Genomic DNA, 144,179 nt, shown 5'->3' on the forward strand with positions numbered 1-144,179 from the left:
GTGCTAAAAATTATTGAGTAGATACTGCTGACAGATATGACTTTTGACAGCCAGAAATATTAATGCACAATTAGGGAGGACACCCCAAAAACACTGAGGAGTGCTAAAAATTATTGAGTAGATACTGCTGACAGATATGACTTTTGACAGCCAGAAATATTAATGCACAATTAGGGAGGACACCCCAAAAACACTGAGGAGTGCTAAAAATTATTGAGTAGATACTGCTGACAGATATGACTTTTGACAGCCAGAAATATTAATGCACAATTAGGGAGGACACCCCAAAAACACTGAGGAGTGCTAAAAATTATTGAGTAGATACTGCTGACAGATATGACTTTTGACAGCCAGAAATATTAATGCACAATTAGGGAGGACACCCCAAAAACACTGAGGAGTGCTAAAAATTATTGAGTAGATACTGCTGACAGATATGACTTTTGACAGCCAGAAATATTAATGCACAATTAGGGAGGACACCCCAAAAACACTGAGGAGTGCTAAAAATTATTGAGTAGATACTGCTGACAGATATGACTTTTGACAGCCAGAAATATTAATGCACAATTAGGGAGGACACCCCAAAAACACTGAGGAGTGCTAAAAATTATTGAGTAGATACTGCTGACAGATATGACTTTTGACAGCCAGAAATATTAATGCACAATTAGGGAGGACACCCCAAAAACACTGAGGAGTGCTAAAAATTATTGAGTAGATACTGCTGACAGATATGACTTTTGACAGCCAGAAATATTAATGCACAATTAGGGAGGACACCCCAAAAACACTGAGGAGTGCTAAAAATTATTGAGTAGATACTGCTGACAGATATGACTTTTGACAGCCAGAAATATTAATGCACAATTAGGGAGGACACCCCAAAAACACTGAGGAGTGCTAAAAATTATTGAGTAGATACTGCTGACAGATATGACTTTTGACAGCCAGAAATATTAATGCACAATTAGGGAGGACACCCCAAAGACACTGAGGAGTGCTAAAAATTATTGAGTAGATACTGCTGACAGATATGACTTTTGACAGCCAGAAATATTAATGCACAATTAGGGAGGACACCCCAAAAACACTGAGGAGTGCTAAAAATTATTGAGTAGATACTGCTGACAGATATGACTTTTGACAGCCAGAAATATTAATGCACAATTAGGGAGGACACCCCAAAAACACTGAGGAGTGCTAAAAATTATTGAGTAGATACTGCTGACAGATATGACTTTTGACAGCCAGAAATATTAATGCACAATTAGGGAGGACACCCCAAAAACACTGAGGAGTGCTAAAAATTATTGAGTAGATACTGCTGACAGATATGACTTTTGACAGCCAGAAATATTAATGCACAATTAGGGAGGACACCCCAAAAACACTGAGGAGTGCTAAAAATTATTGAGTAGATACTGCTGACAGATATGACTTTTGACAGCCAGAAATATTAATGCACAATTAGGGAGGACACCCCAAAAACACTGAGGAGTGCTAAAAATTATTAAGTAGATACTGCTGACAGATATGACTTTTGACAGCCAGAAATATTAATGCACAATTAGGGAGGACACCCCAAAAACACTGAGGAGTGCTAAAAATTATTGAGTAGATACTGCTGACAGATATGACTTTTGACAGCCAGAAATATTAATGCACAATTAGGGAGGACACCCCAAAAACACTGAGGAGTGCTAAAAATTATTGAGTAGATACTGCTGACAGATATGACTTTTGACAGCCAGAAATATTAATGCACAATTATGGGGGACACCCCAAAAACACTGAGGTGTGCTACAAATTATTGAGTAGATACTGCTGACAGATATGACTTTTGACAGCCAGAAATATTAATGCACAATTATGGGGGACACCCCAAAAGCGCTGGGGAGTGCCAAATATGAAGAAAAAATAATAAACCTCTATCCTCCTCTCTGCACTAGCGATTTTGGTTAGAGCAATTGCAAGAACAATATGGTATTCTCTGTCCCTGCTCTAATTAGCCTATGACTACACCCTGCTCTCTCCCTCTGTCAAATGGCGATGGATTGCTGTGGAGGCGTGTATTTATAAAGTTGAAGTATCGCGAGAACCGAGTCCCGAGATCCGACGACGTCACAATGACGTTCGGCCTCGATTTGGATTCGGAATGGGCGGGAGAGTACCGAGCTGCTCAGCTCGGTACTCGGATACCCAAAGTTCGGGTGGGTTCGGTTCTCGGAGAACCGGACCCGCCCATCTCTAGTTCTAACGTGTGTAAGAAATAACCTGTATACTGAAGTGATAGGGCACTTTCTGTATACTAAGGTGTATAGGACACAGCTTGTGTTCTAATCTGAGTAGGGAACAACCTGTATACTGAAGTGATAGGGCACTTTCTGTATACTAAGGTGTATAGGACACAGCTTGTGTTCTAATCTGAGTAGGGAACAGCCTGTATACTGAAGTGATAGGGCACTTTCTCTATACTAAGGTGTATAGGACACAGCTTGTGTTCTAACGTGAGTAGGGAACAGCCTGTATACTGAAGCAATAGGACACTGTCTGTATACTAAGGGCCTGATTCATTACAGAAAGTAAGGGAAAAAAATAGTAAGTTTTCTCCTGGACAAAACCATCAAGGCAAGGGGTGGATTTATTATTTTGTACATAAGTTAAACACCGCCTGTTTCTTTCATGTAGCACACAAATACTTGACAGCTTTATTTTTACACTGAAATGTAAAGTTGATTTAGGACATGCCTTATAAATCGATCCCCACATTTTAAATTTAGCTCCCCCAATGCAACATCATTTTGCTAAGGTGTAGTTATTCATTTTTTTGCGTTCCTTTTCTTAATGAATCAGGCCCTAAAGGTGAATAGGACACAGCTTGTGTTCTAAAATGAACAGGGAACAGCCCGTAAACTGAAGTGATAGGGCGCTGTCTGTATATTAAAGTGAATAGGACACAGCTTTTGTTCTAATGTAAGAAACAGCCTGTTTAATGAAGTGATAGGACACTGTCTGTATACTGAGTTGAATAGGGCAATGCTTGTATTCTAACGTGAGTAGGGACAGGAGAAGGCTGGCAAATCTTAGTCCAGGGGCCAAGACCCGTCTCAACTCCTATTGAGAACATTTTAAATGACTCAGCCCAAGGTAGCCCACTATGGGACTGGCCTGGGGGGCAGATGCCGCCCTGCCCCCCAGCCCAGCCTGCCCCTGAGCAGGGAATAACCTATATACTGAAGTGAATAGGAAAAAGGCTGTATAATTAAGTGAGTGCCTGTGTACTGAAGCAAACTGGCGTTAAGTATTGATTAACTTGGTTAAATGAGTAAAACAGCCCAACATGAACTTTCAGAAGCTGAACAATTTAATTTCAGGAGCTTGGTAAATACAATGGTGCTGAAATAAAAATAGTGGTGTCAAGATGCAGTGTATGATATTTTATACAGGACTGCCAGCTGTCAGCATGTCTGAGACCTTGTGTCCTATAGTCGTCATTCTTGTGCCTTTTCTTGTCATATTGATAAATTGAATTGGTGCAAATACATTTAAAGGTAAATTAATCTTAATAATGCTGTTGTCGTTATTTTACTGACATATAGACATCAACACTTTTAAATACCTATTGATTCTTATAGAATTTTGCACTATAGTTTAGAATTAGAACATCATGTAATCCTTGTTTCTTAAGTATCAATAGTGGCCACCGCGTTCCTATAATTATTTACAGCACTAATCACAGGACAGGGATGCCTTGATTGTATATGATCCCTTTTCTTGTATATATTGGTATATGTTAATTGTGTGTTAACCTTATAACATTTCCAGTGTCAGCATATCCTGTAGAAAAACAGCTAGTGCTCATTAGTGGAAGAAACTCTAAACACATTAGATGGGTGTCACAAACTTGGTGTCAGCATATGTTAACATTGATTTTCACTTAATAACAGGAGAGTTTGTCTGTACTTGGAAGTGGTATTAGAGACTTGTTTCATGGTCGGTATGATTGAATTTGTATCAAACCCCAGTTGGCAGCTGGGACTGGAAGGAGGTTCATGGCTTTTTCAAAGGTATTTTTAAAAACTTCAGTTTAAAAAAAGCCAGTAAAATCAGTAAAATAATGAAAGCAGGTATTGAATGTATTTCCAGGCTTTTGGTCGCTTTGGCAGGTATAAATGGGCAAGATGCAAGAAAGGCTTCTGTACCTTGTGTTCCAATCTGCTTTGATCTTCTTTTTGATAAATATAGTGTCTGATTAACGATTTGGAGCACTAAATATAGGTGTATTAACTGCATGATTCATGTACATACATTCTAATATGACAATTGGCTAATTATTTGTACAAAATAAACTGTGTATATAGCATCAATGAGCAATATGCCAAAATGTACTAATATGAAAGATGGATAATAAAGCTGCATTGCCACCTAATATATAAATGGCGCTGACCTCCTCCTTCTCTACCTGGAGCCCCTGGGGTTGCTCCATGCAGCTGTTTTCCTCAAGCCTCTGTGGTTCATCGCACAGCCCTAGTCCAAAACCGGGGCCGTGTGAAGCTGCAAAGGGGAAATGTGAGCGGAATACCAAATCAGAAGCCTCAGTCAAGGAGATAGCGACTTTTCATTGGTCCTCCTGCTTCCAGACCCTCTCCACAGCTAATTTAAATTGACAAAATTAAATGTTTGGAAAGGTTAATATTATAGGAGGAGCAACACGAAGAATGGCAGCATAAAGCAATTGTAACACCCGGGAGGAATGGAGTGACTACAATCCAAGGACTTACTTCTTTTTCTTCTATGCTGTTCTTCTTCCTTCCTCACAGTTTAGATTCGGTTGGTATGAGAATGAATATGGGTGACAGAGGGGCAATGGTACTGGTACTCGCTCCCAACTCAATAACCGACAGCAAGAATCGTTAACCTTTTATTTCTGGATCGAAGAGGTGAAGGTGGAAAAAGCCACTTAGAAATAATACATTTGATATACATGGAATAGACAATGCATTCAGCATAAACACTTAATAATAGGTAAACAATTAGTACAATAAACAGATAACCTAGCAATCAAACCAAATAAAAATAAGGTTTTCCACAATATCTCAGTCTTTTACTTGAAATTGAGGTGAAGTAAAATAGTCTTTAATTCCATTAACAAATGGATGAAATGAAGCAGTTTCTATAAATAACTGATTGCTCCTTTAAAAGCACAATAGTTGTAAAGATTAATACTCTTTATCTGCCAGCCATAGTATTGTAACATAATAGTCTGGTGATAGGACAGATAACATTCCGGGGCTGGCTGGGATCTGTAGTTCCACAGAACTGAACTGCATCCAATGGTCACAAGGTTTCCATAACAAAGTTACTGTTTTTGTGTTTAAATGGTACTCCAATGCAGGCCGAGTTTCGTAATCCTGCTAATCCAAATAAAGTTCTGACAGATAATTCAGTGTCTGTACCAAACAAAATGTTTGATCCTTGATGCTGCATTCACCTTTAACTGGTGGGCAGACTTAATTACAGTTCTGGAACAAGGATTTCTTACCGCTAGAGAGGGGTAGATTCCCTTGTGATGTAATGCAAACACTTTAATTACTGGGTGCTTTTATATCCTGAAGCTGGCTGTGACTTGTAGTGCCACGCTGTTACACAGATTCTATCAGTTTGTGACTTTCTCTCTGAGTACCTCTGATTAATAATACAAGTGTTCCACATACATTCTGAGGATTTATACTTAGAGCTGTACTCTTGTTTCTCGCTACTGTTATTCCTCAAACAGTACAAAGTCCCAATCTTATAGGGTATAGTTTATAGACTCACCCCAGCATACTGGGCTGCTGATATCTCTGCTACTGCATTCACTGTCAGGAAAACTTGCCAGTATAGTTGCTGTTACACTCCAACCAGCCTTTTGCTGTCTGTTTCAGTTTACTTTACATAACACCTCTCATCACACTTCTTCTTTTCTCTCCACAGAAGTTCCTTGCAAGAAGACACACCCCAAATCTAGCAGGATTTTTGCTGTAATCTCACTCTCAGTCTGTCCCTCCTTGACTGACAGCTGTGTGAACCAATGAGCAGCAGGAACAAGGAAACTCCTGCTTCCTGAGCTTGCACAGATCTTTTTAAAGGGACCATACACACATATATAATACTCTGGGGCACTACACAATCACCAGAAAGAAGCAACTCCCAGAGGAAGAAGCAACATTTAATGATTACAGCCTACATATAAACAAATATCTAATTTACTCTGTGTCATAAGAGTATAATGTTCTCTAAATTCACCACATTTTTACATCTGTTTTAGATTACTCATCTTCTCTGCGGCTATCTACTAATTATGTGTATTAATGTGAGTGTAAACATTGCATATTGTACTGGCTGGAACATGCTCACTGTGTTCCTGAGAAACTTTATGTGAAATTCTAAAACTTTCATAATTGCTCTTTTCAAGACAGGCTCCTCATTGGCTTTGATTCGCTACATGAACTCACAAGGTTAGTGCAATTGTTGTCAAAGTCTGGGGTGGGACATCCAAGGGGGACACTGACCGGTACGAAGTTGGGGGTGCATAGACCAGTTGCAATCTCATGCACTGAAAGAATCAGAGTAAAGCAGATGCCTACCTTACCTGGGAGGTTGTCCCTTAATAGATAGAAAATACCTGTGTCACTATCCTGCACCCTGTGCATTCATTAGATTAGATGAAATAACCACTTGGAAGAAAAAGTGTATAAAACAGTCACCTGCTTATTTACAAGCAATACTGGTTGATGCAGACACCTCTTTGTTGAGGAGTAATGCAGAGAAAGAAGTGACTGATTCACAGTTTTGCTCCTTAATCTACTGGTGTTTGCTTCACCAGATGGCCCATCAATCTTCTCCAAGGCACTGCTGCTTAGAGTGCAAGACGGAACATTGGGAGAAAGAGAGGAACAAGAACTGAGGGAGAATGAGAAGAACAAGGGACTGAGGGAGAAGGGAGGAGCTGCAGGACAGGTAGAGGGAAGTTTAAAGATTTATGGGAGGCTTAGAGGGGAAGGTGAAAAAGAGAGAATAAGGGACTGGGTTAAAAAAAAAAAGTTTTGGGGAGATGGAGAAATTTTGGAGCATTGGGGAAAAGAGACAGATAGAAAAGGCTAGGAGTAGGAAACCAGACAAACGTGGGGAGAAACAGAGTGGCACAAGCAGAGTGAAGTAAACAGGGTAAAGAGAGGAGAGCAAAAGGAAGAGAAAGAGAGAGACACAGCAAAGGAATGGCAGAGAAGAGCAGATGAAAGAGGTGGACAGGAGAAGAATGTACCATCTATCCATCCTCACAATGCTGGGACTGGCAGCCTCATACTTTATCTGAAGGCATTTCCAATTGGCTGGTGACTAAGCCTCAGCCATTAGTTCCATTGATCACATGGATTAAAGATCTAAAACTGCTGGATACTAGATTCATTTGACAGAGAGAACCAATGTCTGAGGCTTACACATCAGCCAAGAAGAGCTAGAGTACGGGCCCCCTTGACTTACAGGGCCCAGAACAGAAGTCCCAATTAGCTAACACCACCCCATAGACTAGGCTGCTAAACATATGATTTGTTTTAAAATCTGTGGGCTAGTGTCACTGGACAAGACACATGAACAGCTAACTAAAATAATGGCCAATGCATTTTAGCAGGGAGTACAAGACAGAGAGGGGCACAGCTATATAGCTTCATTTATCAAGAATGGAATGTGTGTTACTAACTGTACATAGCAATTAGACCTTTATTTAGGTTGTTCTATTGATGTTAGATTTTTGCAAATCTTCATGACAAGCACACAGTATATAGGTCAGGACGATTTAAATGTAAATCTAGAAACAATGTAGATACAGGTTTAGAAATCTAGAAAATTGGGTTGGATGTAAAAATGTAATATATGTATTTGGTAACAAATTGTGGTCATACATATGCCTCAGATATGTGAGCAGAATGCAAAGTTAATATTGAGAACGCCCTTGTGTTGCACTTTCTCACTTGCCTTCTTAAAGGGGTGTTCACTTTAAGATAACCATAGTATCAAATAGAACCACCTAAGCTTGGATGCCAAATCAAGATGCTTGTACAGCAATTGAGCCCTGAAACTCTATACGAGTTCTTCCCAACTTATTGATTACCAGGTAAGGTTTATATCTTTATTAGATTTTGCACCCAAAAAAAAGTGGAGATGTTGCCTATAGCAACCAATCGGATTCTAGTTATCATTTATTTAGTACATTCTGCAAGATGACAGCTAGAATCTGATTGGCTGCTATAGGCAACATCTCCACTTTTTTAAACCCGCAGTTTAGTATATATACTCCTTAATGTACTGTGAACATTTCAGATCACAATGGTCTCTCAGTATTGTGTCTAAAAATACCAGAGCGATCACTCATTATGAGAATAATTAGGATAATACAAGGAGAAGGGGAAAATTCCTGAGGTTGGGGCCCTAACAGTCTGCTGCACTGGGGCCCACATTATTCAACCACAGTTTATATATTTTTACATTCAATAACTGAAATAAATCCGGGAGATATGATATTCCTTATATACAAGAGTAAACATACATACATTATAAAATAGCAAATAAAATGAGATTCTGTTTACTTAATAACAACCACAATATGTGGATGTCTCATACTGTGACATTGTTACTACCTCACAGGTACTCAATGACAAAAACCATGGTTTGTTCCAGCTGTCATTGTTATGCTTTATGAATGACGTGTTCTGCCTAACAACAGCCTACGATTGGTTGAGGGAAGAGGACTTCAGGGAGAGACTGTAGGAAGGGACCAGGAGATATGCAAAAGTAAGTGCAGAGCATAACATTGCTCAATTCTTTCCTTTCTTCCAGCTGTTTTCCTCTACAGTGTCATAATTATAGATACGCAGACCTTACATGTATGTTTTGCTCCAGTTCCATATAAAAGCATTATTTCATATCTAGCAGACTGGCTGTCTGAACTAATATCTCACACAGCTTTTCTATGAAAAGAGAAAAATGCACTTGTACTGATTTCTCTATTACAGATGCATTTATTTTTCATCGTGAACATATGATTTTCTGGCATTATGATATTATATTAGGACATGAATATTAACCAGCATCTACTTGCATGACTGCACACTCTAATTTGCTTAATATTGTAAGATGTATTTAAAGATGCAGTAAGGGCAAACAGGAGAGGCCGGCACGTAGCAGATAGAGGGGTTCCCTGGGGTTCCTTTCCCTGCAACTCCTTTCCAGTACCTGAAATCAGGAGCGGGCTGTGTATTGCAAGATTGCTGCAGCAGTTTATAGTGCGTGAGGGACAGTCTGTCCAGGGCTATATTTTAGAGCTGAGTAGATTAAATTAAGGTCATTGGGCCTGATTCATTAAGGTACTTAAATTAAGAATTTCTTATTTCAGTCTCCTGGACAAAACCATGTTACAATGCAAGGGGTGCAAATTAGTTTTCTGTTCTGCACATAAGTTAAATACTGACTGTTTTTCATGTAGCACACAAATATCATCTTTAAATTTCAATGTAAAAATATGCTATCAAGTATTTGTGTGCTACATGAAAAAACAGACAGTATTTAACTTATGTACAAAACAGAAAACTAGTTTGCACCCCTTGCATTGTAACATGGTTTTGTCCAGGAGACTGAAATAAGAAGTTTCTGAATTTAAGATCCTTAATGAATCAGGCCCATTATTATTATTGTTTACATTCTTTAAGAACTTTCTAGGTACATTTCAACTAATTTCCCTGTTTTCTTTCTTTTTTTTGTTTTAAATATGACCCTTAAAAACCTGGGACCATCTAGTTCTAAGAATCCTTAATTGGAATAGGAAAATCTGCTCTTCCAATCAAGTTGTCTCGTTTCTTCTTACGATACCAGGATGAGACAAAGGCTCTTTTAGAGCCTGTATCTGGCTCCATTCAGAGGACATCTAGTGATAGAGCCGCTCTCCTGATGGGCTTTGGCAAGTGTCCCTTTGGCCCATTTAATAAAATGTCAATTTCCAAATATATCTAATTAAGTTAGAATTTAAATGTCATGTACTTCCCAGATTTTCAAAATTAACTTATCCCCCATATAAGGCCTGGCTGTTCTAACCTCATGATAGTTGTATGAGGCAACATTTTACACCTCAGTGGATTGAGGCTCCTTTATACTGCATGCTGGCTGTTTCCATGCCTGGGATGAGAAATGGGCCTTTATCATGGGATTTATGTATAAAAGTAGTTCATAGAGTGCAAATTAGAGAATGCTGTAATGACAGCACAAGCAAAGTATGAGGAATTCCAGCAAGTGTGGAGAGTTCATCTGGCAGGATGTTCGGCAAGAGATACAATGCTGAATATAACTGTAACATATTTATATAAAAATAACAAAAAGATAGAAAAGAGTATTACTGCATTGGGCCTAATATAGAATTACAATTGCGTAAAATTGCTACATTGCATAGACCGAAAAATGCATTCATACACTTACAGTTCTGCGTCTGTTATTTGAACTGCAAATATCTTAACTTATCTACAAATTTAAATCTAGCAAATACATCCTGCGGAGAAATGTGGCCACCATCAACTTGGAATCTTGCACCAGACCTAAGGGATGCGCAAAAATACACCTCCTAAAAGCTGTATCCTAAAGATACGTGTAAGTTTATATCAGATGCATCGTTAAGTGTGCGGTTGACTTGCGTCTACAAGCCCCGACTTTAGTAGACTTGCTCGTGAAGGCCCCTGATCCCTCCTCCAAGCACAAGTAAGCGCAAGCATAAGATACGCTCAACCTAAAATACGGGTGGAAGTTGTGCGCATGCACGTTTTTGCATTTTTACGTGGAATTTTCTCAAACTTTAAACTAAGTCTCTTGTGTGTAGGTGAACAACAGCTCTCAGTACAAAAACCAGACCTATCCCATTTCAGAAACAGGTGTAAAAAAATAACAAGAACTCCCCTGCGACTTGTAATATACTTATTATATTACATATGTAGGTTTTTTAACACAACTAATATTAAAGGGGATTTCCACCTTTAGATCACTTTAATTAATTGCCCTGTACATGATGCTGCAACATTTACAAAACACACTTTTGTTTTTCAGCCAAGTCTTCATAGCATCATACATATATTTCCATTGTCTTGGGATTTCCACACAAAGCTGCTTTCTGGTTACCATTGGTTTCATTGTGGAAAGCCCAGCAGAACTATGTCGTACACAAGGACAACAAAAATAAACTGCTTTGCTTGATGATACAAATACATAACTTAAAAGCACAGAAGAAAGCCAGAAGATAATCTATTTAGTAAATGTTGCAATAAGACTTTTACAGACCAATAAATGAATCACTTTAAATGTACAGCATCTCTAAGGATGGGCTTGTGTTTGTCAGGGAAAAACACTAACTTAAAAAAACAACAAGTTAGTACATAAGGGGTGTAAGCTTGAACCACACATCCCCAATTTAGCTGTGCTGCAGCCTGCAGATCTTACTCTGATAATGCACTAATGCAGTGTTGGCTAACCTGTGACACTCCAGGTGTTTGTGAAACTACAAGTCCCAGCATACCCTTCCAGCAATAAGCTGCTAAATATTGGCAAAGCATGCTGGGACTTGTAGTTTCACAACACCTGGAGTGTCACAAGTTAGCCAACACTACCCTAGTGCAACATTATCCAAAGAAGCCTGGATAATCTTAGATTGTCTAGATAGTGTTAAGATTATGCACATTATTAGAGTGATAGAAAATAATATCATAATACAGATTAAAAGAAGGCTGTATTCATTAGGTTGAGGCACCCAAACTTCAGTGTTTTGCACCTTTAAAACTTTCAGACTGGCTGCAAAATCATTAAGCTGTTGATGGAACCTTATCCTTTCCTAGTTGCTTTCCAAGTGGCTGCATTTACTAGGCATGCTCAGCAGTAGCTTCATGCAGTGCTGGATTACAATTCTGTAGCTGCTGCACACCAAGTAGACGGATGCAAGCATGGGGGACTCACAAGGTAAGTCCTCGTCTTTCCTCACTATCTCATAATGCAAAGCAAAGCATTTGCTTCATAGATGCGTTAGGGGAAACCATTTCATTCCTCAAACTAATTAGAAGCCTGTGAAATGAAGAACAGCAGAACCCACAGCAGCAGCAGCAAAAAAAAAAAGCCAGTCAGCAGCTGCCTGTGATGAACTGAATCTAAGTTTCTCTCTGGATTTTAGGCATGTTTCCTATATCGCTGCAAGATTTGTGACATGTTTGGTATGAAATCCCTGTCACAGGCTGAGGCACCCAAAGCTGTCCTTCACATTATGCACAAGGCTTGTTATTATATTCATTTTCTGCGTGTACATCTGTGTCTCAGGAGATAACCTTCAGTTCTACAGAAACAAGTGACTGTTTGGGTTATTGAGATTATGCCTGGTTACACCGACTATGAATTCCACACGGAGATCAATACAAAATTATTATTATTTTTTTTTTTAATACTCATCTTTGGTAGATATTTATGTGATTATAATGGTGGTTGTACCATGGGTACTTGTTTGCAGTATTTTGTGCAGAGTCTTTGCTGGGGGCACAGAGGTGGGGTTCTATCACAGACATTTCTGTGGCAAAATACTGTCCAGCCAAGACATATACAGACGAATTGCTGCTCCAGCTAATGTCACTGCTGTGGTACAACTGCCCTTGATTTCCAGGAGCATGGCACTCCCATGGCACAACTCTTTTTGATTCCTAGGAGCATGGCACTCCTATGGCACAACTCCTCTTGATTCCTAGGAGCATGGCACTCCTATGGAACAACTCCTTGATTTTAAGGAGCATGGCACTGCTATGGCATTATTGTCCTTGATATCCAGGAGCATGGCACTGCTATGGCACAACTGCTTTTGATTTCAGGAACATGGCACTCCTATTGCAAAACTCCCCTTGATTTCCAGGAGCATGCCACTCCTATTACACAACTCTTGATTGCCAGGAGCATGGCACTGCTATGGCACCACTGCCCTTGATTTCCAGGAGCATGGCACTGCTATGGCACCACTGCCCTTGATTTCCAGGAGCATGGCACTGCTATGGCACCACTGCCCTTGATTTCCAGGAGCATGGCACTGCTATGGCACCACTGCCCTTGATTTCCAGGAGCATGGCACTGCTATGGCACCACTGCCCTTGATTTCCAGGAGCATGGCACTGCTATGGCTCCACTGCCCTTGATTTCCAGGAGCAGCCCTATATATTTAGTTATGTCTTGACATTTTTGTCCTTATTCATGCTCTTTATTTTTAATATAACTGTCCATAGTTGTGCCCCTGATTTTAGTTGCTATGTGTTTTGTAGTTTGCTCTGTTTCTGTTCAGTATAATATAAAAAATTTAGTATAAGTTCATATTTATTAAAGATGAGCGTTTAACATGTCCTTATATTGTGTTATGATTCTGTCCTATGGTCAGGTCATGTTGGGTAACTGTAGTGGTCGACAGTCTGCATACAGTGTTATGCATCCTGTGGGTCCCAATAGCTAAATGTACCTGGAAAATGTCTTCGGATGTTTGAAAGTATGTGATCCTCAAACTAATGCACAGCAGGGTATAATGGGTCCTACTGATGGTAATTAGGGATATTTTCATTTCTGTACTGGTACTACTGCTTCCAATCTGTATTTAGAAAGCATCAGACTAACAATTTTTCACCACAAAATCAAATCTCTGTTGTCTCCGCTTGCACTATTACACAGTATACGTTTATGCTACAGTATATTTTTTGCTGGGCTACAGCGATTTCAGCATGTTTGATTTTATAGTGATTTAGCTGCATAGTGCTGCTAACTGCAGACTATCCCTCTGAGGGCACAGAGAGTTGCTGGTCAAGTGGTTTAAAGGAATCTAAAATCTGTTACTGGGAAACCCAATGAGCACATATGGATGTATCTGTGCTAGCATTTGTTGACATAATCCAGGGGTTCTCCTCCTACAGATTTTTTCCACATCCATTTTTTTTTTAAGTCATACCCTGAAAAGCTTTTCTTTTCAGTGTGTAATATATAGGTACATGATCTCAGGGACTTTGCAAAAATAAAAGAAATGCATTTACTTTTGGACCCCCCCTCCCTGAACAATTATAAGAAGATATCTGCAGGTTTTTTTATGCAGACAGAACATAAGACAGAGATGTGCTGCTTTGGGCATTTAGTAGTATGGAAATGCCGGTTATATGAGACAAACAGAGGTTCTGACTGTCAGGCTCCTTCCCAAACATTGACATGATACTACACGGGTAAAGAGGAAAACAGTCCGTTTCATATGTGTTTGTGAATACAAAGCACAAACCCCACTATCTCTGCTAAATACGTGATCTCTGTAATTATAGCCTTGGGCTTTTAGAATGTTTGGAGATGTCACATCTGACTGTTGCAGCAAATTGCAGTAGTTTTATCTAGCTCGGATAATCTCCGAGGGACCTCTTGCCACCTAACTGCACCAATTTAACTTATTCAACAGCAGGTATTTAAGAGAGATTCCCATTAAACTGGAATTAAAGCAGCAATTGCTAATGTAGATTTCAATTGTTGTTTTCTTCCATTACAAATTTTGATTTTAATATACCTGCAGGCAAGGGCGTAACTACCATAGGACCAGGGGGGTGGGCAGCTGCTGTGAGGCCCATAGCTGAGGGGGGGACACATATATATTGTATTGTTGTATTCACATAAGCAGAGTAGATACCACAGGATACAGTTCATACTTGCCCACTTTTAAAATCTCGGAGATCCCGGACGGGAGGTCATGTGACAAGTGCAGGAGGGGGCACGGGCCCCCCTTTCCCTGCTATGAAATGCCAGAAATCATGGCATTTCATAGCGGGGAGGAGGGGGGATGCTTGATGTCGCAGGTCAAATCAATGAGCCCTTACGCCCCGTCTCCACCAAGGCCCATCCACCAGATACTGTAAAGAAAAGTTTGGTTTGTTTTAATGGAATGGATGGAATTAATGATTTTAAAGTAGTAGGATTTATGTGACGTTTACACTTTTGCACAAGTGCAGCCTTTCCTACAGACGTAGGTGTCCCAAGAGCAGAGAGTGAGAGTACAACTTGCATTGCGCTGGGAGGACCATCTGAGTGCACCAATGGGAAACCAAGAATGTTTACGGTGTGTATTGATTGCACTTGGGGAGATTCACCCACAGCAAAGTACAGGGAAAGCTGCAATAAAAATGACAAACAAACATAAACCAATGAATTGTTATAAATTGCACATCTTCAACCAATGCTGCATCACTGTCCACATGAACATTCTACATTACTAAACGTGTTTGTCACTATGCACATAAAAGCCTGAAGAGTGCAGTTCTTCAGCCCGAACAGAGGCTAGGAGGGGTCAGAAACCAGTGTTGCAGAATAATTTTGCCATGAGTTTAATTTTATTTTCAGCAAAGAAAATAGCTATAAAGATACTACATTGTCTAAAACAATTTGGAGTAATTAAATGTAGATTATGTATCATATGCAGCCATTTATAGATTTATTTATCATGTGACATTGGCACTTTCAAGATGATGCTCACAGCGTAATTCTCTTAGAACAGGCGTCCACTTTATTTGTCAGTATGGCAGACTGCTTACACTAAAGACAGACAGTGTCTCCTTGGTGATCTCTAGCACTAATCTGACATAGTTCCACTCACTATTACATTGGCCTGCTTTTCTAGTATCGATCGCCCCACCCACTGACAGCACCAGTCTATTAAACCCCTGAGCTCGTCTCCCAGCTCTAGCCTGATTGACAGGTGTCAAACACAGGTCTTAGCAGAGGTGCTCTTCTCTGCTCGGCCTGTCTGCAAGTCTTCATTACAGCCACACAGTTGAGCCTTGTAGGTGTGAGTCTCTGCTAATTACATGTGATATATATATATATATATATATATATATGTATGTCAGCTGGCAAGTGTGGGAGAGGCCCGTAGTGATGCCATTGTGTCACCATAGCCCCGCCCTGGTGACATTAAGCACCGTCTTGGCTCGGGATCTGGGAGAGTACCTGCCCGTCTGTGAAGAGGACCCTCCCATTGGGAGCCTCCTGGACATTTGGGAGAGTAGGCAAGTATGATTTATACTATACACTGAGTGCCCACTTTATTAGGTACACCTAATAGCTGCCCTATTTGAGAAGCCTAAATTAATTGGCCATGGACTTAAGGTATTGAAATTTGACACAGAGATTCTGGCCCATGTTGATTCCAATTTGTCTCATAATTTGCTGCAAATTAGCTGGCGATGAATCTCTACTCTGCTAATTCCATCTCAGCCCACAGATGTTAGATTGGATTGAAACCTAGTGACTGGAAAGGTCACTGCATTAAGCTGAATTCTGCTATGTCCCGTGAGCAATTCCAAGACTTTCCAAGTCCTGTGGCATGGGGCACTATCTTCTGTTAAACTCCATTTCAAGCCGTGAAGAGATGCACTGATCAGCAATAATGATAAGTCATGCTGTGATCACCAACCCCGCATCAATATAACAACACCTCCAACCTGCATTCATAACAAGCACACTGGTAGAATAACCAGAATATGGTGTTATGGTTCCTGAGGAATCCGGTCTGTACACTCCCTAACAAGCGGCACAGTTAAGCTTTCCAAAAACTTATAAGCAAGGAAATGATGCGGAAAAAGCCCCACATTTATAAAAACTGCAATTAGTTATTTTTATTACTATAAATATTCACTTGTATTTGCCCTAGGCGAGATCTGGCATGAAAGACAGTACCTCAAGTGCTTTAATTGTGATAATTCTTTAGTCATGGTCTTTACATTAGGTAAACTTTCTGCCATGTGGAGTGTTAATAAGCTCTGCCCCTCTTCAAACACAATCCTACTCCCTACTGCACCAGTCCACAAGACAGGACAATATGCTGGGACCCTCACAAAATTATACATTAATTCATTCTCAGTTTGGTTTTAAGGGTGTACACACTGGGCTTGATGCAGAGTTGGATGTACGCCCGTTTTTAGTATACAATCTGCAAATTTCTGTTGGGTAGGCCCAGAAAACAGCTGCCCGCAGGCGTAGTTGAGCGTATCTATACTTGAGTGTCCTTATGACTAGAGAGGTGGGATGGGGGAGGGAAGGGACAGTCTAACGTAGGCCGTGTACAGCGAGGTTTGCGGCTGATGCAGACCAGCATGAAGACTTGTATATGCTTGTCAGGAGCCACATCTTTTGTACCTGAGGAGAGCAGCTACAAATACACGCTGGTGATGAATGCTGGCACTAGCTAGCCGCTTCTGAGTGACTGACTGTGACGTCACCTCTGAAGCTGGTGCTTTCTGCATTGATCGTGCATATTTTATAGGATTTTTCGGGCGTATTTTAAAAATATTTTTTTAGCTACTTTCAATTTATACATGAGAAGACATATTGTATCTGGTGCATTATATCAAGTCAAATAGCGAACGTGTTTTTCGCTATCACATTAACTGTTGATAGACGTCTCTTGTGCTTATGACCTGGCTGTGGGTATGCCTATGTGGGTAGATTTATGTCTGATATAAACCTGGCATGTCCTACTGTCTGCAGAAAGCTATATACCCCATACATGCCAACTTTTAAGAAGTCATATGACATGGGGTAGGAGGAGGGCGTGGTGACATAGCCCAGCCCCCACCATAAAAATCTGAAATTTGCGGCATTAAATGGAGGGGCGGAGCTCTTAATGACACTGTAAAGCCCCGCCCCCTCCATTCACTACAGCGAATTTCGGCAAATGCGGGAGCTTTGCCTACTCTTCCGGGAGTCCATGATGACTTTCGGGGAGTCAGGCAAGTATGATATACCCACTAGCCAACTTTGTTCATGTTGTTACACACCTACCTCTGATAAACCAAAGAAAATATTTGATCTTTTGTTTGATTTTAATTTAGATAATACACTTTAAATATTATGGCAATTGTATATTCAATCTTTAACGTTTATTTTTCTTTTTAAAACTTTTTACAAATAATAATGTGTAAAATAATTGTGTTTGACATTGATCTTTGTGTTTATCATTGATAAAGACAATTAAAATACTCATGGTGTGCTAGTTGAAGCTGACAGAGCCACATAGTGAGCTAAATGTCAGTTTTCTGTCGCCATTTAAGAATAAGTCCACCTTTTTATTTGTTTTACACAACATGATAGCTCAAAGAGCTTACTATCTAAAAAGAAAACAAGGCTGTCAATAAAATATCACCAGCGCAGCTTGAGTATAATCAATAATATATCTTTGGGGCAGCTGAACTATAATCAATAAAATATCACCGGTGCAGTTGAACTATAACAGAGAATTTAGATCTTTGTTAAATATGTTCCCCCTGAGACCCAGCAAATCTTTTCACAGTACCCCTTTGGTGTGTAGGGCGAACCCTTAACGCTGGTATAAACACCCCCGTTTAGTCCGGCTTTTCGTTCTTTTATAAATAAGTACGGAAATTGTAATTCTTATTGTCTAAGCCTTCTGTAGGATGTCATTACCGCACAATGTCACACTGAATAAAGTTTCAAAAATCAAAAAATCAAATAATAAACAAGGGGGAACATATAAGTAAAACTAAAATTCTATGCACACATTCCAGTTGACACAAATAAGTAAATAAACACTTAAGTAGATTATTATTAAGTAGCATAGGCTTTTCACGTCATTCTTGTTTTTCCTTAAACCCCAACAAAGTTCATTAAAACTCAAAACTTGACCACATTTCATATTAATTAGCCATAAGGGATTTAGAGGCAGGGAAATCTCTGCAGGAAATAATTGATCCCTTGTTATTTTCTTTATATAAACTGTTGACCACAATAAGGACTATATCCCTAATTTCATTGGGTCTATCCACCAGCACCGATTTATTTGGATTTCCACCTCATAAGTGGAAAAGATTATCTCATTTACTGAAAATCCCATTCACCATTGTGCTTTGTTTCACGATGCCTTGAATTCGTAGAACAGCGAAGGAAGCATGTTCACTTCTTCCATCCTCATAGGAAATTACTGTATGTCTAAAGTTTGTTGTGGTAGGAAAAAAAACTCTTTAAAGTGGCAACGCCTCCAGAGATCTAAAAGCTTTATACAACATGTGCACATGGAATCAACTCCAAATAGGCAACAGGCTTTGGTATGGACTGACAGCAAATAAGCAGATTTTTCAGTTTGTAAAATGTTTCTAGACCTGCCTTCAGTAAAGTGCAGCATCCAGGAGAATTTGCTGTTGGCCAGACAGTCTATGCACATCATGGGCAAAGTTTGAAAGGAATCCCATTATATCCAGGGATCGATTTACAATGTTTTCTCCTGTTTTCTCCTATGGGTCATTATTTATGTTTCGTCCTATTATCTCCTCCTCTAAAAAGTGCCCCACGCTATCCCATATGCATAAAATAAATAATTGCCAATAATATTGCAAATTGCATTTTTATTGAAATAATAAATTCTTAATATACTAAACTAAAAAATAAAGACAATTATGTGCAAATTGATCACACTGCGCTTGGGACTATATGGCAAACGCAGTCCTCCACATACTTGACTACTTTCCAGGAATATTCGGCAGACTCACAAATTTCGGGGAACCCTCGTGTACCCTCCCATTTCCCTAGTGAACTGGGCAGGCGCCTTCACGACGCGTTTTGAAGGAAAAACAAGTGATCATGGCACACCTCTCATTGCACATTGCCATGAATTAGAGCTTTGCACAGCAGGGGGCGGGGTCATGAAGACACAAATCGTGTTGACACGTCCTCCGCACTTGCCACTCAAAAAAGCTGGCAAGTACGGGCAGCATGGTGGCTTAGTGGTTAGCACTCCTGTCTCACAGCGCTGGGGTCATGAGTTGAATTCCCGACCATGGTCTTATCTGTGTGGAGTTTGTATGTTCTCCCCGTATTTGCGTGGGATTCCTCCGGGTGCTCCAGTTTCCTCCCACACACCAAAAACATACTAGTAGGTTAATTGGCTGCTATCAAAATTGACCCTAGTCTCCCTCTCCCTCTCTCTCAGTCTGTGTGTGTATGTTAGGGAATTTAGACTGTAAGCTCCAATGGGGCAGGGATTGATGTGAATGAGTTCTCTGTAGAGTGCTGCAGAATCAGTGGCGCTATATAAATAAATGGTGATGATGATGATAATGATGAAGTATTGTCTGTACTTTTTCACAGTCCCATTAGTTGCCTAGCAAAAAAATGTTCAAATTAGCTGGCTAAAGCTGGTACTTGCCAAGAGACAAGGACACAGAGTGGGATAAGACCAGACCATTCAGCCACTTCCAGAACACACTGGGTTAATGCAAGTCAATAATGACCATATGCACAACCTTCTGTGTAACACTGTCCCCCCTCTTTCCCATTTCAGAATTAGAGAACATAGATAACCTTTACACTGTGTACATGAATAATCAATTATATATTGAGCAAGTAGATCAGATTGATAGAATATTGTATAGGTTTAGTTAACACTTCAGTTATTTCGGGTATATAATGCAGCTAAATGATTCACAAGTTTTGATATATTAATGTGGAATAATGGAATTACTTGCTACTTCATTGTAAAGTGTTATTTTTTGATGTTGTAAAATTAATGAAGCTAAAAGCCAAAGATTAGGATGTGCCACAACCTGATTTTAAATCATGCATGAGAATATATGCAGAGCACCAAATATTAAGCAATAATGTTCAATACTTTTTAAATTAGCTTAAGCCATTGTTTCGATCATTTTACTCTACCTTAACATTGTTTTTTTGTGTGGAAGATATAGGTATTTCTTTGTGTAGCATTTTGGTGAAAAAATATATTTTTAAGTTCATAGAAAAATAGGCAAAATTAGTGAATTACACTTTTCTAAAAATTGGTTTTTTTTGTAACTTGTAAGTGCATTCTTTACCTAAAAATGTTATCAACTAAATCTGCTGAGTATAACGATAACCAACATGTAATGTATATTAACTATGAAAATGTAACAGGGCTCTAAATAGAAATTATACTTTTTCATTTTTGTATTTATCTGTTATGTTTCTGTCCTCTCGCCAATAGAATTCCTACTCCCCAACAGAAGTTACCTACCTGATATTTCTATTTATTATGACAACATGGCCATAAATCCCACCCCGTAAGCTCGCTGCCTAGCTGTGATCCTTGACTCTGAACTATCCTTGGTTTCCCACATTGACTTTATATCTACATCATGTTACATACATCTAAAAAAACATTTCCAGAATATACACATATCTCACATAAGAAACTTCAAAAACTGTCATTCATGCAGTTATCATCTTCCGCATTGACTATTGCAATTCCCTCCTTACTGCTCTTCCCCAAATCAGACTCTCACCCCTACAATCTATTTTGCACTACTGAGTCGCCAGTCTCTACATTGGTTGACTGTTTTTCATCCAATCCAATATAAAAAAGTTCTACTAACATACAAGGCCATCAACAAAATTGCACTGACATACATCTCCTCACTTGTCTCAAAAAATCTCCCAACTCGACACCTCCGTTCTGCACAAGATCTGCGTCTCTCCTCCACTCTAATCACATCCTCCCATTCTCGGTTACAGGACTTTTTTTGAGCTGCACCCACTCTGTGGAATTCCCTCCGTCGCACAATAAGACTTTGCTCTGGTCTTCAAACCTTCAAGTGTTCTCTAAAAACCCCCCTCTTCAGGCAAGCTTAGAAAATTTCTCGATCACCCTCTTAACCCCCTTGTGACAGGATATGCCTACTGTGCCAACCATCATGCTTTATGGGATTTCATTGGACTGTCAAGAATAAGTCATCACTGGCTGATCCTAATGGTGCCACTTGGCCAAACCAGCCACTCACTCACTGCATCAACTACACTCCAACATGCTGTCAGTTGTTGGAGGGTATTGCTGCCCCCACCAGGCTCCTTCACTGAAACTGCTCACACTTCTGGATAGTTTGTAGCTGCTGCAGCACCTCGCTGCCGGTTGCTCTGGCTAAATCCTCCTTATTCCTTACTTTGGTTCAGGACTACTGGACAGCTCACAGAGAGCTGGGACAGGACACTAGGCAAAATTCAGGACAGCAAGGAAATGGACCAATATTCTCTTTTTATCAGTATTATTATCTTTAATTTATAAGGTGCTACAAAGGATCTGCAGCGGAGTACATGAAATATACAGAAAACAGTGACCCATGATACAGAAAGAACAAAAAACACAAAAACAGAAAACACACACAGGTAACATGGTAATGCAAATCAAATTATTTCTGTGTGAAAGTGATGCTAGAAATCAGTGAGAAGTAGGCCAAAGCTAAGAAAACAGGGCTAGGGAAGCAGGCCAAGAGGTACAGAGGGTGATGGAATAGTAGAAGGAGCACACAAGGAAAGAGAGCCCTGCTCCTGAGAGCTTACATCCTAAAGGAAAGGGGAGACACAAACAGGGTGGTACTAACTGGGGGAGAGAGCCGGGACAAGGGAGTTAAGAGGTGGACTGATAGAATTGAATAAAAAAATGAGTCTTAAGAGCACACTTGAAGCCTTTGAGAGTAGATGCTAACCTGATGGAACATTGAAGATCGTTCCACAGCAGGGGAGCAGCCCGGGCAAAGTCCTGGAGACGGGAGTGAGAAGAGGTCATCAGTGAAGTAGTGAGGCGGCGGTCACAGGCAGAGTGGAGGGGGCAGCTAGGAGTGTAGGTAGAGATGAGATTGTAGATGTAGGGAGGAGAGGATTGATTAAGAGCTTTAAAAGTGAGGGTGAGGAGTATCCCTTTCCCCTATGGCCCTAGTACCACTGAGATTGGACTGGGGGATCTTAAGATCTCCCGCTTCCAGACTGACTTTCAGGTCTTTGCCCCCACGGGACTAGCGCCATAACTTAGCCAAATGAAACCATGCGCTTTGCTTCTTGGGACTACCAGGAGGCAGTGCACTTCTGGCTGCAACAGAACTCATCTTGTACTTTTGGAAGGGCTTTTAATGCTGCTAGGCTCTGGCCCTCAACTTGGGGATTGGAGAGCAGCAGCCAAATAGCACCGTAACAAACTCACTGGACCACCAGGAGTGGTTTACATTTTATAAGTTTTTTGAATAGTGAAAATGTTTCCCTCGGTATGTGTAGAGCAGGGAGTTACGACAGGACCCAGCCACACCCCTCAAATAGCCAATATTTAGCAAAATAATGAATTAATAATCCTTTGCTTATCTCTATATATGACATGTGCATTCCATGCATTTTCTAGTCCTTATATTAACAGTGCACGTCCTCCCGCCCCCCCCCATACACACACCCTAGAAAAAATCTATACCATTTTAATCATATACCTTTTGCAGGGAGTTATTTACAATTACTCAAGATATTAAATGTTCTTTTTGGCATCAGCATGATAGTTTCTTTTAGAAAACTTTAGAATCTGGTCTGTAGAGAGAAAGAAGCTGAGAGCACTAGATGATATACACAGACACTGGTTTGTTGTGAAGTGTTAAAAGATAACAATTCTTCCTTTAATCATTCCATATAATTATGGTACTTGAAACTGTCGAGAAATGTTACAAATCCTCTCTTGTCAGTTACATTTTTTTAAGTTTTTTGCAGATACCAAACTCTTCCTTGGTCCTCTTAACTTTTCTTGGAAGTGTTAAAGCCTTTGGTATCAGGGAGGAATAACTCGCATACCTCCATGTGATATACTGCAAGAAGAAGTCAGTTTTCTATTTTGGCTCAGATAGTTTCCAGCATTGTGCAATTAAGATAAGAGAGCAGAATCTTGTTTCCAAATGTAGATCACTCCTACTCAGATCAGAACAGAAATGGGAGGAGGGGGTAAGGTATAGATTTGTTTCTTGTGTAATGTTGAAAAGTTGACTTATACACTGTTGGTCTGAAGGCCATTTACAAAGGTTTAAGTTCTGGCTTTTTAGGTTCATCTTGAGGTCATTTTGAGATCTTAGATGTTTCCAATGAGTATGTTAGTTGCATTCCAACGGAGTTACCTGAAGCAGGATACCAGTAGAGCTCTTTATTTTTCTTTTGAAAGTATTGAATAAAATAACAATACATTTGTTCCTTTGAAAATCTCATAATTGTTCTTTTGTAGGGAGCTCCCTTTTTCTTTACAATGTCCCTTGTAATAATATTGCCAGTGCTGTTTTAATAAAGGGGCATTCTTCTTGGACCCACCAGGACAAGGGGCCCACCAATAGACTTTCTAATACAGGAGTCTGAATAGGAGAGGCCCTAAAAGTGTTCAGATTTCAGCCCTCTGGATTCCTAGGTTATGTTGTTTTCAAAGAAGGAAATATCTTCCTTCTACTGAGTTGCTTGACCAAGGTTAGTCTCTAAAAATAATGGGAATTAAACAGAAAAGAATGCAAAGCCTCAACCTAAATAGACCCTATCGTACACTATTCATGTCAGTCCAAGCCATAACTCTGAATCTATGAACACATTATGCCAGGTACATGAGCAGGGCAAATGCAAGGATTCTCGGCGCTTTAGGCAAACAATCAACTCACTGACTCCCCCCTCCATTACTCACACCCTCACACACTTGACTTTTGTCAAATAAAAATAATAACTTACCTTCTACTGACTGGCAGGTAAGGCTGCAGTACAGATACGCTGATGTCTGATGCAGAAAACTGCTAGGGGCAAAGGCAGGATTTCTAGAGGGGGGGGGACTCCAAATATTAGATTTTGAAGCAAAGCAAAAAAAAACAACTTTTTACAATAAACCAGCAACAGCCACACTTTACATCAATACCACCCTCTCACCACACAATACACCAATACCACCCTCTCACCACACAATACACCAATACCACCCTCTCACCACAAAATACACCAATACCACCCTCTCACCACACAATACACCAATACCACCCTATCACCACACAATACACCAATACCACCCTCTCACCACACAATACACCAATACCGCCCTCTCACCACACAATACACCAATACCGCCCTCTCACCACACATTACACCAATACCACCCTCTCACCACATATTACACCAGTACCACCCTCTCACCACACAATACACCAATACCGCCCTATCACCACACAATACACCAATACCACCCTATCACCACACAATACACCAATACCACCCTCTCACCACACAATACACCAATACCGCCCTATCACCACACAATACACCAATACCGCCCTCTCACCACACATTACACCAATACCGCCCTCTCACCACACATTACACCAATACCGCCCTCTCACCACACATTACACCAATACCACCCTCTCACCACACAATACACCAATACCGCCCTCTCACCACACATTACACCAATACCACCCTCTCACCACACAATACACCAATACCACCCTCTCACCACACAATACACCAATACCACCCTCTCACCACACAATACACCCTCTCACCACACAATACACCAATACCACCCTCTCACCACACAATACACCAATACCGCCCTCTCACCACACATTACACCAATACCGCCCTCTCACCACACATTACACCAATACCACCCTCTCACCACACAATACACCAATACCGCCCTCTCACCACACAATACACCCCTCTCACCACACAATACACCAATACCGCCCTCTCACCACACATTACACCAATACCGCCCTCTCACCACACATTACACCAATACCACCCTCTCACCACACAATACACCAATACCGCCCTCTCACCACACAATACACCCCTCTCACCACACAATACACCAATACCGCCCTCTCACCACACAATACACCCCTCTCACCACACAATACACCAATACCGCCCTCTCACCACACAATACACCCCTCTCACCACACAATACACCAATACCGCCCTCTCACCACACATTACACCAATACCGCCCTCTCACCACACAATACACCAATACCACCCTCTCACCACACAATACACCAATACCGCCCTCTCACCACACATTACACCAATACCGCCCTCTCACCACACATTACACCAATACCACCCTCTCACTCTCACCACACAATACACCAATACTACCCTCTCACCACACAATACACCAATACCACCCTCTCACCACACAATACACCAATACCACCCTCTCACCACACAATACACCAATACCACCCTCTCACCACACAATACACCAATACCGCCCTCTCACCACACATTACACCAATATCACCCTCTCACCACACAATACACCAATACCACCCGCTCACCACATAGTACACAAATACCACCCTCTCTTCACACATTACACCAATACCACCCCACCCCTCTCCCCACACATTACCCAATGCCACCCTCTCTCAACAAATTACACTAATACTATCCCCACTCCTCTCCCCGAATATTACACCATTACCACCCCCACACCTCTCCCCACATATTACACCAATACCATCCTCTCCATACACATTATACAAATGCCACCCCCCAACTCCTCTTCCCGGCCATTGCACCAATACTACCCCCACCCCTTTCTTCCCCACATTACAACAATACCACACATCCCTCTCCCCAAACATTACACCAACACCTTTCCCATTCCTCACACATTACATTCAGGGGCCAGCTGACAAATTTTAGTCTAGGGAGAAAGCAAACAGCAACTCTCCACAGTAACTCCCAAATCCTCATTAATGACCTCTCATCATAATCCTTAACCCCCGCACAAATTAATCCTATCATTATCCTCCTCAACATGATTAAATATCTCATCATAATAATCACTTCATCAACATTAACCTCTTTATCATTAATTAACCCTCAACATTACAAATTAATACCCTTATTAGCATTGTAACCTATATAACACAGTACAGTTTGACTGCAAATTCAGAACACCAAGCCTGCCAGCCCTAGTATTTCTATTTCAGCAATGACAATTAGCAATGGAGCAATGGACCTCTCCTCTTTGTGTGTAACCTATATAACACCGTACAATTTGACTGCAAATTTAGAAGACCAAACCTGCCAGACCTATTACTTCTATTTCAGCAATGACAATTAGCAGTAGAGCAATGGAGCTCTAGTGAATGTCATTGGAGACTTTGAAGAACACTGCTACCCCTCCTTTCTTTTCTACATATGATGCTGCCCAACTGCTCTAGAGACTGCCAAGAACTGTGCTACCACTTCTGTGTCCCTCTATGAAATGGCGCTGGATCACCGTGGAGGGCGGTACTTATAGAATCCGAAACACGCGAGATCCGACAACGAACAATGACATTTTGCCTCGTTTTCAATTCTGAGGGCGCGCGAAAGTACAGAGCCGGCTCGGCTCAGTACTCGGATATGCTAAGTTGGGGTGTGTTCGGTTCTCGGAGAACTGAACCTGAGCATCTCTAATTTTTACATACCTAACTATCTTTTGGACAGTTATAAATATTTATGAGTTTTGATGTGCAAACATCTTGTGTTCTGGCAGGAACATGCTCCCTGTGGTCCTGTGCAACGCCCTGTGACATCATCAGACTGCAGGAAGTATTTCAGCTTTCAAGACAGACTCCTGATTGGCTACGAATGATCACAATGGATTCGTTTTGCGAGGTCTTTAGCTTACTAATACAGCTAATTTAAATAATGTCTGAGGCAACACAAAGTCAAAAACAAAACGTGGCACAATTACCGCACATAGCTTAAATATATCAAGAAGTCTGTGTGTTTCAGTAACTTGATATTATTTTATTTTTTTCTGAAGGCTTCAAAAATAGCTGGTGATCTCCTAAACTCAATATTACTGAAGCAGGGCCACAATGAAAAGTGTCGGGTGGAACCCAGCATGATGCCTTTAAGTCTCTTCTGCCCCCGATTTCCCCCGAGGGGCAGCTAAACAGTAAACTATAATCTTATAGAAACAATTAAAATAATAATTTAAAGGATCTTTAAACTACTCCATAGGGCAGTGGATCCCAAACTTTCTCAGTTTGAGGCTCCCTTAGGTTCCCCATAATTTTTTCAAGGCACCCCTAAATAATTACCAAGTAGTTCCCGCCTGTGAGATCACAGTGGCACCCCAGGGAGTTGCGGTGGACCGTTTGGGAACCGCTGCCCTAGAACAACATGCAAATAAGCTATTCCTATTCAAGAGAATAACCCATTGGGTTTTTAGAGAATGACATGACCTTATGCTTACACAAATTATCCAGCACCCAGCCTGTCATACTTGTTAGTACTTCTCAGAGCAGGACAGGATTTTCCGGTCAGTATGTGCGACTCTTCATAGACAACCTACCATGATGAGGACATGTATGGCAGTCTTTAATATCCTTCCTATGGACAATATGCAAATTAGACACTCCTCTTCGGGAGAATAGACTTCTGGTTAATGCATGTTCTCATAAACAGAGTTGGCATGTTCACAGTTAATAATACTAATCCTCATGCAATGCTTCCTGACAATGGGCCTGATTCATTAAGGATCTTAACTAAAGAAACTTCTTATTTCAGTCTCCTGGACAAAACCATGTTACAATGCAAGGGGTGCAAATTAATATTCTGTTTTGCACATAAGTTAAATACTGACTGTTTTTTCATGTAGCACATAAATACTTGATAGCTTATTTGTACACTGAAATTTAAAGTTGATATTTGTGTGCTACATGAAAAAACAGTCAGTATTTAACTTATGTGCAAAACAGAATACTAATTTGCACCCCTTGCATTTTAACATGGTTTTGTCCAGGAGACTGAAATAAGAAGTTTCTTAAGTTAAGATCCTTAATAAATCAGACCCAATGTGCTGTGTGGGGATCTTGGGAAGTCTTTGTTTAAGAACACTGTATTCCATTTTTTTAATGTTGAGAATGAGGCATATTCCACACCAACATGTGTGACACATATAGTCATTCTCTGCGCTTGTTTGTACATCAATAATTAAAATTGAATTCACATGTCTTTACTATACAGGGGGAATTACAAGAAGCTTCTGGGTGTTCTCATCATTGGTCCACATAACTTTTTTCCATGCCAGGATTCAGAATAAATAATGTTTAACTCCATTTTTGGCTTTGATAATCATTTATTTGTTCCAAGGATCATAACATTAAAATTGTGTTATCAGGATTTAAAGGGGAACTATTGTTTTTTTTTTAAATTATTTCTGATATTAAAAAACCCTTCTACTGATTAGAACCAGTGAGTATTATTAATTATTGTTATTAATTATTATTAGTAGTAGTAGTACTACAACTTTTATGGATTATGGGCCTGATTCATTAAGAAACGTAAATTCAGATACGTGCCGTATTTTGCGTAAAAATTTGCTCTGTCTATGCTCAGAAATGGACTATACGCCAGTGCCAAGAGCATGCAATTCATCTTAAAAAGAAAAGGACACTTCCGACAGCCTACGATTTCAAGGGCAGAACATGGGAGGATAGGCGCGTATTCAAGTATAGAATGTACAGTAAGGGTGTACCAAGATTGAGCGCACGCACATCTGTCTAATTCAAGCTCTGGGCAATGTGATTTTCAGCCATATCACTTTCACCAGTTACAGGACAGGTGTAAGTGCCAGTTAATAGTGACGGTCTCATATGCATGCTAGAACATGTGTTTGCAATTAAGTGCAACTGTAACATTGAATTTTATGTACAGTTCGCATTAATAACATGCTGATATATTTATTTCATGTAAAAAAAACAACATGTATTTTTATTAATGATTATATTATTAACAGGTGTAATTATATTTAATAATTATTTATCTGTGCGTTGCGATGGTACTTTAAATATACATATGCATTGTGCGTATCCTGTATTGTGTTTTGTCTGTCTGCATATCGGCAGAGCATACTTAGACCCATATTCTGCTAGAAAAACTGCAAATTGCTTTCGCTTGGCGTTCCTTTATTGAATCAGGCCCTATATGTGCACAATTATTTTTCAGTCACAGTCTCCCTATCCAACTAAACTTACAATTTGGTATTTGTTGCATGGTAAACAAGGAAATAATGTGTCGTCCCTACCGCCATCTGCAATTTCCAGTACCAGCATTGTATGCTAGCCAACTTGGGTGGATTACTTGTAATAATGTTAATGAAGTTGGATTCAAACGTTGACTAATTTATATTTAATTCTTAAAATAATATCACTGGTCCTGCTTTTGGAGCAAGACCAGCGTGAATTGTTTTATTACATTGCCAGTTGGTAAACCACATAAAAAGTGTGCAAAGTGTGGTGAGTGGTGATGTACAATAATGGTTTATATTGTTTACGGGCAGCATTGGTGGCTCAGTGGTTAGCACTTCTGCCTCGCAGCATGTTCTCCCCATGTTTGTGTTGGTTTCCTCCAAGTGCTCTGGTTACCTCCCACACTCCAAAACGTACTTAATTGAATGCTGACAATATTAACTCTAGTCTGTCTGTGTGTGTATGTAAGCTCCAATGGGGCAGGGACTGATGAATTACAGATATTCTCTGTACAGCACTGCAGAATTGGTGGTGCTATATAAATAGATTATGATGTTTGCTTTTCAGCAGTGTTTCTTAACTCCAGTCCTCTTGCACTCCTAACAGTTTATGTTTTGAGTATTTCGTCTGTGGAACTGGTAGGATAACTACCGACCCAACCAAGTAGACCAAGTCACCTGTGCATGCAGGGCCGTCTCTTCCATTGGGCACAATGGGCAGGTGCCCGGGGGCCCTGCGGGACGGAGGGCCCGTCCGAGGCAGCGCTGAAAAAAAAATCCTGCAAAAAAAAACAACCCAAAAAAAACACTTACCTTGCGGTCAGCTAGCGGTCTGGCTCCCTCCCTGGTCTCCTACTCCGTGCGGCGCTCGCAGTGCATGTCTGCCGTGACGTCATCACGCCCGACATTCATTGCCGAGCGCAGCATGGAGGAGTCCCCCGCGCGAAAACAACTATAATCAGCAGTGACTCGGAAGAAAAGTGAAGAGGATCGCATCGGAGAATAAGCTGATTAAAAGGTAAGTTAAGGTTTTTTTTTTTTATTATTTCAAGTGACGCTAACGGCTGACCAGTGCATAAAAAATGTGATATATGTGTGTGTGTGTGTATATATATATCTACTATATAAATGCCTAGTGGCGTGTGTGAAAAAAACCAAGCTGCAGCGCCACCTGCTGGGCAGAGTTATACACTGACCTATATATTTCTTGAAGGAGAAGTGACAGTTGGGAGTGGTTGGTGGTTGCCGGGGGTGACAGTGGGGAGTTTTTAACACCTTAAGTAGCTTGATGAAGGATGTGGCGATGAAGATGAAGGATGAAGTGATGGAGAAAAATGATGAGGTGGTGACGTGGACAAACCCACGTTAAAAAAGGGCGTTTGCGTCGGGAAGTAACGCTCTTCCCCTGAGGAGGCCTGGGCTAGGCCCAAATGCATGACAAGAACCTTTTCAACACCTTAAGTAGCTTGATTTGACTAGAATGCATGAGTATCATGCACGGGTTAACTTGTATATATATATGTATATGTATATATATATATATATATATATATATATATATATATATATATATATATACATACACATATATATATATATACAGGGGCCCCGGTGCACTGCTTTGCCCGGGGGCCCATAATGTTGTTAAGATGGCCCTGTGTGTATGATTAGTGAAATCCTGAAAATATGAGCTGTTGGGGGTGAGTGAGGACTAGAGTTAAGACCATCTGCATTATGAGTAAGAGAATACCTTACTTTCAATTGAACGAACAGCCTTCACCGATTTGTTTCATAGGGAAAATACAGGTGCCTGAAATACCCTCAAACCAAGAATTTTTTTTCAAAAGATATTTAAAAAAATAAAATAAATAACTCTCCCAGAATGTGCGGGAGACTCCAGAATTTCTAGGAATTCTCCAGACTCCGGGGAAAGCAGTGCACTCTCCCACATCTGACCCAATTCCCTAGTGAAGTGGGTGATTGCGGTGATTGATGACGTTATTCATAGTGAAACGTATCGTTCTGACTCCGCTTTGTGAAGTGGTGAATGTGCGTGGCTACATCCCCCGTACTCGATACTAGGGGTACTAAAATGTTGCCAAGTATGGTCTACACTTATCATAGTTTGTGGCTTTCTAGACCCCCCCATCATCTTCCAGAGGGCTACATAGTCATCAAGTATGGAATTAAGTAAGTGAAAATACGTTTGCAAATATTCTACTTTATTTACCCCTCAGAGGAAGTATAGGGTGACTTTTATGAGCAAACTTCAGGTCACACGTGTTTCCTAGTTTTTCTTTTCTTCATTATAAGAACTCTAGTAATGTGGAAGACTGTAGACATTGGTCAGACGTATAAATAAATAAAAACATAAGTTAAAAAAAAAAAATGTTTAAAATTCACATTACCCCCGTCTGCAGTCAAGGAAACTGGTTCCTTCTGCAGATGTTCTTTTATTCACATTTTCCAAAATATGAAATTACAATTAAGAGCCTGATAACGAGGGATTAGTAGAGGAAACTGTACATTGTTTAAAAGCGTCTATCCCTAGTTTATAGTCAATGTCGTTGGCCCTTTTAGCGTGATGTTTAATATTAATATAGACACCCTTTTGTAAATCAAAGTTACTCATTAAAAATATGATGTAGGCTACCATTATGTGATTGTGTCACAGGTTACACACGCAGCTATGAAGACAACTGATGAGTGAAACAAGCCGGGAATTATTCTCCATCACTGAGCACTTAAAAGTCTTCAACTGCTTAGGATGGATTGCTGTTTTGCTCTTCTGTTTGCATCCTAAGCTTTCAGTGGACAATACAGCAGTTACTGCATGTGAATCTTGGTGTAGACATTGCCACAAGACGCACCATGTTTATTAATCTGCGTTGATAACACAGATTTCTATCACCTGCCGTAATTTATTATTGAAATATTGTCAGAGCAGCGGAGTGATTCTGCCTGGGAATGGTGAGGCTCCACTGACCGCTTCGCCGGGCCGGCTCGCGTATGCGCAGAGATACTGGAAGCCCAGGCATATACCCCAGCCGTACAAATCTAGACTCATCGCAGCCAGAGTCCATTGTACAGAGGGGGAAGGAAAATGTCAGAAAAACACCACAGCATCAAGGAATTGGCATTAAAAAATCTACGAGCAGTATTTAAAGGCATACTGCATACAAGGGCATAGGAAAACCGATGGGAGGGGTTTCTAGTGCCTGGAAACCCCCCTCCCAGCCTGGGGTTCTGTATTCTTGAGGTGGCTGGACCCTGCCCCAGGACCAGCCACTTTGCAGCTTGTTTGCAGATCGTTTCTGTCTGCGCTGTTCACAGCCATCTCTCCCCAACAAGCAGCAAGAACAGGTAGAAGGGAGCAGGACAGTCTGTCAACTGTTCTGACACACTCAGTCAGGACTTTGTCCTGATTATAGGGACAGTTGGGAGGTAAGTCCCCGCTTCACACGGCTCTGCTCGAAAAGGGAGAGCTGTGTGCCCCTAACAGTAGTGCACACAGCATTGCCCATGAATATGATGGGGATAGGAAGAGTTGGAGAGCAGCCAAGCACTGTCTAAAATTATAGCCACGCCCTGAAGCATGCTGGCCACGCCCACTGGTGGTGTGGCATGGAAACCCCTCTCTACAAATCCTGCTTTTGCCCCTGAAGGGCATTAAAAGCCTTACACATGCTCATATTATCTCCCACCTTGACTACTGCAATTTCCTGCAATCTGGCTTTCACTTCCGATTACCTCCAGGATTCAATTCAAGCTACTCACCCTCACTTTCAAAGCCCTCACCAACTCCTCCCATTCATATGTCTCTGACCTCGTCACAAGATACACTCCCTCTCACCTACTTCAATCTTCCCCTGACCTAAGCCTCTCTGCCTCCAAGACGTCTCCTGTGCTGCTCCTCTTTTATGGAACCAAATTCTGCCCGAACTTCTATCTTTCAAGCACTCTCTAAAAATTCCACCTCGTCACTATAGCCTGTCCTAACCCCACCTGATAATACTCCTTCAGCATGTTGTGCAAGCTACAGTCCCATGTCCACTCATAGATTGTAAGCTCAGCTGTGCAGAAACACCATTACCTTCAGTTTCTTGTCATTGTATGTTATTTGTTTGTGTTATGATCCCCTCAGTGTACATCACAGCGTGCTATGTTGGCTCTTTAAAAATAATAGATAATAATAGTCCCTCTGGGTCCTATTGTCTCCGCATTGCACTGTCCCTATAGCCTGTAAACTCTCAGGAGCAGGGACTCTTTTCCCTCAGTCTATGCACCTCATTCTCCAACCTCCTATGTGCTTGTGCTGTTGTTATGTATGCAGGGCCGGTGCTAGGGTCCACGGCGCCCTAGGCATTTTTAAAAAAGCGCTCCCCCCCCGCAAAAATCGCCGCCCCCCCCCCCCGCAAAAATCGCCGCCCCCCCCTCCTTCCTCTCCTTACCTTGTCTCACCACCGCCGCCTCTCTGCTCCGTCTCCTCCCCTCCACTCACTGACACTAGTAAGTGGAGGGGAGGAGACGGAGCAGAGAGGCGGCGGTGGTGACAAAATAGCCTCTTCCTCCCCTCCCCGTCCATCTGAATGCTGTGCGGCGGCCGTGACAGGTATGGTCAGCGGTCGCCGCACAGTTTTAAAGTATTTCAGAATTCTGTGGCGCCCTCCAGAGCCCGGCGCCCTAGGCAAGTGCCTAACCTTGCCTAATGGGAGAGCCGGGCCTGTATGTATAATATGTAATTTGTATGACTTGTAACTCTTACTCTCCGGTGGTGCAGAGTTTTGTGGCTCCTTACGAATAAACAATGATGATGATAACTGAACCCAAAGCTAAAACAGTTTTTGATACTATTCAAATGTTTAAAGTTAAAGTTAGAGTTCATGTTAAAACCAAATTCCTACTAACCTGCAGAAGGGCCATTCACCGGTCTCTGATGCCTGTAATGGTCCTGTGGTACCTTCCTCAGTCCTCCTAGCACCAAAGCCTATTTTTTACAAATGAGACACTCACAGGGGAGGGGCATTGACACCCATTGGACAGGCCAAGTGCTAAGGAGAGAGAAGAGAGCATTAGACAGTTACAGCCACAAGGGGCTCCAGTCGCTGAAGTGGTTGACACATCTAAGATAAGCAAGGCTTCATTTTTTCAACTATTTTTGGAACTCCACTCATAATTTTATTTTTAAACTGAAATTGATCTTTGTATTTGCACAACAGGTTCCTTATTAAACTATTATACTTGGTACTGGGTAATAAATTCAAGTGCATAGGAAATGGATCCTCTGTGGTTCTCTCCATAGCTAACCTTTTTCAGTGGTCCTTTAGGGGATTAACACATTTGAAAATGACTAAATAGAGGGCTGTGCGATAAGGGGATTATGTAACAAAAGAAACATGACACTGCTATATTAGGTACAGTTATTTAATAAGCCTAGTATTATACAGCCACCTCTCAGTGTTTCCTTTTTACTGATATGAAGGAATTTTTTTAAAAAATATAGCATTATAGTGCTTTAATATTACCAGATGAGTTCTGCTGAATCCTTTAAAAAAAACTTTAAAGAAGTCATGGTCAGGTTTAGTGAGGGCATATACGGTAAAGAAACAATAGGTTATTTAAATATTAACCGCTTTCTATGGAACATGTGAAAGGCAGGAGAGCTATAATCATTAATGCCCATGTCCAGCCCATCTGCTGTATAAGCTTACAACAAGTATAACGCATATCAATCATTACGTATTTAAATGCTTCAAATTTTTTTTCTAGCGTATTTCACAATGAACATGCTATTCATTTCCTGGTCTTGTTAAAAAAATATTTTGAGACTCATTAGCATTCTATAACAAAATAAAATAAAAAATAACATTACTTATAGCTGCCTGCCAAGTTCTGTTGTAGCAAAGAGGGAAAGGAGGACATATCAGATTCCTGATTACTATCCCTGACTCCCATGTTTTAAAATTCACTGGATACATGTTTGTTGAACTTTCCATAGAGATTTAGAAAGATACGAACAGTTTAAAGCTGTAATCCCACCTAGAAGCTTTATTGTTTGTTTGTTTTTTTAATGGCTAATTAAGGGGTCTATTTATCAATAGGTGAAAGCCTTACATGCAGAGAAAACTATTACCAATGGTAGTCTGCGCTAGGTGCCTCTCAGGTTGGCAATAGACAAGGCGTTTTTCATCAACATTTATTTATATAGCGCCAGCAAATTCCGTAGCGCTTTACAATTGGGAACAAACATTATTAAGACAATACTGGGTAATACATACAGACAGAGAGGTAAGAGAACCCTGCTCGAAAGCTTACAATCTATAGGACAATGGGAATTAGAAACACAAGGGCATGTGCTACATCATATTGCACAATGGACCAGCCAGACTGCAAAGGTAAAAGTATTGAGTGGGCTGTGCGTGTTGCAGTGTTGGTCAGAAGGTAGTTGTCTTGCGTTAGCAGTGTAGAGGATGGTAATAGGGTAATCTAGGGAAATTAAGATGATGGTTGAGGAATATCATAACCTTGTCTGAAGAGGTGGGTTTTCAGTGAACACTTGAAAGTTTGAAGACTAGAGGAAAGTCTTACTGTGCGTGGGAGGGAATTCCACAAAGTAGGTGCAGCCCGGAAAAAATCCTGTAACCGAGAATGGGAGGATGTGATGAGAGTGGAAGAGAGACGCAGATCTTGGGCAGAACGGAGGTGTCGAGTAGGGAGATATTTTGAGACAAGTGAGGAAATGTATGTCGGTGCAATTTTGTTGATGGCCTTGAATGTTAGTAGAAGAATTTTATATTGGATTCGTTGAAATACAGGCAGTCAATGTAGAGACTGACAGAGTGGCTCAGCAGAGGAATAATGGTTTGTAAGGAAAATCAGTCTAGCCGCTGCGTGCAAAAATAGATTGTAGGGGTTCAAGTCTGACTTTGGGAAGACCAGTAAGGAGGGAATTGCAATAGTCGATGCGGGAGATGATGAGTGCATGAATTAATGTTTTTGCGGTGTCTTGTGTTTTTAAAATTTTTAAATAAAGTTAATTTTATTTTTCTATTTAAAAAACAAAAAAACTTTTATTATTATTCTTTTACATGACTCTGGAACTGTAAGCATCCTGGCTTGCACATGTTCAGCGGAACCCTGCACTAGCCTGGTGAGTGGTAAGACCGCTGCCAGCCAGTATCTCCGGATAGTTGAGTATCGCTCAACTGCCCAGATGACTTTTGATTGATGAATTTCCCCGATAGAATATTTTCATCGCTGCGATAGGCGGCTGTAGGAAATCTGCAAAATCACAGGGTCTTGATAAACACCTCCAAGTTAGAGATGTTCACTGACCCTCGTGTTTTGGTTTTGGTTTTGCTTTTGGATCTGGATTAACTTCGTGTTTTGGTTTTGTTTTTGGCAAAACCGTCCTTTCGGGTTTGAATCCCTATTTGGTTTCTAAAATCCCTATTTTTGTGCCAAAATCACATAATTTTGCTCTTTTTTTGTTCCTACATTATTATTAACCTCAATAACATTAATTTCCAGTCAATTTTTGTCAAGTGATAAGTACACTGCTACCCCTCCTGTTTCTGTATGAGCAATGGCACTGAGCAATGGCACTGGAGACTGGAGAGTGACAAGAACACTGCTACCCATTTTTTTGTGTGAGCAACGGCACTGAGCAATGTCACTGGAGACTGGAGAGTGACAAGAACACTGCTACCCCTGTTTCTGTGTGAGCAATGGCACTGATCAATGTCACTGGAGACTGGAGAGTGACAAGAACACTGCTACCCCTGCTTCTGTGTGAGCAATGGCACTGGATCTCCTGGGGAGGGAGGTACTTATGGAATCCAAAACCTACAAGATCCGACAATGCAACGATGATGTTTTGCCTCGATTCAGATCAGAGGACGTGCAAAAGTCCTGGTGGGTTCAGAATTTAAGAAAACCGAGCCCGAGCATCTCTACTCCAAACACCTTTTAAGCATGCAACTGATATTTTATTTTCTTAGCTGCCCTTTTGCAAATCCATATCTCCTTTTCAAAATATCTCTGGAGGTTACAAAATATGGCTGCCAGTTAGATAGAGACGCAGGGAAGATGAACCGGAGGATTGCACATTGCACAGAGCAGACAGAGCTTCGTTCCAAAGACCTGCTGTTCACTAGATCATATGCCATGTGACTGTGGTTGCTATGATAATTCATAACACATTGCAGAATTAGAAATCATTAATAGCAGCATGAAGAAACAAACCAAGGAAAATTGGTAAATATCAACATCTTATCCCCAACAATTTATGTTAAAAACCACACCTCATTTTTCATGGAATTGCTGCTTAGAAAAGTTTCTTTTTCTGCCAGAAGCCAGCAGAAATAATAAAAGTAATAATCATTTGCAAATCAACTCCTTATAAATTGGGAATATGAACTAACATGTGTGAAGTTTCCTTAAAACATGTACTGAATGTGATTCTAAGTCAATGATGATGCTGCTAGGTGCTGATGTTACATTCTGTGACCTTGAATGTCCGGAGCTTTTTAAATGGTTGATGGTTTGTAACCCTTCTAAGCACCCAAACGAAATAACATTCATAAAGACAAACTGCATTGTACCCATGAGTTGAAACGTCATTGTTACATGGTTAACAAGGTTGGAAAGGAATCAACATTTATAAATTTCACCTTTCTAAAATTTGTTAGCACTGTTGATCCAGAAGAGGAAAGATCAAAGCCCCATAGAGGCAGCTGCCGAATTATCCTCAATATGGGAAAATATGATCAGTCCTGACCTTATCAATGAAATCAGATGAATTCCCTAGAGCAAGTAATGATTCCAATAATTGTAGCTGGAGATACTGTTGTGGTGTGAAATCTAATCCCACAATATGGTAAACAGGATATTGATAATTTCTTATTCTCAAGGATTAATCTACTGCAGAGATCAAGGGATCAGTGGCAGAACTACCAATGGTGCAGCTGGTTCCGTGCACCAGGACCCATGCAGATAATGGGGCCCGCTGCATGGCAGATGCAGAGGGTCAGGGGCCCCAGTTCCCTCCGCCCGCCTCCTTGCAGCGGGGCCCACAGCTCGCTAGCTCCGCCTCTGCAAGCAGGGGCGGGCTGGTCCGGGGGGGCAGCGGGCTGCTCTGTCTAACGGCTGTTCGGCTGTGACGCGGCCATATCGGGTGTCATGTGATGCGGCCGCCTGTGCGCTCCCCAGGCTGCAACCTGCCAGCCCGCGCCTGTCTGCAAGGGACATACCTTCATAATGCTCCTATGTGCAGTAACTGTGGCTACAATACTGACATTGTTACTAATTCTTCTATTTCTGGAATGTTTAGAGCTGAAAATAACACAATGCTGGAAACATTCTGAGTTATTGAAAGTTAAAAACCAGTCAAGAAATGCTGTATAATAATCATTCTCTTTGCCTGCCCCCTACAACTCAAATCATTGTCCATGCAGGGAACATTGAGTGTATAATAGCAGTGACACACCTTCACAATATAAATACTTATTGTAATAAAGGGACTTTTTGCTGAAAATATTGTCCTTTAGAAACCAGTATGTTCTGTAATGGATTTTTTTTGTTAAGCAAACCCGAATAAAGATGCTTTGATTTAAAGTCACTTTTCCCCATTGGCAGGCACGTATAGGCATTGTGCCTGGTAATTTTGCCATAGTGGTTGCTGGTTATCTTTCAAACTCATTTCCTCTCCTAGCTTTGGTATGATGGCACCAGATACTAAACACACGCCAAGTACCCCATGCCCACTTACCACTGCACTGATATCTTCCCTGTACTTATTGTATGTATCTCGCTGGTCAGACAGACTTCACCATGTCTGTGCATTCAGACCAAGGCCCCTAATTATTATTATGTGGTGATAACACAGATTTTCTATTGCCACTTATCACAGAGATAAAAAAATCTGTTATCACTGTGATTTACTATTAAAATATCTGTCTGCAGTAGCCAGCCCAGCAATACAGGCAGCGGTAGCAGCTTCACCAAGCCAGTGTTGGTGCATCTGCGGATGTGTGAGCCAGCTTGTCAGTTCACACATGTGCAGTGGTGACCCCTGGTAAATAGGCTTTATATGATTTATATGGGGAAACTTTTGCCGGAGAAGCCCATCATCATCATCATCACCATTTATTTATACCAGCGAATCTCTTTGCCCACAGGGTCTACGGCTGGCGATAGCATGGCAGTAACCATGATACGTAGGTAGAAACACACGTTTTTGCTGGAGGTAGGACTTTTCTCCCTTTAATAAACATAACTGTAAGTACTGAGTTCTGCAGATTTGTTCACATGCCTATAGACACACTTTTGACCTGTTGTATAAGTTAAAATTTATTTAATATGGGTTAATTTGCATTACGACTATATTCAGAAGTTCCGTTGAGAGATTCCCCCCAACCCCTGAGAGTGCGCCAACAAAAATGCTCAGGCAAAGAGGAAAATGACATTCAGGTTGTGTTCAGAGCTGCGATGCTAAACAAAATCAAACCATTGAGAAAGAGGGAGACATCAGGCTTATTTATTTGTTGTGAGGTGATATTAATGTGGACGGATTTAAATGTATTTAGGGATTTCATATTAACTTGAGGAGTTAATTAAACTAGGGAGCTTTAAATTGATTTTAAGCTATATAAATGAATTCATTGTTATTAATATTTACATATAATTTTTTTATGTTGGGAGAGATGATTCAAGTATTAGTAATATTTTAAAGGCTTTCTGATACCCAGTTTTTTGGGGAATGCTTTTTTAGTGGGGTCAGTTAATGTTAAAATAATTTCTGTCTTTTGATGGGGTGACAATGCTTGTTCTATGGTGGGGTGACAATGCTTGTTCTATGGTGGGGTGACAAAGCTTGTTCTGTGGTGAGGTGACAATGCTTGTTTTATGGTATAATGACACTGCTCGTTCTATTGTGGGGTGACACTGCTTAGTCTATGGTGGGGTGATACTACTTGGGTGACAATGCTTGTTCTATGGTGGGGTGACAATGCTTGTTTTATGGTATAATGACAATGCTTGTTCTATGGTGAGATGACACTGTTTGGTCTATGGTTGGGTGACAATGTTTGTTCTATGGTGGGGTGACAATGCTTGTTCTATGGTGGGGTGACAAAGCTTGTTCTGTGGTGAGGTGACGATGCTTGTTCTGTGGTGGAGTGACAATGCTTGTTTTATGGTATAATGACACTGCTTGTTCTATTGTGGGGTGACACTGCTTAGTCTATGGTGGGGTGATACTACTTGGGTGACAATGCTTGTTCTATGGTGGGGTGACAATGCTTGTTTTATGGTATAATGACAATGCTTGTTCTATGGTGAGATGACACTGCTTGGTCTATGGTCGGGTGACACTGCTTGGGTGACAATGTTTGTTCTATGGTGGGGTGACAATGTTTGTTCTATGGTGAGGTGACAATGCTTGTTCTATTGTGGGGTGACACTGCTTGGTCTATGGTCGGGTGACACTGCTTGGGTGACAATGTTTGTTCTATGGTGGGGTGACAATGCTTGTTCTGTGGTGGGGTGACAATGCTTGTTCTATGGTGGAGTGACAATGCTTGTTTTATGGTATAATGACAATGCTTGTTCTATGGTGAGGTGACACTGCTTGGTCTATGGTCGGGTGACACTGCTTGGGTGACAATGTTTGTTCTATAGTGAGGTGACAATGCTTGTTCTATTGTGGGGTGACACTGCTTGGTCTATGGTCGGGTGACACTGCTTGGGTGACAATGTTTGTTCTATGGTGGGGTGACAATGCTTGTTCTGTGGTGGGGTGACAATGCTTGTTCTATGGTGGAGTGACAATGCTTGTTTTATGGTATAATGACAATGCTTGTTCTATGGTGAGGTGACACTGCTTGGTCTATGGTCGGGTGACACTGCTTGGGTGACAATGTTTGTTCTATAGTGAGGTGACAATGCTTGTTCTATTGTGGGGTGACACTGCTTGGTCTATGGTCGGGTGACACTGCTTGGGTGACAATGTTTGTTCTATGGTGGGGTGACAATGCTTGTTTTGTGGTGGGGTGACAATGCTTGTTCTATGGTGGAGTGACAATGCTTGTTTTATGGTATAATGACAATGCTTGTTCTATGGTGAGGTGACACTGCTTGGTCTACGGTCGGGTGACACTGCTTGGGTGACAATGTTTGTTCTATAGTGAGGTGACAATGCTTGTTCTATTGTGGGGTGACACTGCTTGGGTGACAATGTTTGTTCTATGGTGGGGTGACAATGCTTGTTCTGTGGTGGGGTGACAATGCTTGTTCTATGGTGGAGTGAAAATGTTTGTTCTATGGTGGGGGGACAGTGCTTGGTCTATGGTGGGATGACAATGCTTGTTCTGTGGTGGGGTGACAATGCTTGTTCTATGGTGGAGTGAAAATGCTTGTTCTATGTTGCGGTGACAGTGCTTGGTGTATGGTGGGGTAACAATGCTTGTTCTTTGGTGAAGTGACAATGCTTGTTCTATGGAGGGGTGACAATGCTTGTTCTATGGTGGGGTGACAAAGCTTGTTCTAGCTTGTTCTATGATGAGGTGACAATGCTTGTTCTATGGTGGGGTGACAATGATTGTTCTATGGTGTAATGACAATGCTTGTTCTATGCTGGGGTGACACTGCTTGTTCTATAGTGGGGTGACACTACTTTGGTGACAATGCTTGTTCTATGGTGGGGTGACAATGTTTGCTCTATGGTGGGGTGACAATCATTGTTCTATGGTGGGGTGACACTGCTTGTTCTAAAGTGGAGTAACAATGCTTGTTCTGTGATGGGGTGACAATTCTTTTGTTCTCTGTTCCGTACACCTTTGTTTTCAACCAGCTTCCTCCCTTCCCTACACCACCACTTTTACTCTAGATAATAGATCAGGAAATGGAAACAAAATATGATTGTATATAGATGTCTCATAAAAGCATAAACGCTTCTGGAATAGAAGAAATCTTGTCGATATAACGCTATGAAAAGAGTAATTGAACCATGGACGTTTTTGAGAGGCTTCTGAGTGGCATTTTGGGGCTGGCGTTACAGAGGACATGGGAAGCTATGCAGAAGTGTCTACATCCACTTTTGACAGACACACATACACTAGATATAAATATACAAATATCTCCAACAAGGCAGTAAATCAGATAAGAATGAATACAGACTTGCTGAGCCTTACATCATGTCAGCAAAAGATAATAAACAATAGAGACAAGAATGTTAACTTTGTGCTTGAATTATTTATATTTACATCCTTCCTGGTTGAAAGTTGCAGGATGAAAACCTGCTCTAAAGAAGACTTCATCCAATACCAAAGTAACTCACAAGATTTTGTTATTGCTTCTGTGAAGCCATGGTAGATCTCCTCTCTCATACACACAAAGCCCTATAATTATATACTTATAACTCCTCCCTCAGTGCCCATCCACCACCTCCTAATACTACCAACAGAGGATTTTGACAACTTACATTAAGATCACACATATATTTTACAGCCCGCATCAACTGGTCAGTTCTCTCTCATTTCTATACTTGCTTATTCCTTCACTTTCTTCACTCCTATTATGTATGACACTGTCTCCTTTTCTGTATTAATAATATCCAGATAGGCAGCGCTATACTGTACCCAACGGACCAACAAAGCAAAAAACAATCTAGTACAAATAAGATAAATAAAACTGTCTCCTTTTCATTCCTCGTCACTATAACCTGATATCTCAACCCCAATCTCCTCACTGGTCTCCTCTCCTTATTAATGCCTCCAGGACTTTGCTGCCCTGTAACTCAGTTCCCCACACCACCAGATATTCATAGATGGTTCTTTACTAGCAGTGCTGAAAGCTGCAGATCTGCACTAAAACAATAGCAACCAATCAGACACTGACATCTTCATACTTGTAATAAACAGATAAATACTCCACAGTGATTGGTTTCTATGTTTTAGAGGAGATTTGATGCCTTTAAATATACTTGCCAACTTTGTACCTCTCCCCTCCAGGAGATCCCAGAGCGGAGGTCAAGTGGCAAGTGCGTCATCGCAGGTGTAGGTGGGGCGGGGCTAAATGACGCAGTTCGCAAAACGGTGTCATCGAGGCTGCTGTCCCACTCACTTAACTAGGAGGTGGCCGGCATATGGGACAAAGGCCTACGCTCCTGGGTGTCAGTCCTGGGAAAGTAGACAAGTATGCTGTTAATATTGTTAGCAAATAGCCCTCTCAGACTATCTAAGCCCTCCAAGTACAGCTTACACCATTCAGTGTTATGGGAGACTGTGCAAGTGATTGTTATGGACTAGGACTGTTTCTTGCACAGTAGCTGCTGGAAAATATTTTCTTGATGGAATGAAGTAAACTTGTGATTGTTTGAACATAGTTACTGAGCCAATCATGGTCTATCTGCTGATTAAATTTGCAGAATGGAAATGAGCACACTAGTCTGCATCCTCAGGAAGAAACATGTATTAGCTGGGTGATGTCACCACACTGTAACAAAGGCTCCCATGGGATAACCAAGCCTCTCAAACTTTCCTAAATTTAATGGGATGTTTGATTAAAAAAAATGTTATCTTATTTATTTATTTTTAAGACACCCTTTATTGATGTTTGGCAGAACTAAGATTTTCCATACCATATCTCACCCTAACGTGCACCCAATATCATATCTACCTCAATCTAGAGCAGAGCCGCTATTCAACCTAGTCATGGCTTTTATAGCACAGCCTGGTAAACCAGGGAGGATAATATACAGGAAGTGACATCAGAACATGTGGAAAGATACAGAAAATGTAGTTCACACTTATATAAAACATAGGGTGGGAATTATTCTGAGACATTGTGGCTCCATATGACAAGAAGTTTGCACAGGACATAAAAATCTCCCCAAGCTTGTACCTAGGAATGAATTCTCCTTTATCCTCCCAGTCCAAGTGCATCAGGTGTCTGAATTCCTGGATAATAGGAATTATTAAAGGTGTCCAATTGAAAAAGAGTGAAACTAGAGAACATACAGCGCACCACCAGCATAGCAACATTCCATTATAAATATACACTGTACATATAGGACACCATAATGCAGCCTGAGACTGCTCTGTAATATCCATCTTATGTCAGTCAGTGCTAATGTATGCAGCCTGCAGACGCAGGGTGAATATAAAGCGCTATCTGTTGTCTCTGAGAATGCCACCAGGAGAGGGCTGCCAAATTTTAGCCCCGGGGAGCAAGACTCGACTCAGCAGCCCATTAGGAACATTTTAAAGGTAAAACTGCAGGTGGCTCAGTGACCCAGCCCAAGGTAGCCCACTGTGGGACTGGCCCAGGGGGGGCAGATGTCCCCTTGCCCCTGAATGCCACCCAGTGCATGCTTTACCTAATAGTCGAAAGAGCTCTGCTTATGTGCTGTATTTATTGATACAAGTGTATACATGTATCCTATGTGTAATTTTTCAGGTCTGCTGTAAGGGGAGAGCGATGCGGAAGAAGGATCTTCTGATCCCTCACCGCATCTTACTGCTCTCCCCTCCGGTCACTATCACAAAGGTGGCCATAGCAAAGATAAGAGAGGGGTCTGCACAGGAACAGCATATTTTTGTAATTGCTGTTCCTGTTGAAGTTTTTTAAAAACACACACGATCTTTCAATCCTTATTTAAGGATTGAAAGCTATTGTGTCAAAAATGCCTTTTTAATAAATATGCCCCTAAGATTGTTACTATCTGTATCGCTGCAAATTATCAGTTTCTATCCCAGTAGGACAGTGCCAGCGAAGAGCAGCTGTCCCAGTACGTTGTATCTCCTGCAGAGAGAACATCCGCCCAGCTTGTCTTCCTTCTGTTGTGCTCTATTGCCCGACAAAAAGCCTGCACATGCTCAGTATATATTTTCTCTGTACTCGGGTCCTACTCCTTTTAATACTAATAGCACTCATCGCAGAGAAATACTTTTATGTGATTATTTATGTATTGATGACCAATAAATCTGGGAAAGTATATACATAAATAATTACATAAAAGTATTTATTATTCTGTGATGTGTGCTGTATTAATATGAGAAGAAGCCAAGCATGAGTGGACCATGCAGAGGAGGAAGAGGGAGGCTCCCTCTTCGCTGATTCTTATCCAGCGGAGCAGATCTCTGACCTGCTTGGCTAGATTTTATGGTCTTCAGATCACATCGGAAATATATTTTTTCATTTGAAAATGATGGGAGCCCTACAAGTAAGTATCATGCAGAAGCCTTTGTAGGCTTACGGACAGAGATTAACATAACACAGTTTTCTATTAATACCCAGTATATACAGTACATTTAGTTACTTTGAGCTTTAGAGCTACAGAACCCCTTTAGGAGTTAGGAAATGGTTAAACCCTTAAAAAGAATCTATTGGACCAAATATGAAGAAAAAAAAGCTGGAAAGAATCCAAAACATGAATTGTCCCTCCAATAAAGGGAGGTACACTGTCTGGTGATACTGGGTGTATCGGTCTGCAATGCCAGCAGCAATTATTTATTTCATAGCACAAATCTACTACTAATTTATTACAGATACTGAAATACCAAAAAGTTATTTACAAGCAAAAAATGAAGATGCAAATGCTATTTCTTCCTCTTTTGTGATGCATTGTGCTTTGGGATGCACATTCGCACCTAATTATACAGATAGTCATATGTTGATGCATCATCATCTAATTGTTTATATAGCGCTTTTAATTCCACAGCGCTGTACAGAGAACTCACTCACATCAGTCCCTGCCCCAAGTGATGAGTGATGAAGTGATGAACTGTGAGCACCAATTTAATATACCTTGCTCTCAGTGTAATGGCACTTTTGTTTATTCATTATATGTGGCCTGATAATGTACCCATTCTCAGACCTCACCTGTAAAGAATGGGGTCTATGTGTTAATGAGATTGATGATTATAATGTGACATGTGGTGTCGCTCTCACCCCATGCTCCAAAATCCGTCATCACCTCTGAGGTGGCGAAGGTCAACTCTGCTCCGTTTTTAAGCACAGCTGTGTTATATGGTATGTAATAACTAAATATTACATCTGGTACCGCTCTGCTCCAAAACGGAGCTCTGAGATTCCATGTTTCTCAGCTAATTATAGGGTAACGACTATGTAACAGACATTCACAGGCTACAATGGAACACTGAAAAAGAGAAAAAAGAGCAACGCATGCATGTGTAAAGCTGTTACATCATTTTTTTCAATTATATAGTTGCTTCAAAGGGCTGATTTTAAAAGGAAGCTGCCAAGAAAATTCACGTGCAGAGATCTTTATACCACTCAAAGGAAACCTGTTTAGTTTTAAAATGATTAGATGTTTACATGTATGTAAGTGTAAAGAGACAGTGTTTTGATTCGCTCAGGAAAGATCATAGGAAACCAGCTCACGCTGGATGCAAATGATTGACTCTGATGAGCATGGTCACATATATAGTTTTATAGAGCTGAACTTAATGGCCGTTTTTAAGAGTAAACTATGCTTTTTCTCACTGCACATGTGCACCAAAGAAAGTGTATCTCTATGTCCATATAAAGATTTCTGCATATCTCCAAATTGCGCCTCCTTGCGCCTGGAGAGGCAGAATGGGGGAGGAAAGAGGCGTGTACAGGTACAGGTCATGTATTGTGATCAGCTTAGAGGTCAACCCCTGGAACAAGATCCATGCTACTGATGATGATGATGATTATCAGCTTAGACCTTACTAGTGTCAAAACAGACTTTAAACAATTAAATAAATACCCCCCCCCTTCCCGAAAAAAAATGCTTCCATATTGTGGGCTGGTAGTGCTAATTTCAGGATATCAGGAGGATGAATACCATGGAGGCCTCAACCAGTTCTAGGCTCTGACAGGCTGGTCTGCTGGCAGCATGAGGTCCCCCTGTAATAATGTAACACAACCTTATCATGTTCAGCACAGAATCGGGACTCCTCCCAACATCCCTTACTGGTGGGTGTTGGGGTAATAAAGTGTTAGAATTAAGGGTTATTTTGATTGGCTTACTGCTTGTCCCTGCAAGCCCTGACAGCCTAAACTGCTTGAGTACGCTGGTGCTTGTAGAACTACAAATGCCAGCATATACCCAATGGCTGCCAGAGCATGCTGGAGCCTGAAGAACTATAAGCACCAGCATGCCTTGGCATCCAGGGCCCACTGTTAAATATTTTATTTAAAAAAATAAAAAAAAAGCATTCCCCTCACTCACACACGCACACGCACACACACGCACACACATGCACACACGCACACGCACACACACGCACACACATGCACACACGCACACACACACACACGCACGCACGCACACACACACGCACACGCACACACACACACACACACGCGCGCACACACGCACACACACACACACGCGCGCACACGCACACACGCACACACACACACACACACTCTCTTTTACCCATTTACTAGTCACCTAAATCCAGGGGATCCTCTTCTTTTTCCCCCAGCTTTATTCAATTGGGAATAAACTATGAAACAAAACAGAGCGGCAATTGTTTGTAGTTGTAATTGTGTCTGACATACACGTTGTGCAATTCCTAATCATTTTGCACCAAGCGTATCTCAAGATGTACAAAATATACATGTAAATGCGCTTCTTTTGCGCAGTATATTTCATACTTGCCAACTCTCCCGAAATGTCCGGGAGACTCCCGCATTTTGCGAGAGTCTCCCGGACTCCCGGGCGAGTGTGGCAATCTCCCTGATCGCAAAATTCGGTTTAAACGCTGCGATTCACCCGGCGGGGCCAACATGATGCGATCTCGGCGCCCCGCCCCCTGTACGCCCACGTCCCAGCCGGCATCTCCCGGAAGCCAGAAAACAAATGTTGGCAAGTATGGTATATTTTAGACATGCACTTTTGATGCATAGTCGTCTGACTGTAAATGACCCTCATAGTGAGGATAGAGAAGTACGTGGGATGGCTCTCAACATAGAAAAACAGTTTTTTCACATTTAAATAGTGAGGAACATTTTCGAAACTGTTCCAGGAAATACTCATACCACTGCATTTGGCTGTGAAAATTTCGTAAGCGAAATTCGGCCTTAAGTTCTCCCAGGCCTACAGCAACCGCACCACAAAGCAAAATGAACTGAACATTGTTGTTCCTGCTCTATTCATACTAACATTTCCACAAAATGGGAATTTAGAAATACAATTGTGAATGCAGTTCCATGGACCATTGTATTGCCGGAACTTTGTGTCTGTTCCTCCTTGAAACTTGTTTTGCGTAAAATTGCACTAAGCAGTATGTAAACAATCCACTATCATAAAACTGACCTGGTTCTCTTTAAGGAATAACTTTCTAATCCCGCTGAGTTCCTCTGTTTTATTAGTAGTGGTTTACTTGCCATGAGCTATTATTATCTAATCCGTAGATCTGTCATGTTTCATGTAGACATCTCTTGAATATCATTTATTTGCCAATAGCCATTTACCCAGCAGTTTTTCTCTCCTCCATTCTTAACTACACCGACTCTTGCCAAGATTTGCCATGTCACGTCACGGTGACACTTGCTAGATGCCAGGATTATACACTGTGTAGCTGGCATCATGACAGAGGCTGTACAATGCATTGCAGACCACACCAGCATGAACGGGGTTAAACAGAGTTCAGCACTGCAACGTGACCTCTCCCCCCTTCCCTGTCATTATGGGGTGAGTAATTGTAATGCACTAACCATTACACTTGTACATGATACTCACACTCACATGATAGTCTGTGTAGTTTTGAACACTTTGCTTGATACATAGATAATCTCCCTATGTGGAATGCATGTGGGTGCAGTCATTAAAACCTTCTAATTGAGCATCTTTATGTGTGGTATTACAAAATGCAGGATTCTTTTCGAAGAACATCCAAGTGGCTGTCTGTTTCGACTTTGGATAGGGGCCAGTGGTAATCCAGCTGTGAGACGAAGGATTAACTTCAAACATAAAATATTGCTTCCATGGCCATGTAAGGAGAGATTCTGGCTCTTTGTATGGGTGAGGGCAAAGAACAAGGAGATAAATGCTGCTGATGTACAGCTAAGACGTCTCTCTACATGGGGGGCCATTTCACTATATGGTTATGGGTTGTGCCAGGCCTGGTAAGTGTGTAATTACTTTTTAAAATGCTTGTGCATTTTTTTATAGCTAGTTATTAAACATTAATAGTGCAAGTACAACATACACATTCATACAGTTATAGATGGTGAATGTCAATACTGCATGTAAGAACGGTTGTGTACACAGTAGAAACCATTGTCCCATATCTTGCACTGATGAGAGCTAATAAGCCTGAAACTATTATATGCCAGCTTGTTATATCGTGCTGTATCTATGCATATCTGCCAACATTTTTTTAATTTTCAAAAAGGTGGTATAGTCATGTCATGCTAGCATCATGCCAGGTCCCAATGGTACCTACGTCTGGGGCACATGGCACTCGCTTACCATGAGTGTGGACATACTTACCAACTCAAATCTGGACCATCCAGCCTAAATCGGGAGGTATGTCTATACTATTAATCAGCGGGTGTATAATTGGACACCAAGGGCACGTAAGGAGAGATTTGCCTGTGTATGCCAACAGTTTGTTAAAGGATTCCAACTGAAAATGTTGTTTATGATGGGACCAAAAAGTTCTACTTACCCTGAGACCAAATTGGCGTTACTCCCGATCTGATTGGTCACCCAAAGGTTCTAATGGTCCAGCGATGAATCTTCAAGATTAAAACTGTTTTGTATTTTAAATAACCTCTGTACTAAATATCCTTCCTTCACAATAATAGTACTTTAGTGGGGTCCTTCCCTGGGACCCCCACCATTTATTTAATTTAGTTCTGTTCCACCATTCAAATAACCAAGCCATAACTAGGACTGTGCGATAGGGGCGACCGCCCAGGGCGCAACGCTGAAGGAGGGGGGGGGGGGGCGCAATTTATAAGTATTTTAGTTTAATTTGGTTAAAATTAAGGGCTAGGGGGAGGCATTATTCTTTCTCGCCCCAGGTGCTAAAATTCTAAGTTACGGCAAATAACGTATATAGCAGAGTTGATAACCTTCTGCAACCACTCCTATGGGTGCCACCCTAATTCTATACAAAGTTCCACTAAACTGTAGGACAATTCATATTCGCCAAAAATAGAATCCACACCATAAATTCTTAGGGATTGGAAAAGTCAGTCTTTCTTGCTTCATAATCTTCTTTAATGACACTTTTTTATTCCTTGATCCCAGAAGCCAGAGAAAAAGACTATGGGCCTGATTCATTAAGGAACTTAAATTAAGACGTTTCTTATTTCAGTCTCCTGGACAAAACCATGGTAGAATGCAAGGGGTGCAAATTAGTTTTCTGTTTTGCACATAAGTTAAATACTGACTGTTTTTTCATGTAGCTGTTAGGAACCCCTCCAGCCGGCACAACACAACCCGGAGTCTACTCTGCCAATCAGGTGTTCACTGGAGCCCCTGATGGTGGGGACAGACTGGGCTGCAGACTGACAGAGGGTCGTGAAGTGTGTACCGGCTGGGGAGAACCCAGGCAAGCGGAGTGAGGTCCACGCAGAGGTCAAGGGCCGTCAGCAGGTAGCAAGTCCAGTTAACAAGCCGGGGTCAAGGGTCACAAGCAAACAAGAGATACGGTAACAGGCCAAAGGTCAGGGTCACGGGATACACAAGCGAAGTCCAAATCCAAAGCCAAGGGTCATACACGAGAGGTCAGCAGAATACAATAGACAGGAACAGGAACAAGCAGGTCAGCAGACTGAGGAACAGAAGCTATAACCGGCAATGAGGTAGCAGACCTCATTGCCTTAAGTAGTAGGCCCAGCCAATCAGAGCCTGGCTCTGATAATCCTCAGCCCCCTTGCACCTAGATTAATTAGCCCACAGGTGTTGTAATATTGTTGAGCGCATGCGCCCGGCTTCTCACCGCCGGGACGCAGCGCTGAAGCGTCCATCCGTTGCCCCAGCAACGGCCGAGTCATGGGCGGAAGTGACGTCCCGGTCGCCATAGTGACGGCCGAGACGCAGGTAGGAGAGTCGCGGCGGCTGGGCACCGCCGCGGCTCGTAACAGTAGCACACAAATACTTGATAGCTTATTTGTACACTGAAATTTAAAGTTGATATTTGTGTGCTACATGAAAAAACAGTCAGTATTTAACTTATGTGCAAAACAGAAAACTAATTTGCACCCATTGTATTGTAACATGGTTTTGTCCAGGAGACTTAAATAAGAAACGTCTTAATTTAATTTCCTTAATAAATCAGGCCCCTATATGTTACATCTCCCAAAGTAAAACAAGTACTAATAGTGCTTTCATATACTTTATTGTTCAAATCCTAAAATCACACTTACAATAAAAACTCTTGTAAAATCACATTACACCTCCACCGAGATAGAACAAATGGCCTCCTACCAGAATCAGATGTAATAGAACACAGCTTTAAGGTTTTAGGAAGAGAGAGTTCAGGGTGTGTCCGACTTCCGCTCCGTTACAGGTCTGTTCATAGGAGAAAACTTTTCTAAGGTGAATCCTCTGTCCGACGCTTTTCGACTGATATAGTCTTTCCGTTCTAAATAGTTCATCTGTCCAATCACACGCATATTTAATCATCCAATGTTAAGCTTATACATCATTATAACGTGTCCGTAATCAGATACATTTCCATGGTGATACAAATTGCTAATATAATTCAAGGTCTTAGTACATTGGATAGAATAGCAGAACTGCATGCATCTTCCACACACTAATGACGTATAAGCTTAGCATTGGATTATTAAATAGGTGTGTGATTGTTTGGTTTTATCTTTATAGCATAAATGCCTTGAGATTTGACAAAGCGTTTACTGCGTTTAGGGCAGCACAGTGGCCTAGTGGTTAGCACATCTGCCTCACAGCACTGGGGTCATGAGTTCGATTCCCGACCATGGCCTTATCTGTGTGGAGTTTGTATGTTCTCCCTGTGTTTGCGTGGGTTTCCTCCGGGTGCTCCGGTTTCCTCCCACACTCCAAAAACATACTGGTAGGTTAATTGGCTGCAATCAAAAAATTGACCCTAGTCTCTGTCTGTCTCCCTCTCTGTCTGTCTTTGTGTGAGTGTGTGTATATATTAGGGAATTTAGACTGTAAGCTCCAATGGGGCAGGGACTGATGTGAATGAGTTCTCTGTACAGCGCTGCGGAATTAGTGGCGCTATATAAATAAATGATGATGATGATGATGATACTGTATATAACTAAATACAGTGAATGAAAAGAAAAATAGAAATGTGGGTTCTCAAACATTCTGTGTCTTAAACATTGTTAATGGTCTGATTGTACATGGGGTGAACAAATATGATTTGAAGGGGGGTCTTATATGTTTGTAAAAATAAAATGGTTTACAACGTTACATATTGCCTGTAGGTCTCTAAACCAGTGATATCTTCCTTTACTAAATAGATTAGATCGCTTGTGAATTCCCTGTTTATAACAGTGATAGTTCTGAATTGTATAGAGAGTAATAGGGACCAAAATTGTATGAGAGTTAAAATGGAATTGTATTTATCACAAATATTATAGATTCAAGCGACGTTGCTGCATAAGGGAATCGAAATTAAATATTTTGCTATCTCCTTCTCAATGATCTATCTTTAAAAACGTTAGAAAAAAACATCTTCACGTCTCAACTATGTGGAAAGCTTACTAATGTATGCTTACAGATGGTACTTAGCTTTATCACAACTTTACAGAATGTTTCCTTCACATTCCACTTTGTGCTGGAGAAACTAATAATATAGGATTCTTACCCCATTGTAATGGAATTCTACAAAAGTAAAACCACTTTGGAAAATGTTTGTTGTGTGTTCTAAACAAACTGTCATCTGTTCCAATAACCTTTTGCCCAACAGTAGCTCTTTTCAACCTTATACATAAACCTGTTACCAGACAAGACCTAGACCTCATCAGTCAAATTTGGAATGCTACAAGATCCACCATATCCCAGTCACAGGGCAAAGAACTCCTCAGTCTTTCTCCAAAAGCCCATCTCATTTGTATTATATTTAGATGATGGATAAATTTAATGCTGCACTATCCAGTAACTTTGATCAATGTTCCACCAAATGGAACAAATTGATTCTCTACAAAGAATTGAAAGTTCAAAGTTAAAATTCAGAGTATACCCTTAAACATGATACCTTTCTCATCCCGTTGGATGAGTTTGTTTTTCTCATTTTCACTGTAAAAAAACGTAATTAACGTAAATTGGTCAATCATGAGTGGACCCAACCTGGACACAGATGCGGTCACTCAGCACTTGAGGAGTCCCGTTACCTATACACATACAAGTGACACTTTGGGGTATAATTACTATGCAGAACCGCCGATTCCCGAAGCTTTGAAGTCATTTTTTAAAACAGCAACTTTATTAAAGACAAAGCCCATAGAGCCTTGTCTTTTATAAAATTGCCGGAACTTCGGCATAGTAAATATACCCCTTTGAGTCAGTGACGCCCATCAAAGGGATAACTGGATGTCCCTGAACAGAAGGTGCTTTTCAAAGGTGGACGTCTTTAAATGTCTGCACATCTTGGAGATAATTTTGGCAAGTGCATATACCATCATGATCTGAACACGATTGAATTATGTAGAGGAGCGAGACGAGTAAGGGTAGGGCTACGCAAACGTTTGGGTCTGCAGATCAGTACTAGACAGCTTTGTTTTGGCAACGCAGAACTCAGACAGGAGGAACACATACTCCATGGTTTGTAAAGCTGCATAATCAGAGAAATGTTTGGGCCTTCTGAAATCAGTCATGAAAAAACTTGGCAAATTAATGTGGAAACAATGTATTGTGTATTTTTGTAGTGTCTAGATTGCTGTGTTTTTTTCCCTTGTAAACTATGTTCACACAGTTTAAAACTTACAGTATGTTGCCATGCTACAAAGTCATTTGCAATCAAATATTGTATATACTGTATTTTTATTAAAACACTGAGGTCAATTTTGAATACAATTACACAGGACTGTTAGGAAAAAGTGCTGTAGCCCATAGCAACCAATGAAACATTTGCTTGAAAATGACAGCATCTGCTTGGCTGATATGGACAACACCATGGGGTAAATTCATCAAGCTGCGGGTTTGAAAAAGTGCAGGGGGTAAATGTATCAATCTGCGGGTTCTTCAACACCCGCGTGTTCAGCCTCTTCCGCGATTAAATTTCAAGCGGCGCTGCATTGTAAAGGGAAGTTAACCCTTTACAATGCAGCGCCGCTTGAAATTTAATCGCGGAAGAGGCTGAACACGCGGGTGTTGAAGAACCCGCAGATTGATACATTTACCCCCAGATGTTGCCTATAGCAACCAATCAGATTTTAGCTATTTTGTTAAATGTTCTAAATGAATGATAACTAGAATCTGATTGGTTGCTATAGGCAACATCTCCAGTATGTGTACACAGGTTCTATAGCACAGTTTTCATAAAAATTCACTATTATATTTTACTGTATTCCATCATGAATGGTCTAAAGATGGCAATTGAGAACAAGTTGGCCTGAAATAGTTTCATGTGTGGGGTTCCTCTGACCACTAAATTATATGTGTGCAGTGGCGGAACTACCGTTGGTGCAGAAGGTGCACTGGGGCCCATGAAGATAATGGGGCCCGCAGCATGGCAGATGCAGAGGGTCGGTGCCCCGATTCCCTCCTCCCCCGCCTGCCTGCACTGGGGCCCACAGCTAGTTCCGCCTCTGTATGTGTGTATGGTCATCACTAATAATGGCCCCTGTTATCACTCACTGGCCGGATCTCTCTAATTTGGCCATCTGAATGTAGGGAAAAATTTGGATCCAAATCTTCTCTCTGACGACTCCACCAAAAGCTCCCACGGTGGATGGCCACACAAAGAGCAGAAAGTAGAAATGTGCTCCTCTATACTTCATATTTGCTTTGATACATAGAGACTGAAATCTTTAAAACCGGGCCTATGCGGTACCATACCTCCTGACGTCTGCAATCGCCAAAGAGGGGCCCTAAGATCTTGTATAAGAAAAAAGTCATTTAAAAATCCATTTTATCTCCATTTAAAGACACTTGACCAGACCCCGGCAGGCTTTTCTATACAAATGTAAAACACAAATTTCTGTGCACATAATATCATACATGGTGAATGTATAAAGGATGAATTTGTCCAAATAGATTCATAGATCGTACCCGAAAGAGGGACAATTTGGATAGAAATTTGGGTCAGAAAACGGTATGCAGTGCAATCTCTTTTGTCATCTTGCTGAATATATGGAAGCTTAAGTGATAGCCACCAGTTCATGATTAGTTGCATGTGACCTAAAACAGTTATATACATTACAGCCAATATCCTGACTCTTATAAACATGCCTTTGTATGAGATAAACTTTCCTTGTTGCCCTTCTCCTGATGATGTTTAAGTCCAGATAACATTTCCTGTGAAACATCAGCAAGTTAAGGTTGTCTTAGTCACTGAATCTACACTAAAATGGGTCTAATAATGAACCCGCTTTAAAAGGTCACTGAAGTTTCCTATTGTAACCATGTAAATCATTCTTATAACAAAGCTTGTCTGTCTTGGGTGTGGCCTGCACACATCAATCATATAACATAGAGGGGTCTATTTACTATTAAGTGATGATAGAGCAGCCGCTTATCTTATCCATAGAAAACCTATGACATGACTTATTTAGAAAATTTTGACAAAGCAGCTGAGCGATGCTAACCTCCCCGGCGCTAGTGGCTGCCAGCGTTAAGAGCAGGGCCGTCTTAGCACGTTATAGGCCCTCGGAAAGACCAGTGCACTGGGGTCCTACCTATGCAACCACCCACAGGAATAAAAATGTAAATTATGGATAAAACAAACCATTAATACATACATAGATTAGCATGGGGCCCTAAGCTTGCCAGCCCTTCCGGAACGGCCGGAGTCTCCAGGAATTGAATTCACTGTCCCGGTCTCTTGCACAAACTTTAGTATCTCCCGCAATGACGAAATGTGTTATATATTATATTTTTTGCGTGCATGGGCCGTTCAAATCAATTTTTTAATGGAAACCAAACAACTAAGATTCATAGTAAATTTCGGAGAATCGTGGAAAATGAGAGCGTGCATGTGTGGTGGGGGGAGGGGGAGGAATTAGAAGCAAGGGATAAACAGCAGATTTAAACATATTTTTGCGTGAAATGGTGCAGAGCAGAGTAAAAAAAACAAAACAAAGGCTTGTAATATTTTTAACAGTCCATGCCGGTTGCCTCCCCCTGCTACCTACTAAACGTAAATAATGAAAGAAATGGAACGGAGCGCAATGAAGTTTGAAGACTAGCAGACACGGACTATTTTAAATATTAGAAGAACTTTATTATAGCTTTACGGCTTCTAAAAATGATGTGTGTTTATTTTGTCTTGCATATGTACAATTAGTAGGTGTAGGTCGTTTTCGTCATGGTCAAGATATGTATTTGCAACAGCAATATCGCATGTACAGATAACCGCTGATACTGAGGTGATTAGTCCACATAAACGTTTTGATAAAGAGGGATTGAAGGTTCTGTATAAATCTCCAGGAAAAATATACTAAAAAGTTGGCAAGCCTATGGGGCCCCTATGCTCGTGGGGCCCAGCGTGCCCATGCGTTAAGATGGCTCTGGGTTAGAGGACTCCTACATCTCCACCCAGTGCATCCGTGACCCGACGAAAGCTGTCAATGGCTTGGAGGGTTTGATAGATCAGGTGAAGCGAAAACACCAGTTTTTGCCAGAGAAGGGTTTTTTTTCTCCATTTAATAAATAGGCTCCTAACTCTGCTCACAACAACGATACACAGCCTTTTATCTCTTGTCATGCTTTTATTGAGTACTTTGAATGTTTACCATTTCCTAAACTGTTTCCTGATTCGAAGGCACCTTCTAGAATAAGCAGAGTCAGCAGCACAGTTCTGGCTACACATAGAGGTTTCTTATCTTGGCAAGTTCTTCACATTACTCATCAGAGCATCTGCATATAATTTAATATTAGGTAACTAAACAGAGTATGTAATGAAGAAAAAAGAAGTTTGTGAAGCCCAAGATTCTAAAACCAGCATGTAACACGTGCTGAGTGATATTTGTTTTACTTTTTTTCCTTTCAGTGATGAAAGACCCTTTGAAAGTAAGGTTTGCCCCGGCATAGCTGTTTCTCCAGGAAGCACAGCATGTTCAGCGTAGAGGACCTCCTAGTTTCTCATGGGTACAGAGTGTCTAAGAACACACTTTCCTCATATCAACACAGGACTGACGGCTATCAACACGAAGCCACGGACAGCAGGTCTGGCAGTGGGATGCTAAATGGTTTTCAGCCAGACCCAGAGACCTTTGCTGCAAACCCCACTCAGACCAAGGGCTTTTTCAGTGACCATGAAAAGAGTTGCATGAACAAGAGACGGCAGATCATCTCTGCAGGTTATCCCAGGAGCAATCAGTCTACAGAGGCATGTCATACTTCAGATGCATGGTATGTTTCCAATCCTACAGTACAGTTTGTATCTCAATGTCAGCGCTCAGCTTAGGTTCTGATAAAACAATGTGCCACTGTGCAGTTTTTTTTTCTATCCTGCTAGCATTTTTGTCATTTTCCATGCTAATTCTTTTGCAGAGTCCTATTTTTAGCAAAGCTGTACCATGATTGTGCATATTAAGCTATAGGCTGTTTTATTGTTTGAAAGCAAATGTATTTTTTTTGTATGCTGTAGATACATTTCAAACTGAATATGATATATTCTTAGCTGTCAAAGAAGAGATAAAAGATGTAGTGGAAATATTTTGCAGTGATACATAGAAGATATTTTGAATCATTCACACTTAAATGTTTTTCATTATTCAACAAAGTTACAGTGCCTAACATCATGGGGTGTTATAGTATAAGAATTTATTTTACGTCCAGGATGAATTATAAGATTTTGATTGGATAAAATCCCTGTATTTTTTATTTCATTTTTTTTTAGTAAGAATTTATTTGACCTGTCAAGTTTATATCAGCAATTTTTGTTGTTTTTGTTTATTGTAAATGTGTATTTATTTTAGCTGACTGTTATCATTTAGCCAGATCACGCCAGTACTGTATTGTGTGCACCTCAATTTGGTGGCTGTATTTCAAGCTGGGCAGTACTCTGCTCATCAGTATTACCGTGATCTACTCAAGTGCTCCCAGTGTACTGAAATATTCTGCATCCTCACCGTACACCAGTATAGTGCACAGACATTGCAGGTCTACTGCTCACTTCTCATAAACATTGCAAACATTGAGGATCAAGCAGAGTTGGACCCAAAGTGTGATAGGCAGCATGTAATTCACTTTTTACTTCTGTGCATGCCCGCAAACCATTAGTTACGGTTGTGGCCAAATAAAGACTTACAGCTAGATTTACTAAACTACGGATTTGAAAAAGTGATGATTTTTCCTATAGCAACCAATCAGATTCTAGCTGTCATTTATTTAGTGCATTCTACAAAATGACAGCTAGAATCTGATTGGTTGCCATAGGCAACATCTCCACTTTTTCAAACCCGCAGTTTAATAAATATACCCCCTAGTCGCATTTCACGCTTACGACCGCCTGCAGCCCTCACGATTGAAGAGGCAAAACGGGGGAAGGATGGTGTGTGTAAGTTTAGGCTAAATAGATTATGGATGTGTTAGTACAAATGCGACTTATGTAGATTGAGACTCAGAAGCATATGTGCCTGGCAGGAGACAGGACATTTGCGGGCAGGAGACCATTGGTGTAAGTTACTGATAACGATGACTATCAGCTGAGATGCGTCCATGTCTGTGTAAAATGTTTTTATTTCTGTCATTTCTGGCTGTGTGTTAGACGGACATTGCGTCTAACTCTACATGAGCATTGTGAGCACCTGCATTGATGAGGTTGGTGTTAGTGGAGAAGAAATAATGCACAACTTGACTTAGAGCTCTGAAGTGAGTGAGTTCTCTGTACAGCGCTGCTGAATTAGTGACGCTATATAAATAGCTGATGATGGTGAGTCCATACATTTGCATTTTGATCATAATATATGGCAGTATATCTCCCGGACAAATGGTTGGGGCAAGATTAACAAATGAATAAAGTAGTTTTCAACTATTAAACAAAAAAAGCTAACATACAGCTGGCAAATCCACTTTATTAAATTTAAAGTGATACTACTACTTTGAAAGTGCTGCCTTTCATTAGTAGAACAGCAATTCAGAATTAGGACTAATACTCACTGGTGGGTTTAATCCGCCCATTCTGCATTCCATTGTACCCTATGGTTGACAGAGGAGAGCTGACACTAGTGCACCAGGGGTCATTGATATCCATGAGTAGTGTAGCCCTAGCACACAGAGTTCTTGGCAAAATGGATTTGGGAGTGAAAAAACACTAGTGTTTTGGATCCTTCCGTCTACCGAAAGAAAAATGTGACGCGGAACAGGTGGTTTGAAACAGCCAGCGTGCAGTTAGGCTTAAGGTATTAAATCAGTTTGACACAGTGCCATGTGCCACAGAACAGGCGTAGACTGATATCTACCGTTGTTTATCGAGAGACGGTTTTCATTGGGAGCCGTATGTGACATCAAACTGGTATTGTTCTTCCGTTTGCACTGTAGCATCATTTTTAAATTGGGGACAAAAAAGCGCCGCATTTTTTAATTGTATTATTACTTGAACTTTGTAGATATAAAACTGTGTTACATTTTTTTTGCTCCAAGACTAATTTAGTCTTTAGAATGAAACTCTAGTGACATTCAAACACAGAAAACAAACACAGGAAATATGCATGATGTAAACAGCCTTGGAAAAAATGTCAGGAAGAGCCCGTCCTGTCAGTCTGTGCAGGTGGCCTGTTCTGTTTATTTATCCTAATTTTTATTTATCCTAATTGTGATAGATAACTGTTACGTGAGCTCTGAGTTGTATCGAAATGAGGATCTAGTGTAAGTGAAAGTGTGCTGTCAATCATTCCATTCACTTCAAAGTATTTGTTAAACCATACATCTGGAACTTGATATCTAGCCTCTTCTGTGCTAATAAGCAGACATGAGAGATCAGTACTTCATACAGCCACAGCTGGTCATTACGTTATAACCAATTTACATAACTCCCAGAACTAGGAAAACGTACTCACCAGCCTACTGTAATCTACTGTAACTTAAACTAAAATGTTGTAGAAGTTTTTCGACAACAAACAAAGAAATAGTTGTATGGGTTAAATTTTTATTATTTATTTATTATTGTTTTAGCGCCAGTCATATTATGCAGTTCTGTACAGAGGATATGTTGTCAATCACATCAGCTCCTGCCCCAATGAAGCTTACAGTCTAAGGGGTATATTTACTAAACTGCGGGTTTGAAAAAGTGGAGCTGTTGCCTATAGCAACCAATCAGATTCTAGCTGTCATTTTGTAGAGTGCACTAAATAAATGACAGCTAGAATCTGATTGGTTGCTATAGGCAACATCTCCACTTTTTCAGTTTAGTAAATCTAGCCCTAAATTCCCTAACACCCAAACACACACACAATAATACAGTCGTGCTCACCTGTCTGTCTGTGGGCACATTAAGCTGCACCTGTAGCCTACACACAATGAAGGCAGTTACTAGGTGCCCTGTACCGATGGCAGGCAAATACAATCTATCAAATCACTAAGAACTAACAACATCAATGAGGCTCTTTATGGAAGAACGTTTATGAGAGTACAGCCAATCAGTTCATTCGGAACCAGTAATGGCACAGCAGCACCATTCCTCACTGGTTCCTAGTGGATTTCTAGGTTCCTTTCTTACAAATATTGTTCCAGTATGGCTGCCTCGACCTGTGCAAGCAGCTGGCGCACTTTAACAGAACATATTACTGAAAGGTTCTAAAGCTCTTCTTGCTTTATGAAAGAAGGGCGCATCTATCTCTGAGACTTAGTTATCAACTCTCGTGAATGTCCAGGAGATTCCTTAGGTGGAGAGCTCCCAGAATCCAAGGGGACCGCTCTCCCGAAGGGTGCAGCGCTGAGGCAAATCACGTCATCAAGCCAGGCCATCTCTGTGACCACTGAGTGACATACATAGCATCATTATACCATACTTGCCTACTTTTGCAGGCAGCTTTCCGGGAGGGGGTCCATCGAGGGGGCGTGGCCCCGCGTGGGTCACCGTTAGCCCCGCCCCCGCCATCTTCAACAACGCCGAAATCTGAATCCGGGTTTTTTGCCTGCTCTCTCGGGAGTCCGGGAGAACTCCTAAAAATTCGGGAGTCTCCCGGATATTCTGGGAGAGTAGGCAACTATGCATTATACCCCTTGGCCCCTATACTGATGAGGTGAATTGCATCATGAAGTCTTGCCGACCTCTCACCTCGAGGGCAGGTACTTTTCATTACTTATTATCATTTACTTATATTACACAGTGCTTTACAGAGAATATTTCATCATTCACACACAAGGGTTAATTTTGTCAGAAGCCAATTAACCTACCTGTATGTTTTTGAAACATGAAAGGAAACGGGAGCACCTAGAGAAAACCGCAGAACATAGAAACTCCGCCATGTTTTGAAAAAGTGGAGATGTTGCCTATAGCAACCAATCAGATTCTAGTTATCATTTATTTAGAGCATTTTACAAAATGACAGCTAGAATCTGATTGGTTGCTATAGGCCACATCTCCACTTTTTCAAACAACAGTTTAGTAAATATACCCCCTGGTTGAAATAGAATCAAGCGTCCACTGCAGCAATGCAGTAATTTAACTAAGTTTGAAAAGCAAGCAAGTGTGCTTTATTTAATCGTTACAGTCTACAAACCCAATGATACTTGGACCACTGAGAAATATCTCCAAATATATCAAACATAAATCAAAGTGAATTTGGTCCATTGATGTCCATTGTTGATATTTCAAATTTCCTCAGCTAAACAAGCAGTGTGGAAGCTGCTACTCATGTTATTATAATTTGTTATGAATAAAAAAGGTAGAATTGTTTACCCCATTGTACTGAATAATTCCAGAACAAATACAGTGTATTTCTTGAAAAAAAACATACTTACAGATGTATGAGAGTGCATTTTTATGTTGGTAATGAATTATCCGTCTTCCTGAAAATAAATTCAAAGTATGGCTCCCCCTGTTGGTTAATTATTAACATTGTGCGTATTTAAGGATGATTATCGCAACTTCTACTTCTCATCTCTCACATTCTGTAAACTAAAACAGACGGTTTTCCAATAGACTGGGCCACAGTATGACATCTCCAGCCCTGTGAATGATGGCATACTGTTATGTTTATATAACATTATGGCAGACATTCCATAAACCACCAATGGTGACGAGCTCGTGTTTGAAAGCTACAGCACTCTGCTAACATAACAGGATCACTGTGGTCACTCTGATTTCATAACTGAATGGGGTTGTAAACCAGAAGATATGTAGAGCTACATAAACCAATCTAGGGACAGTTGCACGACCAAATTAATAAACGTTAGCTATGCTGCATCATTTAGCAATTAGCTCATGATTCCAGATAATTCTAAAATGTTTATAATATATGTAGTGATTGATCTTACAATCTGTCTTGTGTTATTCTCTGTAACTCACCAAGTATGAGAGATGTGAGTGGCATAGCATTGCTTCAGTAAGTAATCATATTAATATTTACTGAACAGGTTGTGAAGGAGGAAGAAATGGAACTAGATTTGGGAGACAGACATTAGAGACATGAGGGGATGGGGGAGTAGTTAAGAAGTGGGGCACAAATGACATCAGGGTTGGCAATCAACAGGGGCATAAGCCCTATAGTCTGTACACACAGGAGTTGATACAGAGTTGGTTGCAAAATGGGAATAAATGGCTAAAGAAAAGAGCATAGAAAAATAGCATATTTACACATCTTGGGATGCGTCCTCCTCTGCATCGGCAGCATATGCGTCTGGTTTATGACAAGTCATCATGATCGGTGAGTATTTTCACTTGCCCTGTATCTGATGCAAAATATATACGCCTCCTAACCTGCATATATGCATGGGCCACATTTGTGTAAACACGACGATACTGTACTTAGGCCACCTTAGAACATCCCTTCCATTCCCCCTCCTTCCTCTACAGGCATAAGTGCTAGAGTCTGCAAGCCTGCGTAGGCGCATGTGGGTGCGCCCACTTTCAGGGCAGGTGTACCACTCTGAATCAGCCCCACAGTGTTCTCACTTCACAGTACAGATATGCTCTCTGTGTATGCCGAGCAGTGTCCTGAAACAAATAGAGGGATTCAGATGATGAAATATAACAGGAGCACTGCACTGTGCAATCTGTAAGCCATATATTTGACTGGTTGCAGGAGATGAAAGGTGAAAGAATGGAATGTAGGCAATGGGTTAACATGCTCTGGCACAGACCTGGCTCAGTGCCCTGAGCTCTACAATGACTCCACGGAGTATTGGGCCAATAGATAGAATCTGGGAACTGGTAAATGTGACATTCAATCCTTACCACCCATAACATTGTCAAGGCGCTGTCCTGCAATCACATACCTGCTACTACACACACTTGTGCTAAGATATGAAGGACATCTTAGTGATATTCCTCAGGGTTTCCAAATTGTCTTGAAACTGCCATATGTATTTCTGCCAGAGGCTCAGTATGGCACAGGGCACATAGTGGCATCCAGTAGACATGGCTCTTCACAGGCGAGATTATAGGAATGTTCCCCTACTGTACAAGTTTATAAGCATCCTAACATATTGGGGGTCATTGTATAATGATTGGAACTATTTTGATGATATACCGGATACATAGCAGCATCCCCTATTAAGTAAATTTGTGGTCCATCTGCACATTGCTGCATATTACAGTCTATTATCACATTTAAACCTCCTCTTTGTTACATTTGAGCTTTTCATTTGTCGTAACTGGCTGTAAAATACATTTAGCTTACTTACACATAAATTCACAGGGTTTATAGGATGCACCTAGACCAGAGGTGGCCAATCTCAGTCCTCTAGCGCTACCAACAGGTCATGTTTTCAGGATATTTTTAATCATGCACAGTTTCTGCAAACAGAAATCCTGAAAATATGGCCTGTTGGTAGTTGTTGAGGACTGGGTTGGAGCAGCTCTGACCAGTCTAGCTGATCCACTGAAAGCAGTGGATGAGTGGTAATTGATGGCACCGCTTATATTTATTTCTTTTTTCCTTGCTTAAAAAAAATCATTCATGGGTGGAAACAGTCTATTATGTATATACAGACTGACAGATAGACCATATGATGCCAAGGATCTAACCTTTGGCATCTTTATGCCATCCTTATGGAAAAGCAGGAAAAGTCAAGGGGGTAAATGTATCAAGCTGAGAGTTTTCCGGCGGGTTTGAAAAGTGGAGATGTTGCCTATAGCAACCAATCAGATTCTAGCTGTCATTTCGTAGAATGTACTAAATAAATGATAGCTAGAATCTGATTGGTTTTTCAAACCCACCGGAAAACTCTCAGCTTGATACATTTACTCCAAGGTGTATTTCTAGGTGGCACTGTCATAGGTATTATGCCCATATGTTCATGCCCCTCCATCCAAGGCACCCTGCTATTATTTTTGCTTTGACAAATAGGTGATTGGTAAGGGGCAAGCAGCAAGAAAAAAAATTTAAAAGAGAAAATGTAAATAAAATAATATTAAATATTTTCTATGCTGACACCTGCACACTGTGGCTCATTTGACTATTTGGTAAACACAGACTTCACGTTGTGTAATTCCAGTGCTCCTGAATTGGGCAATATTTACTGGATAACACTTTGCATTTAAACACTGCTCACATGGTGATCACACATGGATTACACATTCATTTGCTAAAGTTTCTAAAAAGGAAAAGTGGAGCTGTTGCGCACAGCAGCCAATCAGAGTCTAGCTTTCATTTTCTAGTACATTTTAGATAAATGATAGCTACAATCTGATTGGTTGCGATGGGCGACACCTTCACTTTTCCTTTCAGGAAGCTTTAGTACATCTATCCCACTGTGTTTATAGAGTGTTCAGGAACCCACGGGAATACGGCTTTCACTTCCTGTTCATGCTACTTCCTGTAAACTCGATAAGAAGTATGGACTCTCAATGATCCTTATTTCTAGGTTCTTTCAAGTTCCATTTGTGATCTGTTCCCTGCAGAGCTAGGCAGACATGGACGTGTGTGTATCTTTAAGGCTTTCAGTTTTTCACATTTTCACATGTGTTATAGTGTTTCACTATCTCTGCTCCAGAAAGTAGACACAATATACCACCACAATAACAAGCACCCATGTGATACAGCCCTAGGACTGAAGGCTACAGATGGCATTCTTCCTATATTAGACAAATATCAGGATGACTTGAGCAAAACAGATTTGATGCCTATGATGTCATGTTTATTGTATAGTTAATATTTGCAGTACAATTGAAGTGTAAAATCAGGAGAATAGAAGCAGAGCAAAGCCTTGCAAATGTTATTTGTACCAGTTGTTGCAGCAGGGTTATCCAAGGTGGATATGTCTGCCTCAGGCTACATCCGCTCTCTTTCCTGGAGAGCATCCAACACACATTTTATATGAAACATAGGTCCTCATTACTGCAGACATTCAGCTAGAAAATGTACAGAATAGCACAAGTTCTAACAGGGATCTAGTGACATAGTCCATAGCCCAAAAGTACAATATCTCTATTTTTGTTTGATTTTTTCCCCTTAAAAAGAACATTGCTTAAGTTCCACAGCTTTGTGGTCAAGTACAGTAGTCCTACCTGCATTGGCAGCTGCCACGTGAGAAACATGCTTGAACCACATGTTCTCATAGCCTGAACATTATCCATGTTATCCGATACAGACATGGAATAGTTGTATTCTTTCTATTGTGGATAAGTATTAGAACTCTTCCCTATTATTATTTATTGCTGAATAATCAGTTACAATAATCTTACACCTGTTACTTTGTAGACAACATAAAGGTCATTCCTGCGCAAAATAGTATTTTGTAACATTTACAAAAACATGTAAACTTTTGCAGACATTGGTCAAATTTACAGTCGTTTAAAATAGCCTAATCCAGTGGCTCCCAAACTGTGCGCTGTGGCTTCTTGGGGTGCTGCAGCGATCTCACGGGGGTGCCGGGGCCAGAGCTGGTGGTAAGCAAGGAGGGGGAATATTTGGTAATCACTTTGGCTTAGGGATGCCTTGAAAAAACTATGGAGACCCTAAGGGTGCCTCAAAGTGAGAAAGTTTGGGATCCACTGGCCTAATCTATGCTTTTTTTTACAACTCTTCACAAAAATGTACTGTTTTCAAGTTAATGAAGAATATACTTTATATATATATATATATATATATATATATATATATATATAAATATATATATATAAAAATGCATGACTGCTTAGTAAGTGAGGAATATAACTTCCCCAAAATGTCAGAAATCTTTCACATAGCTTATGTTTAATCAAAGTATGGAAACATTTATTTACAAGTAGATGTGTTAGATTGACCAAGCATACTTTTAGAAAAGGTGAAAGGGAATATTCAGCTTTGTTGATGCAGTTGGGCTTGGTTAGGATTGTGCCACACAAACTCAATCTCGTTAATGAACAGAACAGGCTTCCCTCTGGGCACGTGCTATTGTGTTAATGTGTCTTATCTAGTCCGTAACTTTGGATCATGATTAGGACTCAGTCAGGGCTTTGACTGTGGCCACCTGGATAGTTACTGTCACATCAGCTGTGATCTATAGCCTGACATCAATATTGCTTACATTTAAAAATACAGGCTTTTTATCGGGTGTAGTACGAGTTATCGGTGCTGTAAACACCGACACTGTTTACTCCTACATAATTATTCCAATAATAAACAGAGCGACATAGAAAAAATAAAATCGCAACACTTCCAAATGATGTTGGTTGCCTGCGTGACTTTGGTTTTTTTTTTAAAGCTGCAGCGCACGGACTATGGTAATATTAATTTTTATTCCTAGCCCTAACTCTAACCCCTAACCCTAACCCCTAACATTAAGGTAATACTTACCTGGAACCCTGCGTTGCCACTTTAAAAGCCGAAATTTCCAAGTCGCGCACGTAACTGGCGTCATTTGGAAGTGTTGCGATGTCCTGTCATCGGATTTCCTCTTTGTCTCTTTTCTGGTAAGTAGTTATTTTTATGATGCTCTGTTCATTATCGGAATAATTATGTAGGAGTAAACAGTGTCTGTATTTACAGCACCGATAACTCGTACTACACCCTTTTTATCATGGAGAATATAGTCAACTAATACAACATAGGAAGAAGGGTGGTATCTCCTCAGTGACAGGGTAAAAAAAAATGTAACTGGAGTGCTTTAATAAAAATCACATTATCAGGACTACTCTGTGGAAGAGTCAAGAGTTGTTTCATAGTCTTAACTATTTTGTGATGACTTTGCAAATACAAGCCATAGTTTTCTCCTGCATTGTTCATACAACAGTTACAGTTAGGAGTAAATCCATCTGGCAGGCGCAATTATACTCCTTGGCAAAACCACGCTGCTCTGCAGGAGTTATGGGGGCGGACAGATTTATAGGGGGTGGGGTATCTTAGTTCAACTCACAACCTCAGTGTAAAAATTAACCTGCCCAGTATTTGTGTGCTGCATGGAAAGTAGGCAGTATTTTCATTCCATGCAAAAAACAAACAAAGCGTATTTTATTGCAACATGATTTCTCCAAGTGGCAAATTTGCAGCTTTCTTTGGGTTTGCGCCTAACTTTAAAACAGCCCCTATATGTCTAAACACATGTGAGTGAGGTAGTTAAAGTTCCAGATATCATGCCCCAATGCCTGTCAGACATGTGAAGACTTTCTTTAATTGCTTGTGTCTGTACATTCATATCCAGATAACTAATACGGGGCAGTTTGTAAGAAGCTAAAGCAACTCTGAAGTCAGCTAGTCTCATTAACTTTTTTAGAACTAGAAAGACAGGGTATCACATTATCCCCCTCGTTCATCTGTGGGTCTAACTGAAGTGGTTGAGAGTGAACCTTGAGGGTAAATTATACAAGGTAAAAGTTTAAAGGGGTTCACCATCTTCAAATGACTTTAGGCAGCACAGTTGCTATGTGGTTAGCACTTCTGCCTTACAGCACTGGGGTCATGGGTTCGATTTCTGACCATGGCCTTATCTGTGAGGAGTTTGTATGTTCTCCCTGTGTTTTCGTGGGTTTCCTCCGGGTGCTCCGGTTTCCTCCCACACTCCAAAAACATACTGGTAGGTTAATTGTCTGCTTGACCCTAGTCTGTGTGTGTGTGTCTGTGTGTGTATATATTAGGGAATTTAAACTGTAAGATCCAATGGGGCAGGGACTGATGTGAGTGAGTTCTCTGTACAGTGCTGCGGAATTAGTGGTGCTATATAAATAAATTATAATAATAATAGTTTGCTTTTTTGTACATTCCCTTCTGTGGCTTTTACAACACACATGGCTTTATCATACAGGTTTCCTTTCTGATATAGCTGTTTGTTTCCATTACCCTTGGATATGACAGGTCTGTTGTGATCTCTGCATTGAATACAAATTTATCCAGAGAGTAGTTCTGTGTCGTATTCAAGGATAACGGAAATAAAGTTCTCTGGCTGCTGATATAAAGACATGGCTGGAAAACACAGACAAAGGCTTGACTGCAATGTATTTATTTTACATTGCACTATGGCATATACAAGTGAATAAAGTCACCTGGAGGTTAACAATCCCTTTAAGGAAGGAATCTGAATCTATGTTAGGGATGCAGCATGGAGACAAGCTGTAGAATTGCTTTGTTTTAGATAACTAGGCCATAATTTTACATACACATTAATAAAGATTTTGGCCTTAAAGTTTCTGACAGTTAATATGGAGTTCACTGTTAAGAAATTAATGACAACAGGATACTTTAAATCATACAATAGAATGCAGGTTGGTAAAACAAATGAAATGGTGTAGTTCTTCAATAGGATAATGAAGTTAAGCAGTTAGCCAAGAATTATCCACATGCACTTTTAACCCGAGAGGAATAGAATATTTTCTCTTGGATTGCGCTCACATCTTCGTCCTATTTGTGTCAAATTCAATTTTTCTCCTTTATCATTTTGCTGGTGGCTGAGATGTGAAGAGAAATGACGACAACTAGTTTCTGGACGCAAAACCTAAAATACAATTCAAATGAAATAAAACAGATGTGTTCAAAATAACCCTGCTTTATATACCGTTTTGCTCAGACCATTAAAATGTCTTTAATCAGGTATGCTACTTTGTAGCATCATAGGAACAGAACTATGTTTGCAGTTAGTAATCTGTCAGATTGATCTGCTGAGTTTGAAGTTTATAATGCAGTAGTCTGATGATTTAATGAAAACACAATGACGGTTTGTGAAGAGGAAGTACAGATATTAAAAGGGGGTTTCCATCTTTAGATTTAATAGATTCTAATTAATATGCCCTTCTGCTACGTTTGCAAAATACATGATTTTATTTTTTTAGTACTTTCTGTCCTTTTTGACTGTACACTTATTTCATGAAACCGATTTGTTTATTTTTGTTGCTCTGGGTTACGACACAGTTGCAATCTGAATACACTTGTAGTCGATACAAAGAACATATCAGAGCCTTATAGGAACCTACATTAGAGCAAAATAAATAAAAAATATCTGAAAAGCACAATGGAACTAAAAATAATAAGCAATATCTTTACTTAAAAGTGCAGGGTGGCACATGCAAGCCAATGGAATAATGCCATCTGATGGTGGCTGTTTGTTGTTGTGAATATATTCATAGGGCTACTGGTGCTATATGGCTACAAATGTGAATGATAAAATGTGGTCATTGTTCTGTATACATCTGTAAACCCGGCTCGCTGCTCATGGTTTAGTTTGCAAAAAGAGAATTATGGTGACCCATTAACTCATTATACTAACATTATAAATGGCATATGACTTTCTACTAGGCATCATTACTTGTATATTATATTATACTGAGCATTTTTACTGACACATTCCAATATAATAGACATTATTTCAGGTATATTACATTATATTGTATATATCACATCCTACTTTGCATTTTAAGTGATATATTACATATTATTGTTGCATATTATGCCTTATACATTAGATCCTATTGGGCGATACTACTGCATATTACATGCATAGTGGGCAATGCTCCTACACAAATGTCATCTTGCTGGGCATCCTCACTAGGGGCCTGATTCATTAAGGATCTTAACTTGAGAAACTTCTTATTTCAGTCTCCTGGACAAAACCATGTTACATTGCAAGGGGTGCAAATTAGTTTTCTGTTTTGCACATAAGTTGAAAACTTACTGTTAAGTTAAGTTAAAACTGGCTGTTTTTTCATGTAGCACACAAATATCAACTTTAAATTTCAGTGTACAAATAAGCTATCAAGTATTTGTGTGCTACATGAAAAAACAGTCAGTATTTAACTTATGTGCAAAACAGAAATCTAGTTTGCACCCCTTGTAATGTAACATGGTTTTGTCCAGGAGACTGAAATAAGAAACTTCTTAATTTAAGATCCTAAATGCATCAGGCCCTAGGATATTAAACTGGGCAAACTGCATTTTGCTGGGGATTATTACTAATTATTTTGCTGAACACTATTGCTGGACAAATTATATCTTCCTGTGCATCAGTACTGTACATATTATATATTGCTAGGCATATTCCCACAGTGCACCACACCTGTCATGCAACAATATGTCTCTAGACCGTTTCCTAGTGCCACTATAAATTCCCAATCCGCCTCTGCCCTATACTAACAAGTCCTAACAAGAATGAAGCAAGCTGTCTGCATGTGAGTTTTCAGCGTAATGCCCTAAAAAGCAGTGGCATGGAGGATTGTCACGTAAATGGTGTTGGCCAGACGTCTATTCACTTGAATAGGAGAAATTTATTTGCATGTTGGCTCAAGATAGTGTAGCTTAATGACTTGTTCACACCAATATATTGGGAAATGTACAGCTTTCATGTGCACTTAGATGCGGATTTCCATGCATTAAGATGTGTTGAAGGCATATTTGATGCGTTTTGACACATGCTCCATCAGGGGAACATCGAACAGCTGAAATTACCTGTTTTCCCTCTCTCTTGTAAGGTTTCTAAAATACAATACATATTTCATGTATTTTAATTCATTTACTATATTTCTTATTGCTTTTTTAACATATTTTCACTGAAACTGCAGCACGCAGTATATTTTTAATGTGCCACTGATGAATAGATATGTGTGAATGAGCCTGTTTTTTTATGTAATGCAGTTTTATGTGCTAAATAGAACATGAACAGTAAATGTGCATTGGGGTTAACAAGCCCTTACTGTTCTCTCCTATAGTCAGCATTTTGATGGCTGGAAAGTCTAATAAACAAATATAGCAGGTTGATAGACTGATGAGCTATTGTCACAAAACAATACATGTAATCCAAAGTATGAATTTTTATTATGATATATTTTGCAAACTTAACTAATATTACCTCTCATTCAGCAAAGTAAAACAATACATATTTACCCTTAAAGTTTCCCATTCAATCATTAAGTCATTACTTATTTATTTTGAAATGAACATAAAGTGTTAAACTTATCAAACCTAGAAGGTGGAGGTGTTGCCCAGAGCAACCAATCAGATTTTCTAGAATGTACTAGATCAGTGTTGGGCAACAGTCATAGTTGCCAATTCCGCTTATAACAAGCGGAATTGGGCTTGTTTTTTTACGAGTTGCAGGGTTTTTCTGGTGGTCGCGGGTTGCGGGTTTTTGGGCTTCACAACATTTTTTTATTTTTTTTTTCAAAAAACTTTATTGCCTTGTGTATAATAACACTTTAGTCAGTGTAAGGACGCTGCTGGTCTCTTACGTGGGCGTGACCTCAGGTGTTGGTAGGTAAACGTTGGCTCCTCTGGGGGAACCTGTCTGTGTTGTATGCAGTAGATATGGAGAGTATATATGTGACCAGACAGAACATGATGTGTGTAATTATAGTGTAAAGCTAGGGATATATTGTAGTGTACAGGGAAAACAAACCCCTAAAGAGTTGTGCAGTGGTGTGAGGGAAGTTGGTCAGAGGTGTGAGGGAAGATGGTCAGAAGTGTGAGGGGAGATGTGCAGAGGTGTGAGGGGAGATGTGCAGAGGTGTGAGGGGAGTTGTGCAGTGGTGTGAGGGAAGTTGGTCAGAGGTGTGAGGGAAGATGGTCAGAAGTGTGAGGGAGACATGCAGAGGTGTGAGGGAAGATGGTCAGAAGTGTGAGGGGAGATGTGCAGAGGTGTGAGGGGAGATGTGCAGAGGTGTGAGGGGAGTTGTGCAGTGGTGTGAGGGGAGATGGTCAGAGGTGTGAGGGAAGATGGTCAGAAGTGTGAGGGAGACATGCAGAGGTGTGAGGGGAGATGTGCAGAGGTGTGAGGGGAGATGTGCAGAGGTGTGAGGGGAGATGTGCAGTGGTGTGAGGGGGAGATGGTCAGAGGTGTGAGGGAGATTTGCAGAGCTGTGAGGGGAGACATGCAGAGGTGTGAGGGGAGATGGTCAGAGGTGTGAGGGGAGATGTGCAGTGGTATGAGGGTAGATGGTCAGAGGTGTGAGGGGAGATGTGCAGTGGTGTGAGGGGAGATGTGCAGAGGTGTGAGGGGAGATGTGCAGAGGTGTGAGGGAGATGTGCATAGCTGTGAGGGAGATTTGCAGAGCTGTGAGGGGAGATGGTCAGAGGTGTGAGGGGAGATGGTCAGAGGTGTGAGGGAGATGTGCAGTGGTGTGAGGGGAGATGTGCAGTGGTATGAGGGGAGATGGTCAGAGGTGTGAGGGGAGATGTGCAGAGGTGTGAGGGGAGATGTGCAGAGGTGTGAGGGGAGTTGTGCAGTGGTGTGAGGGAAGTTGGTCAGAGGTGTGAGGGAAGATGGTCAGAGGTGTGAGGGGAGATGTGCAGTGGTGTGAGGGGAGATCTGCAGAGGTGTGAGGGGAGATGGTCAGAGGTGTGAGGGGAGATGTGCAGAGGTGTGAGGGGAGATGGTCAGAGGTGTGAGGGGAGATGTGCAGAGGTGTGAGGGGAGATGTGCAGTGGTGTGAGGGGAGATGTGCAGTGGTATGAGGGGAGATGGTCAGAGGTGTGAGGGGAGATGTGCAGTGGTGTGAGGGGAGATCTGCAGAGGTGTGAGGGGAGATGTGCAGAGGTGTGAGGGAGATGTGCATAGCTGTGAGGGAGATTTGCAGAGCTGTGAGGGGAGACATGCAGAGGTGTGAGGGGAGATGTGCAGTGGTATGAGGGGAGATGGTCAGAGGTGTGAGGGGAGATGTGCAGAGGTGTGAGGGGAGATGGTCAGAGGTGTGAGGGGAGATGTGCAGTGGTGTGAGGGGAGATGTGCAGTGGTATGAGGGGAGATGGTCAGAGGTGTGAGGGGAGATGTGCAGAGGTGTGAGGGGAGATGGTCAGAGGTGTGAGGGGAGATGTGCAGAGGTGTGAGGGGAGATGTGCAGAGGTGTGAGGGGAGATGTGCAGTGTTGTGAGGGGAGATTTTCAGTGGTGTGAGGGGAAATGTGCAGAGGTGTGAGGGGAGATGTGCAGAGGTGTGAGGGGAGATGTGCAGTGGTGTGAGGGGAGATGTGCAGTGGTGTGAGGGGAGATGTGCAGTGGTATGAGGGGAGATGGTCAGAGGTGTGCGGGAGATGTGCAGAGCTGTGAAGGAGATGTGCAGAGCTGTGAGGGGAGTTGAGATGTGCAGTGGTGGGAGGGGAGATGGTCAGAGGTGTGAGGGAGATGTGCAGAGCTGTGAGGGGAGTTGAGATGTGCAGAGGTGTGAGGGAGATGTCTATAGCTGTGAGGGAGATTTGCAGAGCTGAGAGGGGCGACATGCAGAGGTGTGAGGGGAGATGTGCAGAGGTGTGAGGGGAGATGTGCAGAGCTGTGAGGGGAGTTGAGATGTGCAGAGGTGTGAGGGAGATGTCTATAGCTGTGAGGGAGATTTGCAGAGCTGAGAGGGGTGACATGCAGAGGTGTGAGGGGAGATGTGCAGAGGTGTGAGGGGAGATGGTCAGAGGTGTGAGGGGAGATGTGCAGAGGTGTGAGGGGAGATGTGCAGTGGTGTGAGGGGAGATGGTCAGAGGTGTGAGGGGAGATGTGCAGAGGTGTGAGGGGAGATGTGCAGTGGTGTGAGGGGAGATGTGCAGTGGTATGAGGGGAGATGGTCAGAGGTGTGAGGGGAGATGTGCAGTGGTGTGAGGGGAGATGTGCAGAGGTGTGAGGGGAGATGTGCAGAGGTGTGAGGGAGATGTGCATAGCTGTGAGGGAGATTTGCAGAGCTGTGAGGGGAGATGTGCAGTGGTATGAGGGGAGATGGTCAGAGGTGTGAGGGGAGATGTGCAGAGGTGTGAGGGGAGATGTGCAGTGGTGTGAGGGGAGATGTGCAGTGGTATGAGGGGAGATGGTCAGAGGTGTGAGGGGAGATGTGCAGTGGTGTGAGGGGAGATGTGCAGAGGTGTGAGGGGAGATGTGCAGAGGTGTGAGGGAGATGTGCATAGCTGTGAGGGAGATTTGCAGAGCTGTGAGGGGAGACATGCAGAGGTGTGAGGGGAGATGGTCAGAGGTGTGAGGGGAGATGTGCAGAGGTGTGAGGGGAGATGTGCAGAGGTGTGAGGGGAGTTGTGCAGTGGTGTGAGGGAAGTTGGTCAGAGGTGTGAGGGAAGATGGTCAGAAGTGTGAGGGAGATGTGCAGTGGTGTGAGGGGAGATGTGCAGTGGTATGAGGGGAGATGGTCAGAGGTGTGAGGGGAGATGTGCAGAGGTGTGAGGGGAGATGGTCAGAGGTGTGAGGGGAGATGTGCAGTGGTGTGAGGGGAGATGTGCAGTGGTATGAGGGGAGATGGTCAGAGGTGTGGGGGAGATGTGCAGAGGTGTGAGGGGAGATGGTCAGAGGTGTGAGGGGAGATGTGCAGAGGTGTGAGGGGAGATGTGCAGTGGTGTGAGGGGAGATTTTCAGTGGTGTGAGAGGAAATGTGCAGAGGTGTGAGGGGAGATGTGCAGAGGTGTGAGGGGAGATGTGCAGTGGTGTGAGGGGAGATGTGCAGTGGTGTGAGGGGAGATTTTCAGTGGTGTGAGGGGAGATGTGCAGTGGTGTGAGGGGAGATGTGCAGTGGTATGAGGGGAGATGGTCAGAGGTGTGGGGGAGATGGTCAGAGGTGTGAGGGAGATGTGCAGAGCTGTGAAGGAGATGTGCAGAGCTGTGAGGGGAGTTGAGATGTGCAGTGGTGGGAGGGGAGATGGTCAGAGGTGTGAGGGAGATGTGCAGAGCTGTGAGGGGAGTTGAGATGTGCAGAGGTGTGAGGGAGATGTCTATAGCTGTGAGGGAGATTTGCAGAGCTGAGAGGGGCGACATGCAGAGGTTTGAGGGGAGATGTGCAGAGGTGTGAGGGGAGATGTGCAGAGCTGTGAGGGGAGTTGAGATGTGCAGAGGTGTGAGGGAGATGTCTATAGCTGTGAGGGAGATTTGCAGAGCTGAGAGGGGCGACATACAGAGGTGTGAGGGGAGATGTGCAGAGGTGTGAGGGGAGATGTGCAGAGCTGTGAGGGGAGTTGAGATGTGCAGAGGTGTGAGGGAGATGTGCATAGCTGTGAGGGAGATTTGCAGAGCTGTGAGGGGAGACATGCAGAGGTGTGAGGGGAGATGTGCAGAGGTGTGAGGGGAGATGTGCAGAGGTGTGAGGGGAGATGTGCAGAGGTGTGAGGGAGATGTGCATAGCTGTGAGGGAGATTTGCAGAGCTGTGAGGGGAGACATGCAGAGGTGTGAGGGGAGATGGTCAGAGGTGTGAGGGGAGATGTGCAGAGGTGTGAGGGGAGATGTGCAGAGGTGTGAGGGGAGTTGTGCAGTGGTGTGAGGGAAGTTGGTCAGAGGTGTGAGGGAAGATGGTCAGAAGTGTGAGGGAGATGTGCAGAGGTGTGAGGGGAGATGTGCAGAGGTCAGTGGGTAGCTGTGCAGAGATCTGTGGATGTATGTAAACAGTTCTGAGGGTTGATGTGAAGAGGTCTGAAGGGCGATCTGAATGGCATGGGGGCACGAAGGGAGGTCTCAATGGCATGTGGGGAAGATTCAGAATACGAGTGGAGGCATTTTTTGACCAGTGTGATTCTTAGAGCTTGTGGTGATATTTTAGCGCAAGTAACATATCTGTGGGGCATTGGTGGAAGTTTGGAGCAGGTAGGCATATGGGTGTATTTTGGGATGACTGATGAGGGGCACTGATGTTGTCCATCAGTGTACTAGATAACTGATAGCTTGACTATGACTGGTTGCTATGGGCAAAACCTCCACTTTTACTTTTCAGAATGTTTAATGAACTTACCGCAAAGTATGTTTTTATTTTCCTGAATATCTACATACTCTTTTAAATATTTATTGCAATTTTAAGTTGTTTTTTTACTTTTCCAGAACAAACATTTTTTTCAATTCATTTCAACATTTCTATGTTTTCACCTACCTGGCATACATTTAACTTTATACTTAATTTCTTAGCGATGTGTTTAATATAAATTATTTTTAGCTCATATATGATGCAAGTTTATTAAGACAAACGACACCTTGTGGCACATCATGGCATAGAGCTAATGCATCTGGTCACACTGTGGGGTAGATTTACTAATCCTTCTAAAAATGAAACATGGAGGTGTTGCCCACAGCAACCAATCAGATTCTAGCTGTCATTTATCTAGTATGTTCTACAAAATGATAACTAGAATCTGATTGGTTACTATGGGCAAACACCTCCATTTTTCCTTTTAGAAGGTTTAGTAAATCTACCCCCATATTGGCTCCTCTATCTCATGTGAAGTGTATGTGAGTGTAGTGGCTCTGTATTTCAGTCAAATAGACTCTACTTGAATGTATCTTACTCCTTGTATGCTCAACAGTTTCTTTCTATTATAGGGTATCCAACAGACTTCACACTGAAAAGCCATGTTGGGCAAGGACAGATAAAGATATTCAGTATTGGAGAAGAAGAGGCCAAGATTTCAGCGTTTTATTAAATCATGGGGACAATGGAGCAGCAAGCGAAAGGATCATATTGTCCACAGACATTGAAGGAAAGCGGAGATGCAATATCATAAATAAAAATGCTAAAGAATGTTCTGATACAGAAAATCTGGAGAAAGTAAAGAAAAAAGTGATTTCAAAAACAGTAGAGCAGCAGACTTCGGATGGCAGCTGTGAAAAGCTAGAATTCATCTCATCTTCTCCAGAAGATGGATCATGTGTGTGTTCCAACAAACAGAGATCTCAATTAATGCCAAAAGTTTCGCCTGAAGGTCTAAGTCCCATGGCTATATCTTCAACTACGGGTGACAACTCTTTTGTAAAGGAAAAAAAAACACATTCACAGGATAATTATACTGCACACCAGGATTGTAAGAAAATTTCATTCTCAAAACCGAAATACAGCAGACCCTCCAAGCCACCCTCATATGAAGTTCACCAGCAAACATGGGGAGCTGTGGATGTAACTGAAAACCAGGATAACAAACAAAAAGATGAACATCTCTCATCTCCTAAAGTTTTAGATCTATCTGAGGAGTCTTGTTTTCATGATTTAGGCATGGAACCCCCTAATTACATACCTCCACCGTCGTACAAGTCCCCACCTCTTCCACATGTAACCAACAAACCTTTTAAAAAAGTGCCTCGTTCAAGTGACTGCATTCACCAAAACATGTTGGTGGAGAAAACCAGCACAAATGACAAGAAACCAGTCTGTTGTCTCGGAAATAATGGTCCTTTCAGCAAACCAGCCAATCACAGGCACACAGAACATTGTAAACACTTTGTACAATATATTCCTTTCGACGACCCCCGTATAAAACATATAGCCGTTGCCCAGGAGGCAGAAAAACACAACCACAGTAAAAAACACAATGATGCTTTTAGAGTTGGCCAATCAAGTCAGGAAAGTAATCTTCGCAAAGGAGAACAAGACAGTGCCTTTATAAATCCGAGAAATGCGGGGGGCCATCATTTAGTGAAAAGAGAAGGTATTAAACACAAGCAGTGGTTGCATATCTCCATCTCAGATCAAATATGCTGTGTTCTGCCCGAAAACAGGGATGGAGCTACGGCATGCAGTCTGCCAGAGGACAGCGAGACCACTCACAAGCTCTCTTTGAAAAAGACCCATTCTGATAGTGCTTGTGAAACCGTAACAAAAGTCAAAAAGTTTGAACCTGAATCTTTTGTTTTCAGCAAAAAAAGTTCAAAGAGAAAACTAAACGAAACAATATTTTGCTTGGTCTCCATTCCAATTAAATCTGACTCTGCCCCATCAGATATGTGTAAGAACAACAACCGTTTAGCGGACAATACAGACAGGATGAACATGTTGAAACATAGCAATGGGGGCCTACATGAGCAAAGGCTTTTAAGTGCATCTTCCAGTGACTTAGAGCTGCAAACACTTACAGGAAACATGAACAATAATACAGAGCTACTAAAACAAGCTCAGTCCAAAACAGAGGAAAATAAACAAGCGAATGACCTCAGATCTGGTGAGCAGAGGAAACACAAAGAACTGACATATTCTGGCTCGTGGCCAGGCGATCAGTACAAAGATCAGCAAACTCAAACAGTTTATACGGACATACAGACTTCACCACTTTACAATGGTACAAAAGAAGGTGAACTGCACCATAAGTGTACACAATCCCAGTTTGTTCCTACAGGGGGGATAGTGGATCCTAGACGAGCTCCAGAAAATTCCAGACAAAACATATTCGGCATAAAAGGACAGATGAGCTTTAGTCCTTCTAGTAACAGTGCATTTTCAAGGACAGCTTCATTAGTGACACACATACCTAGAACAGAGCCGTGCCAAAGGTTTGAACTTCCCAATGTAAGTGCAGATGGAAAAGAAAAAAGTGTCAAACTTGAGAAGAGTGATATCGAAGATGTAAACCCATGCAATAAAAAAGAGGTGTTTGGCCAATTCCTTTTAAAACCAGTTAACCGCCGTCCTTGGGATGCTATAAGCGAATTGGAAATTTTGAATAAAGAGTTTCAAGAGCAAGATAGTTGTGCTGATGATGGTGAGAAGTACGTAGTGAAGGAGCAGAGTAGGGTGACTCAGATGGATGTGTCTTCTACAAGGACAGCAATCAGGAGAGAGATGTTGAACAACAACCGACATATTATAGAGGTTGAAGAGGTGCCGATGTTTGAGGCCCTTCAGGATCTAAGTAAGTCAGAAAGGTGGCGGACAGAAAAGTTAATGTATGACATTAGTGAGGGCAGTACTGAATTATGCAAATCTTCAAATAGCAAAGTTACGAAGTTGTCTGATAGATGTTTACCAGGAGAAACACAAGTTCAAGCCAAGAGTGCTGAAGATGCAGTTTCCACCAGAGCTAGTGTGATGACCAAAACAGACCAAGAACCACCGATGCAAATACATATAAATAAAATACCCACAGATAAAAAACAGTGTTCACCAGATGCTGGATTCCATCACTTCAAGGAAGACAAAGCATGTTTTGACCACACATTTTTTGATGTTGTGAAAGTCAGCTCTGCAAAATTTGGCCAACTAGGGGATAATATGATAAGGAAGTTGTCACTGGCCGACAGAAATCATGGGCGTTCTGTTCCCGACTTGAGTAAACATTTCATTAGCACAAGCCGTAATGGAGACTTTTATGAGGAGCATAACTATTTGGATATCCCTGAGAATGAATCGTTGCACGATAGAGCTGCAAGGATTCTTGGAATCGATGTACCAGATGATTGTCTAGTGTCAAATGGGAGCTCTGAAGCTCAAAGCCCAGAAAATGTTACCTCTGGTAGTGGAACACAGCGGGAGCAGAGTGCAAGGGGAAAACTAAGTGAATTTTCTCTTTCTGCAAAAGAAACACTAGGAATTTTAAAGGGTGTCCTTCATTTGCCTTTAGACAACGAGAGAGCTGTTGAGAGATTAAAAAACGATCACGTACAGAAGCCATCTTTTTTGTGTCAGCCGGTTTCAGAACACAACGAAACAAATATTACTCGTAGTGCTGAAAAAAGATTAAGGAACACCTCTAAAATGATTGAAACCTTACAGGGGAAGCTTGCGTCTACACCTGTTCGCACTGCTGTAGATCGCCTAGCTCGAATGAAAGAAGTTGATTCTGTTTCACGTATGAGGAGGTTAAGCATTAAAAGCACAGATTCAGGCGATGAATTAGATGAAGAAAAACATGGGGTGCAGGATGGAAGAACCAGAAAATTTTCCACCGGCACCATTTATAAACGAGTGATCTCTCTGGACGAGAGTCTACTCATTACAGCAAAAGGCAAGGAAAAGTTGGATTTTTCTTGCACAGGTAAAAAAGTTTTACAAAATGCTAAAATTGTTACTTTGAATATAGTATACCTTTGTATGAAATGTTTTTTTATGGCAACTTATTCCAATTTTGAGTCCCTTTTTTTTCACACTGTACTGTTTATTTGAGGTGACACTTTGGGGCATATTCAATTAGCTTGGCAGTCTGCGATTACGCTGACGCTAAGCTTTACTCAAAGTAATACTGTACAGCAACCCTATGGAGTGCGAAAGAAAATCTGCCTTATTGCGGTACCGTGTATTACTGTCGTCGGCTGCTCCGGCGCATAATCGCGGACGCCAAGCTAATTGAATATGCCCCTTTATGTTGTATACTATATTATACACTACTAAGCGATCGACTATGCAGAATGCTTGGAAATTAGGGTTTTCTGGATAAGGTGTTTTTTCCTGTAATTTAAAATTCCATGCATAAATATTTATTAAGATACATTTATAAATTACCTCTTTCTTTCCTTACATTGCCCCTGTTTATATAACTTTAGCACTGAGCAGCAGCAATTATATTTCTTTTTCAATGTCTGTTTTTCATAACTTTCTAGATAGTGGATATCCAGGCAATAGATCATATGCCTATATAACAGGGAAGCAGGAATAGCTCATTGGTTAAGGGTGATGAACATAATACAACAGCACCAAGAGGCTTGCTGGAGATCCTGGGTAAACTTTCAGTATCGGCTCCTTGTGACCTTGGATGTGTCAATTTATCTCTTTGTTCCACTAACACATAAAAACTAATCTTTATTGGCAAACTGTACCTAAACTATGTTAGGACTCATACCCTCTGGTGTATTATAAATTACATGCTTTTACTAGCGTTTTAACGTTGCATTTAGTATATCACTAGGTCTGACAATGGAATAACTTGTTGCATTGTCAGCATACGAACTTGTATAATTTGTAGATTTTTTTATGGACAAGGCACAAATGTAAATTTAGGAACAGAAAAGAAATAGGGTGACACTGCATACGGGAAATGTTACATTAAAAATGTAGACCTATAGCATAAAATCTCTGTCCTCTCTCATCAACTCTGATTTGTCGTTTGCATTAATCCATACATAGTGTGCCAAAACTCTTTTATTAACAGAACTCATTAAAACACAAACATATCAACCACCAACTGTTAAAAGGTTGATTGCAGCATACAATCTTTAAAAGACAGCGGGTTCTAATAAGTAAATAATAGAAGTCGGAATGTATCCTACCACTCATGCCTGCTTGACATTCATCATGACGCTGTTACCATTAATGTTATCTCATAACACCCGTGTGTATATAAATTTATAACATTATTGGAAAGCCAGAGGTGAGTGACTTGCAATCGACCAAGTGCCTGTGCACACAGCGCATAGGGTCTGGTACTTTAGGGCCATTCCAAAAGGGACAGGACCCTATTCCTCAACAAGAACATTCCTCTTCTACAAGGCTTGAGTGAATCCCCTTTCCACCAAGGTAGGTTGAAACTTCCCTCGTGGATTTAAGCCCTACCCACAGAGGAAGCCAACAAGACATAGGAGAGAATAGCAGCCCCTAACGCCCAGCCCTCCACCCCAAATGTGATAAAATAAAACATAACCCGCACAAAACAGCAGGTAGGTATAACATTTTTCTTGCCCAGCCATAAGGCTAGGTAGGGCAAAAAAAACATATTGCAGGGTCTTGTGAGTACATGGTGCTCTCATGACTTAGTCTGTGCTCAATGCAGGTTTCCTGACCCTCCGCCATGTATTTTCAGGTCACCCCCGGGTCTTATCCTCCAGGGGCACAGGCATCTTGGGCTTCTAGCAACCAGCCTTCTGACCTTAACCAAGGTAGTCTGACTTATCAGGGAATGGCATCTCCCCCTGATAAGACAGATGCTAGACTTGATCTTGCCCAAAAATTCAAATAGTGGTTTGTGAGATGTTAAGAGCACAAGCCCCCCAGGACTCCCAGAAGCCACAGCTTAGGACACAACAGTACAAGTATATCTATCACACCATGACAACTAGCATAAACAGCTGCACATTCCCAGATCACATGAAACATAGCGCCATTGAATGAGCCACATCTTCCACCCTTAGCTTTACCAGCTAAGAGGTGTACAATAGACACAATCAAGATAGTGAGTCTGCTCCTAACACTGATGGAGGCTATATTTGGTATCAGCGAAGCCTGCTTTCAGTCTCTGTCGACAAGGGGAACCACAATGACTCCTTCATATAGAAAATTAAATATGGCATGCCTTAAAAGAATGGCATATATATGTTTTTTTTGTCCTGCTTCCAGAGGCTACAAAGATCCGACTCAGCGGATTACTCTAGTTGCACTGTGAGGTTTTGTCATTTTGAAAGTAGAGCATGTTTTAATGGAATATAATAATGTTTAGAGTGGATTGTCAGAGAGGCCTCAATATATAAATATTCCAAGGTAGCTATAGAACCATCTATGCATCCACCTCCCAGCGTCACATCTTTTCTGTGAGTCCAGAATATACTATTAGAGGTTTTACAGATTTGTTTAATTTAGGGGCTGTTCCCCAGTGGGTTCAAAAGAGAGATTTTTCCTTTGTGCAGCAGGTTGTGACTATGTCACCAAACACATACAGTAAGTCTCATCAGTAGTGGTATTTCCCTATGAATCATACAATAGATTAAGCAGTTTTATCTGAGAACCAGCTACCTCTACCTCCAGAGTCGTCAAAGCAGACAGTGTCTGTGACCACCAATAATATTGCTGAGCCTGAGAATCAATAAAGTACAAGTAAATATTAGGAAGCACAAGGCCTCCCTAATAAGTCATCAGCTTATTGCAGTGATACAAAATCTGTTTATTATTAAAATATCTCTGGAGCAGCTGAGTGATGCTCAGTAAGGCTTTACATACTGCTTTGGTGCGCCAATCTCTGGTCATATGCGCATGCGTGACTTGGCTAACCGGCTCAGGCAATGCAGTACAACAGTCATCTTGGCTGGGCATTCAATTCCACTTAGTGAAATAAAAATAGAAAACAAATTAAACAAAAATTAGGAAAAAAAAAATATTTTAAAATAAATAATTAAAAAAATTCTATATTTAAAGAATAAAGCAATTTTTTAAGTCATTGGGCCAGAGTCATTAAGGGAAGTAACACAAAAAAATTAGTAAATGTTCTCCGGGACAAACCATGTTACAATGCAAGGGGTGCAAGTTAGTTTATTATTTTGCACATAAGTTAAATACTGGCTGTTTTTTCATGTAGCACACAATTGATAATTTTATTTTTACACCGAAATTTAAAGGTAATCTAGGACATGCCCTACCCCAACTATAAATCTGACCCCACATTTTAAATTTACCTCCCCTCCAATGCAACATGGTTTTGCCCAGGGGATGCTTTTGCTAGAGTAATCCGGCAAATGTCTTTGGCGGCGGGGGCTTTGATACATAGGGAGAATCCAACACCCATTTTTTGCCTGAGATAGGGGCAAATCTATATGCAATAAATAGACCCCACAATGTCTTGGCAAACGTCAGCCGTAAATATGCCATTGTTGACCAGTCACCAATCTTTTGACATTGTATTTTTTTGCTAAGAGCTCTACAGATCAAGACAGTTTTACATTGTGTTAATTTTTGTTGACTTCTCTATTATTTGTATTTTACAGATGCCTATGACCCCACCAGAGTGGAAAGAGTTTAACCTAAACATTGAGAATTGGCCTCGTATAATGTGTAGTGGTGAGGACTGAACGAAACAGATGGCCAATATATCTTTGTCTTGTCAGACGAAAAGTGTTTGAGTAATGTATGGCATACCCACACTGCCGTTACTACTGCCAAATCAACGTAACTTGTCATCTGCACTGTATTTAATAAAATATCTAGGATAAGATGGATAACAAATGTACTAGGGAAGTCTTTTCATGAGAAGCACAATGAGAAGATTTCTGGCCAACTCTTACCAATGAGGTTTGTAAACATGTGACTAATTTCTGATATGCGCAATATGTGCCAAGGTCCCAATGAATGTAGTGTTGAACTCTGCACAAGTATGACACAGGAGGCTAGTAACACAATCTGAATGTATCCATACCTGCACATTGCATAGACTTGGAAAGACTGTTGTTACTTTATTTTTAACCTGTTTTACAACTCTGTTCTTATATGGATGCTTGTACTTTAACGCATTTTGGATGGATGGCTAAACACAAAATTAATCCAACTCATCACACCTCATTAAACCTCTACACTGCTGACAGTTCTGCAAAGAAAAAATGAACTTTGTGTTGAAGAATTGATGTGTGCTTTATGAATGCAAAAACCCTTTCTAAACAACAGCTCGGAAGGAGAATGAACATGTCTAATTGGATGTGTGTCTTTTCTGTAGGAGAATCGCAAAACATTTTGACTGTGGGGGAGGTTTTAAAGATATATATGAAAAAGAACTGGCTGCGATGTAGAGTGTGGGCATTCTTCACGGTAGAGAAATCAGTAAACATCTCTTTGACAACTGAATTTTCCAAGGGAAACAATATTTGCTGCTTATAAATATCTGTTGAGTTAAGATCCAAAATGGAAAGAGTTTATCAAGAAACTTAAAGGATTGTATACATACATTATGTAAAATGCTAAATGTTGGCTTTGATAGTGCCGGGGAAGGTTTGAAGAGATGGTAGATTTGAGTGGCGTAGATTGTGGCTTCTGATTGGCTGTGAGCTGCTTACAAACAATAAGATTCTGCCCCTACAGTACTGAATGATCTACTAATGTCATAGCTCTCATGGCTGATCACTGTCGGGACCAATAGTTAATGCCAGGTAGGTGTATCAGATACAGTATATCACCATGTCCTCCAACAAACAAACTGGGAAAGAAACAGCACTTATAAGCTATATAATAAAATAATTTTTAAACAGGTAGCATATCCAAACTGCAGGCTTAGACTAACTCAGTTTTTTTGCTTGCCACAAAATATTGGGCCTATAGATATCCCAATATTATTATCCCTAGAAGAAGTTAGCCGTAAGTATTTTAGCACTTCAATCATATAATACAACGGTAGCTCTCTAGTGGCTAGCAACAGGCAATCTATATCAAAATGCATTCACTGATTTAATATTCAATTTGACCTGTTCTAGATGAAAACATTATTGTGCCTGATTTTCTTTTGTTTTGTACTCCTATATATAAGAAAGAAAAGGTGAGCACTGTTGGGTCTTACCCTTAAAATACTGGGCCATTCCTGTGTGATGTAGGTATAGAACCACTATCTACCCTTTGAAGGGGAATTACCATAGTTAAGCAATACTGTTAAATTAGAAAAAGCACATTAGTTTACGGATGTTAATGTTGTTGCTGTGATGTTGCAGTGCCGGTCAGCACTTGGTCTGTTGGCGTATCTGTTTAATCTTCTTTTACGCTACCAGTGCCTGTATCCCACTTTCTTGATTTTCTGCCTTACTGTACCATTGTATGTCGCAAAGTTCACAATGCTGTAAAAGGAATGTTGTCTGCTATGTATTCTGTAACAATCTATATAATCTTAGTATAGGCTTAGGCAGCCTTGGGCACTGTAGCTTTTTTGGAAATTATAAAGATCCAGAATGCAGGCTGGCAAAGCATGCTGGAATTTGTAGTTCATCAACTGTTGCAGAACCCTAGGTTGCTTATCTGTGCTCTAGAATATACATGTGTGTGCTTTGTAGTCTTAACACAGTTACAAATGCTATTAGCTTAAGTGCCTATGTTTGCTAATACCCACTCATATATGCAAGTGACAGACAGATCCTGCATCCAAAGACACCTCCCGTATCATTCCAAAGCTCTTCCATTTTGTTTTATAGTAACCTGCACCTTATTAAAAAAATTTGATGCATTTTTTGACTACAAGACACATCAGCGCTCACCATTCTTGTTTCATGTATGCCTCTATAATCATATTACCCTATGGCTTAATAGCCATTAATGGCTACTGTTGACCACACCCTTTCCCAGTGCAGGCCAAGCAGCTAAAGAGTGAGGATTCTGTGCATGTTGGACCTCGAGAGTAACTTTCAGCCATTGCCTTCAGATATGGAATGGTAAGAACAGTCCCTTAGAATGTCACTTATTATTCAGGACATAACTATAGAAGGTGCACGACACATAAATCTGTTCAGCCTCCTACCAGCATTCTGTGGCATCATAAATCATTTTGAATAGAGAGGCATTAAAAATAACCATGACCTGAAAACATGAGATCTGGAATATAGAAGTGATAGATTTGAGTGAATGGCATTAAGAGAAGTTGAGCATGGATATGGCATTTTATTTTTGCTGTTAACTAGGCCCCGGTGGGATGGGCAAGTACCACAGAGTAGTAACTTGGTTGAGGCTTACTCACAGTGCTAGGGGCAACACAGCTTCAAGACACCCATTGCCAACACTATCTACTGCTATATGTGTTTGTGGATATTTCACACTGTGTCATAGAAAGTACAATTCCCTTGGCCCTATCTAGGACTTAGATCTTGCTCTCACATTTGCAGTATTATTTTTGTATTATCCTAAAATGTAGGTTATAACATTACACTAACATGAATGGTTTAATTTTCTACATGAATTGCCTTGTACCCCAAGCGAGCTGTTGTAGTAGCGCTAATGGCTTTCTGTTTGCGTGAGACTAGTATGAAAGTCTTGGATATATGTGGCGTATATGGATCCCACATGTATCAGCATGATCAGGCAAATCTCTGCCATACTAGGTTACAATCTTTATGGATATTCTGTTACTTTTTTTCAGTAATGCACTTTCTCTAAGCATGACACGGCCTTTTATATGTTAGTAGTTATGTCTGTAATATGAAAGGACATTAAATACTGTATGTAGAGCACCAATGCAATCTGAATGGTATTGCCACTGAATCTAATTATATGTGGATGCTACATGTTTAGGGACATATGCTTTAAATGTGTAACATTATCTCATGTTAATTATCTCTTCATGCAGGGAATTAAATCACTAAATGATGCCATGAGAAATATGTGGGCATAGTGAAGACAGGGCAGCAGGGGGGCATCTAACTAAGGAATGCCAGGAAGCATCTAACGTAGGATGGCTAGGGGGCATCTAACTAAGGCTAGAGGACATCTAACTAAGGATGGCTAGGGGGCATCTAACTAAGGCTAGAGGACATCTAACTAAGGATGGCTAGGGGGCATCTAACTAAGGAAGGCCAGGGGACATCTAACTAAGGCTAGGGGGCATCTATCTAAGGAAGGTTAGGGGCACATAACTAAGAAAGGCCAGGGGGCTAGATGCCCATAGCCTTCCTTAGATGCCCCCAAGTCTTAGTTAGATACTAAGGCTAGCGGGCATCTAACTAAGGAAGGTTATGGGGCATCTAACTAAGGAGGGCTAGGGGGCATCTAACTAAGGAAGCCTAGGGTGGATCTAACTAAGGAAGGCCAGGGGGCATCTATCTAACACTAGGGGGCATAAAACTAAGGAAGACTGGGGGCATCTAACTAAGGAAGTCTATGGGGCATCTAACTAAGGAAGGCTATGGGGCATCTAACTAAAGATGGTTAGTGGGCACCTAACTATGGAAGGCCAAGGTGCATCTAACTAAGGAAGGCCAGGGGGCATCCAACTAAGGCTAGGGGGTATCTAACTAAGTATGGCTAGGGGGTGTATAACTAAGGAGCTAGGGGCATCTAACTAAGGAAGTTCAGGGGACATCTAACTAAGGAAGGCCAGGGGACATCTAACTAAGGAAGGCCAGGGGACATCAAACTAAGGAAAGCCTGGGGGTATCTAACTAAGGAAGGCCAGGGGGTATTTAACTAAAGAAGGCCAAGGGGCATCTATCTAAGGAAGGCCAGGGGACATCTAACTAAGGAAGGCTCAGTTTCCATGTTAAGAACACACAAACTTATCAAATGAGGGCAACGCAACATCACGACATACTGTGAGTTGAGGTGGGGTTGAGGAAGCTAATTGGCATGTAATGGCAAAACATGTTTACCTGGCAGTGGACCTACAGCATTATGTGCTGACAATATATAATGATGGCATTTGTATTTATTCAACACACACTCCCAATATTGTGGATTTTAAAATCAGGGCAAATTTAGCCAATCCCCTGATACACCCATATCACAGTCTACTTGACACACAGTCAAAGTTGGATTATCGAGCAAAAATTTGACTATAATATACATTGAATAAGATCACTGTTGAGGCAACAACAATTTCCTCCTAGTGTATTCACTTTTGATTGTTTTAAAAATATTCCGTATTTTAAAAAGTTTCTACAACTTGTCTTATACATCTGACTTCATAAAAGATACATGGCACACCTTACCTGAAGGTGTAAATGTGGCTGAATAGGTGCGTCTAGACCATCTGGGTCGCTCCAGCAATGGGCCACCTTTAACCTCCTTTACCTGCCCATCAACATCCTGTGTTATCTTGACATGAGATAATGTTATATTTCAGGGACATTCTGTACTTATTAGAATGACATGAGGGACTCCAATCCATTTTCTTCCTTGTATTGTACATGTTGTGTGGTCGAAAGCAGAGGATATTATTGTCTATAAGTTACCCTCGTCTCCATTCTCAGGCTCACAGTAATCACTGAGGCACCAGCATACTGGCCCGCCACAGCTGCCGGTAATGTGGGCGATAGCAATACGTCTGAACCAATGGTAGTCCTAAAAACAAGGCAGGCTGAAGCAGCCGCCTCTCGCGGTGGGATTGAGGGCAGCAAAACGGGGAGAAATAATGTATAAAAAAAATGACAATTTTCTCACTGCAGTATTCTAATTGGTCTCTACCTTGTTGGTAGACCTAGTAGTGATTAATGTGACAATATTTGTCTTCTATAGTGTACACTACACTAAAACAAATGTTTGTTAGTTTGTGTAAGGATTTAGAGGGGAGTCATTTCAGTTGCCGCCCCTAAACTGTAATCCACAGAATGGTTCTGAAATTACAGGAATATGTTGATATGTTGAGCATCTGCAAAACCATTCCTAGGATGTATTTTAAAATTTAGCTGTTTCACTTACACCTGTTTTTGTTACAAGTATTTTTTTACATAGAATATCTTATAAAGAATAATCGGACTTGTAATCATTAATATACACTTTTGCATTTAAATGAAAAAAAAAATACTATGTGTATAAATGATATCTTAAAGTGCACCCATCACCTATACACAGTGGAGGCAGCCATTTTGTGCGCTGACCCAGTATTCAGCCAATTAATTCACTCGTTACGAGGCCTAATATGGGATCCCACCACAAAATGGCTGCCCCCGCTGTGTATAGGTGATGGTTACACTTTAACCATTTCAGCTGAATTCAAATGCCACTGATGTTTTGCACTTGCCGTTACTTATTTTGTTTTCTATATTGTAGAAAGAAAAAATCATTTGTATGGCAAATATGTCAGTGAAAAAAAAAAACGGAAAAAAAAATTGCTCATTTAAAGTATCTATTGCTTTTTACAAAATATGGTCTATTTTTTTAATGTGTACACATGCCACAAGTTGCCAATAAAAAAATATTATATGTAATAAATTCAGTATATTTGTTTTGACTGCTCTCCAGAAGGCTTATTGCTCAGTCACTGTGATATATTATCCTGCATTAATTTCCAGCTATGATTTAGTCTCCTGGGGGGGGAGGTAAAACGCTGGGGGTGACGTTATCTCACCTCATTTTATGTGGACACCCTCGTTGCTCTGTAATTTACAGAAGAGGTTGTCAGAGACCAGCATTCCAGAACCATTAGGAGACCTTTGGATTTTCTCCACCATATCACTCTATTTACTGGCTTCCACCTGATCCATGCATATTATACAGGTTCCATTTCAAGGTCTGGTTGTACTCAAGCACATATTGTGAAACCCGCTGGCAGGTAGATGAGGTCTATTAAATGAGGAAGAGAAAAAAAGGAACATCCATGGTGCAAGTAAGCAGATCCCAAGTTCCAGTAAGAAAAATTATAATCTGGATTGATGCAACCATGCTGGTCCAATCACAAGTGGCTAGTTTAACTTCAGCTAGGCATGTGACGTGCAGTCCACTTAAAAACGGTAGGTCTGATTCATTAAGGAAAGTTAAGCAAAAGTAAGCAAGTAAGGCATGTTGCATTGGATGGGGAGGTAAATTTAAAATATGATGACAGATTTATAGTTGGGGTAGGGCATGTCCTAGAACAACTTTAAATTTCAGTGTACAAATAAGCCATCAAGTATTTGTGTGCTACATGAAAAAAACAGCCAGTATTTACCTTATGTGCAAAATAATAAACTCATTTGCACCCCTTGCATTGCAACATGGGGCTAGATTTACTAAGCTGCGGGTTTGAAAAAGTGGGGATGTTGCCTACAGCAACCAATCAGATTCTAGCTGTCATTTTGTAGAAGGTATTAAATAAATGAAAGCTAAAATCTGATTGGTTGCTATAGGCAACATCCCCACTTTTTCAAACCCGCAGCTTAGTAAATCTAGCCCATGGTTTTGTCCGGACAAATTGAGTAAGAAAACTTACTCAATTTTTTGCTTAACTTTCCTTCAATGTCCTGTTTTTATACCACTTTTCTATATGAAACAATTAGGGGCATATTCAATTGTCGGCGGAAACGACGAACATCTTTCGGTCCGCGCATTATTACCGCTATTACGGTAGTTTTCTCGCTGGATTTCAGCTCGCAGCTCAGGGAGCCGCGAGCTGAAATCCAGCTAACTACTACCGTAATAACGGTAGTAGTTTTAGCGCACCACGGAAACAGCACAATTGAATATGTCCATAAATGTGTAAGTGTTAACATATTTTTTAGCTCCTTAAGCAACTAGTACCCAAAATGATTGTGAGCCTGTACATGTCACAAGTAATTGTAACTGCATTAAACACAATGGACCTGATTCATTAGGGAGAGTAAAGCAAAAAAATGAGTAGCTTTGCACCTTGGCAAAACCATGTTGCATTAAAAGGTGATGTAAATTTAAAATGTAATGGGTGATTTCTAGTTGGGGTAAGGCATGTCCTAGATCAACTTTAAATTTCAGTGTATAAATAAGCTATCAAGTATTTGTGTGTTGCATGAAAACAGTATTTTTTCATATGTGCAAAATAATAAAATAATTTGCACCCCCTGCATTGTAACATGGTTTTGTCCATACTTTTGCCTTACTTTTCTTAATGAATCAAGCCCAATGACTTTTCCTTAGAGAAACGTGACCTGCCACCACTAGACTGACAGTCAGAATGTGACTGACCTGGTGCATATTACTCATATGTTTGTCAGTTGGATCTCTTGTCCGCATATGAACGCAATATAGGATCTTGGTATTGTACAGCGCTAGAGTACTGTATTGATCAGCAGGGACATACCGATCAATAATGGGAATTGTTAACAGGAACTTGCTTAGGTTGCATGGGTCATGCTAATTAAGTATTGCAGCAGTAGGTTGAATAAGTATCGCTCAACTGCCTCGGAGAAATTTCTTTGTTAAATTATTGTTTATAAAGTGCCAACATATCATGTGATGCTGTATATTTTGGGGATCGTGATAGAAATAAATGGGTTGGGTATGAATTTCCGACGTTGAATCTGAACTAAAATGTTGTCAGTCTACCTGCTGAAAGAGTTATTCTGTCTACATGCTGAAAATGAAGACACTGTGATTGTCGACTGTAGAATTACCGACAGTCACAATGAGTTTTTCTAACTGCAAAAAAAGATTTTTTTTTTACACACTTGGGGCATATTCAATTCTTTGAATTCCCCGCGCCGTTAAAACTATTACCGTTATTAGTAATAGCTGGATTCCTGAGCCGCGAGCTGAAATCCAGCGAAAAAACTACCGTAATAATGGTATTTACCCGCACTATCACTGTTGTTACGGTAATAGTGCGCGAAGCCCCTTGGAATCATTTTTATGGGTTGTTTTATTTGGACAGTCATGGATCCTCGGATTACTTTTATTGGGTGATTCATTTAGAGGTTATAAATGAGGCTACACCAAGCAGCAGTGTTTTTGGAAGTAGATGGAAACATTTTATAGTGCTAGAAGGTTGGACTTGGTGTGACATTTACAGATTTGCATGTTACACACTTTTACATGTTTCAGCCTCTCTGCTAACCTTGGTACACACACAGCTTACAGCGGCTTCTCGACAGGCTGTTGGTTAATAGTGCACCTTGAAGTGTGCTGGATGGCTCAGATAACTGGATATTTGTGGTGCACAACCTCTGAGTATCATAAATTACCTACTAAGAGTTCACAACACAAGACAAATCACAGCACCTGTTCCAATATACTAGAGTCTACGGAGCAGGCACTGAAAGGCAGGGTAGATAGCATATAATAATGAAAAGAAAACAAAAGAAATTTCAGTGTGAACATTGTAATTATTATTAAGATTTTTTTTAAAAACAAAATATGAGTTATGCTAATCCAGATCAAGGCTTACAGATAAAGTAAAATGAGTGAAGACATTAAAATATAGCACTCAAATTGTGAATCCACCCATTTAAAGTTATAACTGAGAAATTGATTGCAATAATTTAAAACATTATAAATATATACAGACACAAACGTTCTTATAAAAAATGTATTTTAGCTAAAAACAAATATTTTGAACGCTGTTACCTGCATTATAATCCCAGGGTAAGAGTTGAACATGATAATTATATGCTTAAATCATGGATAGAATTGTAAGCACAAAAAAAAAATATCAGACAAATTTACCATCAAGTAGAAATTCATGATAGTACATATTAAATCATTTGTACTGTATAATTAATATATATACATATATATATTATATATAGTAACAAAAGCGCCCTCCTTGTAGCACTTCTGACACCACTTGTTGCAAGAGCACCCTGCAGATATCAGCAACATGGACAACTTCTTGTTGTAAATCAAAACGGTGGTATATTGTTACATCTCAATAAATAAGGCAAAAAAGAAAGATGCTCTGCACAGGTAGAGGCAGGGCCGGATTAACCATAGGGCTAACTGGGCTACAGCCCAGGGGCCTCGGGCATCCAGGGGGCCCTTGAAAGTGCTCAACAGCAGTATTGGTCTGGCGGGGGCGCCCCAGGCCCGATCAGTGCTGCTGAGCACTTTCACTGCGGTCCTTCCCCGGCGCGCTGTAGTCTCCTTACTGAGGAGATCTCGTGAGTCTCACTCTCACAAGATCTCCTCAGTAAAGAGCGTACAGCACGCCGGGGAAGGACCGCAATGCCAGGAGAAGGAGGTCAGTGCCTTGGGGGCGGCTCGGATCACGGGGGGCCCTTACAGGGCAATGGAGGCCCCCTTAGCCCAGGGGCCTCCATTCCCTTAATCCGGCCCTGGGTAGAGGAAGAAACCGAGTGTAATGTATAACAATGTATAAACTTTCAATATAAGGCACTTGGGGGTGCTAGTCCTGATATATTAGGAATACAAGAATTCATGAACAGAGGTTCATGAAGGAATGACTCTTCAGCACTCCTTATTCCATTAAAATATAGCTTTTATTAATTTTATTAAAATAAGACATCCTCCCGGAAGAAAAGCGTGAAATATTAAAAACATAGTGTGCACGCATACATACATACATACATACATACATACATACATACATACATACATGTGATTAAAAACAAGAACACACTCAGAGAGGGATCTGTCATGTATATGATTGAGTAAATATATAATCAGACAATGATCTGAAAGAATCTTACACAGCGCACTCTCGTGAAACTCTATAGTGGTGTGTATATATAGGCAGAGATAGATTTAGTCTCATATAGTGTATGTGAATAAGCCTAATTGTTCACCATAGATAGAGTTATAATGTTTAGCAGGCAAAAAAGATACAGTGCTTGGTTGGTCTATCCACGAAAACCCTTAAAGTTAATTCCTTGCTTAGTAAATAACTGCCTGATAAGGCTAATGAGCTTGGATCCCAGCTTTGTAACAGCACTGTTGCAAGATTGAATAACTTGAAACAGACAGATTGCTACAAAATAGCTGATATGAAGTAGCTAATAGGATAATATATAAGAGCTCTGTATAATGTAAATGTCTGATAATACGTGAGTAGTAATCACAAATGTCAGTATCTTGCCAGACGAGTATCAGTCTAATCAGACTGACCCGCAAAAATTACGGCTTTACAATGCAGCAGAGATATTGGATTCAGTAACCCGAGACAGTCAGACAAACAGCTAATGTGTAGCTGGTGTCTAGTAACAAATATATATAGCACAGTTGTGCAAGGGAGCTCCGTTTTATTGAAAGGGTCTAAAAGATGCCAAATTCACTTGTTTAGTAATGTAAATCTGATCTTATCATTTCCCGTATATTGATTATTAACTGGTTATGTACAAGTGATATATTAAAGTCTATTGAACCAGAGGCACGGATTACTCAAATAGGTTCATAGCAAAGACAAAGCTTCTAATACTTGAGCCGTGTGGATGATGAGCCTCATGTATGGAGTACCCTGGTCTCCTAATGGAGTCAATTTATACACACGCAGTCACAGATTAAAGGTGTTAAAGACCGAGATAGCGATGGTGTTAACAAAATCCCAGTGTGTGATAATCCTAAATAGGAACAACGATTAAACTCAAGAGTATATTTGCATATCTTTGAGACATTAAGGGCTATATTTACTAAGCTGCGGGTTTGAAAAAGTGGGGATGTTGCCTATAGCAACCAATCAGATTCTAGCTGTCATTTTGTAGAAGGTACTAAATAAATGAAAGCTTGAATCTGATTGGTTGCTATAGGCAACATCCCCACTTTTTCAAACCCGCAGCTTAGTAAATATAGCCCTAAGTCTCTATATCTCGAGGTCTCCTGGCATGATTATAGACCAACAAAAATGATGAATGAATTTGCCTAGCTAAGATTATCTTGAACTATGTTGGTATATAGCAAAAAATATTTCTATATAACTGCGGATAAGTCTGCTAATAACAATAGTCGGCTGTGGATCCCTGTCTGAGTTGGTGTTTGGCGCCACGAGGACGCTGGCCCCAACGTACGTTTCACCCCAAAGGCTTTCTCAAGGGGAATCACAATAAAACATCACACGTCAGGACAACAACACTAGGCAACCTATGCTTAGCTATATGGCAGCTCCTTAACTGCCAGACAGCCACTGACTGGCATCGGTTGCAATGCACAGTTGCACAGTACAGATCTTTATACTCAAGACTCCTCCCACAGCCTTGGCTTGATGGACAGGAGACACTCCCACTTTGCCTTTAAAACGAAGTCTCCTCAGGTGCTCTGTAACTCCTATTCAGACACCCTACGTCATTCTGCTGTAGCTGTGGAAGACACTTTTAAAGCATGTAAGTAAAATTACATTTCACATTTCAGCTTGTAACATATGTCTTAGATCTGTATGTAACTGAACATAAACACAGTGCTACACCTGTATATAACTTGGTCTGCATCCTTTTACCTGCAGACTGTCAGCTCCATAGTCAATTCCACCTGAGAGGCCTGTGGCAAGCCACTCCCATTGCCACAATATAAAAATTAGGCGTTGGCGTAGTCAGTCAAGGTCACTGGAATTGAAAACACCTCCCATGTAAGTGCATATATCCTGCCATACTTGTCTACTCCTAAAATGTCCAGGAGACTCATGAATTTGTATAGGTTTCCCAGAACTTTGTGAGACCAGGGGCAAAATGTGCCAAGCTGCGATTTGCCTTTTTCAGCAATTTTCTCGGGCGAGTTTGAACCCGCCGATGTATGAAAGTGCGATTTGATAGTAAATCACCAGTACAGTGATGTAACCAAAATAGACACGCTACAAAGCCATCCATACTTTTGCCCATTCTAAGAATACAAGTCGCCATATGTATGAAGCTGCAATTTTGCAAACTTGCTAGAGATCGCTGTGAAAATCACCAGAATTAACACGTTGCTTTGGATAGGCGAGACTAGCCAACACATCAGCTTTCCACCGCTGGCCAGTGTTAACAGAGGCACAATACAAATTTTAGTTATGAGGGTAATCATGATTTCTTGTTTAGAGGGGCAAAAATTATTATTATTATCCTACAGGGGCCAAATTATTTTATGAATAATTTATTTCATTAATGATTATAGGCAAGGGGAAAAAAAACATTTATTTTATTATATTATAGTGGCATATTACTTCATTTACCAGTGAGGTAATATTTTTTTTCTCATGTGGCAAGACTTAATATTTCCAGAAGGGGACACCATTTAAAGTACATATTTGGGGCACTACAAACAGTACAAGAAGCACATGTCATTTTAACGTAAAAGAAAATGAAAACAACCCCCACATATAATATATATATATCACTTTGCCATACTGGCTACTTATAAAAAAAATCTAAAACATTTATTATATATGTCTTAATTCACTATTGAGAAGGAAATATAGGAGCAGGGACAGGTATAGATAGATGGGAGCAGTGGGGTAAGGGACATAATGAGAGAAGCAGATAAGTAAGAGGGTGAGAGGAGCAGGGGGTGAGGCACAGATGAGAGAAGCAGGGGAGAGAGTGAGGGAGTTACCTTGGATGACGATAGGGGCACATGGGCAGAGTGGACAGATAACAGATAAGGGACAGTTGAAGGGTCACAAGGAAGACATAGGGGAGAGGTGAAGAAACACAGAATTGGTGGGGGGGGACAGGGTGGGTAACCTTGCATTATTTAATATGGTTTACTGTAAAAATGCATCTAAAATTAATTTTAAACCATGAAAAGCCGTTCATTTCAAATTTCCATACCTGCACTTCTAAATTCCCACTTGGACCACTGCCTACAAATGCACAGATATATGAATCAATCAAGGGTAAAAAGTAATTAACAAGAAAAAGCACAGAGACTATTCTACGTAGTTACGCTCACTCGATGGCGCCTCTTACCGGTAGCATTTTCAGGTTTTGTTGCATGTAAAAAAGGGTGGTGACCGTAAAACCATGGAACATACTAATGAGGCCAATGATAGACTGATGTGTATATGTTAAGTAATAAATCCCACATGCATAGTCTGGGTGTTTGTAAACACCTTTTACTGATTACACTTATTCTAGACTGTTTAAATAAGTATTGATTATAAATTTAAAATGTGTTACTAGTGTTAACAGCTAAAGTAACTACTGAGACTGTACGTTGTCTCCTTGGCACGCCTCAGACCCCTGTGTGGAAGTCTGGGTGGGGGGTCCTTACTCTGGGTTTCAATGCAATGTAGTTGTCAACAGGATGTTGTTTTTAGAGCAGGGTTCCAGTTGACAACTGGATCTTACCTGGTAGATTCACCTTTACAGAGATTATATGACACACAAGGCGGCAGTGCTTACTTCTATTCAAGCAGCAAAGGTCAGGTAATGGATCCAGGTTGGTAACCTGGCAAATTACTAACCAGGGGAAGCTAGTTTATGGAAGAAATTTCATTTTGAGTGTAGTTCTTCATTAAACATTAAAATTAATCATTAATGCAATAAAATGACCACATTTATTGCTGGAACGTAGGTCTCTTGAGTTTCACTTGCCTCTAATCCAAGGAGTCACAGCATGTAATGGAACATCTCCCTCTAGTTCCTTATGGAAAACTAAACTCTCCTTTGTTTATGTTTCGCAAGACTTCAAAACCAAGACACTTGTTTGTCTCTTTCTGATCCACCATGTGGAATCATGATCCCTAACTGCATCCCTGGCTGAACTTACAGTTTGTAACTTGAACAGGAGAGCAGAGGTCTAAGATATCTAACGTTAGTCACCAACTCTACAGCTTAAGAGTGGGATTTCGTAAGAGAAATTTTTTATTTTCAGCAATTTAATTTGCCATCTCTAACATTCAGAACTAGTCAAAGGAACTTTGTTCTGTATGCAAATATTTAAAATATTTACAAAAAAAAAAGATAAAATGTATATTTTTTTAAATATACAGAGTATGAGGGGGGACATAAAAGTGAACAATTATTTTTAATAAAAAATAAGGAAAGGAAGTGTAGTGGTACTTATGTTGTCATTCCACAGAGAGTGATTTCTTTCTGTGTCTTCTATATGATTCCTATCACCATGTGTATGTGTCTCCTGAGATGTGACGGGTGGGGAGAGACTCCTGATTTAAGGGATGCGGCAGTGGGCCCCTTGTCCGCAGCACGGCCATGGGGCCCCCACTCCCAAGAAGTAGGGGCCCCATGGCTGCTGACATTTGCTCCAGTACCAGCCCCCCAGGTGCACATCTTCCAGAGAGAGAGGAGCGTGACTCTCACACAGATAGTTACGACAAAACAGAGAAGCTCCCTGCAGCATTGCTAACATCATGTAATTTATAAAATCACAATGCACCATTTGTCCATGGTCAGCCAGACTGGGATATCTGTCAGTTCGAGTCAGTCACTTACTCTGCAAGAGTAACCATACAGAATTTTTCAATGAATAAAACTTGTTAAAATTTTTACTCAAAATACATTAGATATTAAATGAGGCCATAGTACAATTTTTAATTTACAGCTGTCTGTGTCTGTGTCTGTCAGTCTCTGTGTGTGCGTGTGTCTCTGTCTGTGTGTGTGTATGTTAGGGAATTTAGCCTGTAAGCCCCAATGGGGCAAGGACTGATGTGAGTGAGTTCTCTGTACAGCGCTGCGGAATTAGTGGTGCTATATAAATAAATGGTAGTAATAATAATAATTAATCATTAATCATTAGCCTTCAGAACAGGGGCCTCCAAAGCAATGAGTAAATGCTATCGCTCTGGATATCTTTTGCCATGACAGCTCTTTATCGCTCCACTGTTAACTATATTAATCTCTGTGATAAGTGTTACTTCCAAAAAATAGACCCCCAATGAGAAATAGCGAAGAAATGTCCCATGCTTGCTGTAACAATAATCATGTGTGCCCAGCATGGAGGTCATTATTGGTTTCGTGTAGTTATTGGTTTTGGCTTCCACGGAATGCCAGCTTTGTGGAAAGACCACACAGATGTAGACTGTTTCCCTTGTTTCATCTCACTATATATTTATTTCCTTATGTACGCTCGGCAGGATAAACAATCAAGGATTTAAATTACTAGTAGAATACATATATCCCTCATATACAGATGATATGTTATGAAGGTTACAGCATGGAATGCTGCAGTGATAAGGAAAGAAGTGATGGTGAGGGGCAGCAGGAGGTAAATACGGGTTTGACTGTGTGTTCCTCTAGGTCAGTGATGGGCAAACTTTTTCAGGAGCGGGCCAAATAAAAAAGAAAAACTTTATTAAAAAACTCAAATATCGAAATATATAATACAAATTTTTTGAATGGGACGGGAGGGTGTTATATAGCAGTGTTACCTCTATAAGTGCAGCGATCGTACAGACACAGCACTTATTTCAGCAGGTTGTTGCAGATCCGTCTGTCTGGTGAGCCACTAACTGACAACACAGCAGCCAATCGAAATCCGCCTTAGTATATGGCCCAGCCCATCTCTTCTCACATGACTTTCAGCCATTAGGGGGCGGGCAGGTGTTTGAGTGATTGACATACGAAGTGTCCTTTTAGGAAGGAGGATGAAGTGTAATGGAGGAAATAGCTGGGAAGGCATAAAAATGAAGGTTCTGACACACAGGGTCGGCCCTAATAATTTTATGCATATTTTAATGACATTTTTTAAAATATTGGCGGGACGGATAGAACCTCTAAGTGGGCCGGATCTGGCCCGTGGGCCGTAGTCTGCCCATCACTGCTCTAGGTGATAACTACTTATCACAGTCTATGCAGGAATCTGGAATCCACACACATCTATATCACCCCTCTCCGATGAACTGTCCAGTAGGGATTATAGCCTGAATGACACTGAATACAGGCTCCAATTCCACTTGCATATCACTAGAGCTCTGAGAGTGTTCCGTAATTGTCCGTAATTGGCGGCAATTATTTGCACGTTATCCAGGGGAATTTGGGGATAACTTTAGCCTGTTCTACACCAGACAGCCGAATAAATTTGTTGTCCTAGCTCTACTCATAGACTATAATATTTATGAAATGTAATTTTACAAATACAGTCTGAAATGGAGATATTGCAGGGTAGAAAAGCAAAAGCGGAACTAGAAGATTATATTGTTGGAGCTTTGTACCTCTGAGAAGCGGCCTGTTCCGCCATGAAAATCATCTTGTGCGAGATTTGGCCGCAACATATCTCAACTCTATGCTAAACCCTGTGGAAAGCACAAATGGAAGTGGAAGTCAGAACATTCAGTCTGCAGACTAAATCTCTGGCATTTCCGTCTGTAGGCAAGTGCCTACTGTGCCTATTAATAAATCCAGTCCACATTCATCAACAATTCTCTAATAAAGTACTTATATTTGCTATAACGATAAGGTACACAATGTACCAAATAATTTAGGGAATAATATCTGTGGTTTCACTGACTACATGAGTTTTATTAAAAATATTTATGCTCCCGTGGCCTTCATAATCCAAATAAAATAAAAAAAAATGCTACCAAAAAGGGTCTATATACTCTAAAAACAACAAACATAAAATTCACTATAACTCAGCATCAGCCCCTCAGTCTCTAAGTCTGTAAACCGTCCTACCTTCCCCCGGCCAGGGCTAATGTATGTGAACTCTAATGTATCAGTTTTGACATAAATAATCCTAAAACTCAGATTACTATACAGTATAGTATATTTACTAAGCTGCGGGTTTGAAAAAGTGGGGATGTTGCCTATAGCAACCAATCAGATTCTAGCTTTCATTTATTTAGTACTTTCTACAAAATGACAGCTAGAATCTGATTGGTTGCTATAGGCAACATCCCTACTTTTCAAACCCGCAGCTTAGTAAATCTAGCCCATAGTGTAATGTAATTACTACTTCAGCAGCCAAACTGACACTTTTAAGAGCAGATTGCGTTTTTCTTGACATATCTGCAGCTTGCAAAGAATAAGAGACAGGGGTCTCTTATATGGGTCCAGATGAACCTCTGGGGTTTGTAAACTATTGAAAAGAGATTGTAGTCAGTGTGAATTTTAGAACAATGGATAACATTTATATAAGCTGTTCCACAGGTAATGTGTAGAAATAATGGCGTGGCCATAGCAACCAGATGTGTGCTTTTGTTTTCTAAATTGCACCAGAAAAATAGCAGACTGAAGCTGATGGGTTCCTATGGGTGACACCAGCTTTTCTGTGCAATTCACCACAGAACATTTTGTAATAATTCCCTCACCCCCTAGTGTTCTGGAAGTTTTCTTTATTACCAACCATCCTGCTTTTCTACCAGGTGACAACTAGGTCAGCGGTCGGCAATATTTGATGTTTGGGTTCCATCTTTAGTTCAGCCGCAGCTGGAGGGTCAAAGGTCGGCCCATCCCTGCCTTTAGCTGTGTGCAGTGACTGCCCATCTGCAGGGTGCAACTCCAGAGGATATTGGACCCCACAGATGTCTTTGATGTCTAGAGGCTTCCTGAAGAGCAGTGTCCTGTATCTGTAGACATATGTTGCAGAGGAAGCTCGCTGTGTGTTTGTGTGGGAGAGGAGAATAACAGAGGTTGCTGGGATAAAAGATCTACATAACAGATTGAGGAATATGAATGGCATCTGTGAGGTGAGGTGCTAGATAGTTTTGGGAGCGATAACAATTTCATCAGAACTGACGCCTGGAATGTCTATAGTGTTTATAAAGCATCTAGCAACACATTTCTACATCCAATACTTGCGTAAGTCAGAAATATTTCCTTTACATTGCTATTAAATATTTAGCTTGACATTTATAAATGTCTTTAAACAGTATGCACAGGCGTGTAAAACATCATTGCATTTAAATAAACTTTACACTTAAAATATGTATTTACAGCAGAAGGTTATATTCTAATGTAATCGATATAAGGTGATTGTGTGGAAGAGTGTAGAGATTTACCATATGTCCTCCTGTGCTGATCTAGGGGTCTCAGTGATCTACTGGCAAGGGAAGACTGAATTTGTATATTGCTGACCCTGACAAGATGGCTGACAGGTGCAGCTGTACCTCACTATGGGTATCATTTAGCATCTGGCCTAGTCCTTGTGTAGAATGCTGTGAGCACCTTCCCAGATTATATAAAAGACTTGTTCCAAAAATAGAACGCCTCTTAAGGACCACCTGTGAAGGAGCTGTGCTTCTTCTGTCCCTACTACGGGCCAAAGGCTTGTTTACATATAATAGGGCTCAGGTAGAATTGGATGTACATCTGTTTTATTTCCATAAAATATGCATATCCGTACTGTGCACCAAAAATGCATATGCATACTCAGTGGTCGAAGTGGAAATTTAGAAGTGGCAGTATGGAAAAATGGAATTTGATAGTTTTACAATGAGTGTAGCAGGAGATGGGGCCATATGGGAGAGGCCATACAGGAGAGTATAGCAAAAAAAAGAGTAAATTTGTATTGCACCTTGGCAAAACCATTTTGTATTGGAGGGGCAGGCATGCACACAGGGGTGGTTTCCCCTGATCTGCGACCTGAAGCTTAATTTTCTCATCTAACAACCAGTGATGCGTCCGGTACAGCGCTAACTCTTAGAGAAGCAGAGCAGCTGCTACTCTTCCAGGGCAGATCCAGGGGGGAGGGGGCACGGCAATTGCCTACCCCCTAGCTCAGTGCCTGGATCGCCCCTCCTCACTGACTGACAATTGGGCGTGACATCATCATCACGTCCCGACGCTGTCATTGAGGAGCTGCAGTGGGAGCAACTGCAGACAGAAGTGGAGACCAGACCATTGGAAGGTAAAGGAAGGTAAGTAAAATATTGTGTAAATAGGGTGACAGAGGTGTGATGTGGGGGAACAGAGGTGTGATTATAGGGAAAACAGTTGTGATGATTGAGACATTGTGTGTGTGTGTGTGTGTGTGTATATATATATATATATATATATATATATATATGTATGTAACGGGCAGGGCCGGATTAACCCGAGGTCTAACTGGGCTATAGCCCAGGGGCCTCGGGCATCCAGGGGGGCCTTCAAACTCCTCAGCAGCATTATTGATCGGTCGGGGGCGGGGGCGCCCCCGGCCCGATCGATGCTGCTGAGTACTGTCAGTGCAGTCCTCCGTCCCGGCGCGCTGTAGTCTGCTTACTGAGGAGATCTCGCGAGAGTTCATGAACTCTCGCGAGATCTCCTCAGTAAGGAGCTTACAGCGCGCCGGGACGGAGGACTGCACTGACAGGTAAGTGCTTGGGGGGGTCCTCGCGGGGGGTGGGGGGCGGCGGACAGCTCACATTGGGGGCCTCGCGGGGAATGGAGGGCCCCTTAGCCCAGGGGCCTCCATTCCCTTAATCCGGCCCTGGTAACGGGGCAGATGCTAGGTACCCCAAGAGTAGTATAAGGAAGGAAGGATTATACAGGCCCAATGGTATGGTAGAGAGGTGAAGGTCCACCCAGTAGCATTGGAATAAAACAAGGAACACAGGGCTAAAACTGCATAAACTGGTCGATTTATTCTCTTTGCTTGTGGCATAAGTCTTTACCACAACAGTAGATAAGTAGCAGTAAAGTAATTTCTTGATACCATCAACATGCAATGTTATTCAACATGTCACAAAATAAATAACATTTTAGGAATCTTAGTTCAACAATATGCAAACAAAGCACAACACATAGGTGGCAGAATAAATATATCCCACTTTAAACTTAGGCACTGTGCATCAGTGACATGGATTTCACTGGATAGATACTTTAGGAGACAACCGGTTGCTACAACTTAATTAGACCATTACACTAAATGCTGCAGCAGCAGATAATATAGACCAATCAATTACAATACTTTTAGTGCAATTATACAGATCATGCTTATCACACAAAAATTAGTAGAGCAACAAGGAGTAATCCAGTTGGTTTCTAGTTCACTTTATGATATACAGAACCCAAGGGGGTAAGTTATAATCCACATGTTTAAGCGAAGTGTCAGCTGACACATGAAGCTTGTTTACTTGTACAAGTTGAAATCAGTAGTCACCGTGATGCATGCATGACTCCTGAGCTCTGTAAACAACAGCAATTCTGCACAATAAATGATTTCCAGTGTAAAGGACAGTATCCACTTAGCAATCCATCTAATGGACTAAGCAACTCTGTCTCAGCAACTGTAGGGTTAAACAACTTGCAATTCTCTCATCAGCATTAATTTTAGGCATTTTCAGTCAGCTTGCAGATAACTTAAAATACAGCAGAGTTGGCTGGAACAAACTCTTCCTTTAGCCAGTGCTATAACACCTCATTAGCAATATTACAGTCCTAGTCAGAGGTTTTAATAATACATTTTGATGTCTCACTTAAATAACTTGAACATAGCAAAACAAAAGAAACTTATCTGTCGTTATACTCAGGGAAGTCCCTCAGTCAGTATTAGCACTAGCTTAGCAGGGTGTGGAGTCTAACAACCTCTCAGGTGTTCACCAAGTAATTCTGCAAGGCAGGATGGGCTTGGCTGCCGAGAAACTGCAGGTCGCGGCCCCTACTAAGCCTACAGAGGGAAAAGACAGGTAGACAAGCGACAACATAATACTGTAAAGGTACCTGTAGCCAAAGTCAAATGTACAGCGGAGATTCCTCCAAGGAGTAGTGAAGTACAGCTGGGTCTGGTACACAATAACAGATGTCCATAGTGCCAAAGGAAGATCTAATAAAATATTGAGGTCCAAGCCGGGTCTGGTACACAGGGGCAGATGACAGTTGAGCCAAAGGAAGATCCAATAGAATAGTGAGGTCCCAGCAGGGTCTGGTACACAGGAGCAGAAGACAGCCATGCCAAGGGAGGTCCAATCTGATAGTCTCGTCCAAGCCGGGTCTGGTACACTAAGGAAGTCAGAGGAGATGCAGGGAGAAATGCAGGGAAAATCACAGGAAGCAGATACAGGAAGCCAGGATTCAGGTATGTAGCCTGTTGCTCTGACACAGGGCTTGAGTCAGAGCGTGATTTATATACAGAGGACAGAAGGAGTTTTGAAATCCCCGCCGGGAGTCACGTGATCAGCACAGCCGCAACCCGGAACTGACAGGCGGCCAGCTGTGTGAGGACCGTGGAGCTGGTAAGTATTACATCTGTCTTCAAATGAGTCCTGTTAACATCTCATGGGCAGTGGCAAGTTAGGTATTTTCCTATACTGGAAAGGTGTTTCTTTCTGGTCTGGCTGCAAACATCCCTCAGGACAACAATTCAGCCATAGCATTCAGTTGCTCTTGGTGAGAAGATCCTGCATTAGCTCAACCAGCAGTCACACATCACTTCTCTAACTAGCCAGTCCATTTTTGACTCTTCCCCTTTTTCCCCAAAGTCTCCTGAAGCCTTCTAGTACATTCTTGGGCTCTAGAAAGCAGCCTGGGCAGTCTGTCCACTCAAAAATGGCAGACACAATTTGCAATTAACTTCCCAGAGGCACTCTGGGGAACTATAGTTTTCTGAATGAGTGCATATAGTAATATACCTGTGATTTGCAGGGTATTACATATACAGACACACACACACACACAAACCATACATACACATGTGCACAGTCAAAGCTACCTCATTATATTTTGAAAAAATTGGAAACCCCGCTTTAAAATTCCTGCGCTTGCCCCTTAGGGGGAGGTTAATTTAAAATGTGGGGACAGGTTTATAGTTGGTTTAGGGCATGTCCTAGATCAGTGATGGCTAACCTTTTCGGCTTGGTGTGTCAAAAATCAGAAAAAAGTGTAGCCTTCCTCGGGTCGCGTGTCACTTAAAAAAAATAAATATATATATATATAATTTAATAAAAATATAAACATAAAACAACACTACATAAGATTGCTTGTGGCCAGTATCTGGTTTCACCCTGTAGCCCAATGACAAATTATATATATATATATATATATATATATATATATATATATATATAAAATTTATCATTGGGCTACAGGGTGAAACCAGATACTGGCCACCAGCAATGTTATGTAGTGTTTTTATTTGTAGACAAAAGACTCCATTTCTGGTGAGCCTGCAGGGTATGCAGAGCTGTCTGATTATATATAAATATTGTATTATAGGATAAAAAAAAACTTTTTTAATCCTACAATACAATATTTATATATAATCAGACAGCTCTGCATACCCTGCAGGCTCACCAGAAATGGAGTCTTTTGTCTACAAATAAAAACACTACATAACATTGCTGTTGGCCAGTATCTGAGGCTATTTTACTATTAAATATTATAAATAGCCTTTACAAGCCCTACCGTGCTCCAGGGAAGCGCGCCATTGAAGTAATGCCGGGAGATATACACAAGGGAGGAGCTGCTGCGACCGCGCATGCGCAGCAGCTCCATTTCGCCGACGGGGAGATGTTCAGCAGCCGCGGCGCTGTCAAAGAAGCGTCCGCGGCTGCTGTACAGAAAAAAATATTTGGTATGTTTAAAACAGGCAGCTTGACTGAATCACCTGGCGTGTCAGTCAAACTGCCTCCGCGTGTCACCAGTGACACGCGTGTCATAGGTTAGCCATCACGGTCCTAGATCCACTTTAAATTTCAGTGTAAAAATAAAGCTATCAAGTATTTGTGTGCTACATGAAAAAACAGCCAGTATTTTTTAATGTGCAAAATAATAAACTAATTTGCACCCCTTGCATTGTAACATGGTTTGTCCAGGATCAAACATATTTCTTTTTTTCCCTTGCTCTCCTTAATGACTAAGGCCCTAAAGGTGTGCTCACGTAATTGTGAAAAGTAGACCTGGACCCAGATGCATATACACCTGTCAGAAGGCTTATCACACACAGGTGCTAGAGGGCTGGAGCAAAGATATGCAATGATGATGATAAGCAACACTAACTAGCCATTTCTGACTAGCTTAGAAGTTTCTTATTTAAGTCTCCTGGACAAAACCATGTTACAATGCAAGGAGTGAAAATTAGTTTTCTGTTTTGCACATAAGTTAAAAATACTGACTGTTTTTTCATGTAGCACACAAATACTTGATAGCTTATTTGTACTCTGAAATTTGAAGTTGATATTTGTGTGCTACATGAAAAAACAGTCAGTATTTAACTTATGTGCAAAACAGAATACTAATTTGCACCCCTTGCATTGTAACATGGTTTTGTCCAGGAGACTTAAATAAGAAACTTCTTAATTTAAGTTCCTTAATGAATCAGGCCCTAGATCTATAATGAATCATTCCCCTCGCACAAGATCTAGAATCCTTTATAAGAGGATATACACGCTTCTTCAGCTTAGACTGTACAGATGCTGTGTAAATGCCTTGTAGCTTTTGACCTCCCTGCATTTCTCCGAACACCTAGTCATATCTTACCCAGCTCACCAGCATCCTCTCCAGGCTGGCTTGTCAAACTGTTGGATATTGCAACTGTATTCAGTAATATCTCACATGAAGCTTTTATTCTTTCCGAGGCAAAACACAACAAAGTATTACAGGCATTTCAGCATGTAGTCATCATAGTTGATAGAATGAATTATGAACTCATAACTGTTGCTACTAACTTCTTATACTATAAAAGTGTCTATGAGAGTCTCTAGTCATTATGGTGTGATATAATAACTGGTTAGGTTACTATCTCTAAAAGGTACATTTTGGAAGCCTTAAGCAATTAACTTTAAGTTGCTTGCATGTATGCTAAGCTTGTAAGAGTTTATGATGTGCTAGGGGTATATTTACTAAACGGCGGGTTTGAAAAAGCGTAGATGTTGCCTATAGCAACCAATCAGAATCAGATAGTTCTCATTTATTTAGTACATTCTACAAAATGACAGCTAGAATCTGACTGGTTGCTACAGGAACATCTCTACTTTTTCAAACACACAGTTTAGCAAATATACCCCCTAGATTAGTTGTTCCCTTTATTTAACTATCCCAAACAACTCCTTCAAAAGGCCTCTTTCTCTGTCCCTTGCAAAACACACAAACCCATGATTGTCTTCTTACAAACATTCTACTGAGTTATTCAAAAGTAGAATTAATATATAAATGTATTCTAAAACAAAAAGGAGGTTCTAGAACATTTCTAGGCAGTATCCTGCCCCGACAATCTACTCTGTTTTAACACGCTCGACTATCCATGGCACATTGAGTGTTGGAACTCAGACACACTGGAAGATCAGCAGCCGCGCAGCCCGGACTCGAGCTCACATGGCATTGTGTTCACTCTGCATATTTGATAGGTAAGTCAAAGGGTTATAGCATACTTGCCAACTTTTCCTCGTTGGCTTCAGGGAGATCCTGGGGAGAGGTGGGCGTGCGGGGGCTGGGCTTGACAAATTGCATAATTTTGCCCCCCGTCTCCTAAACGATTGTCACAATTTTGGCCAAATGCAGCAGGGGGCGGGTCTAAGATGACGCAATATTTGCATCATTAAGCCACATCCCCCACCACTTATCTATTGCGGGGGTGAGAACCGGGCGGTTGCCCTGCGCTCCCGGGAGCCTAGGAGGTCTCCCAGGAATGCAGGAGTCTCCTGGACATTCCGGGAGAGTAGGCAACTATAAGTTAAAGAAAAGCAGCTAATGAATCTCTAGAGACTGAAGTGTCTTTTACATTTCAGTCTCCATTACTGAAGTCATGTTGTCTTACCTGTCAGTCTTTGATTAAATCTTGGTCTCCATGAAAATGGCCACCTCCATAGTCATCAATACATGGACACAAGGACACAATTTCTGACCTGTGTCATCATGCCACAGATGGCGAAGCCAACCACGTCTTGTACTGGCTCAGCATCAGGGAGAATGCCAGACTCTTCAGGGAGTGAGGGAGATCACCCCTATTTCAGGGAGTCTCCCTGACATTCAGGGAGAGTTGGCAATATATGGTATATAGTATGACTCAAAACTAAAGTTGAAGTTTACACTAAAGTTGAAGTTTGCTTTGGGAACCAGAGTCTCACTCAAGTCCCACTCTCCCAACACACCCATAAAGGCACACCCAGAAATTTTACTCTTCCTTGGATATTATATATTTATGTTGGGTTGTTTCACCATGAGTTCATATAAAGAAACAAAACTATGCTTTAAAAAAATACAAAGTTCAGTTATCATAAATCAAATTTTTAGGCATTATCTTTCCTTTATTTCAATTATTTTTCTTTCACTGCTTATTTGTATTAAGCTTCTGAAGGATAAACAGATAATGTCATTTGTCAGATATACAGCATTGATGGTATATATGTATGTATGTATATATATATATATATATATATATATATATATATATATATAAAAAACATGCTGTATCCCTGCTTCTAGATTAAGTATTACAGCCAGCTGTCCTTGCGATTGGACCATTTCCATAGTTGGTTTGCTTAGAAAATTCTGCATGTTATACTACATTAATTAATTTCATCCATCTGTCTCCAGGGTGCGGCTAGTTTCTTTTAAGAGTTATAACCCGAGGTTACAGTGGAAGAAATAACAAGCGATAAGATTACATCGCATTTTCTTCTATTTATATTCCTGCTAAACTAGCAAGCAAAATAGTACAGTATATTGTATTACACCAATGACTGCCTTGTATAATAACACCAAACTGTTGTGTTTTAATTATTATTGAAAAGTTCAAATCCAAGTATCTGCAAATATTATTTACATGTTCAGGACAACTTTTAGTAAGTTATCTTGGAACATTGTCCCGTTGCCTTGGTAGCTCTGCCCTCTGCTTTCTTTCTCCCAGTCCTGTCAGCTTCACCTTAGAAATATTGCCAGAATATGTAATTTTCTTATCTAAGATGTTACCAAAACTCTTATCCACTCTCTCATCATCTCCAGCCTCAACTACAGCAACGTGATGCTATCTAGCATTCCCCACATTCATCTATCCCTACTTCAATCCAATTTAAATTCTTCAGCAATACTGAATTTCCTAACTTGCAGCAGCACTTTGCAAATCCTTACAGAATCCAATTTTTCCTAAGAACACAGCCATGAATAAAGAATGGTACCAAAACCTCCTCCAAGAACAACTTCTCCCAAGCATCCAAGAACAGTTTGGTCATGAACAATGCCTTTTCCAGCATGATGGACCACCTTGCTATATAGCAAAAGTGATAACTAAGTGGCTCGGGGATCAAAACATTGAAATTTTGGGTCCACGCCCAGGAAACTCCCCAGACCTTAATCCCATTGAGAACTCATGGTCAATCCTCAAAAGGCGGGGGACAAACAAAAACCCACAAATTCTGACAAATTCCAAGCATTGATTAGACAAGAATAGGCGTCCATCATTCAGTATGTGACCAAGAATATGATTGACAGCATGCCAGGGCGAATTGCAGAGGTCTTCAAAAAGAAGGGTCAACACTGCAAATATTGACTCTTTGCATAAACTTAATATAATTGTTAATAAAACCTGTGACACCTATGAAATGCTTGTAATGTTACTACAGTATACCATAGCAACATCTGACAAATAGGTCTAAAAACACTGAAGCAACAAACTTTGTGAAAACCAATAATTGTGTCATTCTGAAAACTTTTGGCCATGACTGTACAGTAGACGTTAATAACATCCTGATAAAAGTATTTAATTGGAAAAAAAACTTTTTTAAAAAATGTTTTTTCATGAATGACTTTATTATTAACCTGTGAGAATAATTGAAGTCATTGTTTTTTCTGTGTGTTCTGCTGGGACTTTATATTCCACTTATGTATTGTACGTATCCTGTATTGTATCAGTCTCAATATGGCAAGTACCTTATATGCAGTGTGTATCTAGACCCAACATTTCTCCAGATCCACTTGTAGTTGGATACGGACGTGTGTTTGCCAGAATTATGTGTGTTTTTAAAAATATGCACAATACATTCATTTTGTGTTCCGTAGTTAATCAGGCCCTGAATGTCTCCATCATTTTATTTATATTGTAGTATTCAGGAAACCCCTGGTAGGATTACATTTCATCCTGTCTACAGTTTACAGACTGTAGTAAATATAGGTGGCACTGATGTACAGCAGGGTAACATGGACTTACACACCCTGTGAGATTAGACAAAGACAGACATGGTCTGTTGTATTTAATGAAAACACAATACCGAACAGGAACAGGACATACACAAACAACGCCTGGTGTCACTAAGATATACATCCCAATCCTCTGTATAAACACAGGCATTCATTGTCATGTTGTGTATATTTGTCTAATGAGAATTATTGTCATTGTAACTAGATATTGTGTGAGATGCCCAGTTCGTGGATTCAATTTATTCTTATCTATTTCACCTTAAAATCTGATAAATATCAGACTTTTTATAGTGCTTTTAATTTGTTAGTTATTTAAATAAATAAAGCATTTATTTCTGTGAATTTACCCTGCTATCGCCATCTGGGGGACTATGGCAGTATTTGGACCGCCATTGTCCTTCTCCACGCAAAGCAGAAACCCGGAAAGGCTTAGTTTCAAACTCCGGTGAGCATTTCTGTCCCAATACTACACCCATTGATTTTAGGTTTTCAAAAGACACTGGTCTTCCTGCCTTGCCATTTCTACAACCCGTCAACTTCAACCTACAAACCTCCTTGTCAGGTCTTTTAGTCCTTGAAACTTAAACAGAGGTGCCAAACTAGCCAGTTGCTGGTTCACATTTCCCCTGGAGACCAAGAGGTAAATTTATCAAGCTGCAGGTTTGACAAAGTGCAGATGTTGCCTATAGCAACCAATCAGACTCTAGCTGTCATTTTGTAGAATGTACTAAATAAATGATAACTAGAATCTGATTGGTTGCTTTAGGCAACATCTTCACTTTGTCAAACCCGCAGCTTGATAAGTTACCTCCAAGTCTCCTAAAATAGAGCAGAAGTGATCCTGGTCATTAGACTAATCATCCAACTCTGCCACTACTGCTGGCCACACCATAAACAGGCCAAGTTCCGCCCACCAGTGCCACCACTTACCCTATCTTTTGCAAGGCTTCTACTAAAAAAAAACCTGTACCCTTGTTCCCATGTTTATCTTACCTCGGTGCCAATTTACAGAACTTGTCCATCTGGAATCAAGATACATCATTAGTTATTCCATTCTCAGCCCCTGGCTCGTGCTTCTCATGAACGAAAATGTTCCTTTTAAACACATACATTGATTATTAAAAAAGATTAATTAAACAGGGGTGATGAAGAAGATAGGTTTTTGACAGTCACGATCACACTCATTCTCAACATGCCCTCTTATCCTGAAAGCCTGAAATGCTACTGCTCCCGCTACATCTGTATATGTGCAGTTCTGCATTATCCACCACCTCAGTTACATTGACCTTCTTTTAGAACGGAAATGAATACCATATTCTTAAATCCTCTCTCATATGCCCATTTACCCTAAAATAGCAATGTAGGGCCCACACCTCTAGTGCCCTATGGATAAAGATCTGTCCCATAGGGATGATCCTTGTCGCAAAATTGAACATTCTTTAGCACGATTACAGCTAGTCTATAATCACCTTACACACATTACATGCACTATGTACTTAAATGCACTTAAAGCCACTGAGAAGCTACAGCAGACACATTCCATTCAAATTAATTCAATCTCTTTGCCCGAGAACTTCATTGATAAACCTGGGTCTTATGTCTTATCTTGTGCTAATCGCACCCTAAAAAGCCACAGGCTTGAAAGCAGCATTACTGCACATACCTGTTATGACTGCCTATGTTTTGTATCTGGCAGCAGTACCTATAATCCACCAGAGGTGCTGCTGTCCTGCTCCTGAACTCTGCAACATGCCTGAAGGAGTTAATCTCATTGTCTGATGTGAATTAGAACTGCACCTGTCGCACTGCTTCAAATACCTGCCTATAGCTATGCTCTGTGCAGTTCACATTTGCAAGTACTTTTCTACGTAAAACTTTTCCTCTCCCATGCACCTCAGCAAATGAAAATACTCAGCGTGATCTGGAAGCAAACAAAATGCGGTGTTTACGTCCATTTTTCACCCTTCTGGCCCAGATGCTCAAGCCACTGAATGTCCGAATCGAATGAAGTCTATAACACCAAACATGTCTCCTCTCTGATTCTTTCATTCACCGAATCTCTCTTTGGCAATGACAGGTTATGGAGCAGCCTGAATTTTCTAGACTAATTTTTAAGGACCACACCCTGCAGCAACATCCACAACCCCTTCAAAGATGGCAGCTCAGGTGGCGCTCCATTCTTTCCAGAGCCACCAATTTTCATTAAAGTGTCTGTGACCACATTTGGATAATCCCTGTTTGACCTCAACCTTTTGGGGCTCCCTGTTAGGAATTCAAAATCACTACTCAAACCAATCCTCTGATAACAATGCTGCCTCCGTGTCTGAATATCTCCTAAGTAAGGGGCATATATTAACTGTTCTCACAAGTGTCATGTCCTTCTCCCTCGGGTTCTCCATACCTGCCCTGCCCTTACTTCTAGATGCACTTAGTGGACATGTGGCTTCCCCCACAATCTTTGGCATTCATTTAACTGCCAGCATGTTCCCCCTCTTGCTCCTGCTGACGTCTCACTCATACCTGAAGCATCGGCAGGCCCTGGAAGAGGCAACAGGAAATCCCGACCTCATTCATTCATAGGTTAATGTCTAGGTTATTCCATCCCCATCCTAGATTGGACCCCATTCTTCTTCTGAACTGTTAAGCAGATTACAACCAAAGGTGCTGTAGGCCTCCCCAATAGCCTACATGTATCCAAAAAAGAGCTAAGTATTTTTCTGGCCAAAGACACGAGTCAGAATTGCAAAGGCCTTGGTCAATTCCCAAATGTTCAGCAAATAATATTATTCTGCCTCCTATCATCCTTCTCTTCCTATTCTTGTCCCTTCCAACTTGGCCTAGATTAAACCTTTCCAATGGGTATAAGGAAAATATTTCCACATACTCATCTATCCAAATCTTTTCCTTCACTAATTGCTAGAGGTGGGCTTCCAACCTCCCTTCAAAACACACATATTGTCTTCCTTTGGCAGAGTCCCCAGGATCCACTACTATAGTCATCTGACCCCCTGTCTCTGAGCCTCCGAGGCTCATTCTGAAAGCTCCCACTCCAATGCACCCCAACCCCTACTGTCTACACCCATGCCACTGGTAAACTTCCTGCACCAGCGCTATTTGTGACCATGCTATCATCAGGGAGTGGGTAACTCGTTGCACCTGGGGAAAGGTGTGACCACTAGATTGCATGCAGAGACCACAGCCTCATAATGAGTCCATTGTTCTCTACAACCAATCAGCAAGCACAGAAACAAGCTCTCCTCACCCCTTGTATTAATAATACCAGGTCCCTTTCTGCCATTATCCTGTCAGTGTATTCCATCCTCCATGAGGCTTGGTGTTACTCTCTTGGCACGGGCTTAGGCTGATGACAGGATACCTAGCAGGCCTCACCCCTGTCAGAGCAATGTTCTGCTGAGCGAACCACACAAGGGAGGCTCCTAGTGTGACACAAGACCTGTGAGGGAGGGATGAACTAAGATGAACTAAGATGCTCCAGTGGCCTTGACTGCCAGTGGGCTACCTGGCCTGTCTGACCTGCTACTGTCCCTGTTTTGATATTCAAACCCTGAAGTGCAGTCTGAACCCACTCTCCTCCTCTAAGTAATACCGTGGCAGCCATACATTTTTATTCCCCACCACCACTAATAGCAGGTGTAAATGCTTGGCTGAGAACACTGCTCCCCTTCCCTAAGCCCACCCCCTTAGTTCCCTTACACTTTTTTACTTACCGCTTTCTTTCCATTATACCTTACAGCGGCTTATTTCTAGCTTGGGTGTGTTTCCCTTCCACAAATCTTCAAGGGTCTTAAAAAGCAATTCTTCTGTGTGCATGGACAATGGAAAATAACAATTGCATGATTCTATCAACTAGGTTTGGTTCTCAATATCAAAGTGGAAGTCTCAGGATCTGTTCTATATCGTATATAAGTTATTTTATTGGAGGTTTAAATGTAGGATAAATTACAATTGTGTTGTGATATTTTCCTGCTTTCCTATCATATTAGCTTTACTATGACCTCTGCCAATGCTTAAGTCATGTTTGCAGTTGTTAACACATATCTGATGAACTAACTTCCAAAGAATTAATTCACCAAAACACGTGGTCAGAGCAAAAAAGCAAAAAAGCATTGGAGTTTGGCCATACCATTGTATCACATTTTCCAAAATCCCATTTATTCCGTATAGGGAACAAACCCTGCGCCACTTCCTGCTAGCACAGGAAATCATGTTTGCAGATTGCATAGAGATAAGGGAGATGGACGGTTTTTGCTTTCTCCTTGGTTTTTCCTACTTTGCAAATCAGCTTCATGAGTTTTTGTTTTTTCCTTTTGATTTGATTTTATTCTTTATTTTGAATGATAAGATTTTTATTGTTTAAACCGAAAGTGAGGATTTGAAGCTTTTCTCCTCGACACGGCTGTCATTTTTCAGAAGAAAGCCTCGTTCCGAACGAGAGTTCTGCCAGCTCGGCTGTGGTTTCGTAGACTGACTTTATTATTTGTGTTTAGGGGAGGGCAGGGCTGCCAAGCGGGAGTTCGGGCCTAGCTGAGGCACTTCTTTAGCACCCCAACCTCCTACTCAGCTCCCTCACAATCCCACCCCCTACAAATAAAGTTATACTTACCTGATAGTGCAAGCATATATAGCATACTTGCCAACTCTCCCGGAATGTCCGGCAGACTCCCGAAATTCGGGCAGGTTTCCCGGACTGCCGGGAGAGCAGGCAAGTATCCCGCATACAGAACTCACTCGTCAAAATGAGGCAATTTGCGGTGAATCGTGTCATTTTGGCCCCGCAACAAAATTACATTTTTGTCGTGGGAGTGGGGCCAAAATGATGCGATTAACCATTCCCCACCCCCTCCCGCCCTCCAACCACTCCCCTTCCCGGGTTCTCCCGGAATTGACTTTTCAAAGCTTGGCAAGTATGATATATAGAGTGTGTATCAGATGTAACATATAAAGAAGTTAAAACTAACCAATATTATCTTTGGGTTAGATGGCCTTACATAAATCCAACAAGTCATGGAAAAACAGAGAGTATTAACTATTGATGGCATCTGACATTGAAGACAACAATCCAGTAATCCTCCTGTTTCACCAAAATAGATTCACCCATTGTCCTCATTCTGTAGAGTAATAAACAGAGGGCCTGAGTCATTAATGAGAGTAAGGCAAAAATATGAGTACGTTTTCTCCTGGACAAACCATGTTACACTACAAGGGATGCAAATTAGTTTATTATTTTACACATAAGTTAAATACTGGTTGCTTTTTTATGTAGCACACAAATATTTGATAGCTTTATTTTTACACTGAAATTTAAAGTTAATCTAGTACATGCCCTACCCCAACTATAAATCTATCCCCACATTTTAAATTTACTCCCCCCTCCAATGCAACATGGTTTTGCCAAGGTGCAAATTTACTCCTTTTTTTTTTTTAGCTTTGCTCTCCTTAATGACTCAGGCCCAGAGTATGTACAGTTATCAATACCCCCATGATTTTGAAAATAGAAAAAAAGGATCCTCCTGATATTTAGAGGGAAAAGTTATCTCTTCCCCCTTTAGCATGTCAAATGTAGTAAGAATTGTAGGAATCAGTTCCCACAAAGCTTGTTTATCTCTTTGCATTAAAGATCTACATTCTAAATTCTAGAAGAAATTTCATTGGCAAGTTGACATTGCAAAGTAGCTGCAATACTGTGAAGAACCACTAGATGGAGACTAAGCTTCAATTTATGGAGAAAAGTGGTAAAACTGAATGTATTCATGTAATGGATATATTGATCCTGATTTAGTGCTGGATGTGCAATCTAATCGTGTATCTCATACTACATTTGTTGCACGTACAGCAGTAATTTTAGCCTCACATATTTAACACTTCTAACTTGTGCTTCTAGAGGCAGATTGGGGGCGTTCCCATACGAGTATAGTACAGTTGGGGTGTGGACACACTTTAACTATGACCTTTGTTACATGGGTTACATGTATCTTTAAAGAGTTTACTTATGAATAATTCATTTCTCACCTACACAGGATAGATGCACAGTTCTGTGCCTCGCATATATTTGTACAGCATATATCATAGTTAAGGCACACTTGCCAACTCTTCTGGAATGTCTGGGAGACTCCCGAAATCCAGGTCGGTCTCCCGGGCTCCAGGGAGAGCAGGCAAGTCTCCCGCATCCCGCAATTCCGTGGCCAAAATGACGCGATTGACTGTGCCCCGCTCCTCCTGCCCTCTAGTCACGCCCCTCTCCCAGACTGCACTGCCTGAAAGTAGGCAAGTATGAGTTTAAGGACTCAATATACAGAGATATAAACAGAGCTGTCCAGATGTATATGCAGAAGAACATCTTTTAAGTGCAACTCTGAATTACATCCATTGTGCTCAGGATAGTAACTCAGAGCCAGTGGCCTTATATACAAAGTGCACTGGATGTGTACCACAAAGCACCTTGGATTGGCACTGGTCCAACTTCATGGTCCACCCCAGGGTCTACTCTGTGCGCTTAGGAGACATTTCTGCAAAGTAGAACATTGCCCAGGTGTGCAAAGAGACAGTAATATCTGAAGAGGCGCACTGTAGTGTAAACTCAACCTCATACTACTTTATTACCACCACATCCATCACTGTAAACTTATATTAATCAAGACATGGGGGTAAATGTACCAAGCTGTGATTTTGGATTTTCAGTGATTTTCTCGGGTGAGTTTAAACTCGCCGATGTACTAAACAACGATTTGATGTAAAATCGCCAGTAAAGTGTTTCTTTCAAAAAATCGCTACAAATCGCAGTCCTGACGTTTTGCCACTTTAACTATACAAATCACCAAATGTATGAAGCTGCGATTTTGTAAACTCGCCCGAGTTTGAATTGAAAATCACCAGGAACAACACACTGCTTTATATAGGCCAGATCAGCAAACACATCACTGTAACACTGCAGGGCAATGTTAATACAACAGGAGACACAATGGGAGTTTACGTAAATCAGCAGATGTGGTGCCGTTGTTTAAAAAGGGGACGAGATCACAACCAGAGAATTATAGACCTGTAAGCCTGACATCAATAGTGGGGAAACTACTGTAAGGTATTTTAAGGGACAGTATTCAGGATTACTTGGTACGCAATAAAATTATTAGTGGGAATCAACATGGATTTGTGAGGGATAGGTCATGTCAAACAAATCTAATTAGTTTCTACGAGGAAGTTAGTGGGAACTTAGACCAGGGCAGGACAGTAGATGTGGTCTACTTAGATTTTGCAAAGGCCTTTGATACAGTGCCACACAAGAGGTTGGTTTACAAAATAAGGGAACTGGGTCTAGAAATCAAAATTTGTACTTGGATCGAAAACTGGTTAGAAAATAGGGAACAGAGAGTTGTGATAAATGGAACATTTTCTAATTGGTCAAAGGTCTTAAGTGGAGTACCTCAAGGTTCCGTGCTGGGACCACTCCTTTTTAATATATTTATTAATGACCTTGGTGATGGTTTAGAGAGTAAAGTTTCTATTTTTGCAGATGACACTAAACTCTGTAAGGTAATAAAATCAGAGCAAGATGTAGCTTCTCTACAGAGGGACTTAAATAAACTGGAGGATTGGGCGGCTAAATGGAATATGAGGTTTAATACAGATAAATGTAAGGTTATGCATTCAGGGATCAAAAACAAGAACGCAATCTATAAATTAAATGGAATTAATTTGGGAGAATCTATAATGGAAAAGGATTTGGGAGTGCTCGTAGACAGTAGACTTAGCAATAGTGCTCAATGTCAAGCAGCAGCTGCAAGGGCAAACAAAGTATTGGCATGCATAAAAAGGGGCATAGATGCAAGGGAAGACAGTGTAATTTTGCCACTGTATAAATCGTTGGTAAGACCTCATCTTGAATATGCAGTACAGTTCTGGGCACCACTCTATAAAAAAGATAATTTGGAACTAGAAAGGGTTCAGAGAAGGGCGACAAAATTGATAAAGGGTATGGAGTCATTAAGTTATGAGGAAAGGTTAGCCAGTTTAGGCATGTTTACTTTAGAAAAGAGGCGTCTAAGGGGAGATATGATTACTATGTACAAATACATTAGGGGTCAATACAGAGAGCTTTCATGGGAACTTTTTACCCCAAGGACCATACACAGGACACGTGGCCATCCCCTAAGGTTAGAGGAGAGGAAATTTCACAACCAGCAAAGGAAGGGGTTCTTTACAGTAAGGGCAGTCAAGATATGGAATTCATTGCCAGGGAAGGTTGTGATGGCAGATTCAATAGATATGTTTAAGAAAGGGTTAGACAAATTTTTAGCGGAAAGGTGTATCCAGGGATACGACCGTTAATTTAAAATAAAGGATAGTAGTGGATATAGGGTAAAAATTGGATTGCAATATTGAGTCTGGGGGGATTTTCAAAATTGAAACAGATGGGCGGTTGCTTACTCTGGATTAATTTCAAATATAAGTGCAGGATCGCAGGAGATCCAAAATAGGTTGAACTTGATGGACTGGTGTCTTTTTTCAACCTCATCAACTATGTTACTATGTTACTATGTTACTATGTTTGCGAGAGTCTCCCGGACTCCCAGGCGAGTGTGGCAAAATCCCGGATCTGCCCACTTCCTAGTGAAGTGGGCAGAATTAGGTCACAAACGCAGCGGTTCCTGGTGAATCGTGGCGTTTGGCCCTGCCCCCCGCTGTCAAATGACGCGTTTTGCGTCATGACGCCACAGGGGGGGGGGGTCCAAAATTACGCGAATTTTGGAGGCCCGCCCCCCATGACGCCCACCTCTCCCGCAGTCTCCCAGATACCAACATTGTAAAGTTGGTAAGTATGAGTAAAGTACTTGTGGTTAGTCTTATCCATCTGCGTTATATCATCCTCTGACAAAAGCAGGCATTGGTGGCTGGCATTTCTGTGCAGCACCTGTATGCATCTACCTATTTGTATTTGCTTAATTTAGAGTTGGATGTAAGTGCTTTAAAATATTGTAATTTTGTAAATTTGGTAAAATGTGCTGCGCTGCCCATATGCCCAAATCGCACCATTATTTTAAGATGTGTGTATCTAACACCTGCAGCCTCTTGCACTTCAAGAGGCAGATAAGGGGCATTCAGGTGCAAACACATTATAGTACAGTAAGGGGCATTAGATGCACGTTAAGCAGCCCTTCCCCTTGAGATGCATCTCATTTTGACATACACTTATGTTTGAAATATGTCCCTTATCAAGAACAAATTCAATGCCTACATGGGTGCAATGTTCTGTAATGAATATATGTATTTTTTTTTTATTTTTTTTTATTTTATTATATTGGCTTACTATCTAATTATGTTAATATTTCCTGATGAGGACACCATTTAAACTACATACTTGTGATGCTACAAGTGCTCATGTGCATGCTGACACTTGTAGTCCCACATATATGTCATTTTAATGGTGTCCCATCAGGAAATATTAAGTGTTGCTACATCATAATATAAAAATATAAATATTGGCCCACTGGTGATGGAATATTAAGTCACTGTCATATAATAAAATAAAATAAAAATCCCATATATATATATAATCATTAATTAAATTTGGCCCACTAAATAATGCATAAAATATTTTGTCCGCATAAGAAAATGAATGATAATTTTTGCCCATCTACAACAAAAAACATAGTTTCTTTAAACTTCCATTGCGCCTCCTGTTATATTAACATTGACCAGATAGCTCAAACAACATGCTTTTATTTCTGTTCAATCTCGGGCGAGTTTCAGTTTCTGTTGAAAGTCGGGGGAGTTTGTGTTTAAGCTCCAGCAAGTTTGAATACAACATGGGAGAGGTGTTTTAAAATCGACACAAATCACCAGAGATTGGATTTTGGAAAGTTAAAATCGCAGGTTAATACATATGGTGATTTTGCACATAAAATCGCTGGTTGTTTCTTGCGATTCTCGGCTATTTTAAGTCATTGAAAAAAACTGCAACTTTTTTGCTGCTTTGGAAACGACCTCCACTGCCTTTAAAGAAATTGTAAAGTTAGCTTTTGCCTGTTTTGCAAGGCGTCTGTTTATTCACTAAGCCCAGATTTTGACATTACTTAGTAGGAGGCCGGGGAGAAAAAGGCATTACAGTGCTGCTCACTCTAGGGGCCCGTAGGGGTCCCACCACTTACACCAGACAATAGTACCACCCCTGGGAGGAATCATTATCCACGGCTTATCCAATTGTTTCAATGGAACACTGTTTGCTATGCGTGGAAGCATAATATAAAGCAAGTGCATCATTTTAAATTAAATTAGTAAATTAATGTATGTCAAATTTGAAAATGTATAAATATGACACTTAAAATATGGATAGTTACTTTCGTTAGTTTTATAATAGCACAATGAGAGTTAAACAAACAATACTTTGGGAGCAAACCGGAAAGACTACAATTATAAAAGGACATATTGTGATAACAGGCAGGCTTGATTTGCTTATTCACTTTTGTAATCCGTAGTCTCTGGGCACATGGACCCTAAAATTCCTCCTCCCCTCCCCACTGAAAGCCAGAGAAAAGGATCCATATTGTATCCACAAATCTATAATATGAATTTGGGGATCTTCATCCATGAAGAAGGTGACAGTACAAACAGATATTATAAAAGTTGTACAAGGTTATCCAGCTGAAGCAGTAGTTAGTTTTTGTTAGTTTGTCCTGCGGTGACATCTGAGCTGCACCACTTAGGGCCACTTTGCTGGGCATCTGAGCTACCCCAGCTGGTGAAACAATAATGGGAGGAGCACAGAGACATTTTCACACGTCTCCTGCAGAGAGACTGGTGTATATATAGGGGCCCCCTTAACTTACCTATAGTCCAATCCCCTTCTCTTCTTTTTTCCGCGCCACTGAGTCTCTTCTTCGCTCCTCCGTGCTGTGCTTGCAGTGAATGTTGGGAGTGACATCATGCCCAACATTCACTGCGAGCACAGCACGGAAGAGGGGACCAGGGAGGGAACCGGGTCGCCGCTGATGTGACCGCAAGGTAAGTATTTTAATTAATTATTTTTTTTTGCAGAATTTTTTTTCCAGCGCTGCCTCGGACGGGGCCCCTTGCCCGCAGGGCCCCCGGGCACCTGCCCATTGGGCACAATGGAAGAGACGGCTCTGGTCTCCTGAAGTGGTTTCCGTAAGCCGCCATGGACTTGTGAAAGTGTCAACTACTGTCCGCACAACCCTAGCAGGGGCAAACACAGTATTTGTAGAGTGGGGTTTCCACACCACACCACCAGTGGGTATGACCAGCATGCATGGGGGCGTGGCTATAATATTAGACAGGGCTTTGCTGCACTCAAAGTAACTCTTCCTTTCCCTATAATTTACATGGGCAATGCTGCATGCACTACTGTTAGGTGCACGCAGCTCTCCCTTTTCAAGCAGAGCTGTGTGCAGAGTGGGCAGGGTCCAGTCACCTCAATTATACAGTGCCCCAGGCTTGGAGGGGGGTTTCCGGGCACTAGTACCCCCCCCCCCCCCCCCTCGGTTTGCCTATGCCTAGACAGGTTAGTGTTTGTATTCCTGTTCGCAAAGAAGTGAAAAAGTAGGTGAATGAAAGAGTCAGTCATTTTGATCTCTGAATTGGGACCCTGGTTACATCAGGGGAAAAAATTGGCGGCCTGTTGGTTGGAGTAATCTAATATCTAACCGGCGGTCACCTGACTGTGCAAACAAGATTGCTCTTTTTCTAGCTTGATCTTGATTCCCCTTGTATATTATATTATATTACATTATTAACTCCTAGCTGCAGTCCTGTAAACGCAGAATATTGTCCACATTATTCCATTCCACCTGCACCTGGAACATCTGACAGCCAAGTCCTTTCCTCTCCTCAGTCAGTTACTATGACCATTGTGGGGAGTATCCCTAGAGAAAAAGACCACACCTCAAAATCCTTTATGCTTAAACTATTACTTTTTTATTTTTATTATCTGTTTGATATATCTTTTTGATGTTTGCATTAAAAAAAATTATAAGCTTACAAACTAAGGAATTCAGTGACCATACTATATGCAAAATGAAATTCATCTAAATCAGTGGTAGAAACTAATTAGAACAATTGAGAATCAATGAGAAAAAGCATGTTTACTGTTCTTTCCCTAGTGGCCACAGAGCTTTATTTAACCAACAAAATGACCTGGCTATTAACCCATGCATGGAGTTAGTGGAGCCCAGTAATCTAAACACCTGATGCAACAACTAACCTCACTTTATAGAAGAGACCACATTTCAAAGCTCAGTTATATCAATATAATAAAAATAGTTACACGTAATAAAATCAGTTAAGAAAAAATCCATCTTTGTCCAATAATCCAAATACTGTAATCCTTACATAACACTAATGTTAGACTACGTCCTATCTCTAATTTACTGCTCAGTTTTTGTAGATTGGCTTATCAGTCCAAGTCTAATTTATATGATCACCCACTAATCATCATCAGCAGCAACATTTAAATTCTGTATCGCTTTACATTTGGGAACAAACACAGTAATAAACAATATTGGGTAAAACAGACAAAGAGGTAAGAGGGCCCTGCTCATAAGCTTACAATCTATGGATCAATGGGAGTTGGATATATGAGGTTAAATCTACATATTGCATTTTGGTCCAGCCAGATTGCAAAGGAAAAAAGTGATTCATATGCTATGTGATCCAGTCACACAGCAATGTTGGTTAGAGTTGTTTTCTTGTGTGAAATGTGTAAGGGGTGCTAATAGGGTAACCTGGTGAGGTTAAGAGGGTGGTTGAGAAATATTATAAGCTTGTCTGAAGCGGCGAGTTTTCAGAGAACGCTTGAAGGTTTGTACACCAGAAGAAAGTATTATTGTACGAAAGAGGGAATTTCATTGAGTGGGTGCAGCTCGAGAAAAGTCCTGTAACCAAGAATGGGAGGAAGTTATGAGAGTGGATGAGAGACGCAGATCTTGTGCAGAACGGAAGTGCCGAGTTGGGAGATATTTTGAGACAAGTGAGGAGATGTCGGTGCAGTTTTGTTGATGGCCTTGTATGTTAGTAGAATCATTTTATATTGGATTCTGTAAAAAACAGGCAACCAATGTAGAGTCTGACTGAGTGGATCAGCAGAGGATGAACGAATTGCAAGGAAAATCAGTCTGGCCGCTGCCTGCAAAATAGATTGTAGGGGTGAGAGTCTGTTTAGGGGAATACCAGTAAAAATTGCAATAGTGAATACGGAAGATGATCTTTACTCTGGGTCCACTAATGTCTTAGAGGCCCTAAACTGGAAACGGTAGTATGAGCCCTAAGTTGTGCTATAATCGCAAATAAAACATTCCCAGCCCTCTACCACATTGTTTTCTCTGAAAAATCCTTTCATCCAAAGTTATTCATTGCCTTGAACATACTAATTGCATGTATGACTTGTCCTCATAATTATTATAGATGACACTATATTAAGCATTGGCGCCGATGTCTGTTCAATAGTCAATTTAATTTCATTACGGACTATTGTAATATGGAATACAAATTATTCTCTATAGTAAAGTCATATTGAGCTCCTACTGCTTTCATGCTGATGAAGCAATTACATAAACTCCACTTTAACATTCTGTAATGCAAATTGAGTTCTACAATGTTTGAAATTTCATCTTTCATCTAACTTTACTTTGCAGAAGAATTTCTAGGTCTTTCAGCTATTACAAGGTAAGAGATTTGGCGCCAGGTCCCATCTGTACATGTCTGAGATGAATGACTTATGTTCTCTTAGGTAACCAAATGTGTTCACCAACTCCTGCAGAGGTTCCGATAAATTGGTTTCCTCTGTGTGTTTAAGGATTCATTTCGACTGCACATTCCTCAGCCTGATCCCCTTTCAAAAGCTTTTCAAGTAAAACGGCATATTTTATGTGGCTTGTGATGATATTTAATAAAATCTCCTTTGATATTGTGCAAACCTCAAATGTATTTTTATTAAAGCTGACCTTTCCACTAAGATAAACTCCACTATAGAGGCGTGCTGGCTGATTTGTTTGTAGAACAGCTAAAACTGTGTGAGTAGCTGAAATACAATTGAAGTGGAGGCAGACATTCTCCATTTGTGTGTCTCCGTTAGATATGGAACTTAGAAAACACCACATGGATAGAATCAATAAGAGAATGTCTGAAATACATAGGGGGAGATTCAATGTGATTTCCAAAATAGTCAGTGTTTCGCGCAGAAAGGCCTCAAGCGTATTGAGCCTTGCGTCTAACTGAATCTGCTCCTTAGGGTCATTTACAGGGAGGAGCAAATCCATGTGCATATATCATACACCAGTAGTGGATCGTAATAAGGGTATTTTAGAAGGTAACCAGACCAGCCTAATCCCACCCAAAACTGATTCAATAAACATTAATCCAAAACATTACTTCCCTGAGGACCAGCGTTTGACCTGATCCAGCACGTTCTCTGATGTCTGCTGCGTCTGGTGTTGCTCCCTTCATAACCACCAAGGTGGACTTTTATATACAGAAATTTCATTTTCTATCTTGCAGGAGAGAGCAGAACATCTCAGGACAGTGAAAGACTTCTGGGATCCACTGGATCAGATGTCCGACCGTAGTAAGTGGTTTAACGTTTAACTTATATGTTTTCAGTTTCGGATGGTGTTATTACTCGGTGCTGCAAGTATAACCTCATATACTTGTTTCCCCGATCCAGTATTTATATTTTAGGATTTTTAAATGTAAATGGAAAGCCGCCTTAAGTTGTATTGGCCATTACTACCTTTTTTACCGTTTTGGTTTACCGTTTTAATATTCTACAACAGTACTTAGTATTGACTTAAATGTAAACTTAAAAAATTAAAGACTTTAATAATTAAGTAAGCTCAGGGTCAGGGGCTTGCTGCATATACCAACAAACAAAAGGAGAGGCTGTAGTTCTTTAATGCAAAACATATAGGTAATGAGGCTTGCTGCATAGATTAAAACACTTGTTAGAAATGTATCATCGAGTTGCAGTTTGTGAAAGTCACCAGTTCTCTGATATTTTTTTTTCTGCTTTGAAAACGGCAGATGTATGAAAGGGCGAACTGATAGAAAAACACTGGAAAATCGCTGTTTTCAAAAGGCTGCATATCAAATCGATGTCCCGACTTTGAGCTTTGATCAAAATGCAAATAGTGAGATGCATCAGGCTTAGGTTTTGGCAATTGGCCGGGAAACCACCAGAAAAAAAGAGGTGGTTCTGATATGCGAGGTTGCTCAAACAGCAGGCTATGCTAGCAGTAAAAACATACCTTTTAAATTGCCAAGACGCCGATCAGAGGGGGTGGGGCCAATAGGAACCTGGGGCGGGGTCAACCAGGACCAGCCAATCAGAATGAAGGACCGCGTGACTATGCTAAATCGCGCCCCTGGTTCGAGCTATTTTGACATAACATGTCATATCATAACATGACAGAAGCAACAATTAACTTATGAATTATGGGGCAAGCATTATTTTTTTGAGGGGGCCAAGATCTATTTATAATGAAATTAAGGTGCAATATTATTTTATAATGAAATTAAGGGGGCAATATTGTTTGACTGCTACTATTGTTGACTGCTATTGTTTGTCTGCTTGGCAGACCTTATAACAAACACTGAGCACATACAAACTTGCTAGTAGGGTAATAAGTATTACATATATTTGCCAACTTTGGCAAGTTGGCATCCAGGGGGGAGGTGGGCGTGTGGGGGCGGGGCTCGGTGAATCGCGTTGCTAGGCCCCACCCTCTAAATTTACATAATGTATTCTAACCTATAATGGCATGGGGCGGGGTTACGATGACGTATGAATTCCGTCATAAGCCCCGCCCCCTCCACTTAACTATATGCAGTGGGCAGGATCCGGGACAATTATCTGCTCTCCCAGAAATTCGGGCGTCTTCCAGACATTCCGAGAGAGTAGGCAAGTATGGTATCACAGTTACCTGTACACACATTTGCATATAGATAATGAAAATGGTGAACAAATGAAGTATACTTTATCTGACATTTAATCCATTAATAACAGTTAGAAAGGCATAAATATATATGTGAGTATAAAATAATTGAAATTAAACAACCCAGTCACACAATATAATTCTAACACTAGCTCAGTAAAGTAGAGTTTTTTTCTATACTAAGGAGTACTGCACAATTATCACTAACGTACATTGGTGCACGTACTGGTTGGGTGGTAACCCGGGTTACTTTTGATAATGAAATATAACTTGAACTTAAAAATCTCAACACAGAAATCCTTATGAAGCGAAGGTGAAATATAGTGATAGCTTTAGGGATGAGCAGGTAATAAATTAGTAATGCCTTATGTCTTTCTTCCACGAGGGGTAGTTAAATAGTATTAATCATTTAAGACACTTTAAATGTAAGGCTCGGTCTTTGCAGCTTAATGCAAGGAAGAAATAGAGGATGAAATACTTAGCTGCCCTGTAAGCTTGATATAAACAGAACACTTTAGCTGCAATCTGATTTAAGGTGTTTTCTCTGTAAACTACAAGCTCACATGTCTCTCAGAGCATCAGGGTTAATCTGACACTGAAATGCCCACTCAAACAACTTGAGTTTGTGTAGCAGTGTCCCCAGGCTGCCAACTTGCGAAGGGAGATGGAACATTGGGTGGTTGCTCCAGCTGAAACGGGGCTACAATAGAGTTAATGGGATGAGCGATTAATCACTGATTCTAAGATTAGTTGATGCTGGACAGGAAATGCACGTGTTCCAAAGTGTAGCTGCGGTTCTTGTGAATCGCTGATGTAACCCCCACCGCCGCAAGGCTACAAGAAAATGGTGCCATTGGAGCTGCACCACTGCCTCTGCTGCTGGGAGGAGGAGAAAGACAGAGAGAGGACTGAGGATCTGGAAGGAGAGCCTTGTGGGGAAAACTAATGAAGTTGAGGACATAAATAGGGGACGAGACAGCAGTGAGGAGAGGCCATATTGGGAAAGAGTGACCACAGAAGGAGACATAGTCCAGCTAGAGATGAAAGCTGGGAGGAGAAAGAGGTGCTGAGAGTGTCCTGAGATAATGACACGTTTACAAAGTTTTATAGTTCTTGCTTTTGTTCCACAGCTCAACAGAGTACTGCAGTGTCTAATTACATGTGGATAAAGAGACATTGTAGCTCATTGTAGATATGTATATTGTTTATTGTATACTGTTGATGTGGCAGTGAGGTTGTTATTCATTGTCCTTAAAGTAAAGCCAGGTGGGTTATGGGTAGGGATCAGGTTGCAAGTTACTGGGGAGGGAGAAGGCTAATTAGTATCCAATGTTCTCACAAGACTACTCCAGATGTTTCGTCTACAATCTGGCAGGGGAGTTTCTGTGGAAGTACAGCTCATCTCCACTCCCCTCTCCAACCCCCTAGTCCAGGACTCACCAATATTTGACAGGGAGAGACCTGGGGGTTTACCCAAGGAGGAGAAAGCACTGTGGAAATTTAACTCTAGATATAAGGAGCCATTCCAGGGGGAGAGGGGATGATCATTCTGAGAATTGATGGCTGGAAGCTGCAGGGTGGCTGGTGGCTTTACCAGTGAAATACATCGGCACATCCATTGGTCATCAATTATGGATAGCCAGGTGACTGTAACTCTTTAAGCTAGTGGGGTAAGGGACAGATGATGTGGCAAACCGGCCTGGCATTTATTTACAGTGTGTACATAATATTATAGTGTTGTTTTTATTACAATAAATGTGCTGTTGTCCTTCTAACTGTATTTGCCTGAGTGATTAATAAGAACCTTGGAAAGTACTGGGTAGGCTTCCTTGGCCTAGGAAGGCACCCATAGGTGGCCAGCCAGAGTGAAGTGGGTAGAATTGAGCCAGAAAACCGGGTGTCTTCACAATGCTTTTGCAAATTTGTGTCCACATGCGTTTCAGTGTCAGTTCTTCATGAGTCACATGTATGTCTTTTTGTGAGTGAATGATTATCATGTGACACCATCCTAATTTTCAAAGAAAATTCTTGTATTCACTAGAAATTAGTGATGTTTGTTTTTGTTAATTTGCCTGGACTTCCACTGATTGGCTCTAGGGTAGCAGTGGTCTTCTGAGAAACTGACGAGTGCCAGTTTCATCTATCTACATTGGATTATTTGGTGTAAAATTACCTAATTGGTTGTACAACTTGCTACATGTATGGACAGCTGTACTCCTACTATTAATCCAGGTCGATCAAGAAACTAAATTATGTGAACATACTGTAGGAAATCTGTGTTAAATATTTCCAGCGGGGAAAAACTGGGCTGGTGTGAGAATACTGACGCGTTTCAGAGTCTTCCATATAGCCATAGTGAACCATGGGACTGCCATGGATTCCATCAGCATAGCAGACTATGTGAAGAGAATAACATGTGACATTAGATACCCCTACCATGTGGAATGAATATACAGTTCAGGAATCTGTGTGTGATTGGAAACCATGAGGCATATTTGGCAAAGGGCAAAAAGACCTATTATCAGCAAAAACCTGTGTTTTCGCATGTTGTTCTGTATTATACATCAAGGCACTGATACGTCAAAGCACCTGAGGGTGTGATAGCTTGCACATGCCTTTGCATGGGGAGATTTATATAACAAGCATGGTACATGTACCATTGCAATACTTGATCTGTTATCGCCATTTCAGGATGGCAATAACACAAGACAATCATTGAAAATCTTGGCAGTGTAACTAGCTCTAGGGTGGAGCTTGATGGGACCTTAAAAAATTTGCCATGTGGCCCAATCATTTCAGTTATGTGTATCTGATCACAGCCATGAAGCGCTGTACGTGGTACTTAGATGACCTGTGGATGGTGTTGTTCCCCAGAGTCCTGCCACTCAATCCTGCAATCCTATTTGTATTTCTTTGTTTGAACCAACAAACTTGCTGTGATCAAGAACTAGTAAATAAAAATTGTATGTCTACTTATATGCAAAAAAGTAACATATAATAGAAAACAATACTATACTAACAAATCAGAAATACGTTTAGACAACCAGGCAAAAGTTCAAAGGAATTCTCAGTTTATGTCAATTTGTTGCCAATGGAAGTTCAAAGCTAGATTGTAGTGAATATTTTTCCCAAAATGCTGGAAAACACAGAACTTTGTGCAGTTTATTTATATGAGTCAAATAAGTCCATATTGACTGCCTTGTCAGTGCTCGAATCAACAGGCACAGGCCTTAGATCCTTGTGGAGTGATGCAGTCTGACGTGATATTTGTATCAGTAGAATCAGCAGTTTTGTTCCATTAGTGTTTACAAATTAAGTAGGCACATAAACATCCCGTGTGTTCCTCGTATTCTCAGTACAGGGAGCAGGGCCATCTTTTCCATTGGGCACAATGTGCAGGTGCCCGGGGGCCCCACGGACATGGGGGCCCCATAGGCAGGGCTCTTAATTAGAATAAATAATCCTGAAAAAAAAAAAAACTGCAAAAAATCCTTCAAGGGTCACTGAGCAAGTACATCTATCTATCTATCTATCTATCTATCTATCTATCTATCTATCTATCTCTATATATCTATATCTATATCTGTATCTCTATATATCTATATCTATATTTGTATCTCTATACATCTCTATATATATATACATCTCTCTCTCTCTCTCTCTCTCTCTCTCTCTCTCTATATATATATATATATATAAAATGTAGAGGCCCCGGTGCACTGCTTTGCCCGGGGGCCCATAATGTTGTTAAGATGGCCCTGTCAGGGAGCCCGTTGGCGTTCTTTGAGGACAAGTCCTCTGTGCTGTGTTCTTGCTGGATAGCATGTACAAACCATATATTAAAGAAAATCAATCAGCAACTGGGAAATTCTAAAAGCAAACTGGATATAAAAACTTTGTTTCCTATAGAGGTTTCCTATAGAGGTTTCCTATAGAGGTATGCTTAATTCCACAGTTTTTCACTCATTTGATAGGAACCTCTCCTTACTCCTTTGTGCTGTTGGGTACCCTAAACGCTTCTCTGTGCGTTGGCCACCTTCCCAGTTCCCCCTTCTCTTTCTTGTGAAGTGGGCGGGGCAATCCTGCTCCTTGCTGCTTGATAAGGTGAAGTGAACTATGTTGTCACAAGGGAGGGGTCATGGTGATGTAAATAGTGTGTTTTTTCCCCCTCTCTTGCCACTTGGAACCCCCGTCAAGGATCTCCCAGTGGTGGAGTCCAAAAAGTAGGCAAGTATGACCCAGACCCTAGTCAAACACACAATAAAAACATGGAAAGAGATAGCAAAGATAAACACAAATATAGCAAGCAATTCACAATTGAACCTTATTTGCAGATTTTGATTTGCAGTTTTGTACCACATCCCACACGCCATGTGAATAACACCATTGGTTACTAATTTTTTGTATTTTTAAGTTGACTAGCATACAAAATGATGCTACCCCTGAAATTCTGCAATCCAAGGCCCAGGCTTTTGTTTCTTTTCCACAAAATACAGCTCTGGTGATTTGTATAGTTATAATCATATTTGTATATTTTCAAAGAACGTTTGGGAGTCTCACAAATTTCAGGGAATAAGCCGTCCTCTCAGATCCTGCCTCTCCCATTTGTAAAGAATGTGGGACAGGACCCTGAAGATGGGATTTGCCTCGTCAGATATATCCCGATTCCGCATTTCGCATTGTCGACCTCCCTCCCCCGCACTTGACCCGTTGGACAGCCCCTCTGACTTTCCAACCTGAAAAATGTAAGTCAACACCAGCTTTTTACTGTGCAGTTGTTTGTATGAGTATCTCAATATCTCATTAACGTTCAAGTAACTTCTTTTTTTGTTTTAGTTTTTTTTTCTTTTTGTTTAATCAGCTATCCTGCTGTAAGTCTGCATTGTAGACTTTGTTTTTTTTGTGAGATGTACTGCCGTCAAGATTTCCATCAGTCAGCAATTTATAAGCCCAGGACATTGCATGTGTAGTTATCCTAACCTGGAGCACAGACTTGCACCGGTTAAGCCAAATTAAACCTAGACATAATATCATTCATTTACAATTTGTCTGAATAATGTGTCTTGTTTGCCCTCAGCTGCAGCTGCATCTGCACAGACACATCAATACTGAGCCAACCGGGGACTGATAACATGCTCTTCTTTCACATTTATACAATATTTATGTCTTCGCTAGGAAAGCTGCCAAAACTTTTATTCTGAGTCATAAAAAAAAGAACTTTTTGAGAAATGATTATATCTGCTTTTCAGATGTTTTACAAAATGTGCTAATGTTAACAAGGTTGGCTATCGGGTTTCTTTTATTTTCCCCATATATGTTTCATTAATAGTGGTACATGTACATCAACAAACTAATTCATCAAACTAGTCTGAGTCTACTTAAGCATCAGTTTCTAATTTCTCCAGTGTTGTATGAAGTGGTTACTTATGGCGAAATGACAGTACTTATGGATTATGCTTGATAAAAAAGGGTTCAGCGCATGGCTAACAATATGACCAATTGTAGATGTAGGACACAATTAGAGGTAATGTTATAGCTCTTTTGCAGAAAATGTATTAATTAAAGGTTCTTACCCTGCTCTTTCCCTCTTAGTCTAAGTGAAATAGAATCCACAATCCAGTAGCCTTCATATATTCTCTCCGGAATTGATGTCCTGATGATCGTTGTCCAAACGGTGCTGTTACAATCCAGTTACAGTGTCCTCACACGCAGTGGAACGCAGGTGGACTGCATACGTCCTTCCGGCGCTTCCTTTCCTTACGGGAGCCCACTGTGTACAAAAAATCCAAAGATGTATTTTGATGTGTATGCTTTCATCCGACGCGTTTCGTCCTTACCGGACTTTCTCAAGGATGATGTTTCTTTTAGCTGGTGTTCTTTTTATAGGGATGTTCAATCAACTTTATTGTTCATGACAAAATGTACATATTATGTAAAATTTAAAATTTAAAATTCTTCGTGATAATTAGTGAATAATCCATTGTTACGCACATTAATCACTTGTGTTAAAAAAACCATGTAAAAAATTATAATAAAAATACAAAACAAAATAAGAATAAAAGTCACAACTGAAACATAGGTTTCATTCAAGTTAAAAATGGCCATAAGTCAAATTCTTGGTTTAACCCTAAGGGGGTTAAAGTTTTCAGTTTATAAATTATGGATTATGCTGTTTAAAGACACCACAAATTTGCTTTTCTGTTTCTATATTTTTTTTTATTATTGTTAGGGTAAAAGTTTAAAATATGAGGACATTTTTATTGCCAGTTTTAGCTTAAAAAAAAAAATAAGGTTGCTTTAAACAACATTCAAATAAATATTAATTCCATCAATCAAATGGCTCCCTTAGCAGTGTTTATAACCATACATCATGAACAATGCCCAACACATTATATGGGCATATTCAATTGGCCACGTTACTGTCAAAAGTAATGCGACTTGTGCACTATTAACGTTATTACGAGAATAGTGCGTGTAATTAATGTTATTACGGTACCTTTAACGCCGGCTTTCTGCTTGCAGCTCCCTGAAATCCGGGTTAGAATTACCGTAATAACGGTAATACTTTTAACGCCGCGTTACTTTTGCGAATAACGTGGCTAATTGAATATGCCCTTAATAGCACTAAGTTCCAAAAACATTGAACATTGTTACGTTAAATAAATCAATAAGACATTACCGAGGCAGCCATCTTGCCGATACTGGCCCGAAGCAGTAATGGGGATATACACATGTGTGTCTCAACTATTCGCCCAGTGCAACTGACAGCCCAGACTTGAGCTTTAACTTAGAATTGTGGAGGTACTTGTTGAATAGGCTTCCCCATTTTAATTTCCATTGATAATCGCGATGCCCTAATGGCTGAGAAAACACCTGTTTTCACTGATGTGCAGATACCGAGTTTAGATTTGGCCCACAATGCACATTAGGTACCCTGGGTACCTAATGTGCCACTTTAGGATACCTAGTACCTTTTAGGAATTCTAAAGACATTCAGGAAACAACAGTTACAAAGTACAATGGTATTTAATTGTGCAAGAACACAAACACTAGAACATACAATATTAAACAAATGTCAGGCAGGTTTACCAAACTCGCTATCCCTAACCTCGCTATCCCAAAAGACTGCAGTCATCATGTTTCTTTTACTCCTTGGTCCAGGCTCTAGGACTGATATTCTCTCCTCTATCAGAGTGTTAGGAGTCAAGTTAAAGGCGTCTCTGCTCCACAAGGCTCAACAAGTATCAGGACTCAAAGGTTTCAGTGATCTCCAACAGTGGTAGGAGGATTCCCCATCTAACAGAAACCTCAACTTCAAAGCATAGACTGTCTAAAGCAGAACACACCTCATCTGAGCCTGACCCCCTCCTTTAAGGACTGTTTTGGTTCCCAAGGTCAAAGGGCCGGGAGAGGGTGGTCTTAGATAGGAATATACCCTTCCCAAAACCAGACACCCACAGACCCTCCCTGCTGGTCTGACTCTTGGCTGTCTAGCTGGCCACAACAATGAGGTCCCTAAGGAACTGGGTCTGGATAAGGCCCTAATATGACCCCCTTCCATTACTGCCTCCTGGTGGGATAAGGTACTATCTCCCCTCTGCGGGACATATATGCAGGATGCTCCTGATAATTACCCAGAACCCACCTGGGCACATTAAACAATAAAAAAAAACAATGTTTTACAATACAAGTATCAAAATAGAAAGGGTAACATATGAAGCAAGTTGAATACATAAATGTACAATGCCCCTTTACAAGCCTAAAGTGTGAGAGGAGGTGTGCAGTGGGTATGACCTTTTATCTGCGTGGGTCAGACACTCTGCTCTCGCTAGAGCTGATCATATGGTTTTTCACCCTATGATAAATATGCCCCACGGTACTCTTTCCCTAGTGCCAGCTCCTTTGACCTAATGTAGTAATGTAGGAGGAAGCTACCAGGTCGTTAGCATGAGCCCATCTTGACTTTAGCATTCAGCATTTGCATATAGCGTGCATAGATATTTATGATATCTTCTGAACAAAGGAAGTACAGGGGGACTTTGCTCTTTTTATGATATACATTGAGCAAAAGTAAGTATGTAAGTTGGACTTTAGCTAAAACATGACAGCTCTCAAACAATCAATATTTTTCACATTAAATTATTGTAATTGCATCTTCTACAAACAAACTGGGCAACACAGCTACTTTATCCTTATAGCCTCTTGCCTGAAGAAGGAATGTGTGTATCTAACACACTTAACCATTCACAATACTTTCAGTAATAGAATCTTTATTTGGACCTAGAAAATATGCATTTGCAAGCCAGATTTAGAGCTATATCATAACCTCAACCCAATACTTTAGCATTGCTTAATATTCTACAACACCTTTAACTAACAGGTGGGAGTCTATCTGAAAATTGAGCTATATCTTCCACTATTTTTTACAACTTATTTAGTGTTTTAGTCGGCCCCTAAACCGTGACACCCTAGAAGAACACCACCTAGGTCACCTAGTGGCAATCTCACTTTTACGCAAAACATAAATAACAAGTAAAATGACACTGCTGGTTGATGAGCAGTATTGTGTCTTTATGCATCTTTACAATATGTGGTGGGAACAGAGAAATCAAGACTCCGGAGTCAGTTGAAACGCGTTGGCTGTAATCTTTTGGCCCAGCGGTCTGGGAATATCGTGCGGCATTGAGGGATTGGATCTGCAGCAGGACGAAGCCAACTGTCCTTTGCACAGACGTCGGGTACGAGTTTATCCATGTGTGATGTTTAAGATGGCTTATTCAAGTTGAGTGTGGTTTTATATATTTTATGATGTCTTATTAAAATTTAATACACAAGATCTCCCTCTGTTGATTTTCTTTTTATTTTCCATGGTCCGGTACATTGATTGGAGATCTGGGCAACGTTTTAATGAAAAAGAAGAACAACAACATTCGCGTTTAAGAAGCCGATCTTTTCTGCGTACATCCGTTAGCATATACCCTTAGGGGGTAGAGAGCAGGAAGAGCACTGGTGTATTCTTTGGCATACATCTGTTTTTCACAATGAAGATTGGAGGACCTCTATGTAAGTGGTGGTGGGCCTTTTTGGGATTGTTGTATTTAATGACATACTACACCATGTTGGTTGTCTTTTTGTGTCTGTGAGTTTGTTTTGTAAGGCATAGTGATTTACCATCAGTGATCACTTGGAGGATTATTCTAGGAGAATGTACCCTATTTCACGATCACCCTGTTGTGCAGAAAGGGGAGCGCAAGAGAATGTATCATTCATTTTGATCGTAGATAAATCAAAAGCCCCAGTGGCTTATTTTAAAGAGGTTTTATGCACTGAGTTTTCCAGTACAATGTATTGCACTGATAGAGGGCGATAACACTTGAAAAATATTATGTTCTACATTCTGACATTTTAAATGCTGCATTAGCATTTTTGAACTGAATAGTCAGAATGAGAATGTGAGAAAACATTCATTTTTTATTAATGGGGTTTAAAAGTCATTAGTAAGAAGCTGAAAAGTGCATTAACAGCAGATGGGTGCGAATGATCTTGTAAAGTAACACCTGCTTGCATCAAGTGGTAGGAAGCTACAGCATTACTTATCATTTGCAAACATTTGCTGGTATTAGCATGTAAACAGCTCGCTATGATATTAGGGGATAGGAGATCCCACGTAAGTGTTACCAGTTAGTGCTTCATCAAAAAGGAGGGACTGTAAGGGGAGGGGAGCTGTACCCCTGCGCATAAATCCCTGTTGTTTTAAAAGCTTAAATATATCAAAACTGGAAACACTCATTATAGTGGAAATTACAACATAACAAACTGCACAAATCTTAATCTTAATACACTATTTGCATGTATGTATATATATATATATATATATCTATAATATAAATGTCTAGTGGCGTGTGTTAGTCTGTCTGTGTGTGTAAAAAATAAAACCAAGCTGCAGCGCCACCTGCTGGGCGGAGTTATACACTGACCTACTAAATTCTTAGTGTGTGTGGGAAAAAAAAATCAGAAAGGGCTGAAATTTGGTATACTAAGATGTTTTTAATTTGTTAATTTAATTTGTTAATTGTTAAAAGTGTTTATAAAGATTTTAAAAAAATATATATATATTTCTTGAAGGAGAAGTGACAGTTGGGAGTGGTTGGTGGTTGCCGGGGGTGACAGTTGGGAGTGGTTGGTGGTTGCCGGGGGTGACAGTGGGGAGGGGTTGGTGGTTGAGGCCTGGGCTATGGCCCAAATGCATGACAAGAACCTTTTTAACACCTTAAGTAGCTTGATTTGACTAGAATGCATGAGTATCATGCACGGGTTAACTTGTATATATATATATGTATATATTAAGTAATATTTATTTTTTCAATTTGCTAAAAAAAAATCTTTTAAATAAACATAGAAAGTAAGCATAAAATCATACAATTAATAAATAAAGGTGTATGGGCAGTGTGGTTTTATTAAGGCAGCAAGAGATATTAACGATCCCTGATCCCAAGTGTATTTTAAATGAGAACACTTTTCATTTTAAACCACATGACATATATTACACTCAACTCACACATAATTTAACTCTTGTCCGCTCCAGCTGTATAAAAGTCATGGTTTTCCATGGATATTTGCTGTGCTTTGTTGAAGAGTCTATCTATCCTGATACAGTGATATCTACCCTACAAAACTAGAAGTGACTTGAGGTGAGGAGACTGCTCTAAACTGCCTGTTAGATTAACTCCATTCATTTCAATACACCGTTTCCTGTTTAATAAGCCAGAAAAATGTGGTGTTTTATCTCATAAATAAAATAAGACATCTGTGTAAATCAATTGTGTTATTTCCAACAATATTCTTGTGGAAATATGCATCTTGATTAAGAATAATAAGACCCATATGGTACATAAAAGCACAAAATCCAAAAATATACAATATTGTTTAAATCTATAGAGTGACAATGAGACTAAATAAAAAAAAAAAACAATAGAAATGTGTGTATGATTATACACACATGTGTGTTGTGTTTATACATATAGGTGAGATGGATATATACAATATATTTCCTCTCACCCAAGACAGGCTAGTGCTGAATTTTTTTTGTGTTGGTGAAGGGGTCTATTTACTACACTCTATTGATAGGGCTGATTTCCGTGGAGATAGAAAAAAATGTATCACCATAATCTATTATTGAAATGTTGTGGAGGCAGCTGAGTGATACTCAGGCCAGTCTCAAGCATACTTGCCTACTTTCGGCAAGTGTAGTCCGGGAGAGGGGCGTGACTCGAGGGCGAGAGAGGACGGGGTGCGTCGAAACGCGTCATTCTGGCCCTGCCCCCACGACGAAAATGCTGATTTGCCGGGGGGGGGGGGGGCGTGGGCATTGCTAAAATGATGCGATTCACCGCAGTTGCGGGATGCGGGAGACTTGCGTGCTCTCCCGGAAGTCTGTGAGACCGACATGAATTTCGGAAGTCTCCCGGACATTTTCTCGGAGAGTTGGCAAGTATGGTCTCAAGGCATAGGTGCATGCTTTAGCCAGCTAGCTGGTTCATGCGTAGACAGTGGGACTAAAAGCCCAAAGCTTTTGGCCCTATAATAAATAGACCTGTCCCCTACGGCCTTATGCCTTCAAGTGCAGAAAATGTGTGACACGATTTGCTGATTTCCCATTGTGTAGTAGCTAGCAGATATTAGGGGGACATTTCCACCCATTTCAATGACTGATGCACAAATTAGTATTAGAGTAGAGATTCCAATGGTCTTCTTGGCCTCTGTGTCTTATTCAACAAGGATTTGTAATAAGAAGCTATGAGCATTGAAAATGACCAGGCTTGAGCCCTACTAGTCTGCCTCAAGCAATCTACCTGGGACAGTGATTAACATTTTAGAAGATATCCTGGAGATACCCTTCTCAATGATGTATAGTCAGGGGAGGGCTGGCAAAATTTAGCCTGGGGGGCAAGACTTGGCTGAGCAGCCTATTATAAAGGAAAAAAATGAGGGTGGCCCAGTGACCCAGCCGAAGTTAGCACATTATGGGACCGGGGCCAGATGATCCCCTGCCCCCCAGCTCAGCCTGCGCCTTTGAAATGCATAGCTTGAATCCCAGTCTATTCAGGTGAACTTGAACTCTTTGCTGGTGGAGAACAGACTGGAATTATTCCAATGTCCTTTTGGCACCACCTATGGCCTAAGCCTAGAGAAATTCAGTTTGGATACTTTCATTAGTTACTTATGGGGTTCCAAATTTGCAAAACTGTTTTGGTCCATGCAGTAATTTTACAAATGCCCATAAGGTGGCAGTATAAATCTCTAACTTCAAATAAACCACAAAAGATTCATGTATTAATTTGTGTCAGGACAGAAAAAAATCTAGTTTATCATTTTATTAGCAATGCATTTGGTCAGGAAAGAAGGAACAACTCATCTTCAACCTCTTTTGGCATAGAATTCAGATTAAGATGTCAGGAGAAGGTGAGTTGTGAAATAAAAGCAAAATTCCATTTAATTAGGTGCTTGTACACAGTAATATTAAAGACTTTATGACTGTCCAATGCCTAGTGCAGTCCTTACTATTGTTTACTATTGTTCAATAGCTTTAATATAGCACTCAATGGGTGGGGCTGTGTTAAAAATGCCGCAGCCAACTACCACTTCCTCATTCAGTGCTGGGGGTTGCTGATGACATCACTGGGAGTCCTTTAGAAGAAGAGAATCCTTTAAGAGTGTAGAAGGGGGTCCAGATCGGATCCTCGTTGGCAAAGGATGCATGTAAAATTCCCATTGACTAGCATTAATAAATAACATTTTAATAAAAGCTGTAGATTCACAATTTGTAACACTGATAAAGTATTAGCATGAGCTCAGTTTGCAAGGCAGTGTGATGTATATACAGACATAGGCAAACCGAGGGTGGGGGGGGGGGGTTCCTAGTGCCTGGAAACCCCTCTCCAATCTTAGGGAACTGTATAATTGAGGTGGCTGGACACTGCCCCTGCTTCACACGGCTCTGCTTGAAAAGGGAGAGCTGCGTGCACCTAACAGTAGTGCACGCAGCATTGCCCATGTATATTATGGGGATAGGAAGAGTTGGAGAGCAGTCAAGCACTGTCTAAACTTATAGCGACGCCCCCATGCATGCTTGCCACGCCCACTGGCGATGTGGTGTGGAAATTTTCCTCTACAAATCCTGCGTTTGCCTCTGCCAGAAGCATACTTGCTAACTTTGGCAGCAAGTTCTCCTTAAATGGGGCTCCGTCACGGGGGCATGGCCAAGCGAATAACTTCGTTAGGCCCCGGCCTCGCTAAACTTTGCCAATTTTGGCCTATCCCATCAAGGGGCGGGACCATGATGAAGTGTTTAGCCCTCCCCCACACTTCACCAACACAGTGGGCATGATGCAGGAGTTTGCCCTCCTCTCCCGGGAGTCCAAAAATTCGGGTGTCTCCCGGCAACTATGTATAAAAGTATGAGAGGGTATTTACATACTTAGGAATTAAGTACTATGATGCTAGAGCATTTATCTACCCAATGCCAGTCCTATCCCAGCTTATTTTAACCTTGGTGTACATTGTACCCTTATGCAGTAACAGCACAGCATGAAGGTAAAAAGCATTTCGAACTAAAATTGTCCCTGGTTCCTAAAATACACACATTTGGGATCTGTAGGATTAGAAGAATTGGACAATTTCTTTTTGGGGTAAATATAAGTGGTCTGACTAATTGTAAGTAACTAGGAGAATCATGGAAATGGTTTTTTTTATTATTATTAATTTTGCCTATTTTCTCCCTAAATCATGCACATAAACAATAATATATTTATTGCACTATTATACTATAAGGAGGCTGTGTCGGTTGCGAAGCAATAATACAAAATTTGCTTGTGCATTCTAAGAGATAAAGAACCTACGGCTCCTCTCTGTGGTAGTCTACTTAAGTCACATTTATATGGACACATCCTTACTGTACTTGGGCTACGTTATATCGCCCCTTCCCTCCCCCAACATGGGGGTGCAGGTGTCAGATTTGCGCAGCTCATGCATATGCGTGCACTCTATTTGTAGCTGTGCGCAGTGTAAATGTTAGCAATTTACCCCACACAAACTGGCATAAGTTGAACTTAGCCTAAGGCCCCGGGTGTTCCACCTAAGTCCAGTAGGATGGCAGAAATTGCTTTTTCAACCAGAGTAAATGGAAATGACATTAGTATGTCTATGATCTCTTGTAAGTAATCCATGTGTCATTGGTTCTTTGTAATGCAATCTGAACAGTGATTTGTAAAAGGTAACTAGGAGACCAATACTGTTTTCTCAGCTTATTTCTAGGAGGGGCTATAAATCGAAGTCACTTAAACTAATTTATATTTTTGTTGTGTCTGGTGTCTATTTCATATCAAATAAATGATAAATATGTTTTTAGCAATGGAGCAGTCACATTGTAATGATATTCTTGCACTTGTGCCTATGGAATGTGTCCACGTTTACAGAGAGGCCATCGCGCTTCAATACACCAAATATTGGGAGTGCTGGGCTGACCTTTTGAAAGTCTCAGCCTAGCACTTAGCTCTCTCTCACCCTGTGGATAACTAACAAGTCTCTCTTGACGCTCTCCATGAGTGTATGCACAAAGGGAGGATAGGTAAACCCACACATAACAAAAGGTAGCCCAAAGACGTAACTACATGGCGACTAGGAATAGTAGGCTAGAAAAATAAACTCGTAAAATCAGATTGCACAAAGAGCCTTAATTATAATTGAACGGTAATTACAATATTCAAAAGCAAAATTCTGCTTTTGCTGCCAAGGATCTAACAGGGAAGCCTGAAAGTGCTGTCCACTTGGTACAGTGGGACTCAGCCTATTGCGTATGGGGCTGAATTCACAAAAAAATGTGCTCCCTCCAGCATAGCAAGCATCAGCCCCATGCTGATAGCACTAGAGCTCATACAAATACCCCTCGGCATTGAGTGTTGGGGTAATGAATTAAAAATTGCTTAAAAATAGTATTTTGGTATGTGGCAGGACTCCAAGCACCAGCATACCCATGGCAGAGCCATGGGTATGCTGGCATGGGTATGCTGGGTATACTGACACCTGTAGAACTGCAAACACCAGCATGCCTTGACATCCTGGAACTGATGGACTTGTAGTTCTCCACGGTAAAATACTAAGAAATAAATACACAGACAGCGTATTACAATTTGTTTATTTGACATAAAGACTTGTCCAATCCTTCATTATTATTATTAATTTTTAATTATAAGGCGCCACAAGGTGTCCGTAGCGCCGTACAGGGACAAACGAATTACAATACAAAAGGGGTGGCACATGTGGACAATGGATGTATAATCTCTGCTGTAAATCAGGAGGGATGTCTTCTGCTACAAAACAGGGAGAAGCTTTCTGTGATTAGAACAATTATTTTGCAAGGTAGAATGACATTAGATTTTCTGTTAGCAGAGGGACCTGTCACTCATTGGAATACAATGTAAGTAATGTACTTTAATCCCTGATAATTATGAAGAGATTTATGGTATTATTTTATTTGAGTGACTGTAGGATTATACTTGCATATTGACTTCATAATGTGTTGCTTACAAATGATGGGTACATCGCAGGTTAACAACAAGCCACCAGCCAAAGTTTTGAGTCGTGGTCAAACAGGAACTTTGTTGTGACGATTACAGCATAACACAGCAATACAGGTGAACAGCAAACAAAAGGAATGCAGAATGTTCAGGATATGTAGGCTCCTTCAGTGGAGGGGTGTGAGACTTCCACCCTTCCCAGACACCAGCCAAGAATAAACTGAATTTGAACCCTTAAATAGGCCCACATTCTCCATTATGAGGAATGGGTGGGACGTCCACAAGATTAACCCTTTCCTCAGATGTGACAGTGTCTCACTCTTCCACAGGGTAATAAAATCAATCAACAAGATATTACCTTTGATACCTTATGCTAAAAATCATTTAACAATGATTTACCTGACTATGCAGCCGGTTTTCCATGAATGTGAACTAACTGA

At 40.9% G+C, this 144,179-nt stretch overlaps 1 protein-coding gene and 1 long non-coding RNA gene across 4 annotated transcripts; one reads left to right on the plus strand and one right to left on the minus strand.

The window, feature by feature from the left end:
* Window positions 1-11,920: 11,920 nt before the first annotated feature.
* On the plus strand, window positions 11,921-90,822 carry JCAD (junctional cadherin 5 associated). Of its 3 annotated transcripts, XR_012692738.1 has the most exons (5): window positions 11,921-12,027; window positions 58,054-58,415; window positions 77,853-81,271; window positions 84,921-88,514; window positions 88,985-90,822. XR_012692738.1 is itself a non-coding variant. In XM_075212024.1 (4 exons), exons 2-4 carry the CDS (start codon window positions 58,117-58,119, stop codon window positions 84,953-84,955), a joined length of 3,753 nt encoding a protein of 1,250 aa, XP_075068125.1. In that variant the 5' UTR covers window positions 11,921-12,027; window positions 58,054-58,116; the 3' UTR covers window positions 84,956-90,822. The 3 variants fall into 3 exon arrangements, 2 of the variants coding, with proteins under 2 accessions (XP_075068125.1, XP_075068126.1); XM_075212024.1 differs by having other exon boundaries at window positions 84,921-90,822; XM_075212025.1 differs by lacking the exon at window positions 11,921-12,027 and having other exon boundaries at window positions 57,936-58,415; window positions 84,921-90,822.
* A 167-nt stretch (window positions 90,823-90,989) lies between these two features.
* On the minus strand, window positions 90,990-100,659 carry LOC142157641 (uncharacterized). The gene is made up of 3 exons (XR_012692539.1): window positions 100,589-100,659; window positions 98,031-98,062; window positions 90,990-91,173 (listed from the first exon to the last, which is right to left on the minus strand). It is a non-coding gene; the product is annotated as an uncharacterized LOC142157641 (long non-coding RNA).
* Window positions 100,660-144,179: the final 43,520 nt, after the last annotated feature.

Source organism: Mixophyes fleayi, chromosome 5 (genome assembly GCF_038048845.1).
Source record: "Mixophyes fleayi isolate aMixFle1 chromosome 5, aMixFle1.hap1, whole genome shotgun sequence".
NCBI lineage: Eukaryota > Metazoa > Chordata > Amphibia > Anura > Limnodynastidae > Mixophyes > Mixophyes fleayi.

Excerpts from the sequence above, each read along its gene's own strand:
- JCAD (XM_075212024.1), top strand. The coding sequence starts at position 58,117 with ATGTTCAGCGTAGAGGACCTCCTAGTTTCTCATGGGTACAGAGTGTCT. Across the intron at positions 58,416-77,852 it reads TGTCATACTTCAGATGCATG|GGTATCCAACAGACTTCACA; the intron begins GTATGTTTCCAA and ends TTTCTATTATAG. Across the intron at positions 81,272-84,920 it reads GTTGGATTTTTCTTGCACAG|ATGCCTATGACCCCACCAGA; the intron begins GTAAAAAAGTTT and ends TGTATTTTACAG.